Raw genomic sequence first — 144,179 nt, 5'->3', positions numbered from 1 at the left:
CCGCTGAGCAGAAAGCCTGATGCGGGGCTCGATCCCAGGACCCTGGCACCATGACCTGAGCCGAAGGCAGACGCTTAACGACTGAGCCACCCAGGCGCCCCAAAGTTGGTGTCTACTTTTATACTTGTTTAAAATTTTTCACATTAATACATTTATTTTTTAAAAAGTACTAATAATGTCTTTACTTCATTTTAAATGACAAAACCGAAATATAACATTTTCTTTACTCAACAAATACCTAGGTCCCAATTCAGAGTAAGAAAAAAATTTCTGGAAAGATCTAATTTGACAGGGAACTTGCAGCATCCTAATTCTAAGAATAAAAACCAATTAAAGGAAAAAAATGGGATCAAAATGGGAGGGGTTCTCTATCAAAAGAATAATTAATCTTACTACCAAAAGCAATACTGTTTACGTTTCAAATTTTCATTCAATCACAGCATTCACAAAAAGGTCCACCCAAACCTCAAAAAATAAAAAACATCAGGAAAGAGTCATAAGCATACAAACGGTAGGAAAAAAAAGTTGCTACAATCAATGTTCAATAACACAAGTCAGCCAGTATTATTTCAGAAAACTCACAATCTGAAGACACCTACTGCCCTCAACAGGGAATGAATTAGAAGGTTCTTAAATAATCAGAAAAATTAGCACTTCCTCTTTATTCCAAAGACTGAAAAACATTGTTAAGAAATTTCAGATATTTGGCTTAATGACAATGTATCTGTTTGTAGCTGCTAAGGAACGGCTCCACCCCTTTGATATTTCAGTCTATAGCTACTTTTCAAATTTCAATCAGTATTTTCCCTACAACATCATTCATTAACTTCTTCCAAAAGCAGGAATGCAACACCAGCTACCTTTAAATGCTGGCATTTTATTCTTCTAATTACACTGCTTATTTTGCCTTGACTTATTTTTTTTCCAGACTGGTTTTAGGAATAAAATAATATGATTATTTTGATTTTCCCTCCCCATACTGTCTCTAAACACTCAAGAGGTAAGACTTTAGTTGCCATAACTAAAAAAACATATTTGTTTTTGAAACGATATCTGACAGACATATAAACAAATAGCAAGGTTTATCCTCATAGCAACGTATCATCTCCTCATCACCCAAGGCAATTAAAGTTTAAAACAGGACAACACTCTTGTATAAACAGAGTTTAGTAAGAACGAAACCTTCCTCACAAATACAGTTCTTAGGAGAAAAATAAACTCATCCTCAAATTCCCTTGTACTTGTACTATCTTGAAAATTAACTTTTTCTAGCAAGTAAAAGTAATCATCATTTTTTTGGTAGCATCTATGTTCTCCCCTTCTCATGGAAAAAAAAAAAAAAAAAACTGCTATGGGAAAGCTAATCCAAGGGCCAAAACAGTGTTTAAATTTTCTCTTCCATAAACTAATTTCTGATTAAAAAGTAAAAGAATTATACCATGAAAAAGAAATGTGACAAAACCCACTGAATTATATTACTACGTTTAAAAAAGTTAACATTTACCACACACTCTTTTCTAATAAAGACCACATAATAAGATTAAAAGCAATTTGGAAAAAAGTTCTTTCAGAAAACCACTAAATATGTGATTAAAAAGTCCCACTTATCTTCTTTCCTTGCATCACTACATGATTGAGTAAATTATGCCATCTTTATAATTTGTATAATCTCAACTTCCAAGAAAAAAATATTTAGAACTATCTTTAGGATACCAGGGATATTGACATATTGACACATTTTATATATAAGAATGGGCATTTGCAGATTTTTCTTAGTATCTCTGAAGTACATAAAATTTTTTAAATCTCAGAATGTGTTAAGTTTTATCCAATACATGCTATTCCAGTGGGATAAAAACCATTTACAAGCTCCACTTAGATTAAGAAATCCTTTGAGAAAAGTATGTGGTACATTCTAGTTATACTATTTCTAGAACACGAAAAATCTCTATAACCTATTTCCCTACTGTTTTTCTTTGGAACCAACTGAGCTAAATGTATCTTCCTTCACAAAACGTCAAGACAGTACTACACTTAATGACAGAAAGCTAACTGAATTTTCAGCAGAAGCTGAAGTTTTAACAAATTAAAACTTTCTATTTCACTTGAATGGTCTATAAAAATAATAACATGAATTGAAATAGATTCAATTGAGTATTATTTGCAGATACAAGACACACGTGCACACACACAGTAAAATGAAGAGTGTAGCTTCATCTTAAAACCAGGAGTAGGGAAGAAAAGGGAAGCCTTGAGAAAATGTTTTCTTCATTCTCTTAAGCCATTTAAAATCATTTTTAAAATAAAATCCCCTAATGAAAGAAGTTCATCCTTAAGCAACACTCTCCTTTACAAAGCAATGAGTTGAAAGTTATTGCTAGTGAAGCTGAAGGACAGTACAAAATTTTCTTTTCCTGCATTTTGTGATTTGATTATAACTATCTCATCCTAATAAAATTAAAGACTTGTCTATGCAATTTTATGGAAACAAATTTTATATAAGTTAATTTAAAATAAGTTAATTTAAAGTAATTCATGTTCAAAAACCTTCCTATAGAAATCATCTATTCATCTAAAGAATTCAACTATTGAACCTGGCAGAAAGTATTCCAACCCATCACAAAGAAGAACAAACCAAATCCACGAAGTATGAAGTTGCAATGTTCTTCAAGTTATATCTAAAAACTTAAATGATAAAAAAATATTCTGAAATTACAGCTCCCAATTTCCTATCAAAATGTCAAAAAAATTTAAATACCTCCTTCAAATGTACTAAAGATCCCAAAGTGAATTCATTTTGACTTTCAAGTGCAGAAACTAAGAATCTAATGATTGCAAGAGGAAAGTATAGAGTGAAGAAAATTACTTGAGAATGTATTTAGTGAGCTAAAATATCTTTACAAAAGATGTATTAAAATCATTTACACTTTTCTGCCGAACAGTCCTCTCCTAGAACACACTGCTTACAAATCAGCCAAGTATGACTGCTAAGGGTTTCCTAAACCTGTGTGTTGGTATTATTTGCAGGTACAAAGTGGAAAGCTTCTCCACCAGTGTATGACAAAAGAAAATGATAGGTACTTTTACTTAGAGTTGAAGATCAATTGTATTAAACATGTTCCTACTGATAAACTAAATACAAGTAATTTTTTAAAGAAAAACCTCAAGTTATAACTCAGGACAAGGCGTGCTATATAAACTGCTTACAAGTCTCAGAGAGTAGGGATTTAGTTAGTTTCCCCAAATTGGGGCTTAAGTGGCTAAAAGAAGAAGGAAATTTTATAAACAGCTCTTCTAACCTTGGTTTATATTTGATAAAGCAGACCATTTATCACAATCAAGTAAATAGAATGCCAAATGAAGATTCCTCAAGTATTACAGGTAAAATTTATAAAAATCAAAATACAGCAATGTGAAAAAGTGATTAAAAGGGTAACTGTATGTATTTGTATTTACACTTAAGGTATTATTACTTTTGCAAGTAAGAGGTATACTGATGCATGAAATTGCTACTGTGACTTTTAACATTTTTACATATAACACAGTGTCTTATTTATGTTTAAACTTGAAATGTTGAAATGTATGTATCTGATCTATGTAATCCTGTTTGTTTTTCTGATAATTTTTTATTTCACAGTGGTGTGATTACAGGCTCCTCATACCATTAGTCAGGGCATTTCAATTTTGCTTTCATCAAAAAATGGACATCATCAGCCACCCCTTGCTCCTAGTTTTCTGCTTTTTAATGTAGATAATAATGACAGTGAGTGCCAACAAATGCATATAAGAGTATAGCTTTGTCATTTCTTTTCCCAGCCCCCTTCTTTTCTGTGGAAAAAAATGGGGATTTACTTTTGGGGAAAAAAAAAATTCATTTTTCTTTTGCATACATACCCAATGAATTTTCGAGAGAAGACAATTTATGTTAAAAGAGAGAACTTCCCAAATCCAAAAATACTAAGTCTGATATTGGCTGGAAAGGAAATTTCCACCCGAACCATAAATATGTCCTCAATTAAGCCGATCCTCAATATAACTCAGTCAATAATCAATTTTCAATATGGAAAGGATCTGTAACCCACATATAACTAGCAGATAATCAAAATCTCGTATTTTCTTGTGGAGTTCACAGATTAATTTGGTTGTATGCCAGATTTATCTTATTTTGAAATGCCTAGGCTAATATTTGTTGGTATAATCAGAGTTCACATTAAGTGTCCCGGGGAAAGGTAATTCAGTAGAATGCTTAGTAGCAGGCAGAAGCCGGTCAAAAATAGAAGGGAAGGGAAAAGAAAAAAAAAAAAACAAACCACCACACAAAAATCCCCACGTCCCAACAGAGCGAAAAATCCACAAATAGATCACTGAAAGCCAAAAGAAAACGTTCTTCTCCCGAGTAGCCTGAATAAGTGATCTTCACTCATAACGTTTAAGTGTATCCTACCTCACTCAATTCACTTCCCAACTTGACTTTTCAGGGGCCAACACGGGGCATCCCTTTTTTTCTGGAAGTGTATGTTGAAAGAATCTGGATAGAAAAGACGGAAGGAACAGACAATTCCCAAGAAAGCTGTGAAACAGGTGGGTTAGAACGAGCAGCAGCATAATCTGGATACTTAAGGGGCAGCTTTAAAATGACAGATGTGGTTAAAGGAACGACTGCAAATCGGAAGAAGCGCCAGTGTGGCAGATAGAGTAGGGGCTGATTGCAAGCACAAGAGGGGGGCAAAGGCTAACTCCAGAGTGGTAGCAGTGGAGCAAAAAAACAAACAGCAGGACGAGTGGGCAATGAGTAGTGGGACTGATGAGCAGCAGCAACTCGGGTCAGAGTGGAAGGGATGGCTTTGGTCTTGGGAGACGGGGGCTACGGGGACAAGGACGTCAGGGAGGGGAGAGAGGGCTGGGGAAACAAGGGAGTACGGAGACCCAAGATTTCTTCCCCTACAGAAACGTAGGGGAGAGAGGTGGAGACGAGAATCCGCCTCGGCTCCCCAATTGAAGAAATTTTCGAAGGAGTCGGTGCTCGCCGCCGCGCCGCCTTCTGCCCCGCTCCCTTTTCCTGGTGGTAACTGCTGTGGCGTAGAGGGGAGAGGGAGGAAGAAGAGGAGGAGGAGGAAGACCAAGAAAGAGGAGGGTGAAGATGAGGCGGGGGGTAGGGAGAAAGGGGGGTGCGGCCTGCACAGTCCCAGCGAAGCCTCCGCTCTCTCGTAGCCGGTCAGCCCCGGGTTTCCCCTAAGCCCAGCCCCGCACAGACTCACCCGCCTGCCTTGCCTCGCTTTTCCCTTAGCCGACTCCACGCGCTGCCGCGTCCTCACAAGAGACCACTGAACGAGTGTCGGGGAAAAAACTCTTCAGAACCGGGCCTGATTGCTTCAGCGAGTCCGACCTTTACGGCTGAGAGACAGACTCTCAGCTTTCGGTGGGTTCCACAGCCAGACGGGCCACCATCTTACATTAGGGTAAGACTCCTCCGGCCTCCGGTGCGCAGGCGCACGCCGATCCGGCCGGGAGGGGCGGGGGAGGGGCGGGAGGAGAGGCGGGCGGTCGCTCCCGCAGCACCCTGGGAATTATAGTCCGCGGAGGATAACCGCCCAGCTGCAAGGCGGGAGTTGAAGTTCTCGCTCGGAGGGCGGACGGGATCGCCCGCCTCACGTGGCAGCTGGATTACTGCCTTTCTTCGTGTTTTGCTTCGTTCTCTGTCCGCGTGTGAAGCTCCGCTGTCATTTGGTCGGTGGTCTTCGTTGGCTGCTCCGTTTCCTCTGTGTTTGCTCAGAAATGGGATACCAGAACTCGGGCGAGCTTAACCAATTTGGGGGGAGCCGGGAACGGCTCCTCTCTGCCCCGCCCACCATAGGTATCAAAGGGGGCGGGGTAGAGGCAGGTTGCCGGTAGGAGGAGCGCGGGATTTGATCTAGGGTGAGAATTTGTTTCTGAATTGGCGTCTGTTTGCGAAAAGTGAGCGTTAAGTCGTTTCTCCTGCTTGCGCGTTTCGGAGCCACCACCCTTGATCCCCTCCTCAGCGTTAATCTCCAGTGAAGAAGTATCCCAGATTGTCCTGTACAGATGCACAAGAGAACGATAGACCCGTGCACTTACAAAAACGGGTTTCTGATGATACAAATTTGGGATTACGTGGACTTCGATGCAAGTTAGTTTGGTGTTCTACCTGTGTACAGCTCTGTGCATGAAGTTCACAAAGCACCACACATCAGTACATTCTAAAGAATGTAAGAAGGTACTCTCAATCCGTACGAGCGCCGAGGAATCCCCAATCACAAAAATCAAGTTCCTGGTGACTCCCGCTTGTCTCTTAGGACTCTGGTGAAAGGGGCGCTCCACGCACGCAGTTTTGCTTATTGCGTGTATTCTTCGCCCATTCATACAATAAATATTCACTGAGCTCATCCTGTGTGCCTGGCACTGTTCTATACATGGGAAGACGCTGGTGAGTAAAACACAAAATTCCCTGTTTGTATTCTAAGAATGACTGTATCTATTCTAGCTGTCTTGGGGTGAAGGAAAAGGGGGAGGACGCAATCAATTTGTAAAATATCGATTAAGGGGCGCCTGGGTGGCTCAGTAGTTGAGCATCTGCCTTCGGCTCAGGTCATGACCCCAGGGTCCTGGGATCGAGCCCCACACCGGGCTCCCTGCTAGGCGGGAAGCCTGCTTCTCCCTCTCCCACTCCCCCTGCTTGTGTTCCCTCTCTCGCTGTCTCTCTCTGTCAAATAAATAAATAAAATCTTAAAAAATATAAATAAAAATAAAACATATTATTAAAATGCATAGTATATCATAACAGATGAAAAATTTAAAACAGAGACGGGGAATAAGGGAAGAGGTTGCAATTTTAAATCTGTGAACCTAATCTCATAGTGAGAAACCTTCATTTCATTTTTTTTAACACATTGGTTTGTTTTTTTTTTTTTTTTTAAAGATTTTATTTATTTATTTGACAGAGAGAGAGATAGCTAGAGCAGGAACACAAGCAGGGGGAGTGGGAGAGGGAGAAGCAGGCTTCCTGCCGAGCAGGGAGCCGGATGTGGGACTCGATCCCAGGACACTGGGATCATGACCTGAACCGAAGGCAGACGCTTAACGACTGAGCCACCCAGGCACCCAACACATTGGTTCTTTGTGTTTCAGTCTCTTTACTATCAAGCCTAGAGACAACAATTATTTGGTGAAAATTTAAAGCATGTGATAAACTCACAACCATAAATTTGAAATTTTAGAATCATGAAATTATTATCTAGCAAGGAAACCTTCGAGAAATCATTCGAACTCACCTTTAGGTAACCATCTAAAAACATTCAGTGTAGGAGACGTGTTTTTTTTAAATGTGTTTGTTTTTTATATTACCAGTTTTATAGTGGAACATGAAGTAATGAAAAGAACAAAATAAAAGGAATCCTTTCCATTATTAAAGATGAGAGTCCATTGCATTAAGAACTAAAAGGGATCTTAGTCCTCATCTATTTAAATCAATGTTTCACAACCTTGTTTTAACCCAACACACCTTTTTAAAATGACAAATACATTCATAATGTCTCCTTTATTAGCCTAAAATGAAATTCATAGATAATATAACCTGCATACATGCATGATTTGGGTTTAAATCAAATATAAAATATAAAAAGTACAAAGGAAGTAATTTATAATACAGTGATTTCTGTTTCAATATAAATGTTCAGGCATACCCATTCTAGAAAATATAATCAAGTCATAAATCAAGTGGCTACACTTATAAGTGAAATCCCCACGAATGTGAAAGCTACAACTGACACAGGTATAGTGTTTTCGGCCACCTCAGGTGGACAACACTCATCTGTCCTCAGTGTCCTCTGTAGATACATTCCTAAAATGTTTGCTGGTAGAATTATGTAAAAATAAAAAACAGCTTTGTGTTCATATGTAAAATAGGTCAAGTTTGGGGTACAGATAGTCATACACAGGTTTTTCACCTACACTGGGGCCTTTCAAAGTTGTGAGGGACACAAAATAATTTTTCATTGAGGAACAGGCCCACGTTTTGCAAGAAGTCTCGGTTCCGGGCCTCTGCTCTCTAAGGGCCAATAATACCTCCTAGAGTATGCAACACTAGGGGGCAATACCACACCTGCTGAGGGTCGTTCATTGATAGAGACTACCAGCGGAGAAGTGCCATTTCCTAGGTCGCTAACAAATTAGTGCCCTCTCACGCCAGTCCTCCTTTTACTGCTTTATATTACCAAGTTTTCACGTATATGTGTATATACATGTATATCATTTCATTTAGATTTATCCATATAACATGTAATTCTCATGTCATTTTAAAAGTTAATTTACGGGGCGCCTGGGTGGCTCAGTCGTTAAGCGTCTGCCTTCGGCTCAGATCATGATCCCAGGGCCCCACATCAGGCTCCCTGCTTAGTGGGAAGCCTGCTTCTCCCTCTCCCACTCCCCCTGCTTGTGTTCCCTCTCTCGCTCTCTCTGTCAAAAAATAAATAAAAATCTTAAAAAAATAAAATAAAATAAAATAAAAGTTAGTTTACATTGAATTCTATTACCTGACTTGCGGGGCGCCTGGGTGGCTCAGTCAGTTAAGCGTCTGTCTTTGGCTCAGATCGTGATCCCAGGGTCCTGGGATCGAGCCCCACATCGGGCTCCCTGCTCGGTGGGGAGTCTGCTTCTCCCTCTGACCCTCCCGACCCTCCCCCCTCTCATGTGCTCTCTCTCTCAGTCTCTCTCTCTCAAATAAGTAAGTAAAATCTTTAAAAAAAAATAAAAGAGAGAAAGAAAGAAAGAAATAGAAAAGAATCCAAAAATATGTGAATACACTTTCATTCAGCACAGAAAAAGAATAGGCAGATACATACACATCAAATATTTACTGTGTGGTTCGTTACCTTGGGGGATTGCAACTGGAAAGGGGTGGGGGGGAGAATATAACTTTTTCTTTATAAATTGCTCTATCGGTTTATTGTTATGTATAGGAATTCCTTTTAAGCATTTTTAAAAAATAGAAGAACCTCCACGGTGTGGAGAATGGATAGGAGAAAAGCAGGAATGAAAATAGAGCAAGTAATTTAAAGAACATTTCAGGTATCCAGATGGTGGTTCTGATTGGGGTGACAGTGAAGATAGCAAAGAGGTGATGAACTCAAGATATCCTTGGGGGGTGCCGGGGTGGTGATGTCCGACTCTTGGTTTCAGTTCAGGTCTGATCTTGGGGTTGTGTGATTGAGCCCCACTGGGCTCTGTGCTCTCACTCAGCTGGGAGTCTGCTTGGGTGTCTCTCTCCCTCTTCCTCTGCCCCTCTCCCCTGCTCTCTCTGTCTCTCACTGAAGTAAATAAATACGTCTTTGTGGGGGAAAAAAGATATCTTCGGCCTTGGTGATGAACTGGGTAAGGGAAGTGTGCTCATAAATGGCTCTTGGATTTTCTGATCTAAATGGCCTTGCAGACGGTGACTCCTTTGATAAGAGAAGAACAGTGAACATTCAAACAGCATCTGGAGAGAATGAAACAGCTTCATTGAAGGAACTACAGGATGGCAGAGAAGTAACAATTGCACATTTGAAATTGGTGAACTTGAAAATTATGGCAATTGTATTTTGTCCAACTTAGTGATTTTTTTCTAACAGTGCTTATGTACTTGGGTTCTACACAGCAGCAGTGTATAGGTGGGCCTATCTAGGCTGAAGAGAATGAAAACAGGGAAGGGTTAATGGGCAGCCAGCACTATGGGTTGTTTCCAATTTTGTCAACCTTCATAAATTATTAATATGTGGATATTTTAAATAAATAAAATTTCCAAGTTACTATTGGGGTATAGTCTCAAATGTAAACCTACTGGGTCAAAGGAAATGATCAGTTTTATGTCCCTTGTCATGGCCAGATTGCTTTAATATTAATGAATATCAATACCACTTTGTTTGGGGGGCCTTTTTTTCCCAAAAACCCATTTACTCTGAGTTTTATCTTTTCTCCTTCATTTTAATTATTTAGTGACTAGTGGAGTGCTAAGTATTGAGTGTTGGTAAGGAGGAAAGCACTAAACCCCTCAAAGATGTTGGGCTTAAAAAGGGAAGACAGAGAACAAGGAAACAAAGTAATAAGCAAATAAAACTCTACTTCTGTGTTGGCAAAGTATTAGGAAGGAAAAAGAACAGAGCAATGGAACTATCAGGAGGAGATTTACTTTAGATTGGAAAGCCTCTCTAAAGAGATAATCTAAAATTTAAAGGTTTAGAAAGGATCACCCATTTAAAGAATTGCCTGTGTCAGGCCAGGAGGCATATTCCAGAAATGGAAAGTTAGCATATTCCAGAAATGGAAAGTTAGCCAGTGAGGCTGGGGCATTCAAAAGCAGAGCAGTAGAAGATGAGGTTAGGGAAGAAGGCAAAATCCAGATTATCTGGGGTTCTACATGGGATTTGGACTTTATTCCAATTAGAGTAAGAGACAATTGAACAGTTTGGAGCAGAGGAGTAACGTAAATCAATTTGTCTTTCCAAAAGGTCAGAGTGGCTACCCTGTAAAGAATGGATCGAAGATAAGTGGCAAGTGTGTAAGTGGAGAGACCAGTTTGGATGCTATTGCAGAAGTACAGCCTGGAGATGAGAAGTGGCTTAGACTAGGGCAGGGCTGGGACTAGGGTTAGGCGATGGAGGCCTTCACCTTGGGCACAAAATTTAAGCAAGCACCAAAAGATGTAGGAATCAAGGTAAATAAGTAACATTTTTTTTTAAAAGATTTTTTATTTATTTATTTGAGAGAGAGAGAATGAGAGACAGAGAGCATGAGAGGGAGGAGGGTCAGAGGGAGAAGCAGACTCCCTGCCGAGCAGGGAGCCCGATGCGGGACTCGATCCTGGGACTCCAGGATCATGACCTGAGCCGAAGGCAGTCGCTTAACCAACTGAGCCACCCAGGCGCCCAATAAGTAACATTTTTAAAAATCAAAATTAAGGCAAAAAATTCCACGACAAGCAAAATATTACAATAAAAATTAGAAGATCCAACACTAAATTTAGAAAACCCTGCCTCAATTCCTTTCCCCTAATCCTGGCCCTGGTTCCAATGAAACTTTATTTACCAAAATAGGTAGCTGTCCCACAGGCTGTAGTTCGCTGGCTTAATATTTTTTTAAATCACTCATTTAAGAGGAAATACAAATGACCCATTGATATATTACCCTACAGCCAAACAGTTCCACTCCTGGGCAGGGGGGTGTACGTACAAATGAGTGTGTATAAATCTGACACCCGTATGCCAGGAGATTCAATGGCAGCATTAGTTGCAATAGCAAAAGCACTGGAAACAACCCAAATGTCAATCAAAGTAGAATGGATAAGGGTAGTTTAATATGATGTAATACTCTACAGAAAAAAAAAAAAAGGACTACAGCTACGCATTTCAATTTCAGAGAATTTTTTTCTCTCTTTTTTTTTAAAGATTTTATTTATTTATTTGACAGAGAATGAGAGAGAGAGCACAAGCCGGGGAGGGGGGGAGGGTGGCAGGCAGAAGGAGAGGGAGAAGCAGGTTCCCCACTGAGCAGGGAGCCGGATGCAGAGCTCTATCCCAGGACACTGGGATTATGACCTGAGCCGAAGGCAGACACCCACCAACTGTGCCACCCACGCATCCCTGATTTTCTCTTTTTAAGTGGGCTCTGTGCCCCCTGGGGGGCTTGAACTCATAACCCTGAGATTAAGACTCACATGCTTTCCTGACTTAGTCAGCCAAGTGCCCCTCAAAGAATGATTTTCAGAAACAAAATATAGGGCAAAGGAAGAAAGTCACAGATGAATATATGTAACAACAATATGATACATTTTATACAAAGTTTAAAAATAGGCAGAACTAAATAATATTGCCCAGAGATACATAGAGTTAAAATTACAAAGAAAAACAAAGAAATGTTTTATACAAAATTCAGCACTCAGTTATCTCTATGGGGAGAAAAAGGGCCATGACCTGAGAACTTGGTGCTGGTGTGTTTCTTGATGGATCCTGTAGACACACAGGTGTTCATGTTAGTATTATTTTTAAGAGACGCAAATACATTTTGTACTCCTTTGTGTGATATGTTTTGCAATAAAAATAATTATATTATTCAAGGACATACTCATCAAAGAATTGAACTAGTAGTCAGGTTTCCCCTCCTGAAAGACACTAATATTTTGCAGACACTAATATTTTGCAATCATTCAAGAAATAGATAATATCTCTCTTACTCAACTTTTCTTACTCAACTTTTCCACTTACAGAGATAAATACAGTATAATTTACCAAATCCACAGATTAAAATAGAAAGTACATATGATCATTCTAATAGATGCAGAAAAAGCTTTCAGTAAAAGTCAATGCTCAATGATTAAAATTTACATTTTTGCAAACTAGGAATAAAAGGGAACTTCCTTAATCCACTAGAAACCTACAGCAAAAATTACACTTAATGGGGGAATTTCAAAAGCATTTTCTTTAAAACATGACAAGAACGTTCACTATTACCATAGTTACTATTTAATGTCAAACTGGAGGGTGTAGCCAATGTAAAAAGACATAAAAAGGAAACAAGAGCTACAACAACTAGGAAGAAAGAGAAAAAACTCTCATTATATACAGATATTATGATTGTCAGTGGAGAAATTCCAGAGAATATATGAACAAACAATGAAAACGAAAGAGATTTCAGCAAGGTTGTTGGATTCATCATCAACCTACAAAAATCAATAGCATTCATCTATATATCAGCAATAACAATCGGAAACGATTTAAAAATGCACATGACAAAAAACAGTAAAATTGGCTAAGTTTGGGGAATGGGTTTTTTTTTTTTTTTAAAGATTTTATTTATTTATTTGAGAGAGAGAATGAAAGAGAGAGAGCACAAGAGCGGGGAGGGTCAGAGGGAGAAGCAGACTCCCCGCTGAGCAGGGAGCCCGATGCGGGACTCGATCCCGGGACTCCAGGATCATGACCTGAGCCGAAGGCAGTTGCTTAACCAACTGTGCCACCCAGGCGCCCTGTGGAATGGGTTTTTAACCCTGTGGGATTTCTGGCTTTCGGTAATAGCAAGCAAGATGATTCTGACCAGGGGCGCCTGGGTGGCTCAGTCGTTAAGCGTCTGCCTTCGGCTCAGGTCATAATCCCAGGGTCCTGGGATCGAGCCCCGCATCAGGCTCCCTGCTCAACGGGAAGCCTGCTTCTCCCTCTCCCACTCCCCCTGCTTGTGTTCCTTCTCTCGTGGTCTCTCTCTCTCTGTGTCAAATAAATAAATAAAATCTTAAAAAAAAAAACAAGAACAGATGATTCTGATCAACCTTTCCTTGCACACATATCACTAAGTGCTGGATAGTGTACATGCAAAATAAGATTTGGTGGGGAGAACATACTGGAGATGTAGCAAGGTAGCATTCCTCATTATCTTACACAGACATATGCTTAATTTACACCTGGCATGAATAGACTGGTATACCCTTGCAAAAAAGTGTGTGTGGGGGGGAGAGGTGGTCCCAGGACCACACAACTGTGATGTTTTAAGTACATAGAGAGAATGGGATTGGGGGATGGGGGGGGGGACATCTAGGCAATTATGCATAACGAGAACCTCCTGGTTGGGAATGACTGTCAGCAAAAAAAAGCTTCTGGAGCTCAGGTTCTGATAATGGCCTTTTTTTTTGTGTTGCAATAATGCCCATCTGGTGAGCCAGCTTCTTGCTAGGCTACTTGTCTGATTAGCTATTGCCACAAAAGTGCTGTGTAACAAATTACCCCCAAAACTCAGTGTCTTAAAAGAATTATCATTTGGAGGCGCCTGGGTGGCTCAGTCGTTAAGCATCTGCCTTCAGCTCAGGTCATGATTCCGGGGTCCTGGGATCGAGCCCCACATCGGGCTCCCTGCTTGGCGGCAAGCCTGCTTCTCCCTCTCCTGTGTCCCCTGCTTGTGTTCCCTTTCTCGCTGTGTCAATCTCTGTCAAATAAATAAATAAAATCTTTAAAAAAAAAATTATCATTTATTTTCTCTCTGGCAGCTGCAGGTCAGCTGAGGGTCAGCGTATCTAAACTGGGCTCATCTGAGGGGCTCTGCTTCAAACTGCAAATCCAGCTGGGATTGTCTCCTCTGTGGGTTCAGCTCAGGATTGCTTTCATTTGTATTCATTCTGGGGCCCAGGCTGAAGGGCAGCAGTTTCCTGAGCAAAGTTCTTATGGTAGTGCAGAGATGCTGGGATGCTGGATGGCAGGCCCAAATATACAGGTACATTTGAAGCCTCTCCTTGCACCACTTTGTCAACATCTCAGTAGGCAAAGCAAATCACATGACCAAGTTCAAATCAAAAGAACTGGGAGATAGACTCCTCTCATGGAGTTTGGGTGGAGTGAATATTTGCTGAACGATCATCTAATTTACCATGACACTGAAAGAGGGACCATCCAGATCTTACTCCACTTCCTGGTTCTTGGGGGCTCTTTAAATATAAATCATTTTTTTCCTTTCACTAAAGACCATTAAAAAGAATTTGGATAGGGCCGCCTGGGTGGCTCGCTTGGTTAAGCGTCTGCCTTCAGCTCATGTCATGATCCCAGGGTATCACGTCATGATCAAGCCCCACATTGAGCTCCCTGTTCAGCAGAGAACCTGCTTCCCCCTCTCCCTGCCCCCTGCTCATGATTTTTCTCACTATCTCTCTCTCTCAAATAAATAAATAAAATATTTATTTCTTTTAAGATTATTTATTTATTGGGGCGCCTGGGTGGCTCAGTCATTAAGCATCTGCCTTCGGCTCGGGTCATGATCCCAGGGTCCTGGGGTCGAGCCCTGCATTGGGCTCCCTGTTCCACGGGAAGCCTGCTTCTCCCTTTCCCGCTCCCCTGCTTGTGTTCCCTCTCTCGTTGTGTCTCTCTCTGTCAAATAAATAAATAAAATCTTAAAAAAAAAAAAAGATTATTTATTTATTTATTTATTTGTTTATTTGTCAGAGAGAGCGCGAGCACAAGCAGGGGGAGCGGCAGGCAGAGGGAGAAGCAGGCCCCCCACTGAGCAAGGAGCCCGATGGGGGCTCGATCCCAGGACCCTGTGATCATGACCTCAGCCGAAGACAGATGCTTAACCAACTGAACCACCCAGGCGTCCCTAAATAAAATCTTAAAAAAAAAACTTTTTTTTTTTGGATAAATGCCGGAAGTGTTTACTAAAAAGCATCAAAGTCATAATAATATAGTGGGCCCTGACCTGGGAAGGAATTGGAGCTTAAACAGATGAATTGAGGCCATTTCTGTCCAAGGGGCATTTGCTTATGCAAAAAAAAAAAAAAAGCATCTAAGAGACAAGCCTGCCTTTGGCCAATGGTCAAAGGTAAGTCTTTGGGGTGCCAAAGATAAAGATCCCCCCTACTTGTTAAATATGCTGAAGGACTACTGCTTGTGCCCTAGGACCATTAGTTTATTTAAGGGGAACAGCTGAAAAGTGGGGTGGCTTCATGGAACCTGCGGCTAAAGGAATACGGGTTAGAATTCAACCTTCTGCACTTGACTGGGACCTGGAATGCCCTACTTAGAATGTAAGGGCAGATACTCTCCAGCGGGTCACGTAGGTCACCCAGTCCTGCCCTTGACTGCTAGCCCAATCAAGTACTTGGTAGAAGGAAACAAAAGTTTTCTGGAGGAAACCTACATTATCCTAGCTTTTAAATTATTCTTAAAAGTAATGTTTAAAATAAAATGTCTAAGAGGGCCACCTGGCTGGCTCAGTCAGTGGAACATGTGACTCTTGATCTCAGGGTTGTGAGTTTGAGCTCCACATTGGGTGTGGAGCCTACTTAAATTAAAAATAAATAAATAAATAAATAAATAAATAAATAAATAAATAAATAAAATGTCTAAGAAATAATAAGAAATTATGGACTATATTTCAAGTCAAGACAATGCAAGATTGAACGCAGGTTCTCACCACAATGAACTGATCATTAATATGCCCTTGGAAATAAGTACCCTAAAAAAGGTTTCAAAGAACCTCCTTTTTCAGTGTTTACCTAATGTTATTTTCCCTGTAAAATACCTGTGGTCTATATGTTTGAGTATGTTCATTTCAGCATTGTTTGTAATAGCAAGAGGTAAGTTCCAACTGTCCAATGCTGGTGGACAGGCTAGAGGTATTATGGTATATTAATAATGGAAGTCTACAGAGTCACGTAAATGGATGATACAGATCTGTGTATACACTGGTGTGGAGCCCTGTCCATCATGTCCTGGTATGTGAAAAAAAGCAGGGGACAGAAGTTTATGTACGGTATATTATCATTTGTGAAAAAAAATGTATATGCAAAGAATATCTCCAGATGGATATACAAGAAACTAGTAATAGTCCTTCTGGGGAAGGAATTTGTTGGCTTGAGAGGTAAGATGAGAGGGAGAGATTCTTTGCACTGTACACTCAATGTGGTACCAAAATAAATTCCTTCTACTGGGGGAAAATCCAGAGACAGAGACAAAGACTATAATAATTCATAGTTCATCTGGAAGACCTTGAAAAACTACTCCATTTAAAGACTTTTGGTTTGGGCGCCTGGGTGGCTCAGTTGGTTAAGCGACTGCCTTCGGCTCAGGTCATGATCCTGGAGTCCCTGGATCGAGTCCCGCATCGGGCTCCCTGCTCGGCAGGGAGTCTGCTTCTCCCTCTGACCCTCCCCACTCTCATGCTCTCTCTCTCTCATTCTCTCTCTCTCAAAAAAAAAAATAAATAAATAAATAAAGACTTTTGGTTTGTGGTTTAAAGATTTTCTGATTTCTCCTCTGGGTTTGATTGCCGCAAAAACTTTGGGAAAACAGGATTTTTGGTTTCACTTTATTTCTTTGGAGAGGCTGATCTGCATTTTTGAAGAGCCATTCTGGAACATAGGGGTTGGATATCGAACTGTATCTTTCCTTCTGTTACTCTCTCTTCAACAAGTATTTACTGAGCACCATCAGGCCCATGAAGCCCAGTGCCACACACTGAAGTGGCCTGTATATTTCAGACTCTGATGAGAATAAAGTGGGAGAAAATATACACTTGACTGATCATGATTAATTCTTGCTCCATTGTTCGGGGCACAGTTCTGTGTGATTTTTCTCATTCCAAGTCCTTGAAATACCAATAAAGAGACTTAAGAATAAAAAGAAAAAACCTTATATGTTCAGGCACATTTACTTCCCAACGGTGCATTTTTTTTTCCTCCTGGTATTCTAATAGGTATCTAACAGTATTTAAGAAACGAGGATCCTATTTTCATGGCATAAGCTTTTATAGAATAAACCAAGTAAATAATAAGCTATAAAAATGTCATAGTAGAAGTTTCTGTTTAAATATTTAAATATGTATGTTTAATTGTATTTCAATGTTTTTCACAATTTGCTTGGAATCTGAGGATATCAGCAAAATGCTGCATGTTTGGAAATAAAATAATCTTTTAGCCATTTTTTCCCACTTGACACTCTACTGACATCTTGCAATGCTATGAGAATTCAGTTCTTTAATTCCTTTCCAAAGATTTAGACAGCTATTTTCACCTTGAGACATTTGTAGAGACTAAAGAAAAAGCAGAACAACTGAGACAGAAATATCTGGTACTTCACTCAGCCAAGTTGCAATTGTAATGTCCATCCTCTTTCCACTGGAGGAGGCCAAAGAAAAGTAACAAATCCAAGCCATAAAGGAAACCATGAAGAAGCCACTAAGAAAACTACTTGACCACAAAAGCCTAAGGAACAGCAACCCCAGATTCTATAGTACATACAGATAGATATTTCTTTTTTTTTTTTAAAGATTTTATTTATTTATTTGACAGAGAGAGACACAGCGAGAGAGGGAACACAAGCAGGGGGAGCTGGAGAAGGAGAAGCAGTCTTCCCACCGAGCAGGGAGCCTGATGTGGGGCTCGATCCCAGGACCCTGGAATCATGACCTGAGCCGAAGGCAGATGCTTAATGACTGAGCCACCCAGGCGCCCCAGATAGATACTTCATGCATTCATTCATTCATGTATTCACTCAGCCTAGTAGCGAAGAACATGGGCTCCGAAGTCAGACAGCCTTGGTTATAATCTTGACTTTGTTACTTATTGCTAGTTCATGACCTTGTTCAAATTACTCAACTTCTCTGTGCCTCAGTTTCCTTATCTGTAAAATCGTACATACCTCATAGGATTTTTAAGTATTTACTCTTTGCACAGTACCTGGCACATGGTCAACACTATAGAAGAGCTTGTGAGATTAATAATTATTTGAATAAGTCTGCATTGAGCAACTACAGTGGTCCAAGCATTGAGCCACGTGCTTGGGTGACAGTGGTAAATGAGCAAGTCACAGCATCTGCCTCCATACCTTTGAGACTATGGAGAAAGACAAATAAGTGATTAACAGAAAATGTGAGGAGTGTTTAGACCAGGAATGTGTAAGGTGTTACGGAAACATGGTGAGGAGGCACATCGCCAGCTTAAGTCAAAGCAAAGTCTGGCTGTTCTTAGAAGTCTTGCAGGCATTGGAAAAGGCTTACTGTTACAGTATAGTGGTTAAGTGGCCCTGGGAAGTCCAGCTCTCTGGCTTTGTATCATGGCTCCATCACATCCTGCTTGTGTGACTTTGAGCAACTTACTTAACCTCTCTGTACCTCCAATTTCTCGTCTATAAAATGGAAATCATAATTGTACCTGCCTCTTAGAGGCTGGATTAAATGAGTTTACATATCTAAAATACTTAAACAGTACCTAGAATATGGTAAGCACTGTAAGTGCTTATGTAAGTGTCTTAATAATAAGTAGTACCTGAGTCTTATGTATTATTACCTAATAATTATTATCACATCATGAAAATTGGATAATAATATGATATTCTTACAGTTCATCTTGTCTAGCTCTCTTCTTTAGTTTTACCTTCCTTTTTATGAGACACATGAAAATTTTAGAACATTATGTTTTGCCTGCATCTTTTGCCTAAATCAATGGTATAACTAAAAGCTTCTTCCCTACTTCCTCTCCTTTTAGGTCTAGCTTTTAGTACAGGTTGAAAGGGGACCTTTAAAATTCTAGAAGCTGGAGAGGTGCTTGGCTGACTCAGTTGGTAGAGCATGTTACTCTTGACCTTGGGGTCATGAGTTCAAGCCCCACATTGGATGTAGAGTTTACTTAAAATAAAATTCTAGAAGCTGGAGCCATTGCATATAAGATAATACCAGCATGCCTTATAATGTTATTTGGGCATTCCTCCTCTGGAAAGAGTACTGAACTTGTAGTCAGAAGACTTATGTTTTATGCCGAGCTGTGTCACTCTGGGGATGCTCTTGGGCAAGTCACTTAACTTGTCTGAGCTTCAGTTTTCTCATCTGTTAAAATTGGAGAATAATAATTCCTCATTTACCTAGTTGGTATAAGGACAGATGAGATAATGTATGAAGGAAGGAGGACTTCATAACCTGCAGAGGTCCATACAGTTAGATACGCAGTTGATCTACTTATATGCGGAATGTAAAACAAACACATAGAAGCAGAGAGTAGAAGTGGTTGCTGGGGTGGGGGGGGGGGGTGGTGAAGTGAAGGCCAAAGGGTACAAAGTTTCAATTATGCAAGATAAATATGTTCTGGAGATCTGCTATATAGCATAGTGCCTCTAGCTAACGATTTGCTAAGAGGGTAGTTCTTAAGTGTTCTTAACACACAGGTACACACACGAATAACAATATAATAATGATAATGGAGGAGGGAGGAAACTTCGGGAGGAGATGAATATATTTATGGCCTTGATGGTGGTGATGGTACCTACCTATCCCCCACTTCACCAAGTTGTATACATTAAATATGTAAAGCTTTTTACATGTTAATCATACCTCAATAAAGTGGTAAAAAATTGGAAATACAGCACATGCATTTGCCTCTTATAATATCTGATCTAGTTTTTTGTTAAGATTATTTATTTATTTGAGAGAGAGAGCTAGAGAGAGAGAGAGAGCATGAGCTAGTGGGGGAGAGGGAGAAGCAGGCTCCCTGCTGAGCCAGGAGCCCCATGTGGGGTTCAATCCCAGGTCCCCGGGATCATGACCTGAGCCGAAGGCAGACGCTTAACCGACTGAGCCACCCAGGTGCCCCCTGATCTAGTTTTCAACACATCTGGCCACTCTCATGGCCCATTCCTGTTGTCCAATAAATCTGTAGCCATCTGCCCCAAAGCTCCGGCTACTTACCAGATCAATTCCAGATCAATCTAGGAGCCTAACTAGGGCTTAAATTGTGAGAGGGGTAGGTTTGTAGGTTTGGGAAAGAAACTAAAATTGCTTTCTTCTTCTTCTCCTCTATTTCCTGAAAAACCCTTGATCCACCCATTCAACAAAAGGAGCAGAGGTAAGAGGAGTTTTTCTTCCTGTCCCTTCTTTGTATTTTTACAATCCTTTATATCCATCTGTATCACATGGAGAGTCATGGAGTATTGTGGTTATGTGTTGATCTCTCTGTTACTCCTACAGACCTCTTTTTTAAAAAATGATTTGTTTTTCATGGTGGGTTCTCAATAAATATTTGTTGGATCAAATTTACCTGAATAGAATGTAACACAATCGAAGCTATTCAGAGCTCAGAGAATATTTCACACACACAGATCAAGTGATTAATTCAAAAAGAGTTTCAAGGGGCTTAAAAATAGAAAGCTGGATCCAGGCAGTTTTGTTCAGAGAATGTTCGAGGGGGTAAAACAGCTCTGGCTGCAGGCTAGGGTCTTTGTTATGAGAAAAATGCAAATACGAAGAATTGCAAAACACCACTAGGGAAATGTCTGGGTATTTTTGAACCTTTGGCAGAGATGAATTTCTGTCTGGAATACACGTCCTTCCCTTCCCTCATGTCTCTTATCTTAGTCACGGCTTAACCCAGGAGCACGTAATAAATAAGCAAAATTTATAGAAATCTTTTTCTAAGCCCTGTTGCCTTGAAATTATGACCTAGCAATTTCTTCCCCCGCCAAGAACTCTGAAGTTAACATGGTATATCAAGATATAAACTGCACGCCCTGGCTTTGCCACCACGGTTTTGATTTAAAACATTGTCTCTCAGGATCAGACTTGACTTAGTTTTGGTTCATATTCACGGAGGTCCTATAATAGTTTGTCTATGTAAGAAAACTACTCTATAACATTATTTTATAGGCATTATGTTTTATTTAATTTTGTTTTTAAAATAGGGTAGAGAGAATATTTGGATTCTTAAAGAAATTTATTTGAACAAATTCCTGAACTTCACCAGCAATAGAAAAATGTAAGTTAAAAATTAGATACCATTTAAAAAGAAAATCTTCCTAATAATATATGTTTTAAAATAGTAATATTTAGTGTTGGTGAAGGTTGGAGAATCAGGTACATTCTCTGGCAGAAATGTAGTCCTTAAAACAATTTTGCAATACCTATTGAGAGTATTAAAAAATTCATGCACATTAAACTAATAATGTCACTTCTAAGAAACTTTTCTGAAGAATGTGGAAAATGATTCATACAGAAAGGTGTTCACTGAAGCATGTATAACAATGAAAAATTAGAAGAAATCTAAATATTCACTATTAATAACACAGCTACATACTTTAAGGACCATACACTGAATGCTGGCTTTTGAGTTCTTAGCACGTAACGTTCTCTGAATGAAATAACAAAGTTGAAAATGGTGATTTTGAAGAATATTTAATGATGAAGGTAATGCTCATAATATTCTTATAAAAATATAAGAAACATATATTATTAATTTATATTAATATCTATGTGTCCAACTAAAATTAAATCAAGGTGTTGCTGTAGGATTGTGGCTAATTTCAGTTTTTATTCTTTGCACCATTCTGTGTTTTCTTTTTTCTTTTTTAAAGATTTTATTTATTCATTTGAGACACAGAGATACGGAGAGAGAGAGAGCATGAGCGGGGGGGGAGGGGGAGACAGAGGGAGAAGGAGAAGCAGGCTCCCTGCTGAGCCAGGAGCACGACGTGGGGCTCTATCCCAGGACCCTGGAATCATGACCTGAGCCGAAGGCAGACGCCTAACCATCTGAGCCACCCAGGCGCCCCAATTCTGTGTTTTCTAAATGTTCTTTTATGAGCATCGGTTACTGTTATAATCAGAAAAAGATCATTAAAAATTCTGGAAGCGGGGCGCCTGGGTGGCTCAGTCGTTGGGCGTCTGCCTTCGGCTCGGGTCGTGATCCCAGAGTCCTGGGATCGAGCCCCGCATCGGGCTCCCTGCTCCACGGGAAGCCTGCTTGGCTCCCTCTCCCACTCCCCCTGCTTGTGTTCCCTCTCTTGCTGTGTCTCTCTCTGTCAAATAAATAGATAAAATCTTTAAAAAAAAAAAAATTATGGAAGCTTAGTGAACCTCAGCACAGAGATGAAATATTACACATAGCTAGATGGAGTGAGTGATGGAGTCAGAAGTTTGTCTAAGAAATTCTTGCTTGGAAAGAGCATCACAGAGGATCCAGGGATCAGAGTTCACCTTTGCCAGTTGTAATCTAGAAAAGATTTAAGTGCTGAGAACGCAGTAAGCCAAGCTCGTGGAAGAATTAGGTTTGAGCATGTTTAAAAGAATTGACAACTTCTCTGACTAGCAGGAGAGATGGTTATAGAAGAGATCACCAAGCGTTTAAGGAGGGTGTTAATAACAGCTGATGGCTCTAAGACACACAGTGAGACAGAACACTGTCTCCTAGAAAGATCGGCCAGCAACCCAGACAGGTCCTCCACCCCAGTGCAGGAAGGTGGACATTAAGCAATTAATTATTCTGACTCTCATTCATCTATTTGTTTATCCAAGATATTAAGCACCTCTTAAGTGGCAGGCACTGTGCAAGTCCCAGGGGATATCCTGGTGAATAATAGCCCGAGAACCATACTTGAGGCTGAACAAGTCGGGTTTATTAACTCGTTGCTGTGCAGGAGCTCCACACCATGGGGAGCCGTGGGGCATTTCGGTAAGAGGGTGTTAGAAAGGACTTAAAAGACTTGGGGTTAAGTTAGGTAATTTTGGGAAAGATCCCAGGAAACAGAGCTTTAGTCAGTATTGGGTGCTTGCAGGAAGTCGTGGTGATTCTATGATTGGACACATCAGTATATCTTATTTATATGGAGGCCACAGCTATAATTAGGAAAGAAGTGGCAGTCACTCATTAGCTGAAGGGAAAATATTTGGCATTCTGTAGCTTGGAGACTGTTAATGTTTTCTCTGCTCAAATATGATTATGAGTGTTGTTTTTTTTTTTAAAGATTTTATGTATTTATTTGACAGAGAGAGACACAGCGAGAGAGGGAACATAAGCACGGGGAGAGGGAGAAGCAGGCTTCCCGAGGAGCAGGGAGCCCGATGCGGGGCTCTATCCTAGGACCCTGGGATCCTGACCTGAGCTGAAGGCAGACGCTCAACCACTGAGCCACCCAGGCACCTGATTATGAGTGGTTTTGTTTTGGTCTTGATTCATCATGGTCACAAAGTGCCCTTGTCTCATGTAGATGTTGTGTGATATTATGATATTGTTTATGTTCACTGGGAATATATCAAGACCTGGCTGCGAGTGCCGGGCCAGCTCAGCAACAGCAAGGCCTAAGTGATAACATCAGGTCAGTTCCTGGATATCAGGGGACTGCTTTTCTCTTTCTCACAAATAAATAAGTAAATGTAGCACTTCAGATTATGCTTAGCACTATAAAAAATGAATAGGATGCAATGGAGGAGAATCAAGGTTAGGATGGGATCCATTTGCACAGGTTGGTTGAAGAAGGCTTCTCTTAGGAAGTTATTTATCAGTCAAGACATGAAGCATGTTATGTTTGCTTATGTATATGTGGATCCTGGATCACAGTGTAGAATGTATTTCTTTTTTTTTTTTTTTTTAAGTAGGCACCACGCCCAGCGTGGAGCCCGACATGGGGCTTGAACTCATGATCCTGGGATCAAGACCTGAGCTGAAATCAAGAGTCGGATGCTTACCCAACTGAACCACCCAGGCACCCCTAAAATGTATTTCTTGTATTTCTTATTATGGATTGCCATAAAAAAAAAATTGAAAGCCATTACATGATGAAGATAACATAGGTAAAAGAGGGGGAAGAGATGAGGTCCAGCTCATACAAGTCCTTATACACAAGAAGTTCCCGTTTTAAGTTGATCAATGTAAAATCATCGATTTTCATTTTGACCAATGATTTCACTTGGTTCGACTTAACACAATGACACACTGTTAAAGGTTTTAGGCAGGGGAGTGCCAAGACTGGATTTATGTTATAAAAGACTACCTCGGCTACTGGGTGGAGGATAGAGTTGGGAGGCAGGTGAGGAGGGCAAGGAAAAGGTCAGTAAGGATGTCATTGCTTTGAAACAATCCTGTTCTGATACTCAGTCTTCAGACTGGCTGGCTTGGAAATCTGTTTTGTTAATTACCCATAGGGGTGTGGGCAGTAGGGAATTGACTCATGCTTAAAAAAGAATTCATAAAGGGGCACCTGGGTGGCTCAGTGTCTGACTCTTGGTTTCAGCTCAGGTCATGATCTCAAGGTCGTGAGATCAAGCCCTGTGGCGGGCTCTGCAACTCTCCCTCTGCCCCTCCCCCTGCTTATGTGCTCCCCCCCCTCTCTAATAAATAAATAAATCTTTTTAAAAAAGAATTCATAAAAGATTGATAATAGTAAAATCAGAATGCCAGTTTATTAATCCACAGTGAGAAATAAAACTATCAAGCAATTAAATACTTATAATCACTGATTAATGTCATCTCCTTTATGTGAGCAACTAAATTCAAATCAATAGATTGTTTGGTAAGATTGCAAGAAATCAGAGCAAGGGGAGTTAGAGTCACTGGTAACAAACTTTGTTTACATGACCTCTAGTTGGAAATACATTTTGCCTGAAGACCTAGTTTACACTTAAACAAAATAGAGCTGAAACAAAATTTTACAAATCAGAACATACCTTTATTACTTCTATGACACTGATATTTTCTGTTATATTTTGTATTTTTTTTTTTTTTTTAGTTAAAAAAGTTGAGGAATAGGCCCAATAAATTTATTTCAGGATCTACCAATGGTTCACAAGTCGCAATTTGAAAATCACTGAGTCAGTTCATCTTTTTTTTTTTTTTTTAAGATTTTATTTATTGGGATGCCTGGGTGGCTCAATGGTTAAGAGTCTGCCTTCGGTTCAGGTCATGGATCATGGGTCCTGGGATCAAGTCCCACATCGGGCTCCTGGCTCAGCGGGGAGCCTGCTTCTCCCTCTGCCTGCCACTCCCCCTGCTTGTGCGTGCTCTCTCTCTGACAAATAAATAAAAATAAGATAATAATAATAATGATCTTATTTATTTGAGAGAGAGAGCACAAGCAGAGAGGAGGGGCAGAGGCAGAGGGAGAAGCAGACTCCCCGCAGAGCAGGGAGCCTGACTCAGGGCTCAATCCCAGGACCCTGAGATCATGACCTGAGCTGAAGGCAGACTCTTAACTCATTGAGCCAGCCTGATGCTCCTGAGTCAGTTCATCTTAATGCGAGTTGGCATCACACTGTGATCATCTAGGTTGGGATGGTTCCCGAACAGTAGTACCCCTAGACTCAGGGTGAGCCTGCAGGCTTCCCTCTTCAACAACCTCCTGGCTTTCATGTCTCACAGCCTTAGGCCATCTCCCAAGGTTCTGTTCCCTATTTTCCTCCAACCTTCCTGGGGACCTTCATTGCAGTAGATTTGTCAGCTCAAAGTCGGTTTCCAGGTCTCTGCCCAGCTCCCAGGTAATGAGCAGCACCTGCTTGAACAGCCTCCATTCTCAACCTTGTCTTGTCTTTACCCTTCTGAGTCACATGGTCCTTCCCACTCGGGCTGGGACAGAGGCAGAGAGTGAGCCACCTGCCCAGCCAACCGGCCAGTGTCCCAGAGTTTAACTGGGCTACTCAGCTCCGTATTTCAGGGTCAGCAAATCGAGGTTAGTTATAAGAATACAGTTCCACCTCCAACAGAAGTCCAGGACTGATTGGACCAGCTGAGGACTCTGCAATTAGGGTCATGATTCAAAGTACCCAGGAGTCAGTAGGCCAGCAGTGGCCCCTGCAAGCGAGGTCCACCCCCCCCACCCCCACCCCCCCCTCGGCTCCCGACAGTCTCCATTTGCTGCTGATTCAAGTTTCCTATCTGAATAGCAAATAGATGCTTCTCAGAGCTCCATTAAGTCACCCACCCATGAGCAGGTTAGGGGTGGGGGTGCTGCAGAGATGAGTCAGAGGTCAAGAAAGCCAGGATGGCCCGTTTGGGGGGGGGGAGGGGGACAGATTCTAGGGAGGCCCAGATTCAGGTGTCATTCTAACGTCTTTTGGTTAGCCCTAAATGGACATGTCCTGCATAAACGAAAGTAGTACTACCGTCCCATACCTACTTTCAAGTCCTAGACTGGTTCTGGTTGTTGAAGGGCTTCTTGTACTTAATCCCCAGCCCCACAGCTCGGAAACAAGATTATTCCTACTTAAAATACTCAAAACACTACAAAAAGGGAAGCACACATTTTGTGAAAATTGTGCCTAATGAAATAGTAACAAGGTAACAAAATGCCCTAGAATCGGGGAATGAGGTTAAAAAAGCAGTTATCCTTGGGGAGCCGGTGGGGCCCGCACCTGCTGGGAGGGGTAGAGGCCATGCAGACCAGGAGCGGGGGCCTGCCCAGCTGAACGCCCGCCGCGCCCCACATCCGCGTGGACGCGGTGCACCTGCAGGCCACCATGTGGTACCCACTTCTCCGGAAGACGTGGGTGCTCGCCCTGGTCTTCGGGCTCTTGCTTCTCTCTTTCCTCACCAGCACCGTCAAGCAGGAGGAAAGGGCACCGAGGGATCGGAATCTCCTCCAGGTTCCAGACCTCGACCAGCCCGTTGTGCATCAAGTGCAGTTTCCCCTGGGCAACGGGAGTGGGCCTGGCCACCCGTGCGGGAACCCCATTCGAGGGAAGTACCTCATCACGGACCAACTAGGCTACATTTGTGAAAGGAAGGATTTGCTGGTGAATGGCGGTTTGAAGGTCAATGTCCCTGGCACAAAGCAGTCCCGGTGCAACCTTGCGCCAAGGCGGCTTGGGAGGACTGCGCGTCCCGCTGCCTGCAGCCCAGCAAGCTACTTCTCCTGGAGCGCTCCCTGCACCTGGCGGCCGTGGCATTCTAGAACCTCTTCATGGCGTCGAAGATCACTTTGATTTGTGTTTGGCCACATGCGGGACCTCATCCCGGAGCCTGCAGAACGAGAACACCTATAGGGACTCCCATGGCCAAGTATTGCTATGGAGAGAGCCCTCCTGAGCTCGCTCTTCGCCGAATTGGGCATGGAGGACTTTCCACCGAAGAACTTGTGGCCTGAAGCCACGCGCCAGCATTCTCTAGTCCGCTTGGAAGAAGAGAGCTACCGCGTGGAAGCCTTGGCTTTGGCCAGTTCTTGTGTCGTACTCTTTGACCTCACGCTGCTCGGGGCTTTCCTGCGTGCAGCTGTTCGGTAAAGCGGCTTGGAAACGCCAGAGGGTCACGTTCAAGAACAAATAACAGGCGAGCTTGTGGAGGGAGGTGTTGGCACTCGGGGGCACCTCTATCATTGAAGATTCATCGAGCCCAGTAAGTAGTTATTCATTGGATTTCTTTGGAGTAGTGTGAAAATGATAATGTTTTATATAGGAAGATGCCTGCCTTGATAGTCGAATATATTCAAGGAGACTTATCTTGCCAAAGTAGTTTGTCCCCCTAAATAAGCTTTCTCAGAGGGTGAAGTGTCTGGCAATTGTTTTTTTAAGGTTTGATCAAAAAATCTATTTAGTTTGCATTGGACTTCTGGGATTCTATGTGCACTCGTGATGCTAAGTCAACCTTTGTAAGTGAAAGAAATGTGCATGTCTGGATGTTTTACCATCTCATTCTTTTTGATACTCAGTCTGGTGGATGAGTCTGTCTTATGCGGGTTGTCACTGGTATCAGCCTTTCTTTGGAGCTTATTTGAACTCTTGAGCAATGTAACAGATTTAATGTGAAAACAGCTTATTAAAAAAAAGTTTACCTTGCAAATTCACAGTTCTTACATTCAGCTGTCTGTTGAGCCAGGTACTTCAGCTAGTTGCTGAAAGTTAGCTGGAGAGGAAGTTGGTCTCCACTCTCATACTCCTTAATGAGTTTCATTAAGCAATTAATTTGCCAAATAATTAATCTGAGAGCAAAATTAATCATGATTATAAGCGAAAACAGTGATTACACTGTTGCATGAAATGGTCATTTGCAAGAAATCCTGTCTTAGTCCGTTCAGGCTGTCACAGCAAAATATGATAGACTGAGTGACTCACAAACAGCCAAAATTTATTTCTCAGTTCTGGAGGTTAGAAGTCCAAGATCAGAGTGCCGGCATGGTCAGGTGAGGGCCCTCTTCCAGGTTGCACACTTTTCATTGCATCTTCATCTCGTGGAAGGAGTGTGCTAGCTCTCTGGAGCCTCTTTTATAAGAGCATTAATCTCATTCACCTCCTAATACATCACATTGGGAATTAGGATTTCAGTATATGAATTTGGGGGAAAACAAACATTAAGACCGTAGGAAATCCTAAGAGACCGAGTACAAATGTGTTCTAGAAATTGGAAGACCGAGTCCAGTCCAGAGACCAGAGTGTGTCCCAATCTCATCAAGAGGTTGCCAATTGAATTAATTCTGGGGGAAAAAAATGAACAACAAAGCAAAGCAAACATTTGTTAACAGAAACAGAGTGGTCTTTTTGGGAAAAGAAGAGCAAAAGACCTAGATTTGTGACTGCCAGTGTCCTGTGGAGAGAGGACCTGGGCTAGCCTATCCAAAGATTTGTTTCATCATTACAAGCTCAATTTCATTAACAGATATAAACCTACATAGGTTTTCTATTTTAGAAACTTTTGTCTGTGAGGGAAAATTGACCACTTCGTGTTGTCAAATATACTGGCATGAAGTAATTCATAGTATTTCCTCGCTTTTTAAAATTTTTTTAACTTATTTAATTAATTTATTTTTTCAGAGAGCGTGTGTGAGTGTGCGCGTGAGCGCACAAGCAAGGCGGAAGGGGCAGAGGGAGAGAGAGAGAGAATCTTAAACAGGCTCCAAGCCAGTGCAGAGCCCAACCTGGGGCTTGATCTCAGAACCCTGAGACCATGGCCTGAGCTGAAATCAAGAGTCAGATGCTCAACCGACTCAACCACCCAGGCACCCCAACCTTGCTATCTTTTAAATGCATGTAGCATCTGACGTGACACTTCCTCCTTCTCAATATTGACAATTTGTGTTTTTCTCCCTTTTTTTCTTGATCAATCAAACTAAAGATTCATCAATTTTATTTTCTTTCTCCAAAGAACGAACGGTTGAGTTCATTGGCTTTCTCTTTCTTTTTCCATTTTCTATTTGATTGATTTCCACTTATTTATTGTTTTCTCCTTCCCCATACATTTAATTAGCTTTGCTTTTCCAAGAGACATAATTTTCATTCAATTTGAAATATTTTCTAATATTGCTTATGGCTTTTTTTCTTCGAGCTTTCTCGATATTCTTTCTCTCTCAATCTAACTCTGCCTTGTATACTGACTTTTTTCTCCTGTACAGTGAGTCATTAAACAAATATTTATTGATCATCCACCATGGGGTATTACATACTGTTCTAGGTACTTAATGACATAGAACTGTATACTTAAAAATGGTTAATTTTAGGTTAGGTATATTTTATCACAATAAAAAATAATGAGTACCCAGCATTGTTCTAGGTACTATAAAGATGTAATTTTATTTTTTATTTTTAAAAAAATTTTTTTTTATTTATAAATATTTTTATTTATTTATTTGACAGAGAGAGACATAGCAAGAGAGGGAACACAAGCAGGGGGAGTGGGAGAGGGAGAACCAGGCTTCCCACCGAGCAGGGAGCCCGATGCGGGGCTCGATCCCAGGACCCCGGGATCATGACCTGAGCCACCCAGGCGCCCCTAAAGATGTAATTTTAGAGAAACCAAGTTGCAACAATATTTCAATGCTGGATAGTACTTTTTTTTTTCTTAAATTACATTTAAAAAATGATTACCTTGCCTTGCAGTTGTCACATTTGTGGCTGGAGATTGAAATCTTAAAATCACAGTAAATTCAACTCTGATTTCCTGCAGCCACATCAATTTTCTATATAATTTTAAAAGCGTTTACTGTTATTACTACTTATGTGCTTATTAAATGTGTAATTTAATATGTATAGGGTTGTGTAACATGGTTGAGTTAATACTGCTGTGGGAGCCTCATTAATAGAATTCACTGATGCTAAACTATTATTAGTACTGCATTCATACATCTTTATCAGACACTCTTATTCCATGGCTCCTTTTTCTCTTCTCTAATCCCCACACTTTACCGTCATTACTCTTTAGTCTGATCGTCCTTATTACAGCAGAATGTCTTTTAAGTGTTTTATGTTAAATTCATATGTTATTTCACTGAATCTTCACAGCTTTCTAAGGAAAGCATTTCCTTTTTTTTTTTTTTTTAAAGATTTTATTTATTTATTTGACAGAGACACAGTGGGAGAGGGAACACAAGCAGGGGGAGTGGGAGAGGGAGAAGCAGGCCTCCAGCTGAGCAGGGAGCCTAATGTGGTGCTTGGATCCCAGGACCCTGGGACCATGACCCGAGCTGAAGGCAGACGCTTAACGACTGAGCCACCCAGGCGCCGCGCATTTCTTTTTTTTTTATTTATTTGACAGAGAGAGAGAGAGATCACAAGCAGGCAGACAGGCAGGCAGAGGGAGAGGGAGAAGCAGGCTTCCCGCTGAGCCAGGAGCCTGGTGTGGGGCTCTATCCCAAGACCCCGGGATCATGACCTGAGCCCAAGGCAGACCCTTAAGAGCCTGAGCCACCCAAGTGCTCCTAAGGAAAGCATTTCTATTTTACTAGATGAGGAATCTCAGACTGAGAGAGGTTGAATAACTTGCTCACTCTCCCATAGCAAGTCACGGGCAAAGTAGAAATCCAGATTCCAGGCAACCTGCCTTAAAAGTCTCTTCTCGGGGCCCCTGGGTGGCTCAGTCGTTAAGCGTCTGCCTTCGGCTCAGGTCATGATCCCAGGATCCTGGGATCCAGCCCCGCATCGGCGGGGAGCCAGCTTCTCCCTCTCCCACTCTCCCTGCTTGTGTTCCCTCTCTCTGTGTGTCTCTCTCTGTCAAATAAATTAAAAAAAAGATCTTTGAAAAAAAAACTTAAAAAAAATAAATAAAAGTCTCCTCCACTCTGCCAGCTCGCTGTACCTTACATTGTGTATCAGTCTCTTCCTGAATCTCAACGGTTCCTGGAAGTGCGAAGAAAGTCCCTAAGCCAAATTGAAGCAGAGAAATGACCCCTACACAGCAGCTTCATGTTAATCTGGAATTTTTCTTAAAGTCTCTTTTCTCTAATTTATCTAGTTTGCATTTGTCTGCACTAGGGAATATTTCCCATTGTCCTTTGTTTCTGGGTTTACATCACGCCCTGAACAGTGCGGTAGTTTATTTCAATTAATGGTTTCTTGTTCCTTGTGCATGGTTTCTCTTGGAGTGTTCTTCCGATGGGATGAATGCTGTGCTCTGTCATCACCCTCTGACCGAATTCTGCTTTCCTCAGTAACTCCCCACTATCCTTCACACACTCGTGCCCTGTGAATTCCCAGAGTACAATCCAGACTCCTGATCAGGTTAAAAACAAAAAACAAAAAAACAAAAAAACTTTACCACCAGCCCTTTTCCACTACTCCTCACTTTCCTGTTCTGTGTCAGGCACCTTCTGTCAGGACCAAGTTCCCACACATACCAATATGAAAACCTCTCAAGGCAATTAGCTGGAGCTGATTAGCTCCTTAGCTGGAGCCCTGGTGTTCTTCAGAAGAGGAAATGTGGAGTACCCTGTCCCCTCAGGTCTGTGCTGGTAGTCCATACATCATGGAAAGAGGGTCCTGGCTTTCTTATCCTAGAGTATTCAGGGGCTTGTGAGAGAGGTGGTGGTTTGTGAAGCTGTCTTCAAGAGGTCCACAATATAGTCTGGCAACGAGTAGAAGACAGTGGCGTGACCTTTCCTCACCCTTAGTCACTCAGCAAACGTTTGTTGGGTACCTGTTGATACCTCTACTCCTCTGTGTGGAGCTTTCAGTCCAGAGGGACAGACAGAAAGAGAGAGAGAGAGTCGGGGGAGGGGCGGAGGGAGAGGAAGAGAGACAAGCTGACTCCCTGCTGTGGGGCTTGATCCCAGGACCCTGCGATCATGACCTGAGCCAAAGGCAGATGCTTCAGTTTAAGCGACTAAGCTACCCAGGCCCTCCTACAGGAGGGCATTTAATCTAGCCTCAGGTAAGGGTGGGGTGGGGGAAGGTGATTTCCTGAGAAGACGGACCGGAAGGGGCTAAAGAAGAGAGTGCCAACAAAGATTCAGGGGGAAGGAAGATGTGATACAGTAGCTGGAGGGAATACCCCATGAAGAAAAGGGCTGCTCTGATAAAGGGTCTGGGGGAGCTGGAGGGGCTGAGAATGTGTATCTTAGTAGCTACAGCAGTCACTGAGCAAGAGCCTACAGGAGGAGATATGAGATTAAACTGAAGAGGCCTGTAGGAGCCAGATCATGAACAGCCTTGTAGGCCATTCTAAGAATTGCACTTCGCCTCAGGCCGGTGACAAGGATGTGGGGGTGGCTGGGGAGTGGATGAAGTGATCCCTCTGGTTATGGTGTGGGATGTGAGTTGGAAAGAAGAGACCAGAGGCAGGAAGACCAGTTAGGAGGCTATTAGGATGATGCAGCCTACGAAGGGGAAGCTCTTCTAACAAACCTATTTGATGCATTGCGGTTGTGCATCTCTAGGGAAAAATCTAGGGCTAATTTGTTTCCTAGTCCACCAGAGGCCACCAATACTCCAAGGCCAGTGGTTCTGCAACTGCAAACTTAACTGGCCACTGGCTGGGGTCAACGCATACACATAGCCATGAATCTGTCATGCCTTGGGGTCCTCCACTGGGCGGGATGTGGAAAATCATAGAACTGGAAACTCATCTGAATTCTTTTTTTTTTTTTTAAAGATTTTATTTATTTATTTGACAGAGGGAGAGATAGCAAGAGCAGGAACACAAGCAGGGGGAGTGGGAGAGGGAGAGGGAGAAGCAGGCCTCCCGCTGAGCAGGGAGCCCAATGCGGAGCCCGATGCGGGGCTCGATCCCAGGACACTGGGATCATGACCTGAGCCAAAGGCAGACGCTTAACGACTGAGCCACTCAGGCGCCCCTGAAAACTCATCTGAATTCTTAAGCCTTGTCCAGAGAAGGTGTTGCAGCTCTGTAAATACTAAACTTTGGACTTTGTCACTTTTTCATTGGTCTATTCCCCCATTTCCTGTCCCATACGCTTTCAGGACCCTCCAAAATCCTATCACCTGTGTGCTACCTCCATCGTGTAATTTTACCTCATTTTCATTTCCCAGACTCCAAATAAGAAATAACTGCTCTTATTTTAAGATCTCAAAGCACTTTGTGTATACATTTAAAACTCAACTAGTAGGGGCAGTGAGGCAAGTTACAAATAATGGATCAATCTGATTGAGGCAGAGTCCTACCCCTAACCCCAGAGAAACCACACATTGTTTAACTGCTGCATGCTTCCACATTTGCAAAACACTTTTTAAAAAGATTTTTTTATTTATTTGAGGGGGGGAGGGGCAGACAGAGAGGGAGAAGCAGACTTCCTGCTGAGCCAGGAACCTGAAGCAGGGCTCCATCCCAGGACCCTGGGATCATGACCTGAGCTGAAGGCAGACGCTTAAACAGACTGAGGCACCCAGGCGCCCCTGCAGTACACTTTATTTTTTTTAAGGTTTTATTTTTTAAGTAATCTCTACACCCAACGTGGGGGGTCAAACTCACAACCCTGAGATCAAGAGTCTTATGTTCTACCGACCAAGCCAGCCAGGCGGCCCTGCAGTGCACTTTTGGCTAAACTAGTTTTAAGTAATTTACTATGCCTCCATTTAGCACTTATTTTGCCTTAGAAACAATTGATTTTTATTTAACAAACATTCATATAGCACATTCTAAGCACTTTACAAAAAGCTTCTTCTTTTTTTTAAATATTTTTTAAATTTATTCATTTGAGAGAGAGACACACACACACACACAGAGCACAAGCAGAGGGAGAGGCAGAGGGAGAAGCAGATTCCCCGCTGAGCTGGGAGCCCGGACGTGGGGCTCAATCCCAGGACCCCCGGACCATGACCTGAGCCTAAGGCAGACGCTTAACCATCTGAGCCACCCAGGCGTCCCTACAAAAAGTTTCTTAAAAATTCTTCTGTGAAGGTACTAATATTATCATCCCCATTTAGAGATGTGGAAACTGATTCACCAAGGAGGGTTTCACAGCTAAAAGAATTTGAGCCCAGGAAGCCAAGCTCTAGGGTCTGAACCGTCAACCACAATCATATGTTCCATCTCTCTTTCTTTCAGTGGATCATGGAAGCACCAAGCTCTGCAAACTGTTTTTTCTGAATTGTACTTGCAAGCCAGAGATGTGGCAGGAGCAGGGAACTTAAATATAAGAAGACAGAGTTGCTGTTGGAGTGAATCAGTTTTTTTGTTTGTGTTTCTTTGTTTGTTTTTGGGGGGAGGGGCAGAGGGAGAGGGAGAGAGAGAATCTTAAGCAAGCTCCATTCCCAGTATGTGGGTCTCGATCTCACACCCCTGAGATCATGACCTGAGCCAAAATCAAGAGTCGGACGCTTCACTGACTGAGCCATCCAGATGCCCCAAAGCAGTTGTTTTTTGAGCATAACAAACCACAAAACTGTAGCTTAAAACAGTAGGTGTTCACTTGCTCACAATTTTGCAATTTGGGCTGGGCTTACATACCCAATTGCAGTCAACTGGTGGCTCTGCTAGGCCTGGAGGATCCAAGATGGCCTTATTCATATCTGACATCTCAGCTGGGATAATAGGAACAGCTGGAGGCTGGCTAGGCTTCTCTCCTCATGGTCTTTCATCTTCAAAGAGGCAAGCTCAGATCTCCTCATGTGATGTTCAGGGCGCCAAAAGAGGAAAAGCAGAAGAAGCAATGCCTCTTCAGTCCTTGGAACTTGCCCAACATCACTTCCACTGCATTTTTTTGGCCCAAGCAAGTCATAAGGCCCACCCAGATTCAGTGTGGCATATGATTACACACTAGCTTGAATTCAGGGATGTGTGATTCATTGGGGGCCTTTTAATAACAGTCTACCACAAGAAGCTAACAGTCTTAGTGGAGAGACAGTCATCACAGTATGTAGGGCTGTAATAGGGATGGCTAAGAGTACAATAGGGATGTAGGGAAAGAAACCCCTGAATTAGTTGGAGTAATCAAAGATGCCATCGGGGAGGCAGCATTAACACAGGCCCTCAGACTTGGAAGATGGGTTATATTTGGGAGGTTGATTTCGTGGGTGGTCAATAAGATAGGGAAGGGATGGAAGGGCATTCCAGGCATATAGAAAAACAGGTGCAAAGACATTCATTCATACACAGTACAAGAAAGTATGTTGTACTTGGGGAATAGAAAATAGTTCAGAAAGATCAGCAAAAAGAGATGACTGCGTGAGAAGAGTGAGGGTGAGGAGGTTGAAGAAGGAGGCTGAACCAGATCAGGAAGTGGCATGAGTTCCTTGCTAAGAAGTTTTCAAATATTACTTTTGGGTAAGAGCTCATTGATGAATTTTGACCAGGGCAAGTACAGGATCTGATTTGTGTATTTGAAAATCACTTTGGGAGGGCACCTGGGTGGCTCAGTCTGTTAAGCATCCTACTTGTGATTTCGGCTCAAGTCATGATCTCATGGGTCATGGGATGGAGCCCTGCCTGGGGAGTCTGCTTGAGATTCTCTCCCTCGGCCTCTCCCCCAACTCGTACACATGCGTGTGCGCATGTGCTCTCTCTCTCTCAGATAAATAAATAAATCCTAAAAAAAAAAAAAGAAAAATCACTTTGGGGTCCATGAGAGGAGGATGAGATGGAAATCAAGAAGACCTATGAGAGGCTACTGCAAAATACAAGTTAAAAGAAGCTTGACCTGAAGAGAACAATGACATAGGAAACAGAGCAAAGAAAAAGGGTTCCAGAAATATCTATGAGATAGAATGAGTAGGATTTGGCTGTTGAAGGAAGCATATAGAATGACTCCCAGATTTCTGACTTTGGCAATTGGGTGGATACAGGTGGCAGAATTTTAGGAGGAAAGTGCTATTATTTATTTATTTATTTATTTATTTATTTATTTGACAGAGAGAGACACAGCAAGAGAGGGAACACAAACAGGGGGAGTGGGAGAGGGAGAAGCAGGCTTCCTGCCGAGCAGGGAGCCTGATGTGGGGCTCGATCCCAGGACCCTGGGATCATGACCTGAGCCGAAGGCAGATGCTTAACCGACTGAGCGACCCAGGCGCCCCGGAAAGTGCTAATTTAAGTTTGGGGTTAATTAATTAAGTGATTCTGAGATGACTGTGTGATGATCAATAGACATGTGGAGCAGACATGCTGGATATGCAAATCTGAAGCCCAGGAGAAAGGACTGGACTAGAGATTCAAATAGAGAATTCATCAGCAAACAGGGGGTAATATGAAGTAGTAAGATTTCCTAGAGAAAGCAAGTAGAATGAATAAATAGAGACCCAAAGGAAAGACCTACATTTAATGGGTGAGAGGAGGAAGAGAAGTCATACAGGAAACTTAAGAACTAGAAAACCAACAAGGATGGTGCACCACAAGTCAAGGGGGAAAAGAATTTCTAAGAAATTCAGAAAAGTGCTGATGGGGTTGACAATTGGTCATTAGTGACCATCCTGAGAGCAGTTTTAGGGGAGTTGTGATGGCAATATCTCAATTGCTATGGATTGAGGAACCTGTGAAAGAATCCTTGTAAATGTGATGGGTGAGAGAGAGTGGCAGGAAGTTTAAGTGTTCCTTCATAGAAAGCAAAGTGATCTGCTGAGAGGGAAGTGTGTGGGCCTGCAGAGGTGGAGGGAAGGAGGGTTTGTAATAGTTGTCCTGAGAAAGAAAATCTTTAAATGCCGCTCTCTGCCAAGTTTCTGCTCAATATTTTTCTCCCTTTCATGCTAAACTTCAGGAAATGTTGCTTTGCCTTTTCATTTTCTCTTCCCCTTCACTCCTTAAAACCACTTTCATGGTAGTCTGGCATTTGTGTCTATAAAACAATGACTTTCAAAAAAAATCTCCAATGACTTCTGTGTTCCACCTAATGTACATTTTGTCACTCAATACTGTTTGTTCAAAAGAATGAATATGCCTGCTCTGATTGTGTCTAAATTATGTAATTCTGATTTCCAACAATGAAGTAGAAATATAAACTCTTATCTCCTCCCAACCTCAGTGGAATGTTGGAGTTGATAAATTGAGATTGTAAGGCCCAGGGAACATCTCTGAGACAAGTAGCTATAATTAACATCATTTTCCTAATAGGGTTGTTTTAGGGATTAAATGAGGCAACATAATAATTATTGCATTGTCCAATAATGTCAAATTTGTAATAAACATCTGGCATATGATAGTAAATGGTAATGACTCTTTATATTTTAGTTTGAAAATTAGCAAACTAAAATTTAGTAACTAAAAAAAGAAGATCCAGCTATTTGGGGGCCCTGGGTTGCTCAGTCAGTTAAGTGTCTGCCTTTGGCTGGGGTCATGATCTCCAGGTCTTGGGATCAAGCCCCATGTTGGTTCCCTGCTCAGCCTGGTGTCGCCTTCCCCTTCTCCCTCTGCTCCTCCCCCCCCCCTCATGCTTTCTCTCTCTCTCTTTCAAATAAATAAATCTAAAAAAAAAAAAAAATCCAGCTATTTGGGGGTGCTTAGGTAGAAAAATATTAGGTATTTATGAGATGATATGTCTGGAAATTTCTTCAAAATAATCTCCTCTGGAGTTTAGGGGTGGAGTACAGGAATTGGCCGTGTGATTGAAGCTGAGCATTCATTATTCTACTTTTGTATACATATGAAAGTGTCATAATAAAAAGTTATGATTTGTTTCACTTTGATTTGTTTCAATCTATGAACTATGTTGACGCAACACACTTGGTATATTGAAATGTAATGAAAACTTACTTTATAACTGACAAATGGCTTTTTAAGATTTATATACCTTACACCCCACTCCACTCCTCAAAGATAGGAATGCAAGGAAGGTTTAATTTGACATGGAGATAATGACTTCAATTTATTTATGGCTTTTATAATATCATAAATAGCCGTAATTTCAATAATTAGTCTCGTTGTCTTATCGTTCCCCTTAAACTTCACTCATCATTAAATAGAAACTACAAGGCCCAGAATGCACTGCACGACTAACGTCATATCGAGGACCTCGCATCTCCTTGCTGGTTGCCCTTGCCTAATTTGAATGAGAATATCGCGGCGAAAATTGACATCTGTGACCTACAGCAGATTTTCAAATCTTTGTCCGCCTGAGTCAGTCGAGAGTGCCATTCCGAGACAGGGTGGGACCTTTCCGTTCAGGCATGGCTTCGGGCAGCCTCATCCTTTTCTGGGGCTTCCGTGCGACAGGAGGGCTCCGTTAGTGCGCCTCCAAGATGGCGACGCTGTTGGCGGTAAATTCGGGTAAGGGCGGCCGGGGCAGAAAGGAAACAGTCGGGCAGGGCAATGGTTGGTTCTTTAGGGAGAGACCCGGACTGTGAGTTTCCTCGCAATGCAGGCCTTCACTTCTGTATCGTGCTTGCTTTTCCCTAGCTCTGGCCCTAGAGTCCCACCCCTCCCCAGTTTGAATGGCGCGCGTCGGCGCTGCAGCTCTAGCTCTGGAGTTGGGGTGGAGGCACGGAGGCTTGGTCCACTGGAACCGGGCGTGCAGTCTCTTGCAGCCAGGGTCTGAGCTTGGTCCCTTCAACTCCGCACCCCATGATGTGTCTTTGGCCCGGATTTCGTCAAGATACATAAATCTCCGGCAGTGAGGCCAGAGGACCCGAGATAATTTTTAGCTACAAGCGTAGGCTGAAAACTCGCCCCTCAGAGTAGGTAGCGCAGTCCCTTATGGATTTTGGGCGGTCTTGTAGGAAGCGAATATCTTTGATTATGAAGCCTGCAACCTGGAAGGTGCCTGGGGAGGCGGTGCCACCGGCTCAGCCGATGACTCTGAGCTCTGCGCATGTGGCGCGTCCCTGTATACTCTGCCTTTGGAGTGGTAGATCTTCCGGGCAGGGTAGAACCAAGAAGGTAGTTGAAGGACTCTAGAGGATTTGGGGTGGGTTCTCTTTTGGTGATTCTCAACTTGGGCGGTACCGTTCCCAGAGGCTTTTGAAAGAGTGGGTGCATTTTGATTGTCACAATTCCTGGCGCCTAATGGGCGGGGCAAGGATGCCAAAAGTCCTGCACAGGGCAGAATGGTCTTGAAAACGGAGTATTCCTGCTCAGAATGAGGTGCGGTTAGCTTCTTAGATTCAATTTAAAGAGCATGTCTGTGTGGTAAATGCTAGTAGAGAATCTCACTCAAGAGTAATATTTACTGGGCAATTTTTTCCCCCCTTTCTCTATGTAGTCTTTTTTTGGGGGTGGGGGTGGGAGTGCCGGTTCTGCTTTCCACAGGACTCATATTCTTGTAAAGTTGCTAAATCTGAATTTTGCAAATCAACCCATTTCAGGAACACTCACAAATTATTTTATAATGATGAAGGATTATATTTATTGAGCATCTGGTATGTCCCAGGCATTGGACTAAGTGTTGTACTTGCATTATCTCATTTAATCCCCTTTGTACACCTATGAAGTAGCTGCTATTAAGTACCCCAGTCTACAGATTGGGAAATAAAGGCTTAGGGTAGTTAAGTAACATCCCCAAGTTTATACACCTAATGATTGTAAACCAGTCTTAGGTGCTTAAACTACTTAAGCACAACCTAATTCGTTTTATTACATCAAATTTTCATATATATGAATGCTGGTCATGAAGTTATGTTCTAAATATTTCTGTCCTCGTCTCCTACCCAGATATAATCTTAAAAACAAGGCTTGCATATTATATGTGTGGTTATATACTGTTCTTTAGTACATATCCCAAGTTTTTATCATTAAACATAAATCATTGAAGGAACAAGGAAAGGGAGTTACCAACAACTGCAAAGAGTATACATTGTATAATAAGGCCTTGTGACAGGAGTGTTTAATTAATAACATAGAAAGGAAACGTTTTTCACAGCTGAGTCAGGAGAATATATGTATATTTAATTAAACATCCTAGGGTAGCAGCCCAAAGGACCATAGATGGATGAGTGGATAAACAAAATGTAGTATATACATACAGTGGGATATTATTTGGCCTTAGGAAGGATCCTGTCATATGCTACAACATAGATAAACCTTGAGGACATTGTGCTAAGTGAAGTAAGCCAGTCAGAAAAAGATAAATACTGAATGATTCCACTTATATTTGATACCTAAAGTAGTCAAACTCAGAAACAAAGAATGTTGGTTGCCTGAGGGAAGGGAGAAATGGAGAGTTGTTTAATGAATGGGTACAGAGTTTCCATTGTGCAAGACAAAAAAGTTCTGGACATCTGTTGTGCAACAATGTGAATGCACTTAAGACTACTGAACTCTACACTTAAAAATGTTTAAGATAGCAAATTCTGTGTTGTTGTTTTTACCACAATTCAAACAAACAAACATCTTATAGTTGTGGACAGGGAAAAATAGAGGTTGTAGATTCTAAGACCTTTGCTTGAGTTTCAGCTGCGTGATTTACTGGTATTGTGACCTGTATCATTCCAGCCGAGTAGACCTACAGGCTTGTTAGTAAGCAACCATTGACAGTGGTTAGCAGGCTTTCTGTGGCAGTCTTGTCACCCCTGTCCTGGTCACAGCAGTCTTGTCACCCCTGTCCTCTTCACCCCTGTCCTGAAAGACTGTTTCAGACTTTTTCCACAACTCCTCAAAACTTTAACTTGTAACTGATCCCTCAGCCTCCTAGTCATAGAGAAGAATAAGAGCCAGTAGGCATGCACTCTCTTTTTTCACCCTAAAAACTTTAAACCTACATATATCTATACCCTTTTTAAACAGTTTCCCTGTGTCTAAGTTAAATCCCACCCTTTATGCCCTCCTCCCACCCTTTATGCCCTTCTCCCTACTATCTCCTCCCTCTCCTATATTCACCTCTCTCTTTTCTTTCCACTAACCTCCCCTTTTGATCTTGATCTCATGCCTTTTCCCAGTTACTATCCTTTTGCTTCTCTTCACAGTCAAACTTTTCAAAAGATTTGTCAGTATACACTGGTACCATTTCCATACCTTTTCTTGCTCTACCCACTCTAGTCTCTTCCCATCCTCTTAAACAGCTTTCAGTAAGGTAAATGTGCTTTTCTATTTCATTAAGTACCTCAGACTTTAAAAATCTTTATCTTGTTTGATCTTTTAGGGCAAAGAGCAAAATCTTTAATATGGGTTAGGGAGGCCTGCTTGCTATGCCAGTTGCCTCCTTACCAAACCCTTATTTCCTGTACTCTAGCGCTCTTGGCTTTTTCAGTTCTTTGAGAGGGCAGTGTTCCCTCTTCCCATGGGAACCCATGTGCTGTCCTCTCTTCCTGGATGTATGTTCTCCCCTCCTCCCTTCAGTTAACTCCATTCTTGATCCTTCAGATTTCAACTAATGATCACTTCCTCCAGGAATCCTTCTCTTCCCTGACCTCCTTGACTTCGTTGTATTCCCCGATTCTGTAATCTCTTGCCCTGGGTACCTCTCCTTCATAGCACTTGTCAAGTTGGATATTACCCTTACGTCTGACTATATAATTACTGTGTTTTGTCACTGCACTGTAAGCTCACCAGTACCGAGTACATGATAAATGAGTGAATGAATGTGATTTGCTGGAGGTATTCCTAAAGATTAAAGAAAATATATTTCTCAAATGAGCAGATCACTTATGTTAAAACATATTTAGTAATTTGGAAGAATTTATAGCCTTTTTTCATTTGTAATCACAGAAAGATATTTATGAAAATTAGCCAACCAATGATGAAAACTCTTTGTTGCAATTAACTACATGTTGTGTTGATGTTAATGATAGACTAAGGATGCCAGGATACATGGGGTTTTTGGTAGATTTTTGACCAGTTACTGGATGCCTCTCAGCTTCATAAAAGGGGGGGAAATAGAATTTTTCTCTATAACTCAGTCAGCTTATAATGCTAAGTATGTTTAATACAAAGAAATTTATTGGTTCTTCAGAGGTTCTGTTGTATATTGTTACTTTTATTTATTTTTTTTAAAGATTTATTTATTTTTATTTGAGAGTGTGCATGCCTGTGGGGGGGCGGGGGGAGGGGTAGAGGGAGAGAGAGAATCCCAAGCCGACTCCCTGCTGAGTGCGGAGGTGCACTCAGGGCTCAGTCCCTCGATTCTGAGATCCTGACCTGAGCTGAAATCAAGAGTTGGACGATTAACCAACTGAGCCACCCAGGTGCCTCAATATATTGTTACTGTTAAAGAAGAGAATTTACTTTTGTCAGCTCTTTCTCAGAATTTTTAAATACCTGTGGTAAGGCAAGTTTCAAATTTGCCTACAAGTTGTTTGATACCTTTCTTTCTTTCTTTTTTCTTTTTAAGATTCTCTACACGCAGTGTATGGCTTGAGCTCATAACTCTGACCTCAAGAGTCCCATGCTGTACCGACTGAGCCAGCCAGGCTCCCCTTGATACCTTTCTTTTGTACCCTGTGCCAATCAGTTGCTAGTTCGGGCTCTTTTCTACTAACAGGCCTTTTCTTGTCATTTTACTGCCCTCATCCTCCTTTAGGTTCTATCACCTTATTAGCAGCTTACTTAACCTGTCATCCTAGGTTCCTGACACTTCTGTGGTTCTATTTAGTCCAGCAACCACACCATTGCCCTATAGTACCAATTTCATTTTGTCATCTACTACTTGAGACTTTCCTATTTACTAATAGGAAAAATTCCATCTTGGCCTGGAATCCAGGACTCAAACCTGCTCTATCCTTTGCAGTTAGAGAAGGCCAAGAAAATGATCTCTAGGGAAATTAGCTAGTTAGCATCCAACCAGTACCTCACTGGCAATCAGCAGGATCGAGGGGTTAGGTTCTCATTTTGGCGGGCTCTTAGTATATCCAGAGTTGATTGGATCCTAGCAATTGATTTTCTTTAATGAGACTCAAAAGACAGATAGGTAAACCAGTATTTCAATTTATTGATCTTTAATGGGAAGTATATCTGCACTGGTACTCATGTTGGTTTTTTTTACTCTAGAAATTTATATGACAAGCTATATTTTTTACTCAGAAAATTGGCAAGAATGAAAGCAAAGCAGGGAGTAGACTGCTGTTTATGTGAGGTCTAGACCTGCTGATTCCCATCCCCCACATCCCCACACCAAAGACCTATAGCTTCCTGCCCTGATCATCAGATTAGGTTAGGCTAGGTTCTCCCTTTTATATGTTCTCCTAGCACTCTGTACTTCTCCATTGTCTTTTATTATATTGGTAATTGTTTTCTGAATTCTATGTTTAATGTCTTTCTCTGTGTCAATCTCTAAGTTCTGTGAGGACTGGGATCCTGTTTGTCTTGCTTGGTCAATAGTCCCTAGCACATAGAAAGCCCTCAGTAAATACTTGTTGAGTGAATAAATGATCTGGTTTGACTAGTTTAGTCTGTCCTCTCCCAGCACATTCCCCCTTAAAAAATTTTTTTCCCAGTGCATTGCCTTTTTCTGACAACATTGTTCCTAGGACAATGAACATTTAACACATTTAATTAGGTTACATTATCATGCCATCTTACTGCCCTGGTAGGTTTATTTTTTATTCTTTTTTTTTTTTTCTTCTTAGAGAGAGAGATAGTGTACACATGAGAGGGGGGACAGGAGGGAGGGGCAGGGAGAGGGAGAGAGAGAGTCTCAAGTAGACTCCATGCTCAGCAGAGTGTGCCCTGCCTGCCCTGGTAGGTTTCTTTGGATTTGTGTTTTCTCAGATAGCAGTTAAGCATGTTTACACACCACCCTTAACAGTTTAGGCTGTAGATAAGTTCCAAGTTTCTGGAATGACTGATTGGTATTTTTTGTTTGTTTGTTTTTTGTTTTTTTAAAGATTTTATTTATTTATTTGACAGAGAGAGAGAGAGCACAAGTAGGCAGAGCGGCAGGCAGAGGGAGAGGGAGAAGCAGATTCCCCGCTGAGCAGGGAGCCCTTCGCGGGGCTCGATCCCAGACCCCGGAATCATGACCTGAGCCGAAGGCAGACGCTTAACTGACCAAGGCACCCAGGCACCCCGACTGATTGGTTTTGACTAGTTTCCCTTTCAGAGTCTTTATAAACACATATGGGTACTATATTTGATTGTTTGCAAACAAACTTGGGTCTTCAGGGAGTGTTATTCAAACAGTGGGTCTAAAATAAATACAGTGAATTTATATAGTGAATAAAATAGTGAACAGGATACAAAATCTTGGAGTGCATTGATACAATGAATGAATATTAGTACTTTATATACAACTTTTCAGTTTTGCATATAAGTGGGTACTAGATTGAGATACAGATTATTTCTTACCATGGGTTATAGTCAAAAAAGTTTGGAAGTCACAACTCTTTAACATCACTATGGCTCTTTGAATTCTCTTTTACACTTTCACACCTGTCTTTGAGCCTTAGCTCCCACTTTCCCTTGGCTGCTCTTTGTCACCCAGATTTTCCCCAAATTGCTGCACAGGTGTAGTCATCCCTTAGAAATTCTTGACCATCGTTTTGTCTTTTGAAATCCTTATTTATTTTTTGTGGCAACAATCATATTCCCTTTTTTGTATTGTTACTAAAATTTTTCACTTAAGTATGCTTTATCTCCAAAACTTGATGTGAGTTTTTAAAGACCAGATTGTTTCTCTTATCCTCTGTAATATTTTATTGTTAAGGGCTTAAAACATTTTTAGATAAGTGAATTTGGCTGAGTTTAGTTGAATTTGCCTAGGTATGTCTAGATGTGATCTTAATTTCTTCACTTACTAGATATGTCAGAAATACCTGTATTTATCCCAAACATGTTCGTTTTCCAAGTATTATGTATAGAGACAATATAGTTTAGCAGTTAAGGCACATTCTGATGAGAAACTGGGTTCATGACTCACCTATCCAGTGTGGCCTTGGGTGAGTTTCTTGACCTCTCTGCCTCAGTTTCCGTATCTATAAAATGGAGGAAGACATAGTGCTGACCTCATAGTGTTCTGAAATAAAATAATATGTGTGAAGAGCTTAGAACCATAGCAAAAGCTCAGTATTACTTACTGTTATTACCTTTACAAATCAAAATGTGATCCTTTTTAAATAAATTTATAGAAGTGTTCCATATTTCTATGTTGATTTTTAATAGCTAGTGTCCCAGCCAAAATAAAGTGCTTTTTTTCAGCTGCTAAGTTTTACAAAATCTAATCTTTTGCCCCTGCTCCTGCTTTTATTTGGATGGTGGGGAGGATAGGAAGCACCTACATTTACTGAGTGCCTGCAGTATGCCAGGCACTGTCTTGTGTCTCACCTGGTTTATATCATTGAATCAATCCAACCCTATGATATAGATGATTTCTCTATTACTTATGCACAGAATCTGAAGTTTAAGAGGTTATTTCCTTGCTCCATGTCACACATCTAAAAAAGTGGCAAAACCATAGCAGATATTCCAGTTTAAAGTCAGGATTTACTTTATGTTATATTAAGTAAAATAATGTTTTTATTGTCACTTGAGAAACCTGATATGTATGCTTTTATATTAATGTTTGGTTTGTAGGTAGAACCCTGTATATTTTGAAGTAGGTATGGTGAGCATGACTGAAATGTGTGGACAGTAACCTGATGTTATTTTCCACATGTATGTTTTATCTGATGTTTGTTTTATTTGTTTTTTCTTGAAGCTGCCAGCCTCTGGGGTCCTTACAAAGACATTTGGCAAACGGTGGGAAATGCTCTTTGGAGAAGACAATCTGAAGCTGTCCACCTTCTTGACATGATTTTGAAGAAACACAAACCTGACTTCATCTCATTGTTCAGAAACCCAGTAGGAAATTTTCTTTTTTGCTTCTTGGATATGTTTTTTTTTTTTTTTAAAGATTAGAGAGCAAGTACATTTTTAATGCATGTGAATGAAATATACTACTTGTCCTAGTCTTTGACTCAAGTTTTCTTTACGAGTGTAATTTTTCCTAGAAGCAGTTATTACCTTTCTGTTCTCCACAGATGCTAATACTGTAATCTCTAGCCAGGAGATATCTTAGTAATATTTGAATGTGATGTAGAAGATTTAGTATATTCCAGAAATATGAGCCTCCTTGGAATTTCTGACCAATAGTTAATATATCTAAGCTCAGTAAGATTGATTATTTTGTTTATTTCCAGGTACACTTTCAACATTTTAACTCTTCATAATGTTATGTAAGTTGTATTAGCTGCACTAATTTATTCTTGCGTGTCATTAATCACTGCATCTTGAAATCCTTTTCAACCAGGAATTGAGTACTTCAGTGGAGGGAATTTATATTTGGAAATTCCTTTCCTTGCTGTTTGATAATTTTCTCTTATAGACTAACAAGACTATCTAAGAACTGTTTGTCTTACCAGAAGTGGCCTTTTGCTTTTTAGCTTTTTTATTTTTATTTTTTTCCCTTGCTGTCTTTAGTAGAAAGAGCTGTAGCCTGAGAGCCAGTTGAGCTGAGTTCCAGTCTTGGCTCTACCACTAGAGTTGTATGTGCACAGGGACGTCACCTGACTTATCTGGGCATTAGCTTTTCCATCTGTTTGTTTTTTTTTTTTCAAAGATTTGTTTAATTTTTTTATAGAGAGAGAGAGAGCGAGTGAGTGAGCAGGAGCAGGAGGGGCAGAAGGAGGGGGAGAGAGAATCTGAAGTAGATCCACACTAAGGGTGGAGCGCAGTACAGAGCTTGATCTCATGACCCTGAGATCGCAACCTGAGCCGAAACTAAGAGTTGGACGCTTAACTGACTGCCTCATCCAGGCGCCTGCTTTTCCATCTGCTAATAGTAGAGTTGGATTAAATGACTGATGTGGCCATTTATAAAATGTAAATTTCTGAAATTTTATGATCCATCAAGTAATTCTATACTGTATGTCATTTGTTAAATATTTGAATCAAGTAAGACTTTTGCGAATAAGACTGCATTTTACATAATATATTAACAAACTATCCTTAGTCCTCCTAACTGATTCAACAATTCATATATCCATTTGTTATTTCCCACTTGCAGGCCTTATGTTTTTATTTATGAAATATATAATTAGAAACGTTCCTTACAAATTTGAAAAATAGTGTACTGTTTTGTGTGCTTTCTCAACATTTTGTATTTCAGAGTTTAGCAGAAGCAGTTATTGAGAAGATAGTAACAGCATAAGTGTTGAAGGTAATAGGAAGTGTCATGTCATAAAGGTCTAATTGTAGATTGTCTGATAAGCAGTACTTCTTCCATCATGTTACCTGTCTGCCTTATCATGAATTAACTTCTCTAGGTAATAATTTAAGACCTTGTCTCCAGTATACTATTTTCATTCCATGATTTTATTTATTTTTACCATTGTAGCCAAAAAATGTCCAACAACATGAGAAGGTTCAGAAAGCCAGTACAGAGGGAGTCGCTATCCAGGGTCAACAGGGAACCCGACTTCTTCCTGAACAGCTCATTAAAGAGGCCTTTATCCTTAGTGACCTTTTTGATATTGGAGAATTGGCAGCTGTTGAGCTTCTCCTTGCCGGTAGGTTGACATTTAAGTGAATCTGTGGTAAGATAGTACAGAATTATAAAGTCATTCCCTCAGGGTTTAAAGGGTTGTATCATTCAGATTCCAAAGTAGTTTAGTTGAAATACCATACTCAAAATATCTCCTTCTGTTTATCTTTGATTAATGGGAGGGCTTTAGTGAGTGGAATTGTTAAAGGTAATTTAACTGTTTTAAAATAGGCTTTTACATGGTAATTTACTAGCAAAGAATCATTGGCAGCATCTCACAAATTTTATAGCACAAAGAATTTATTGTCATGTAATGAGTAAGAAAGTAAGTTCACCGCTTTTTTGGAGTTCTTTTTGAGGAGGTGATTCAGATAATAGGTTAGAAATAAGATAATTTTAGTAATACTGAGTATGAGGAAGAAAATAAAACTATGTGATATAGAGAGATGGGGGCTTTTAGGGGGCAACTCTAAATAGGATACTTAAGGAAGGCTTCTCTGGGACATTTGACCTGAGACCTGCATGATGACAAGGTGCCAGAGTTGTTGGAGAAGGGTGACCCAGGCAGAGCAAACAGCAAGTGCTTGAGGTGAGGCCAAAGGCACACTAAAGAATAATGAGACCATGGGTAAAAAGATGCAGGAGCCTCACAAAGATGGGGGAGGGCAAGGGAAGTTAAGGAAGAGAGCAGGAATCTGAGTATATTTAGTCTTGCAGGCAAAGAAAACTACTTGGATTTTATTTTGCAATGGGAAGTTGCTGACAGGGGCGTTAAGCAGAATAGTTACATATAAAGAGAGAGAGAGTGTGCACGCGAGTGGGGGGAGGGGCAGAGGGAGAGAATCTCAAGCAGACTCCGCACTGAGCACGGAGCCCCACGAGAGGCTCGATCCCACGACCCATGAGATCACAACCTGAGCCGAAACCTGAGTTGGGCACTTAACTGACTGAGCCACCCAGATGCCCCAAGAAAGTCTCCTATGTTTAAAGATATCACGTGGCTTCCAAAATCCTTTTTGACCTAAGGCTGCATTAAAAGAAGTATAATACTGAGAAGTAGGAAGATAGTTTTCCCACTCTATTGCGGAAATGTTAACTGGATAGGCTTTGAGTTTTTAGTTTAACTCAGAACTTGCATTTAACAAACATTTATTTTATGTTTATCATGGGCCAGGCACTGTGGTAAGACTCCAGGGATAGAAACACGAACGAAACTTCAACTAGTGTAAAGGAGCTCATAGTCTAGTAATTGAGAAAAATATGGAGACAGGTAATTATACATTAAAGTGCATTAATGCCAGTTTATGCAAGATTTAGTGATGGTCCAGAGGCAAAGGGATTAAAGTGACCTCAGGGTGTACAGAGAAGTCTTCACAAAGCTCATGAGGCCTGAACTAGGTGTTGAAATACGAGTAGGCACATGTCACATGGAATAGGTGTGCACTCAGGAGGACAAAAGGCGTCCAGGTACGAGGAATGGCCTGTGCAGAGGTGTGAGCCGCAAGATGAATTTGGGGACAGGAGAGAGTGGAGTGATTGGACTTCGGGGAGAAGACAACTAGCCTTAGGAAATTAAACCAAAACTAAAAAAAACAAAAGTGGAACTTATTCAAAGGAGAGCAGTTGAAAGGGCGAGTGAACTAGAAACATAGGAATTGGGTTATTTACTTTTCAGAGAAAACTCTAGGGGAAGAAACTTCTAAACATTTGAAAGACTTCATGTGAAAGAGGGGGAAATGGGCATTAAATATTATTAGACTCAGTGGACCGCAGTGAGACCAGCGTGTGGAAGTCGTGGATAAAGGTGAGGTTGAGAGTTTGGGAAATGGTGAGTTCCATGTGAGTGCTGGTGTTCAGCACAAATTGGATGGCCTCTTGAGGATGTGGGAGGAGGAAAACAGCAGATGGGTGTTTGGAGTAGAGGACCGTAGGACCCCTTGAACCCTGAGATTCTGTGATTTCTTTGAACTGAACATTGGTATAGTAATTTTTTGTCTCCTCCTAAACACATATTTACTAAATTATTTCTCAACTCCCCTATCTAGGAGAGCACCAACAGCCACATTTTCCTGGTCTCACCAGAGGATTAGTAGCTGTTCTTTTATACTGGGATGGAAAACGGTGCATTGCAAACTCCCTGAAAGCCTTGGTACAGTCCAGACGAGGAAAAACATGGACCCTCGAACTCAGGTCTGTTGGCTTCCTTGGATTTCAGGGCGTTTTTGGAAATTACTTGTCGAATTGTTATTTTAATTATTAGAAATAACAAAAATTTCTCCTTTTAGTATGTATAATTTAAGTAAAATATGTAACATAACTGAGTATTCTGCAAAGAATGACAAATTAAAGCTGCTTTATTTTGTTTACAAATAAAAAATAATTATTTATGATTAGAAGTTTATTGACGCCTAATTACCTAGCAAGGATGAAAAGAGCTGAGTTACAATTCATCCTGTTTTTTTTTCCAGTAATGAAACATTATTGTCAAGAGCACTTGCTGTATCTGTATGATGAAGTGTAGACGTGACTGTTCATTGTAACTTTCTCCATTGATTTCTTTTCATTACAGTCCAGAGCTGGTTTCCATGACAACCCGCTTTACAGAGGAGCTGATGGAGCAAGGATTGACTTATAAAGTCCTTACTCTGGTGTCACAGATTGATGTGAACAATGAGTTTGAGAAACTACAGCGGGAGAGAGGTTTGGGCAGTGAAAAACACCGAAAAGAGGCAAGGGTTCAATGAGATCAGTTTATGGGTCGTCTGTGTCGTTTCTCAGGCAGAAAAGTCATGGCATTTAGAACATTCTAACACAGGCATAGGAAAATTGCTAATGTCCATTGAAATGTATAGGCATCTCTATCCAATATTGACTTTCAGCTGTTTTCACTTCTTTCTAGTCACTTATGTGCTTTTGTAGCTCTTTTTATGGAATGAACTCTTGAAGGAATTACATGAAGTTCCAAGGAATTATGTAAGTTCCAAGCTCCTTCATTACATAAAGGAGCTTGGAACTTAAAATGAGGAATTAACAGTAGGGTTTGTTTAGAATTCTAGAGGTGAGATTTTAGGGTTACTTGTGGATTCAGATAGATTTATTTAGTTAGTTAGCTTTGTAAAAGGTGGTTTACTTTTTGGAATAAGACTAGGCTTCACTGTGATTTATGTATACTGATGATCATACATTTTTATCTCTAGGTTTCTGATCTCATCAAGGAGTGCAGGCAGTCTCTGGCAGAAAGCCTTTTTGCCTGGGCTTGTCAGTCACCTTTAGGCAAAGATGACACTCTGCTTCTTATTGGACATTTGGAAAAAGTGACAGTTGAGGCTAATGGCTCGTTGGATGCCGTGAATCTGGCTCTTCTTATGGCTCTTCTGTACTGCTTTGATATCAGTTTTGTAGAACAAAGCACAGAGGAAAGAGATGGTATTGAATTTTGTACCTATTAATGTCTTTATTTAAAAAAATCAGATTAAATTTTGGAGGTTACACCTAAGAAGGGCAATATTTTAACTACTAAAATAAAAAATTGTATATTTTATTCCTGTATTTTTTCCTGTGTATGTAATTCATCAATATTTGAATATGTAGATAAAGATCACCTTTTAAAAATATGTACCCTGTTAGATATCTCTATTTCCCTTTTCGGTTTTGGAATAGGAAAGTGGTAAAAGTTATGTAATACATGTTCATGAGTTCTGCATGCACAATCAATTGCTTGTTTCTTTATATTAATTATTCACATTTCAAACCTTTCACGAAAACATTCTAAGGGAGGATAACTTATCATTTTTAGTAATATATTCTCTCTAATTTATATTTTCTCTGAAGTAGGTAATATTTTTACTTGGTAACCTCATACACTACTACTTAGAAGTGAGGATCTCAAAAATGATTCCCGAAGATCATTGGAAGATTATTGCCTTTTAACAGCATAGATATTTATACTTACTTGAACAGTTATCCTCTGTCCACTTTTTTTTTTATTATGTTATGTTAATCACCATACATTACCTCGTTACCTCTGTCCACTTTTGATCGTGTCATCGGCATGTTCTCTCAGTAGGTATGTAAAGAGGATAGACATTTTCCACTCATGTTTGGTGACCATCTTTAGGCATTAGGAAAGGCTTATGGAAAACATAAGTAGCCCTTTCCTCCAGTCAAATTGTCACACAGTGCTTTGCGTGTCACAGAATAAGTGCTACCTGTGCTCATCTAGGAATGCTGCCCGTTAACTGCGTTCGTCAGATTTCCTGTCTTGAATGAAGTAAAGCACAGAATTAAGTAGGGGCAGACTGTGTTCATGGAAGCTTGTAAGTGGGACTTCCAAAATCAAAATGAAATGCCTGGAAGGTTTCATAGGCTAAAATGGAAGGTTTTGTATTAGGTTGTAATTTTATAAATTTAGGATGCTTATATTAATTAACTCATTTTGATTGTAATTTCTTGTCGGCTGTTCTGTATATGTTTGATTAATAAATGGGAGAAGTGAATTAGTAGTACATGTATAGTAGTAGATGGAAACTTTTAAAACACAGGAAATTAAATAAAGAATGTGTTCTTGGTTAAAGGTTGGGAACCACTGACATCAAAAGGAAGTACAAGAAAATAATGAAGTAAAATAAATGAATTCTTAGGTGTTAGTGGTGTTTCCCATTTTAGTATTTATTCAGAATCCTGTGCTTGTTTGAAGTACCATAGTATAATTGAACTGTAAATTGAAAATTAGTATTATTTAGCAATTTCATTTGTTATAATCAGAGTAGATACTTGTTTGCAATTTGGATCCTTTGTTTTGGCCAGTTTTTTTTTTTTTTTTTTTTTTTTTAAAGATTTTATTTATTTATTTGAGAGAGAGAGAATGAGAGAGAGAGAGCATGAGAGTGGGGAGGGTCAGAGGGAGAAGCAGACTCCCCGCTGAGCAGGGAGTCCGATGCGGGACTCGATCCAGGGACTCCAGGATCATGACCTGAGCCGAAGGCAGTCGCTTAACCAACTGAGCCACCCAGGCGCCCGTTTTGGCCAGTTTTTGCTTGATATTTTAAATTCAGGCATTTATTTATCTAGTAAAATTCTTTTTTTTTTTTTTTTTAAGATTTTATTTTTAAGTAACCTCTACACCCAACATGGGGCTCGAACTCACAACCCCAAGATCAAGAGTCATACACTCCAGCAACTGAGCCAGCCAGGCGCCCCAAATTATATCTTTTTTGATCTTTAAATGTCATTGATTTATATATTTTTTAAATTTATTTTTTAAAAGATTTTATATTTTATTTTTTTAGAGAGAGAGAATGCACAAGCAGTGGGGTGGAGGCAGAGGGAGAGGAAGAGAGAGGGAATCTTAAGCAGGCTCCGTGGAGCCTGACACAGGCCTTGATCTCATGACTCTGAGATCATGACTGAGCCAAAATGAAGAGTCGGATGCTTAACCAACTGAGCCACCCAGGCACCCCTAAAGATTTTATTTTTAAGTAATCTCTACACCCAATGTGGAGCTTGAACTTAGAACCCCAAGATCAAGAGTTACACGCTCAACCGATTGAGCCAGCCAGGCGCCCTGATATATTTTAGAATTTATATACAGGAAAAAATGAGTGACTCTTTAACTGTTTTTTAAATTTTTTATAGTAAGCTTATTTAAAAAAATTGAAAAAAATAGCATTAAAATTCAGAATTGTTGTCGATTGCCTCTTTCAGTTTGTTTGCATATAATTTTTGTGGTGGTAATTTTGTTTTTGGTTTGTCAAACATTAATGTTAATTAGTCCACAGTTATTTGATAAGAGTACTCTGATTTTCTGATTTTTAGACATTACTCCTGTATATCAAAAGTGAGAATTTTTCTACTTTTTGGTATAGTGGTCTATATTTGTGTTTTCAGATATGATTCATCAACTTCCGCTGTTGACAGAAAGACAGTACATCGCAACAGTTCACTCCCGCCTTCAAGACTCACAGCTTTGGAAACTCCCTGGGCTGCAAGCCACTGTTAGACTTGCCTGGGCACTGGCATTGAGAGGAATATCTCAGCTACCTGATGTGACAGGTAAATTGATTGTAGGTAATTTAGTTATGAGAAAGAACATATCAACTTTAATGGTATTTTGAAAGAGGTATTATCTTTGACATATATAAGCATGAGCACAGGAAGGTACCTAGAGTTGTGTTAAATGAAGCTTTGGAATGTGGTGAAATACCGATTTTTTTTTTTCTTGTTTCCCGAAAGAATTTTTATGAAATATTATTTCTCTTTCTTAGAGCCAGGGGCAATGCTCTTTTAGCTTCTTTATTTCCTTAAGAGTGTAAAGTTTGAAATGGCAGTATCATAATTTTTTAAATTAAAATTTACGATTTTTTTTTAATGTTTTCTTCTTTGGTTTTCACAAAATAATTTTTCACAAATTAAAAACTAGTATTATTTAAAAATAAAATATGTTAAGGGTGCCTGGGTGGCTCCAGTTGGTCAAGCATCCAACTCCTGATTTCAGCTCAGGTCAGATCTCAGGGCTCCCGTGCTCAGTGGGGAGTCTGCTTGAGGATTCTCTCCCTCTGCCCCTTCCCCCACTTGTGTGCACGTGTGCACGCACACTCTCTCTCTCTCTCTCAAAAAAGGCCATTCTTGAAATAATACAGACAAGTTTTTGTTGTTTGTTTTTAAAGACTTTATTTATTTTTAATATTTTATTTATTTGACAGAAAGAGAGAACACAAGCAGGGGGAGTGGCAGGCAGAGAGAGAGGGAAAAGCAGGCCTCCCACTGATCAGGGAGCCTGACGCGGGGCTTGATCCCAGGATCCCAGGATCATGACCTGAGCCAAAGGCAGATGCCCAACTGACTGAGTCACCCAGGTGCCCCTGTTTTTAAAGATTTTATTTATTTGACAGAGAGAGAGAACACAGTTAGGGTGAGCAGGAGAGGGAGAAGCAGGCTCCCCACTGAGCAGGGAGCCTGATATGGGGCTTGATTCCAGGACTCTGGGATCATGAATTGAGCCAAAGGCAGATCCTTAACCCACTGAGCCACCCAGGTGCCCCCAGACAAGTTTTAATAAAATAGGAATTTTGAAAAATTAGTTACTACTCTCTTCATAGACTTCTGAAAAACTTACCAAACATGTTTACTACACTAATTTATAGTGTTTGAAACTTTATTAAACTCCAAAATTTCAATAAACTTTTTAGACATTAACACTCAGTTTATAAAGACGTAAATGTGAGATAGGAATCCATCAAAATCCCAAAGGAGAACACAGGCAGCAACCTCTTCGACCTCAGCCGCAGCAACTTCTTCCAAGAAACATCGCCAAAGGCAAGGGAAGCAAGGGCAAAAGTGAACATTGGGACTTCATCAAGATAAAAAGCTTTTGCACAGCAAAGGAAACAAGTCAACAAAACCAAAAGACATCCGACAGAATGTGAGAAGATATTTGCAAATGACATACCAGATAAAGGGCTAGTATCCAAAATCTATAAAGAACTTATCAAACTCAACACCCAAAGAACAAATGATCCAATCAAGAAATAGGCAGAAGACATTAACAGACATTTTTCCAAAGAAGACATCCAAATGGCCAACAGACACATGAAAAAGTACTCAACATCGCTCGGCATCAGGGAAATCCAAATCAAAACCTCAAAGAGATACCACCTCACACCAGTCAGAATGGCTAAAATTAACAAGTCAGGAAATGACAGATGTTGGCGGGGATGCGGAGAAAGGGGAACCTTCCTACACTGTTGTGGGAATGCAAGTTGGTGCAACCACCCTGGAAAACAGTATGGAGGTTCCTCAAAAAGTTGAAAATAGCTACCATATGACCCAGCAATTGCACTACTGGGTATTTACCCAAAGATACAAATGTAGGGATCCAAAGGGGTAAGTGCACCCCGATGTTTATAGCAGCAATGTCCACAATAGCCAAACTATGGAAAGAGCCAAGATGTCCATCGACAGATGAATGGATAAAGAAGATGTGGTATATATACACAATGGAATATTATGCAGCCATCAAAAGGAATGAAATCTTGCCATTTGCAAGGACGTGGATGGAACTGGAGGGTATTTTGCTGAGTGAAATAAGTCAATCAGAGAAAGACATGTATCATACGATCTCACTGATATGAGGAATTCTTAATCTCAGGAAACAAACTGAGGGTTGCTGGAGTGGGGGGTGGGAGGCATGGGGTGGCTGGGTGATAGACATCGGGGAGGGTATGTGCAATGGTGAGCACTGTGAATTGTGTAAGACTGTTGAATCACAGACCTGTACCTCTGAAACAAATAGTACATTATATGTTAAAAAAAAAAAAAAAGATAGCAGGAAGGGAAAAATGAAGGGGGGGAATCGGAGGGGGAGATGAACCATGAGAGACGATGGACTCTGAGAAACAAACTGAGGGTTCTAGAGGGAGGGGGGTGGGGGGATGGGTTAGCCTGGTGATGGGTATTAAAGAGGGCATGTACTGAATGGAGCACTGGGTGTTATACGCAAACAGTGAATCATGGAACACTACATCAAAAACTAATGGTGTAAATGTATGGTGATTAACATAACATAATAAAAAAAAGATTGATGCTGCTTTATTACCTAAATAGTCTTCAAGAAATAGTTCTTGAATTGATCATCATGTGATTTAAATTCCAGTATTTCTGAATTCAAGTGATGGTGTGTAATTAGTCGTTGTTATTAATATTTAATTAGTAATTTTAATAATAAGTATTGGTCATAAAGAATTAAACTATTTTGTTCTCAAGGAGTTTGTATGGTATGGGTAGATATGCAGGCTTTATTTCAAAATGCAAAATAAAACATAAAAACCCATCTGTTTTCCTCTGGTTGAAACTCTTGGCTTGTATCTATTCCTGACCCTTTTCAAGGCAATGAAAATGTACTTTGAGAAGCATACTCTGTATTTGGTCTGTATAACGCTCAAGTAGAATGAACTACAAACAATTCTTTTCCAAAGCCAGATTACCACAAAGTTACCTAGCAGTTTTATATGTAAATTTAAAAGAAGCAAGCAACGATGTATTTCTTGATGGAAGGACACAGCAGCACCTGTGACATACTTTTACCAAAAAAATTGAATGTAAGTCAGATCAAGTCTCTAGATCAAACTACCAATTTTTAGTATAACCAGAAGACAGAGGAGTGTCTTAACTATACAACTGGGATAGATATCAAACCACATTGGGGAAACTCTGTAGGATAAAAGTCCAGTTTCTGCAGCAGATAAAGGGCAAGTGAAAAATTAAAAAGATACAGGAGGAGTCTACAGATGTATCACTCAAACATAATCTGTAGATCTTATTTGGATCCTGATTCAAGCAAACAAATTGCACAAAAAGACAAAAAGCAAAAAACCAAACTAAAATCTTTTATAGCATTTATGGGACTGTTGTAAATTTGATTACTGTGTGGATATTTGATATTGAGGAATTGTTTTTTTTTTAAGATATAATGGTATTAAGGTATAATGTTATTTGTATGTATGGTTTATTTTTTGTTTTTAAAGTATTCTTTTGAGTTGTATACTGAAATACTTACAAATGAAATGTTAAATTGTCTGGCATTTGCTTAAATCTCATTTGGGAATGTGTGGAGATCCAGATGAAATATGATTGCATAAATGTATAACATCAAAGTTAACTGATGGGTTTTGTGGTGGTTCATTATATTGGTTTATTTTTAGATACCTATTTGAAATTTTTTGAATAAAAAGCTAAAAAAAGTTACAAGTAGACCAGTTTGTCTTTAGGTTAAGGTTTAGTTTTTCAATTTTTGCTACTTTGTTATCAAATTAGAAGAGTTACTTAGGTGGTCATGTTCAGGTCTTGGTCTCACTTACTAGCTGTGAAGACTTTTTCTGAATGATCTAGGTCATTTCACTGAGATTAAAGCCTTGGCGTCATTTTCATATGTTAATGTTTTGATAATAACTCACTGACTATATCAGTGTTACATCATATATTCTTGAAGTAATTTTTTATTGCTCATGTTGTTACTGTGATGAGCAATTTGTTTCCTAATGTACTTTTTAAATTAAATTTTATTTTTTTTAAAGATTTTATTTATTTATTTGACAGAGACACAGTGAGAGAGGGAACACAAGCAGGGGGAGTGGGAGAGGGAGAAGCAGGCTTCCCGCGGAGCAGGGAGCCCGATGCGGGGCTTGATCCCAGGACCCTGGGATCATGACCCGAGCCGAAGGCAGACGCTTAACGAATGAGCCACCCAGGCGCCCCTGTACTTTTTTTTTTTTTTTTTTAAAGATTATTTATTTATTTATTGGACAGAGAGACAGTGAGAGAGGGAACACAAGCAGGGGGAGTGGGAGAGGGAGAAACAGGCTTCCCGCTGAGCAGGGAGCCCGGTGCGGGGCTCGATCCCAGGACCCCGGGATCATGACCTGAGCCGAAGGCAGACGCTTAATGACTGAGCCACCCAGGCGCCCCTCTAATGTACTTTTTCTGTAGCTCTTTTGAATTTGTGAGTCTATTACAGTAATACAGTCTTATTTTTAGCGTAGCACATGCCTGAGGGTTCAGAAGATACCTGAATTTTGAAACATCAAGAGAGTATTCTGAAATGTTATAATCTAGTTTAATAACTTTCCCTTCATGTGCTGTTTTTCTAAATATATTTCTAGCTCTGGCTGAATTTACAGAAGCAGATGAAGCAATGGCAGAGCTCGCAATTGCTGACAATGTTTTCCTGTTCCTCACTGAATCCGTAGTGGTGTCAGAAAACTTCTATCAGGAGGAATTTTATATCCGTAGAGTCCATAATCTCATCACAGATTTCCTTGCACTTATGCCAATGAAGGTAGGTATAATAATGTAGGATAAGTAAAAAATAGTAGAAAATTTTTATGAAATAAAACTGATCAATTCACTTTATGTTTTGGAAACTAATAAAATTTTCCATTGTAGACTATAATTTGACAATAGTTGTGTTACAGCTTTTGAATTAGTAATTCGTGAAAATGAAATAAGACGTGGTAATTGAGACTAAGCTAAAAGAACAAAATATTTGACATTGAGAATAGTTTATAAGGAGAGAGTAATAGTTAAATTACTATGCGTAGAAAATTGTTAACGTCATGATACCCCAGGGATCAATGCTTAGATTGTCTTATTGATATATTTATACATGATTTGGAAGAAGGCATAGTAGAAAATCTCCAGTTTTATAGATAATTGTGTACACTCTTAATTATAGTATATAAATGGACTTCTGCATGCATACAGGTAATGTAATGGATTTAAGAAACAAATGCAAAGGCTACTTTCGAATAAAGAGTTCAAGCTGTAACTTTGATCCAAAAAGGGATTCTTAGAGCCATTTCAGAGAGTTTCTCCAGAGCATTTTTTTTCCGTGCAGTTTTGTTCCAAGGAAGCCATCAAAATGCGGGCAGGAAATAAATGAGGGCATAAAGCTCTATGAACTCACTTTTTGTGTGTATTTAAAAAAAGCACCCTAAAGGACGTATACTTGTAATACTGTAGTACAGTTCTGCTACCATACCTCCTGAAACACAGAAGGCAAATGGAAAGACTACCTCAAGTGGCAACAAACGATCAAGGAGTGAAGTGCTTATTCATTATTTAATGAATTAAGTGTTTGTTGAGTTTCTCCTGTGTGCCAGGTACTATACTAGAAGTTGTGAAGAAGACAGATAAGTAGTAGACTCATTCCTTACCAAGAAAGAATTTATAATCTAGTTGGAGAGATTAGGTAGTAACAGTGAATGAGAGGTATAGACAGTAAATTTATGGATTTATTTAGGCTAAGAATAGCTTCCTCAGGACTAGAATAGTCAAGGAATACTTTAACAGATAACCTGAACCCTCAGTAACCTCGAAGGACTTGATAGATTAATATCACAGAATTTTGGAATAGGAAGAAGCATGCTAATCCTTTCATTTTACATTTGCAGAAATGAAGTCGTAGAAAGGTTAAGTCTTAAGTGTTTCCCAATCAGTAGTCCAGATGGGACTTAAGTTATGGAAAGATAATCATAAATGACTTGAATAATATGAAGAGTGAATTCACATAATTGGAGTACTTTGATAGATAATAGGAGTATTTAGGTTATCGGTCTCTTCTTGAACGAGCTTTGGTTTGTGTGTATCAGTGAATTTGTCCTTTTTATTCAGATTGATTGGCATAAAGTTATTCCTAATATTCCTTTATTATACTGTTTGTGTCTGTAGGATCTGTAATGATGTTTCTTTTTTCATTCTTAATTTTGATAATTTGCATCTTCTGTGTGTATGGGTGTGTGTGTCTTCTTAATTAACCTGGCTAGAGGTTTATCAATTTTATTGAACTTCCTAGAACCAGCTTTTGGCCTCATTGATTTTCTTATACTTTGTTTCACTGTTACTGATTTCTGCTCTACATTATTTTCTTCCTTTTTGCTTTGGGCTTAATTCGCATTTCTAATTTCAATTTATTAAGGTAGAAGCTTAGATTATTGATTTGAAACCTTTCTTTTTTTCTAATACAAATATTTGATGTTACACATTTATCTCTAATTATTGCTTTAGCTGTGTCACATAAATTTTGATATGTTGTGTTTTCCTTTTTGTTCAATTTAATGTTTTTTAATTGTCCTTGAGACTTCTTTGATCAGTGGTTTATTTAGAAGTGTTGTTTAATTTCCAAATATTTGGGGGCTTCCAGGCATCTCTCTATAACTGATTTCTAGTTTATTTTTGTTGTGGTCAGAGAACATACTTTATAGGATTTCAATTTATGTTAAATTGGCTGAGGTTTGTTTTATGATTCAGAATATGGCCTATCTTGGAAAATGTTCTACGCACACATGAAAGGAATGTATATTCTCCTGCTGTTCTGTGGAGTATTCTGTAAATGCCCATTAGGGAAAGTTGGTTGATAGTGTTAAGTCTTCCATGTCCTTACAGATTTTGTATACTTGTTCTAATAAATATTGAGAGAGGAGTATTGAATTGTGGGTTTGTCCTGCTTTTTTTGTTTTGTTTTTAAAAGAGAGTAGTTTCTTCTATCAGTTGGCACGAATGTTATAAGGTGATGGTTCTCAGCCAGTGCAATAACGTCCTTCAGAGAGTGTTTGGGAAATTAGTGGCACCACTTTTCCTTGTTAAAATATCTTTGGTGGAGGAAGAATGAAGGGGGGGGAAATAGGAGGAGGAGACGAACCATGAGAGACGATGGACTCTGAAAAACAAACTAAGGGTTTTAGAGGGGAGGGGGGTGGGAGGATGGGTTAGCCTGGTGATGGGTATTAAAGAGGGCACGTTCTGCATGGAGCACTGGGTGTTATGCACAAACAATGAATCATGGAACACTACATCAAAAACTAATGATGTAATGTATGGTGATTAACATAACAATAAAATTAAAAAAAAAAATCTTTGGTGGAGTTATTGGTGGAAGTAGGTAGTCCAGAGATGCTAAACTGTCCTGCAGTGTTCGGGATGATCCAACCCAGTGAAGAAATGTCCTGTTCAAAATGTCAGTAATGTTCCTTTTGAGAAATACTGTAGTTAAAACTCAACTTCTCTGTACTGGAAAATGCACTGACATTTTAAGATATTTTTAAATTATGGATAGTGGTATCACAAAATTCCTAGTATATTTCTTCATGTCATTAAAGTGGAATAGATGTTTAAACAGTTTTTCTATTATGTAATCACTTTTAGACAGTTGCCTGATTTCAGTATTATTAACCTATATACTAAATTTCCATATTAAACTGTATGTAATGTATTTAATAGGTGAAACAGTTGAGGAATCGGGCAGATGAAGATGCTCGAATAATTCATATGAGTATGCAGATGGGTAATGAACCTCCCATTTCACTTAGAAGAGATCTGGAACACTTAATGCTCTTGGTAAGCCATTACACTGGATGGATGGTCATCTCTCCCTCCTTCCATTATTTATTCCCTAACTGTAGAAAATTTCACTTTTAATGTTTCAAATATACAAGTGAATTCCGTAAAAATGTAAATTTTCACTTAAAAGTAATTGTTGAGTTATAGGCATTTTCACCCAGTCTTTGCTTACACTTTGCAGATTGGTGAGCTATATAAAAAGAACCCTTTTAATTTGGAGCTTGCTCTCGAATATTGGTGTCCCTCAGAGCCTCTTCAGACTTCCACTATCATGGGTTCTTACCTTGGGGTGGCTCATCAGCGACCCCCTCAACGCCAGGTGAGCTCTTAGTTTTTCTACTTTTCTACCTTGGTATGATAATTGGGAGTCTTGAACCATGAACAAATGTTATTTCCTGATGTTATTGCCATTAACACAAATGATCTCTTGTGTAACTTAGAAATTTACACTGTTTTCTTTTCTTAAGGAAATTTGAAACTCTTAAATTTAAGTTCTTTTTTTTTTTTACAAGGAATACTTTTTTTTTTTTAAGATTTTATTTATTTATTTGACAGAGACACAGTGAGAGAGGGAACACAAGCAGGGGGAGTGGGAGAGGGAGAAGCAGGCTTCCCGCTAAGCAGGGAGTCTGATGCGGGGCTCGATCCCAGGACTCTGGGATCATGACCTGAGCCGAAGGCAGACGCTTAACGACTGAGCCACCCAGGTGCCCCTAAATTTAAGTTCTGATATGTAGTTAGCCTTTTGTAACATACTAGGTATGTGTCAAATTGTAGACAGAAAGGTGTGTAGTCTTTCTATGTGTCATTTATTTGAATTTTATTGGTATTAGTATTAGTCTGTACTCAACAGGCATGACAGTAACCAATATACATCATTCTTTTTTCTTTTTGTCTTAAGATATTATTATTATTATTTATTTTATTTTATTTTTCTAAAGATTTTATTTTTTCATTTGTCAAAGAGAGAGAGCACACAAGCAGGGGGAGCGGCAGGCAGAGGGAGAAGCAGGCTCCTGCTGAGCAAGGAGCCTGATGCGGAACTCAATCCCAGGACCCTGGGATTATGACCTGAGCCAAAGGCAGACGCTTAACTGGCTGAGCCACCCAGGCGTCCCTAAGATTTTATTTATTTTTTTTATTTTTTATTTTTTAATTTTTATTTTTTTTAAATGTTTTATTTATTTATTCATGAGAGTCAGAGAGAGAGAGAGAGGCAGAGGCAGAGGGAGAAGCAGGCTCCCCGTCTAGCGGGGAGCCCGATGCGGGGCTCGATCCCAGGACCCTGGGATCATGACCTGAGCCGAAGGCAGACGCTTAACGACTGAGCCACCCAGGCGCCCCCATAAGATTTTATTTTTAAGTAAACTCTACACCCAGCATGGGGCTCGAACTCACCACCACGAGATCAAGAGTCTCATGCTCCACAGGCTGAGCCAGCCAGGCGCCCCCAATATATACCATTCTTAAGAAGTTGGGGAAGATAGGAGAGGTATAAGTACTAGAAGGAAAGGTTTAGAAGTTAGAATTGATGACAAAATGCCTATGAGTCAGTAGATAATGTAGGAAAAAGTCCATTTTCTATCCTATGTTAAGTAGGATATGCAGTCTCAAATAAGATGGATTGCAGTATCTTATCTTTATCTTTTTGGGATTTGCTGTTCTAGAAGCTTTCATGTCAAATAATTTTCAGTTATGCTAGAGTCTGGGATCAGATGCCTTTTTACTGCATTTCTTACATTTATTTTTCTCCCCATTTAAAAAATGTTTTGGAGAAGGGTTTATTAAAATTTTTTGAAGATTAAAAAAATCTTTATATTATGAAATACTTCAAGCATTTGGAAGAGAGAATAATTATAATGAACACCCAACATCTCAATTTAATAGCTGTTAACATTTTGCCTTGTTTGCTTCATCTACTACTGCTGTTTTTACTACTTTGATTTTGCTGGAGTACATTAAAGTAAGTTATAGACAGCATGACATTTCCCCTTTTACTAGGTAAATAAATATCTCTCAAAAATAAGGCTGTTTTTCTACATAATTAGGAAATCATTTATACCTAACAGATTTAACAACGATTTCCAGAGATCTGTAACATTTTCAGTTCTGAATTACAACCAATGAGCCTCAGTGTCTGAATAGTATTTTTGTTATTAGATTTAAGGAATAAGCAAGATAAAAGGAAAAACTAAGAAGTGGATTTACAGAACAGGAATGTAGGAATGTGGTACTGGCTGAACACAAAACAGTACGTTTAGGTTAGCACCCAAAATTCTTTCAGGTTCCTAGGTGTTCATGCTAAATTTGACTGGGATTCATGAACCCTGGGTTCCAAGTATATCTGACTTTGTGGTTAATTTTAGAGGAAGAAATTTCTTCCATTGCTTTACATATTTAAAATGTGAGTAGTCTTATGTTCTGTGACATTGAGGTGTTTTAAAAAATAATTGTACTTTATGTTCACAAAAATATTCTATAATTGCATTAAATTGCTAATGACGATCTTGAAAAAATTTTTCATAAGTAGATTACCAGATTATTAAATTAGAGCATTTAGTTTTAGTTCATATGTAGTCTTTATTAGTTAGTCCGTGCTACCTAAAAGTTAAGATAAGCTTTATGTAAACTATTGGTTTTTCCCTATTTCAGGTTGTCTTGTCAAAGTTTGTTAGGCAAATGGGTGACCTATTGCCTCCAACGATTTACATTCCTTATTTGAAAATGCTCCAGGGATTGGCCAATGGGCCCCAGTGTGCTCACTACTGTTTCAGCCTGCTTAAGGTCAATGGTAGTAGTCATGGTAAGAAGAATCTGGATGTTGTCTAAGTTTGTTGTGACATTCTTGAGTTTACTATCCCCTTGCCTATTAAAGAATATTAGTTATTTGTACTAGGTTCTACCAGGTGTATACATTATTTTTATAATAATGGGAAAGAAGCACATTAGTAGCTTTATGCGTTAGTGATGGTCTCACAGATTGGGCAGTTTTACTGTTTGCTTTATAAAATATAATTCAGTTTAAGAAATCAGAATTGATACATAAAAACTTTGAAGAACCCATCTGGTACTCAAAACAGAATATATACCCTGGCCACATGAGTTTGATTTTTTAAATTCATGTTCATAAGTACTTGTTTTCTAAATTTCTGTACTTACAGTTTCTCTGTCAACCCTCCCAATTTCCTCATTTAATTTTCAGACTTGAGTCTGGTTAAATTTGCAACACTGCAAAAGAGAAGAGAAAGAAATAGTTATTAAGCATCTGTTTTGTTAGGTAGATATTATTACTTTCATTTTTACATGTGAGGAAACAGGTTTAGAGAAGTAATTTACCCACGGTCATGAGGAGGAGCAGGATTGGACCTGAGATCTGCCAGCACTAAGGCCAGCGTTCTGGCTACTCTGTCAAGGCCTGCTTGTAGCGTAATTTAAAATCTAGACTGCACTTACCTCTCTCTCTGGGAATTTAAGCTCACATTTAGGAATTATCTGATGGGGAAAGTAGTCCTACATAATTACAGCACAACACAGAGAACTCTTACGGATATAAAGCAGATAACTGACATCCAAAGTAATTTGCCTTTGCACTTACATGGGCACCACCCATTCTTAGCCCTGAGGAAAAATTAACCCAGAGTTTTAGTTTACAGAGGAATTCTAACCCTTTTTCAACACACTCCTTAATTTAGACAACACACTCTACTTATCTAGGACAAAGGCAAAGTTTATTGCTTTAAATTTATTTTCCTCCCTCGATTTCCAAGCACATCCTTAGACATTCTTGAAACAAAATTCTGTGCTGTCTTTACAGTTGAAAATATTCAGGGAACAGGTGGCAGTCCTGTTTCCTGGGAACATTTCTTTCACTCCTTAATGCTTTACCATGAGCACCTCCGGAAGGATCTTCCGAGCGCAGATAGTGTCCAGTACCGTCACCTTCCTTCACGTGGCATCACCCAGAAGGAGCAGGATGGATTGATTGCTTTTTTACAGCTCACCTCCACCATCATTACTTGGGTAATTATCATCCACAGCATGTGAGAGCATAATTTTATTTGTTTTCTAGCACAGGGGCATTTTAAGGAACTCCCAAATTTTCATGAAATGCTTGAAGTTTATGAGTGATGAATTTTGCATATATAGAATTCTGTTTTTAAGTTCTGTGTTTCTTTACCTTCAGAGGGTGTAGTAATGGTAGCCCAGCTTATTGCTGTCAGCTAGTGGGAAAATAATAGCATATGCCTGAAAGAAAATAGAAGGGCAAATACGAATCAGTTGTGACTGCACATCCTTCTAGAAGGTTTCCTAACATAGGTGTGGATATGTGTGTTGGTGTTATGTATACATAAAGAATATATTTTTTATTTATTATTTTTTAAATTTATTTTTTAATGAATTTATTTTTTTATTAGAGTACATGTGCGAGTGGGGGACAGAGAGGGGCAGAGGGAGAGAATCTCAGGCAGGCTCCACGCTAAGCACAGATCCCAAAGCAGGGCTCAGTCTCATGACCCTGAGGTCATGACCTGAGCCAAAATTAAGAGTTGGATGCTTAACCGACTGAGCCACCCAGGAACCCCAAGAATATTTTTACTTAAAAAGAAAAGTTTTTTACTAAAAAAAAAAAAAGAAAGAAAAAAACCAAGAAAAGTTACTTACTGGATTACTTTTATTCTCTCCTTACACCAAACCATCTTACCCCTCACTATCAAATTAGTCTTTATAGGAAACATGAGTTTCATTACATAATTTCTCTACTTAGAAACCTCTTCTAGTTGTTCTATTATTTCCTAGAGCAAAATTGCTTACTGAGACATTCTGTCTTAAGGACAGGAATAGTGTCTTCTAACTTTTTGGCTTTTCTAGGAGTGCTTAACATTATTATTATTATTTTTTTAAGATTTTATTTATTTATTTGACAGAGAGAGACACAGTGAGAGAGGGAACACAAGCAGGGGGAATGGCAGAGGGAGAAGCAGGCTTCCCGCGGAGCAGGGAGCCCGACGTGGGGCTCGATCCCAGGACCCTGGGATCATGACCTGAGCCGAAGGCAGACGCTTAACGACTAAGCCACCCAGGTGCCCCTTAACATTATTATTAAACATTGAAACATAAAGTTAGGGGGCGCCTGGGTGGCTCAGTTGTTACACATCTGCCTTCGTTCAGCTCAGGCATGATCCTGGGGTCCTGAGATTGAGCCCCACGTCGGGCTCCCTGCCCAGCGGGGAGCCTGTTTCTCCCTCTGCCTGCCGCTACCCCCTGCTTATGCGCTCTCTCTCTGACAAATAAATAAATAAAATCTTAAAAAAAACAACAAAAAAACCCCATAAAGTTAGTAGTTATTTCTTGTTGAATTAAAATGGAATGGTATTGGCACGCCTGGGTGGCTCAATCAGCTAGTCAGCTAGCTCTTGATCTCTGCTTAGGTCTTGGTCTCAGGGTCATGAGTTCAGGCCCTGTGTTGGACTCTACGCTGGGTGTGGAGCCTACTTAAAAAGAAAGTGGCATTTGATGCCACATATATCTTCATTTTTTTTCCTCAAAAAACTAAAAGGTATTCATTCATATATTATAGTAAAAAATATACTACATTGTTTCAGAAAGGATTGCAAGTGCTTAGGTAAGATTTATGTGACCTTGGCAGACCATTTATCTCATATGGATTATTTTCCATACTTAGAGCTATAAAAGTAATTCTAAAAGGCTATTTCTACCCTATTCCTTACATTGCCTGAGCTGTAATTTGATTGGATCCACTGGTACACCTCAGGAATAGCCATAGGCTTATCTTTGTCTTAGTAAGTATCAAGCCTCTGAATGCTCAGTATGAGTGCTAGCAATTTAGATGATTGCTGGTCATTTTTCTTAGCTTTTAAAGATGGGAAAGTCTCTCTTGTTCTTTTTGTGTTTGATTCCCAGAGTGAAAATGCTCGTCTGGCACTCTGTGAACATCCTCAGTGGACCCCGGTTGTGGTGATTCTGGGACTCCTGCAATGCAGTATCCCCCCTGTTCTCAAAGCAGAGTTGCTGAAGACCCTTGCAGCTTTTGGAAAATCCCCTGAAATTGCTGCTTCTCTTTGGCAGTCGTTGGAATACACTCAGGTAGCATTACAAGCTCTCTTATTTATTATGGTTTGGAAAGTGAGGCTTGATAATATGGTAGAAGCAAGGGCATCCAATTTGCAACTTACAGTATGCCCTGAACTTCCCAGTTAATGATTTAGTACCGAGCCAGTGGTTTAGAACCGAGCCATAGCATCAGAAACTAACAGGCTTAGGTTTTTCTCTTAGATCAATTGACAGCTTCACTAGGTTACCAGAGATAGGTTCTTCTCTTAAGACTTTGTTTTTCAGTGTCTGTGAGATATTTATAAATGGACAGAATTCCTCAACTCTGTCTTTAAGACCAGGCTGATGAAAGCCTTCAGACATTATTTGTACTCATTAAATGTGGGGAATACCAGTTTTTCTTTTCTGTTGCTTCCTTTTATGTCCTCCTGTCCCATCCGAAAAGAACAAAGTCTCTCTATTAACTTTTATTTTTTTAGATGTAAGGCCTATTGGAATTTTTCTGTGAAGGTATAGTTATTCAGTATATACACTAAGATTAAAAAGGAGAATAAGGTTGTGCTTTACAGAAATATCTCTAGGAAAATGGTTAGGTGGAATATGTGTTTGTCTAAAAATAATAAAACATATAGGAACCTGTGATTCTAACACCATTTTGAAGCAGTAAAATATTCTTGTTATTTTCTAACGTGTGTCCTGAAGATGTAATGATACTTTATAAGAGCAAAATGCAGGGAGCTGGTGTGTGCAGGGAGCTGGTGTGTGCCCTTAGGTTTAGTATTAATACTTCATTTTTTTCACTTATGAGTGTATCACCACTTAATGTTCTAAGTGTTCAGTGTGCTCCTCTATACTGAAAATGAAATATGATTGGGTTTAGACATTTTTATTCTTAGAGCAAGACTTGTTTTTAAAGGATCCTACCTGATAGTATATTTTCAGCTTATAAGAGTGGTAAATAACATAACATTAAGTGTAATTGATTATACCGTATACTGCTTATGTCCCTAGCAAGGTCAGATCAGAACATCTTAACTCAGAACTTTTGCCCACACAAGAAACCTATTCAGACCTGTTCTTAACAAATTTAATTATTGGTTTTCTGGTGCTGATTGTAGGGCTTGTCTTGAACACTGGTGAGATTTTGTCCCATAAATCCTCTTTAAGATTTATTCCTAGAATATCTCAGAGGAAATTTGCTGCATATACTTCTTGTGTGCACTTAGAAACTACTAGTTTTTTGAAGCCCAGATAATCGAAGGTTCTGCCTGAATCCCACACAACTGCCAATGAAAGTCCCATCAGAGACTTCTCAGTTGTGCTTTCTGATCAGCATCAGAAGATACATGCATGTGTTGCGTGAGGAATATGACTATTATATTGCAGAGCCACTACTTTTCATTGAGGAGTGGGGGATGTTCCTAACATCTGTTTTCTTACTATTTTAAGATACTGCAGACCGTAAGGGTTCCAAGCCAGAGGCAAGCTATTGGTATCGAGGTAAAGTTTTCCTTTTTCTTTAAATGCTCTCTATTCATACAGTCACATGGTGAAAATTAACAAAAATTGTTCTTAACCCTGTTAGGTTCCTATAATTTTCAAATTTAATATAATTTCATTTGAAGTGTTGTCTGGTCAGTGTTGAAATGGAGATGGAATTTTTCGTGAGAGGAACCAAAATACTCTAGGTTTCAAAGTTGGGAAAGGATGTTACATGGCAGCCATCCAAGCTGAAAGTTTGCTTTAAATTCAATTTAATTAGGTTACTTGGGTCAACCTGAAGTGAGAATTTACTTGTTTTAGTTTCTTTTCTTCTCTCTCTACGCTCCCCCTCTCTTTTTCATAAAGAAACATGTAAGATTTCTATTTTTAATTCACAGTTGGGAACAATATGTGGGAATTTGAAATTCTTCCATCTGATTGATCTAGATTTATATACTACTTTTGTGTCTTTTCCTCTAAATGAAAAATGGTGATGTATATTAGGTTTCTTTTGGTGTGGTGATGATACGTTCAGTATTAATGAGTCAATGTCTGCAAGATGTTTTGTACTTTATAGCTGATTGTTTTATATTACTAAATGTCTTTATTTTTCTTTGGTAGGTTGAACTAAATGAAATAGAATCCCGGTGTGAAGAATACCCACTGACTCGGGCTTTTTGCCAGCTTATTAGTACTTTGGTGGAGAGCTCATTTCCTTCTAATTTGGGTGCTGGCCTGCGGCCCCCTGGCTTTGACCCTTATTTGCAGTTCCTTAGAGATTCTGTGTTTCTCCGATTCCGCACAAGAGCTTACCGGAGAGCAGCTGAAAAGGTAATGTTCAGAGAAAACCGTTTTTGTCCTTATTCATTTATTGCTGCTTTTTCCTTTATGAAAGATATAAGATGCTATAAATTCATTTTAGCTTTTGCCAATCAGTAAAATTCATAGTCTTAATACTGAGGTGTCCATGATCTGATTAAGTTTATATGCATTAAAAAAAAAAATCTCGGCATTAAAACCAAAGCACGGACTTTTTAATGATCAGTAGTTTAATTGATATGAATTCATAGTCATTCAGATCGTTAATTGAACAAATTTGGACCAAAATTGAACCAAAAATGTCATACCTTTGTCAGTTGGAAACACATTGTCCTTTTTGGGGATGATTTTGTTTAGGGATTGAAATAAGTTTTAAACTTGCACACCAATTTCTATTGATTTAGTAGCTCTTTTGGGTTGTGGAGTCTCGGCTTAGTGGGAAGGTGTATTATGATCCGTCAGGTATGTTTGCCACGAATGGAGCCTGAGGGAGCGCTGACATTTACATACATATTTGCTCTGGTTGCAACACACTCAGAACTGAACTTACCATATATATCATCTTATGTAATTCCAATATTACCGTGAGGCAGGTACTATTAATATTCCCATTTTACAGATGGAGGCTTAGCAAGGTTAAGGAACTTGCCTAAGGTCCAGGACCAGGATTTGAACCTAGGACTCTGATTCCAGATTCAAGCTCATAACCTCTAAGCTATGTAAGAGACCCTTCCAGGTTCTGACGTAATTCACTTAGTCTATAATACTGTTTATTGTCTCACAGAATATGCTTGGATGTGTCCTGTAGGGACATTTCTGCTTTATTTTTATAATTTGCTGTTTTTGAACCTGTTGGGTTTATTTGTTGTTGTATTAGTGATTATAAAAATAATTTTTGTGCTAATTTGGGACAATTAGGAAAATATAGAAAAATATAAGAAGTAGTGATATTATCCATAATCCTGTTGCCAAAGGAAGGATAACTTAGTCTTTTTCCTATACATACATACTTTAATTGAGATAATTAGTTTAGTTTGCATCTCTTTTTGGCCACTAAATATGGTATCATGAGCACTTCTTCATGCCATCAAAGATTCTTTGAAAACAGTCTCTTTAATGACTGCATGATCCTTACTTGTTTTTAGCGTGGTTCATGTATTCATTCCCCTTTCATTGGACAGTTTGTTTCTCATATTTAGTCCCAAGTAACTGAAATTCATTTTTTGTCAGTTGTTTTATGATTTTTGCTTCTCACATAGTAAAAATAAACACTGTGGGGGTGTACATTTAAGTCCTAAAATTACGTCGGTGACCAAATAATGGACACTAAGAATGGCAATCTCTTTAACAAGATGTTCTGATAACGTTTTTGTACTTGTCTTAGGTAGCTTATTTGCCTTTTCCTAAAAAGGTCATTATGACCTAAGTGTTTAGAGCTTCAGTCAGCCATGTTCTTTCCACGTTATTGTTTTTCATTCATGCATATGGACACTTCCAGTGCTGCTGTTTTCCCTAGCTACTACCCCAGCATACTTACCCTCAGGCTTTTTTCCCTCAACTTCATGAATTTTTTGCACTTGAAAGTCTTCTTCAGGTTTAACTTCTGTTACTATATTTTAGAGCACTAGCTTCTCACAAAAACAGTGCTTTAGATTGAGATAACATAGACTATTAGAGCCAGTGTATATATTTACCAATCCTAAAATCCATTATTATGTGGTGATAAGCCTTTTTTATTTAAATAAATGATCTTGAAATTTTTGGAAAATACAGATAAGTGGATAATTTTAAAATAATAATTTAGGGGCACCTGGGTGGCTCAGTCGTTAAGCGTCTGCCTTCGGCTCAGGTCGTGATCCCAGGGTCCTGGGATCGAGCCCCGCATCAGGCTCCATGCTTGGCGGGAAGCCTGCTTCTCCCTCTCCCACTCCTCCCCCTGCTTGTGTTCCCTCTCTCGCTGTGTCTCTCTCTGTCAAATAAATAAATAAAATCTTTAAAAAAAAAGTAGTAATTAAAAAAAAATCACTGTATAGTCCCAGTTCCCAAACTCAGTCTTGATAAAATTATGTGCAGTGGAAATGATTTTAAAATAATAATTAAAAAAAACCACCCTAACTACAGTTACCAACCTCAGCCTTCATAAATTCTATATAATGGATTTTTTTAAAAATAAAGTTTTAATTTTACTGTCTATACTGTTGTATATATTTTTCCCTTGGCATAAATATTTTTCCTTGTACATAGTTTTTAAAAACGTTTTTTAACAGAAGGGTGTTAATGGGGTCATTAGATGCAAGCCCAGCAGTGATCTTCACTTCTTTGGCTAGAGCCATAAGGTAGAATACTGGTCTGGGAATAGAAGTCCAGGGCTTGATTTCCAGTACCTTTGCTACCAAGCTTTATGGTTTTGGGGAAGTTACTCATGCTCTCAGCTTCACTTGCTTTCTCTGTGAAATAAGGGTGATTAGATGATTTCTCAGACCCTTTACAGCCAGGATTTTTAGAGAAAATATGAAATATTTGACACTTTGGCGAAGTGTCTTCATGTTCTGGAGAAAAGTGGGAGGAATGAAAAGTCTAGCAAGGCTGTCACCTTGGACTGTTTTATTGTTACTGTAACATTTGTTTCTTTCTGTAGTGGGAAGTTGCTGAGGTTGTTTTGGAGGTGTTTTATAAATTGCTCAGAGATTATGAGCCTCAACTTGAAGATTTTGTAGACCAGTTTGTGGAATTACAAGGTAATTTAATTCTGTCACTTTCAAATAAGCTGTCAGCTATTTATAAAGCTATTTATAATTTATAAACTCTAAGATACAAATTATTTCTAAATTTATGAATTAAGTTAGAGTGTAATCTTTTTTGTTACATTATTTTAGTTATTTTAATTGTTCTGAGCAAGAGAAAATAAAGTAAACTTTCGCCAAATGAAAGACAACACTGCCTTACAGATTCTTTGAGTTAACATGTTATAGGTAACTGACTGCTATGAGCAAAACAGCCCTTTTGGGAATTACAGCTGTCTACCCTTTGTGTCCTTGTCTTTGAATTGAAACTTGCCCATTTAGATGCCATTTAATTTACAAGTCTCATACATTACATATAAATCAAGGGTGTGACAAAAATACTGACTGTCTTTTGGATTGTGTTGTGTTCTATTTAGGAGAAGAAATCATAGCCTACAAGCCACCAGGATTTAGTCTGATGTATCATCTTCTGAATGAGTCACCAATGTTGGAGCTTGCCCTTAGTTTACTGGAAGAAGGCGTTAAGCAGCTGGATACCTATGCCCCTTTCCCTGGTATGTGCCTGAATGTCTTAATGTCATGAAAACAGTTCTCATATTTTCATTTTTTTGTAAATGGAGGGTTAAAATAGATGATTTCTGAAGTTCTTTTTCACTGTGAGATTCTCCATATGTACAGTGGTGTTTTCAGTGAGTCATGCAGTAAAAGCATATTTAAAGTCAAAGAGTAAAGTACAGAGACTCTCACTATAACTGTGTCTCATTGCATGTTTTTTTATAGGTAATTATGATTATCTTTCTTTCACTTTAATGTCTTAAACATGTCTAAATTTAAATCTAATGTACTTTTTGTTTTCTTGTCCATATAGTTTTTGTAAAGGAACTTAATTAGTGCCTGGTACATAGAGTTCAATAGGTTTTATTTAATATCATGACTACTGCTAATTATCATGATTTATTGAGTGCTTAGTATGCATTTGATGCTTTTAAAAGCACATTTAACACATTTATTTATTTTTATTTTTTTTAAAGATTTTATTTATTTATTTGACAGAGAGAGAGACAGCGAGAGAGGGAACACAAGCAGGGGGAGTGGGAGAGGGAGAAGCAGGCTTCCCGCGGAGCAGGGAGCCCGATGCGGGGCTTGATCCCAGGACCCTGGGATCATGACCTGAGCTGAAGGCAGACGCTTAACGACTGAGCCACCCAGGCGCCCCAACACATTTAATCTGTACAAAATCCCTGTTATTAGATATTATTATTTCCAGTTTGCAAATAAGGAAATTGATGCAACAAAGCGGTTTCATGTATTTCCACAGTAAGTTGTAGCTCTGTGATTTGAAGCTAGGCAGTTTGGCTCCAGAGTCCATGTATTTTAAATTTGAATGGTGGGATTATAGATGATCCTTGTTCAAATTCTCAGTTTCTTTATTTGCAGATTTTTCTGCAATGAGTATGTATTACTCTAAATCAGTTTCTCAGTCTTGGTGCCATTGACATCTTGGGCCGTATAATTCTTTGTTGTGTGGACCGTCCTGTGCGTTGTAGGCCTCTACCCACTAGATGCCTGTAGTGCTTTTCCAGTTGTGACAACCAAAAGTATCTCTAGGCCTTGGCAAGTGTCCTCTGGGGCCTAAATCACCCCCCCCCCCCAAATCTGGGAACCATTTCTCTAAATAATCAATGAAGAGATAAGGGAAAGTGACTGAGAAGCCATTGCATACAGGTAATCTTAAGGTACGATAATTACTGTGAATTGGCATGGGTGAGTAGTTTTATGCAGTTGCTGCTGCAAGTGAACACTTGAGGGCCTTTTGAGTCTAGAACTTGTCCTTTAGCTTGTTTTTCTAAGAACTATGCATTTCTAAGATTCATGTAGAACTTTCTAACTTCAGTTTATGTCTTTTGTAGGGAAGAGACACTTGGAGAAAGCAGTGCAGCATTGCCTTGCACTTCTCAATCTGACTCTGCAGAAGGAAAATCTCTTTATGGATCTTCTAAGAGAGAGTCAGCTGGCTCTAATAGTCTCTCCTTTAGAACAGCTGTTACAGGGAATCAATCCCAGAACTAAGAAGGCTGATAATGTGGTGAATATTGCCAGGTAAGTAGGTAGAAAAATGACGAAAACACGTGGGCATTCTACCTTTGATTTCCAAATCTGGTCAGATCCCTTATTCATTACTTGGGGGGTAGGGGGCTCATTTTGTTCTTGTCTTCTTTAGCCCTTTTGATTTTAATTACTCTGATGTTTACAATTTCTTTTTTTCCTTCTGATGGATTCCATATCCTAAACATTTCTAAGTATAAAATGATATTATCTTAATATTGTTTGTCTTCTGGAGTGGAACCCTCTTACACTGTTGGTGGGAATATAAACTGGTGCAGCCACTCTGGAAAACAGTATGGAGGTTCCTCAAAAAGTTAAAAAATAGAGCTACCCTATGACCCAGTAATTGAACTAGTAGGTATTTATCCAAAGGATACAAACACAGTGATTCGAAGGGGCACATATACCCCAATGTTTATAGGAGCAGTGTCCACAATAGCCAAACAAAGGAAGGAGCCCAGAAGTCCATTGACAGATGAATTTATAAAGAAGATGTGTGTGTATGTATATACACACACACGCACGCACACGTGCCATGGAATATTACTCAGCCATCAAAAAGAATGAAATCTTGCCATTTGCAACGCTGTGGATGGAACTAGAGGGTATTATTCTAAGCGAAATAAGTCAGTCAGAGAAAGACAAATATCTTATGATTTCACTCATGTGGAATTTAAGAAACAAAACACATAACCTTAGGGGAAGGGAAGGAAAAATAAAATAAGATGAAAATTAAGAGGGAGGCAAACCACAAGAGATGCTGAACTCTAGGAAACAAACTGAGGGTTACTAGAGAGGGGTGGTGGGTGGGGAGAAGGGGTGACCGGGCGATGGGCAGTAAGGAGGGCACGTGATGGAATGCGCACTGGGTGTTCTATGCAACTGATGAATCACTAAATTCTACCTCTGAAACTAATAAAAAAAATATATATAGTTTGTCTCCTTCAGGGAAGCTGGAAGTTTGGCGGTTAGGGGCTAGGAAGGAAGCTTACCAGTGTGTATACCCTAGCTTCCGGTGGCTTGCTTGGCAGTGTTTGGTGTTCTGTGACTTGTAGAGGTGTCGCCTGCATTGCCGCCTTCAGCTTCACATGGTGTTCTCCCTGTGTGTGTGCGTCTGTTCCAAATCCCCCCTTTCAATAAGGACAGCAGTCATCGGACCAGGCTGTCTATAATGACCTCACCTTAACTTGACTGACTGTGTCTGCAAAGACCCTATTTCCACATAAGGTCACTGTGTGTCCTGATTGAGCACTGCGTGTTCAGATACCAACGACTGAATTTTGGAGGAATGCAATTCAACCCATAACAGACTGTATCTAGTTAGAACAGAAGCCTTTGTCTCATTCACCCAAGAGCGCTGTATGGCCTGGTTCTAAATGTTCCTTGTAGAGAGGAGTGAAAAGCCAAAAGTTTTGTCACATTGTTCGTCAAATGTTTTTTTGTTTTAAAGATACCTCTATCATGGCAATACTAATCCGGAATTGGCTTTTGAAAGTGCCAAGATCCTCTGCTGTATCTCTTGCAATTCCAATATTCAGATAAAATTGGTTGGAGATTTCACACATGACCAGGTAACTGATTTTGGTGTTGTTATTTCTTCTGGTACTTTCTGAGTACGTATGGAAGTCACACTGTCTGTGGAGGAATCTTACTCATGTTTATGAAAAAATTCTGTGAGAGTAAGTATATTTATATATGGTGGTGAAGACCCGTCCATGTCCTGGGCTGTGATCTGTTTTGAAGAGAACACCATCCACAGTGATGCTCCAGACGCTGTGGTGTGTGCCTGGCAGGCGGAGGGAAACTCTTGCCCCTCTGAGTACATTAGGGTGATGAGGTTTGTAAGTGTGGCTTCTGCTTGTGTTCTGCATCCTTTGTCTCACTCTGTCGGTCACTCTGACCGTAGTCTGAGTGAGCCTGTGCAATTCTGAATGTGTCTCACTGTTGAGTTGTCTACTGCTGTGGCTTTCTGGTGACTTCCATTTGTGTCACTTCATTTGATACTGCACTGTAGACAGTTTTCAGATGTTCTTCTATTAATCTAATTTATAATCTCTTTCTATTCTGAATAGCTCGGTTCTATGCTGAATAGCTACTATTGGGGAATCTGCTACTTTTTTCCCCTGCTCTTTATAGGCATTTTCCCCTTGTATCTTCATATTAGAAATCACTGCTTTAGCTAGTTGAATTTTGTTGTGTACAGTGTTTTAAAAGAGGGACTCTTGGGGTGACAGGGTGGCTCAGTTAGTTGGGTGTCTGACTCTTGATTTTGGCTCAGGTCATGATCTCAGAGTCCAGAGATCAAGCCCCATGTCAGGCTCCGCACTCAGTGGGGAGTCTGCTTGAAATTCTCTTTCTCCTTCTCCCTCTGTCCCTCCCCTCCGCTCATGCTCTCTCTCTCTCTCAAATAAATAAAATCTTTAAAAAATAAAACAGAGACTCTTCTGGCATTTTAGATGGGACAGATCTTCATTCTGTGTCACTCTTCCTCATATTGCAAGACTCTTAGCATCCTGGTGCCCTGCCAGTGTCCGTCAGTAGTAAACTCTAGTTGTGACTACTCAGAATGCCCCCACATGTTTCCAAGTGCCGTCTGGAGCGGCAGTGCCACCCAGGTTGAGAACCGCGGTCTGATCTGGCTTTTGGATAAAACTACATGATAGAGAGGATTGTATTTTCATCACGAATCCTCCTTTGTTGGGCTGGCAATCAGTGTATCACCCACATATTGAAGTTCCATTAATTAATTGTAACAAAAAAACCCCACAAAAGCTACATGATAGGGGATGTGGAAAGTGAGGGTTCTCAGCTCACTCATATACATTTGAGTATGAATTATTATTACCAATTTTAATATCCTGCTAGGTTCCCCGAGGAGATGGGGCAGTGTCTAATCTCTCAGCCCAGCCCAGATACGTAAAACTGGTGATAAGCAATACATTTCTAAAGAGAGAAGATGAGAATTTTATTTTATATTTTAGTTAAGATCTCATAGCATTGGGTATACAATGAAGAGATCATGAGATGGCAATTTAATGTTATTTTTTTTTAAAACCGGTTTGATCCTTTGGGAAAGAAAATTAGGGAAGCAAGTTTTGAAACCAGTAACTTAAAAAATTTTTGTTACTTTTATTATTTCTACAGAGAGCTAACTTATGGCAATTTAAGGAACTGAGTTTCCTATTAATTAAAAGCAAAACTGAAACCTAAGTACTTTAGAGATTTGCCTTTTTTCTTTGTAGACAAATGTTTATAATACATAGCATATTTATCATAGTTTCTTTAATATTTAAGAAGCTTATAATTTGTCTTTTAAAAAATCTTTATATGACCCCAGAGTGTAAGTCAGAAGCTGATGGCTGGATTTGTGGAGTGTTTGGATAGTGAAGATACAGAAGAATTTGTACGTCTAGAAGAGGGTATGTCTTCTACTAACGTGGACATTTTTTACTCTTTATAAATAATATAAAGAAAACTGTTAACTGTCTCTTGGTGATACAAGAGAAGTTTGAGAATTTGCTGGCACAAACACATAAGGCTTTCTGGAAACCTCTTAAATCTGCACTCTAATGGCTGATGAAGTGAACTTTAAGAGAATGTGGAGGTTTGCAATACAAGCTTTATGTATTTAAACTTGACTTATCTTGATTTGTTTATTGTTTTGTAATTTTGTTTGTGGATTTCCACATTAAGGATCAGATCTTGAAAAGAAGCTAGCTGGAATCCGTCATGAAACAAGAATCCACATCTTGAATCTTCTCATCACCTCTCTGGAACGCAACCCACCCAACCTTGCTCTCTATCTCTTGGGCTTTGAACTGAAGAAACCTGTCAGTACCACAAACCTGCAAGATCCAGGTATAACCAGAAGACACATAGACATTGATTTCTTTTCGGTTTTATGTAGCTAAATGGTCATTCGTTGAATTCTGGGCTCATGGGATAATTCACTGGAAGTGAGAGGTTATATGGTAAGTAAGTCTTTAGAACTTAGATCAAGTCGACAAATTAAGCTTTGGAAAATTAGCATTTATTAATTTTCTGTGTCAGTATTTGAAAGTGTGTTTACAGTGGAGCATATATTTATGTAATTTGATATTTCTAAAGGGATTTTAAAGTTTTTAATGCAGAAATTTGAAAAGCTGAACTTCTTTTTGGTCTCCCGTAGGAGTGTTAGGTTGCCCTCGGACGTGCCTTCATGCCATTTTAAACATCTTGGAGAAGGGAACTGAAGGGAGAACAGGCCCGGTGGCAGTGAGAGAATCTCCTCAACTCGCTGAACTATGTTACCAGGTACACAGAAGGCTGTATTTGATAGCACTTAGTAGAAGAAATTTAACTAGGTGCTTGAATATATCACAGGTACGGAAGTATAACAGTAAGACTTGAGTTAAAATGAGTTCATTTGGTAGTTTGGCTGGTCTTTCATTTATAGATAAAAATCCACGGAGCACAAACCCCAAGTTCCTATAGATCTACAGATCCTGTATGTTGCTCCTTTGAAAAATGAGGGAAATTAGATTTTTGAGATGGATTTTGAGCTGGTAGTGTAGAACGTGTCCAGTGGTGCTATTTCAAGTTGTCTCTTTTTGGTGAAGATAGTAGTGGATTTAGGTCAGAAGACCTCTGATTCTCATCTCTGCCCCTTAACTAGCTAAATCAGCTTGGGTGGGGCATGAAACTTCTCTGAGTTTAATGTGTGCAGCGGGCTGTTGTGAGACTTAGCTGAGAATGTAGGACTGTGGGTGAGAGCGTGATTTAAGAACCATGTGACCAGCGCTAGAGCTAAATGTAAGGTGGTGGAAAGTCAAATTAGTGCAAAGTTGAAACTGTACTGAGAGCTTCTGTTTTGCCTGTGTTCGCTTGTGATTATTCCCCGTCTTACTCATTTTGTGTGTGAAAAACTAGGCTTTATAAGATGCGACTTGTTTCTGAATTTCAGCAGCACCCTTGATTCACATTTTCAGAATAAGAAAGGCATCGTTGGCTTCTAGTGACCTGGAGCTTTTTCTTTATTTTTCTTTTTGTAATCTGTTACAGTTTTCTCCTGTCCTCTGGCTGTCCAAACAGCCCTTCACTGTAAGTCCTGTAAGGAAAGCCTGTAAGCTAGGTCTTCCTCAGAATCAAAATGAATTCTTCCTTAATGGGAGAACAAACTTGACATGCATTTTATTTATTTATTTACAAAATTATTTATTTGAGAGAGAGAATGAGAAAGAGAGTGAGAGTGGGGAGGGTCAAAGGGAGAAGCAGACTCCCCGCTGAGCAGGGATCCTGATGTGGGACTCGATCCTGGGACTCCAGGATCGTGATCTGAGCCCAAGGCAGTTGCTTAACCAGCTGAGCCACCCAGGTGCCCTTGACGGGCATTTTAGCAGTACTCTAGAGTTTGACGTATTTAGGTAGAAGTAGTTGATAAGCTTAATCATGGAGGATCATGGAAAGGAGTTAGGCAGATGAAGTAAGTGAAAGGAGCCAGATTTAAGACAGGAAGCTGGGGAGAGGGCGACGGCGGAGAGTCTGACCGGAAAGCAGATGCGCTGCTACTCAGTACAATTTTTAGAAGTTACTTCGAGTAATTTGCTATTAATAATAGTTAAAATACTAGACTGTATGTATTAATATACTTAAGCTGACTTAAAGATTAGTTCTATAGTGATGTCATCAGCACTCTCAATTATATTCCAATATGTTTTCTTGAGTTGGGGTACCAACAACTGCTTGTAACTGAGCATCTGTTTTATATGTGTGTTTATCCATTTTGCTTGAGTTATTGATGGGTCTTAGTTTCCATTTAGTAAACCTTGGGTCACCTTTTATCTTAAAATTTTTAACACAGAGAAAATGATTTGGGGATTTTCTTATCTCATTTGAACTCTTTAGGTGATCTATCAGTTGTGTGCATGCTCTGACACATCCGGTCCTACTATGAGGTACTTGAGAACCAGCCAGGATTTCTTATTTTCTCAGTTGCAACATTTACCTTTTTCTAACAAAGGTAGGACATTATTTTCCCGCACTATTGTAACTAATTTGTAAAGTCCATGTTGAGTGATTTTATTTATACAACATTGGGGGGTAGCAGTTACAGTACTTGTGGAATTCTGCTTTCATTTTGTTACTTTGCTTCTTACTTTGGGTTGCTTTTGTAATTTATTCTTGAGAAGCCTCACTGTTCTAGCTGTTGGCATAAAATTATTTAAAAATAGCTTGTCAAGGATAGAATTTGATCCTTATACTACCAAATAAAGATTTTAAATTCTGTTGAAGAGATAAGAAAATATTTATATGATTCTGGAAATTTAGATTTTTTGAGTGAAGGTGTTTAATAATTAAAATCTCTTATTTTACTTTTGTTTCTTATGTATATGTTGAAACCAATTCAGGTCTTGACATGAGAAATGGAAAACTAAGTACAGTGGAAACTATAGCTGAGTTTATTGACCTGACCACCACAGTCCCAGGCTATGTTTTATAGGATTCTACTTTATATAATTTTCTTTTTGATCATTTTGTAACAATTTTCTGAATTCATATTATATCCAGACAGTTGTAGTCTGTGGAGTTTTTTTGAAGATTATTTTGTATCATCTTTATGTTTTGGGAAATGTAAGCCCACAGATTTCATAATAAATTTGGATTACTAGTAATTATCAGCTACTAATCTACTTTTTAGAGTGAGGGTGTGAGAAGCCCTTGGGAATTATCTAATGGCAAAAAATTTTTCACTTCATTTTCATAATAAGCATGTCTTATTTTTAGTCCTAAGATTTTGTTTATATAACAAGCTTTTTAAGAAACCCTCCTTTCTACCTAATCAGGAGGGAAAGTTAATGTCTTATCTATTACTGTATCTGTCTTTTAAAAATCCATCTGGTTTTGCTTATTGGGAGTAGAGCTGGTGGCAGTAGGAGTAGGAGTATTTGGTGTATTTTATGTTTATACTGTTAAAATTTAGGACTTCAGATCAGGCCCATTAAGGATATTGGATTCAAAAGCTTCTGTAAGTGGTTCCCAATCCTAATTATAGGTTTCATTTTTGTTTTTGTTTCTGGAAAGGTTTTAGTTTGCACAGAGTGGGGAGGGGCTCGGTCCTTCTCAACGGCCGCTTTCCTCGTGGCTGCCAGGACATCGTGAAGTTCCTCTCATCTTCTTGGTGTTGGTGCGTTTCCGCACCGTTTTCTTGATGAACTTGAGAGCCCCTTGCCCTTGGAGGCGTTAAGCAGCTCCACAGTGCACTGCTCTTGTGGGGTGAAGCCCCACACCTCTCAGATCATGTCCCGCATGAACTTGGTGTGCTTGGTGAGGCGCCCGTGGTGGCTGTGCCTCAGCTTTTTCGTGTTCTTGGTCACCTTGTGGCCCGCGGTGAGGCCCACAGCCGTAGGGTAGCGCAGGCCATGGCTGTAGCTCTGGAGTGGCTGCTGTGGTGTAAAAACCAACCCTAGTTGTATGTTAAATCGGGTGTCCTTGATTATCTTCAGAGATATCGTAAAATCATGCATTGTGTATTTGTTTTAGGAAATAAAAGTCAAACTGTATGTTAGGGTTTTTATTTTTTACAAGTTATATATTTGAGAATTTTTTTTTAAGTATGAAGTTCCATATAATGTCAAAATAGGACAGACTTAGATCTGTGTAAAATTATTCTGGTAATGGAAACTTGATTCTCTTTTGTTCTTCATTTGCTTTGGCTTATTTTTTATAGACATATACTTGTTTATTTTTTCTCTCTTAGCATCTGTTTTTGCTTTTTTAATTTTCTTAGAGTGATAAATTATTATGATGCCAGGTTTTATAAGTTATTGACAGTGTGACATGGGAAAATATCTGATGAGTTATGGAATTTAGGTCTGTTATGATTCTGTGTTATTACTCTATGAAACTAAATTTCTGTATGTAACTTGCAGAGTATGAAATGTCTATGCTGAACCAGATGTCATGGCTAATGAAGACTGCCTCAATAGAACTAAGGGTAACTTCTCTGAATCGTCAACGGTCCCATACCCAGAGGCTCCTACACCTCTTACTGGATGACATGCCTGTGAAACCGTACTCAGGTCAGTGTGTGCGTGTTGGCATTTGTTTTATTGTGCTGCTGACTGGTCTGTGTGAATGCAAGCACAACAGTCTTGTGCTTAGCATGTGATTGTAGGCCAAACAAGTTCTTTCTGTCTTTAGAAGTTTTTTCCTTAAAACACAAAATTTTTAAATCATCCCATAATTGTCATTTTATTATTGTTTGAAGCATCCACATTCTGCTATATTCATATCCACAAATATTCAGTGGAGTTTGTCACACTGAACCAGCATGACCCATGATATTTTAATGTGTATTATACATGCAAATTAAACATAAGCTTTTCTAATCATCTCATTGGCATGATTGGGTCCTGCCTCTTTGGGAGTTCTGATTATCCTCTTTACAATTGTGAAGTGGATCTCCTAGGGACGGAAAGAATTAGATGAATGTTGTTGGTAAGTCCTCATCATCTTTGCATTTCAATTATCCATTTGTGGAGGGCTCTTTGACCTAGCAACAATGACCTAGAAAAAGAAATACCTTATGTTTGTTATTTCCAAATAAATGTTACAAGTATGTTCTTTTCCTGATCTGTTATTATTGATGCTCTAACAGATGGTGAGGGAGGAATGGAAGATGAGAATAGGTCTGTCTCTGGGTTCCTTCACTTTGACACTGCTACAAAAGGTAAAGACCTTTGAATCTGTAATGACTTTATAGGTATATATTAAATTGCTTAAAATTTCAAGAGGTAATTATTACTCCTGTGTCTGCAAATTCTGAACTGGTATAGAAAAGCTATAGAAAGGATTATTTGCCATTCAGAAATAATTTTTTTGTAATTAGGATGAATGAATGGAAAAAATATTTTTGTAAATGGATATATTAGGAATAAAGTCAAATTTAGATTTCGACACAGTCTCCTGTTGCTGGACTTGCTTGACCATCGCACCGCCTTTGGGCGTGAGCTGAGTACAATGGTTTGCTTTTCTCCTCACTATCCCAAGTACAACTGAACTACTTTTTATTTATTTCTAGTACGTCGAAAAATTCTAAGTATTCTTGACTCGATTGACTTCAGTCAGGAGATCCCTGAGCCTTTGCAGTTAGATTTCTTTGATCGGGCCCAGATCGAACAAGTTATTGCTAACTGTGAACACAAGAACTTACGGGGACAGACAGTCTGCAATGTCAAGGTGAGGATTGTTTTGAAGTGCGTGCCGTATCAAGGGCTTCTGACTTTGAGTCATCGGACAAAAACAGAACCATACACTTGTTGTTTTCTGATAAGGATATTGGTTTATTGGGCTGTGTTTTCATTTTTCAAACAGCTGGGAAATGAAACTGAATAGGCCACACTAACTTTACCTCTTTAAAAGTTTCCCCATCACCTTCCTGAGAGCAGTCATGCTGCCCAGCTATGGAACGGTTTTAGCTATTTAACTCTCTACCAGGTAAATGGTAATGGCCTCACTAGTAGGAAGAAGATACCCAAGGGCATTTGCACCAACTGACCTGCTACCGAGGCTCTTTGGTACCACTTAGTAATGTGAGGGATACCTAAAGTTTGTGTCTAGAAGCAGGACAGTGCCACTTGAAGATTATATGTAAAGGTATCCAAAACTTTTCCCTCTAGGGCAGTTTATAGTAATTGCTAGAGGTATTGTTCTGTCAGTGTCTGCAGTGGTCTGATTTTTCTCTCTTTTCTCAATTATATAGCTTCTTCATAGGGTTCTTGTAGCTGAAGTAAATGCCCTTCAGGGTATGGCAGCCATAGGCCAGCGACCATTACTAATGGAGGTAAGCCCCATTGAGTGTATATTAGTTTTAACCTTTTTAAACTACTTAACTGCCAGTTAGAAAACAAAACAGTAAATTGATTTGTAGCTGATTAATTAGTAAACTGCTTAAAATTAAACGTTAATGGAATCTTTCATTTTGACTTTAAAATTTTTATAAACTAAACTGAAGTTAATGTCGGGATGCCAGAAGAAATAAAATCTTTTTCTGCTATGCTAGTTAAGGATTTGCAACCTGTCCATATTGTGTATTAGACTTCCCTTGCTCTCTGTCAGTGAGGGAAGAGAGAGTCATTTGTCATCACAGGTGGGGAGTAATGGTAAGAGGTCAGGCAGGAAGAACCACATACATGGAGACACAGCTGGCTAGGCCAAAGCCAGAGGCAAAGAAATAAAAGATGTGTCAGGGAAACGTGCCCTTGACCTTGAGTTTTAGGCAACTAGTGTTTGAGAGTAAGCGTAAGTAGACAATACAAAGAGAAAATGGGGTTAAAAAGCTCATTTCTACCCCTATCACCTCTGCTTATTGGCATGCATGTGGAAGGTTTCCAAAGTGTACTAAAAATGTATTCAGGGGCGCCTGGGTGGCTCAGTTGTTAAGCGTCTGCCTTCGGCTCAGGTCACAATCCCAGTGTCCTGGGATCGAGCCCCGCATCGGGCTGCCTGCTCAGCGGGAAGCCTGCTTCTCCCTCTCCCACTCCCCCTGCTTGTGTTCCCTCTCTCACTGTGTCTCTCTCTGTCAAATAAATAAATAAAATCTTCAAAAAAAAATAAAAAATAAATAAAAATGTATTCAGATGAACAGACAGAGTTAAAAATAGGACTCTGTTGGGGCTCCAGGCTGGCTCAGCTGGAGGAGCGTGCGACTCTTGATCTCAGGGTGGTGAGTTCGAGCCCCACATTGGGTGTAGAGATTACTAAAAAAGATAAATAAACTTTTATTTATTTTTAAAAGATTTTATTTATTTATTTGAGAGAGAGAGAGTGCCCTCGTGCACGAGTAGGGGGAGGGGCAGAGGGAGAGGGAGAAGGGAAAGCAGACTCCCCTCTGAGCGGGGAGCTGGATTTGGGGCCTGATCACAGGACCCCAAGATCATGAACTGAGCTGAAGTCAGACGTTGTTAACCAACGGAGCCACCCAGACACCCCAATAAATAAACTTTAAAAGAAAATGGGACTGTATTAATAAAAGATATTATTTGCCCATGTGTTTACCTTGTGATTCAATTTCTGTGGCTTTAGGAAATCAGCACTATACTTCAGTATGTGGTAGGAAGAAACAAATTGCTGCAGTGTCTTCATGCAAAACGGCATGTGTTAGAGTCATGGAGACAGCTGGTAGAAATTATACTGACAGCTTGTCCCCAGGACCTCATTCAGGCAGAGGATCGACAACTGATTATTCGTGATATTTTACAAGATGTGCATGATAAGGTGACGTACTTCCTAAATGGCTTCCTGAACTTCCTTACTTCCTAATAACTTCCTATATTGCTGAACAGATTTTGTATACCATTTAAACACAGTTTGCCACCATCCTTCCCCCCCCACCCCTTTTATAGTAGGAATAAATAGAGCTGGGCACTGGCGGTGTTGAAGACTTTCCTTGAGAAAGGCTTCTGTACAGTAGTGGCTCTCAACCAGAGTATGCATCGGAATTATCTAGGGAGCTTTTTAAAAATACACAGGGATAGATCCCACCCTGGACATACTGGATGGGACACTGGTGGTGAGACCATTTATGTGAATTTACATTAAAATCCTCCCTAAGGAATTTTGATAGGAATCCCTTTTGGTTAAGAACACGTGTTACCAGCATCATGTTTCAATTTCTTTCTGTATATTAGCTTTTATTTGCTTTGAACGGTGCCATTCCATTCTTACATTCTTATGGTAGTTGGAAAGCTAAATGCATATAAAACCCATAATGACTGTAGCTGAAAGCGCAGTCTTCACTCCGATTTGTCTTTCTGCTTTAAGATCCTGGATGATGAAGCAGCGCAGGAGTTAATGCCGGTGGTGGCAGGTGCCGTGTTCACCCTGACTGCTCACCTAAGCCAGGCCGTTCGCACGGAACAGAAGCAACCACTAGTCTTGGGACCCGGAGAGACCCATTACGCTTTTATGCTTGAGAGTTCTTTCACGCCCACTCCTCCAGCAGACAACCCTGTGGTGGGTTTTGCTTCTATTGGAGATTCTTCGCTTCACATTATATTGAAGAAGCTCTTGGACTTCATTTTGAAGACAGGTCTTTTCATCTCAATTTCTTATAAATTACACCTTTTGTATTTGTTTTAACTTTAATTTGAAAAGAGACTTCTACTCTATGTCTCCCTAGGTGGCGGGTTCCAGCGAGTGAGGACGCACCTGTATGGCTCTCTGTTGTATTACTTACAAATTGCCCAAAGACCAGACGAACCAGACACATTAGAAGCAGGTAGAACTAGACACATTCCTAATCTTTCCTGTTTTAGTGATTGGTTACTTTAAATTTAAAAAAGGCCCTTTTCCATCTTTTGGCTAAGCAAAGCTGTAACAAATTGTTGAGTCTTTATGGAATCATTAAAGCGCCTACTCTAAAGTCGCGGAAGAATGTTTAATTTTCTAAAATTAAGAAGATAGTACATGAGTACTATAAAAACAAACCGTCAGATACCACTTTAGCTTATATATATTTTTGACTCCCTCTATTGTCTCTGGTCGCACTGAACAATATGCGATACTTAGCGTGTCCATGTCTTTCTTTCCTTTGCAGTATGTCACAGTGCATATCTAGTTGAATCTTTTCTTTCTTTTTTTCTTTTTAAGATTATTTATTTATTTATTTGATAGAGAGAGTGAGAGAAAGCATAAGCGGGGGGGTGGAGTAGGAGAGGGAGAAGGAAGGCTCCCCGCTGAGCAGGGAGCCCGATGTGGGGCTCTATCCCAGGACCCCAGGATCATAACCTGAGCTGAAGGCAGCCGCTTAACCGACTGAACCACCCAGGCGCCCCTAGTTGAATCTTTTCAAATGACTGTTGTTCCATAATATGGAAACGTTTATTTCCCCACTTGCATTATTCATAGGCACTTCCATTATTTCTAATTTTTTACTGTCAGAAAAGTGCTGCAGCAAGTATTCTTTTATATGCCTGTGTATTTTTCAAGAAGAATCCTTCACGGTGAAATTTCCATGTGAAAGAGTATGCACGTTTTTATTTTAGTAGATTCTACCGAATGGCATCCTACCAGTTTGAAGTCTCATCAATAGTGTACATGTGTCTTTTTGTACTAATGTGAGGTTTTTCTTGGATAAATCCCAAGAAGTAGAATTTCTTGGTCAAAGGTAATACCTATTTAAAAATATTGATAAATCCACTTTCTAAAATATAATTAGCATTTTTAGTTAGGAGTAATAACCTGGACTCTTTGGTCTCTGGATATGAAAAATATTTTTTTTTTTTAAAGATTTTATTTATTTGACAGAGAGATAGCGAGAGAGGGAACACAAGCAGGGGGAGTGGGAGAGGGAGAAGCAGGCTTCCCGCCGAGCAGGGAGCCCGATGCGGGGCTCGATCCCGGAACCCTGGGATCATGACCTGAGCTGAAGGCAGACGCTTAACGACTGAGCCACCCAGGCGCCCCTGAAAAATATTTTTAACCATCCAGCAGATGAGTATATAATATGCTACACCAGAGTTATTCTGCTATTTAAGAACTTGTCGTAAGTACCTTTTGGTAATGGACTCCTGGTACCCTTCTGAGAACCTTTATAAGTATTTGCTATTTTGTACACAGATTTTTAAAAACCACTCTGTATGTAAGACCCAGATCATATTATTCTTTACTGGCTATATATTTTTACATATCTTTCTTAGAAGGTAATAATAGCCAAATGATATATTTATAGAAATGCCCTACCCACTTAAAAAATGCACAAAAATATTTTTAAAGTCATTAAATAATAGTTCAGAGAAGCTTTTTAAACAGATAAGAGCTTTTATAAAGAGAGATAGTAATGGGGATTCCACTCCCTGCTCCTCTCACCTCCCCCATTTTTCTCTTGTCTAAAATTTTTGTAACATTCTATTTAGTGGAACTATGGCAAAATCACCACATAACCACTAGGTGGCGCGCCACAACATGCTTTTTATAAGGCATCATTATCAAGATGTGATAAAGTAGTAGGACCACGTGGGGCGCCTGGGTGGCTCAGTCGGTTAAGCGTCTGCCTTCGGCTCAGGTCATGATCCCCGGGTTCTGGGTTCAAGCCCCACATCGGGCTCCCTGCTCAGCGGGGAGCCTGCTTTTCTCTCTCTCCCACTCCCCGCTGTCTCTCTCTCTGTCAAATGAAAAAAAAAAAAAAGTAGTAGGACCACGAAAGAAAATTCTCCTTTGTTTTTATTTTCAAATGATCTGTTTTCAGAGTAATTTCATCCCTTAATTAGTTTTTTTACCACTTAATTGCTGCTTATTTTGACTTATTTTAAATAGCAAAGTAATTTATTCCCTAGATACTAGTGTTTTTAAGTTTCAAATTAGACATTAAATTCAGAGTGGTTCAGTCGGTTGAGCATCCGACTCTTGATCTTAGCTCAGGTCTTGGTCTCAGGGTCTTCATTTCAAGTCCCACATTGGGCTCCACACTGAGCATGGAGCCTACTTAAAAAAAAAAAAATTAAATTCAATAAATATTTATTGAGGGCCTTTTTGTATGTGTATATTTTGACTCTGTACTTACTTTCTATTTTGTTTTAAAACAGAAACTGAATTTTTAAAGTCTATATACTTATTTTTCCATACTTTTACTTTATTTATTTATTTACTGTTTAAAGAGTTTATTTTAGAGAGAGCACATGCAAGCAGGAGGAGGGGCAGAGGGAGAGAGAGAATCTCAAGCAGGCTCTGCACTGAGCATGGAACCCAACATGGGACTTGATCTCAAGACCCTGAGATCATGACCTGAGCTGAAACCCAAGAGTTGGACGCTTAACCGACTGAGCCACTCAAACGCCCCTACTTTATTTTTAACATAATTATACATACTGAATACTAGGCAGCTATTTTCCCTGTTTTGTTTAAAAGGAATCTGACTTACAGAGAGTAAATGACTTGCTTGTCTGTGACAGATCTGAGATTAGAATTCAGTTTTCTCAATTTGTAATAGAATGTTGCTTTTCCTGACCAGATCGTCATCTTTTTTGTTGTTGTCGTCTTTTTGCAATTTGTAATTTTTTCCTTTTAATTTGATAGATAATATGTACCAGCAATGTATTTGTAGCTCATGTTATAAAGGATTAATTTCTAGTATGTGAAGAGCACCTACAAATCAATAACCCAGTAGAAAAATGGGCAAAGGTTATGAGCTTACAGTTTAGGGAAAAGGAAATCAAATGGCTCTTAAGCATATAGGTAGCTTTCTTTTTTTTTTTTTTAATTTTTTTATTGTTATGTTAATCCCCATACATTACATCATTAGTTTTAGATATAGTGTTCCATGATTCATTGTTTGTGCATAACACCCAGTGCTCCATGCAGAACGTGCCCTCCTCAATACCCATCACCAGGCTAACCCATCCTCCCACCCCTCTCCCCTCTAGAACCCTCAGTTTGTTTTTCAGAGTCCATCGTCTCTCATGGTTCTTCTCCCGCTCCGATTTCCCCCCCTTCATTCTTCCCCTCCTGCTACATTCTTCTTCTTCTTTTTTTCTTTCTTAACATATATTGCATTATTTGTTTCAGAGGTACAGATCTGAGATTCACCAGTCTTGCACAATTCACAGCGCTTACCAGAGCACATACCCTCCCCAGTGTCCATCACCCAGTTACCCCATCCCTCCCACCCCACCCCCCACTCCAGCAACCCTCAGTTTGTTTCCTGAGATTAAGAATTCCTCATATCAGTGAGGTCATATGATACATGTCTTTCTCTGTTTGACTTATTTCGCTCAGCATAATATAGGTAGCTTTCTGAAAATCCCTATTGGTAGATTCCATCGCCTCGAGCTCGCAATGCAGATCTGGGAAGGAACAAAAGCATATATTCTTTGAGTAAATTCTGTGGAAGATTTTTATATGTCTTTCTAGTTAAGAACAGTGTAGTTAAAATCTGACATTGCTTTTGCATATGTAATCCCTAGGGGTTAGTTGACAAGAGTTGATATCACGAATATCTCTCTTTGTCTGTATTCTTTTCACCTTTTATTTTCTTTTCTACCAGTGACCACTAGGAGAAAATATGGATAATTTGACCAGAGCCTAAATGTTTAATGTGAAGCACCATTGCTTCTTAATTTCTTTTTTTGGTTTATTTCTTAAGCTCTAGTATTATAAAAACGCTTCACGTTTAAAGACAGATTGATAATTTCAAAGATACACATTTTTTAGCAGGTTAATATTTTCAATAGAAGTTTATTTATAAAGCCATTTTATGAAGTTAGGCTAACACTTCGGAGCAGAGTGTAGTACATCTTTCTTAGTTTTATCTCCATGAGATTAGCTCTATTTGAATGTTCTATTGTAATCTCAGTAAAATGGATTATATTGCTTTTAAAACAGATTCATTAATGACTTTTCATTTTCTAGGAGCTTATCATCCAACTTTAATTTATAGCTGATTGATATAGCTGTATGGAAGATATTGGTTCAATTACTTAATTTTAAAATTGTTTAAATTGTTGCAGTCTTAAACACTTTTATTATAAGCTTTTCTCACATGTTCTGTTTATTAAATTATTATTATTTTTTAAGTTTTTTTTTTTTTTTTTGACAGAAAGAGACACAACGAGCAAGGGAACACAAGCAGGGGGAGTGGGAGAGGGAGAAGTAGGCTTCCCACTGAGCAGGGAGCCTGATGAGGGGCTATTTAATTATTTTTTAAGATTTATTTATTAGAGAGAGAGCTCATGTGTGTGCGCATGAGTTGGGGGGGGTGGCAGAGGGAGAGAATCCTCAAGCAGATTCCCCACTGAGTGCAGAGCCCAACACGAGGCTCAGTCTCACAACCCATGAGTTCATGACGTGAGCCGAAACCAAGAGTTGGATGCTCAACCATCTGAGCCACCCAGGCGTCCCATGTTCTGTTTTAAATTGGCTTTTCTTTTCCCTTAATTTTGACAAGTTAATGATATTCAGTTTTACACTTTATTTATAAGTAAGCATTAGAAATTGTCGTAATTCTTTTGCGCTCTTGTGACTTTTGAGCAAGAATATATATATATATTTTTTAAATATTTTATTTATTTGAGAGAGAGAGAACAAGTGAAGGGGAGCGGCAGAGGGAGAGGGAGAAGCAGACTTCCCACTGAGTAGGGAGCCCCATGTGGGGTTCAATCCTGGGATTCCAGGATCATGACCTGAGCTGAAGGCAGACGCTTAACCGACTGAACCACCCAGGCACCCCTGAGCAAGAATATTCTTGTTCTTTGTGAAACCATAATATCAATTCATCTTTTTTAAAAAGGCGGTTAGAAAAGACAATCTATTGGGCACCTGGGTGGCTCAGTCGTTAAGCGTCTGCCTTCGGCGCAGATCATGATCCCAGGCCCCACATCGGGCTCCCAGCTCGGCGGGAAGCCTGCTTCTCCCTCTCCCACTCTTCCTGATTGTGTTCCTTCTCTCGCTCTGTTTCTCTCTGTCAAATAAAATCTTTAAAAAAAAAAAAAGAAAAGACAATCTATTACCATTATTAAATTTTTGAGAAATCTTTTGTGAGATTCTCAGTTTTTATGGTCTAGGCTTAGTGTAATCTGGCATTATAGTATAAATACACCCATAAGTCATAAAGTAGTGGGACTAAAAGGATTTCATAGAACATCTTGCCTGCTGTTGACTCTGTTCTTTTGGGTCTGATTCCAGTAAGTGACTTAAAAACACTAGCTATAGCTGTATGTGTGTGTATGTAGTTGAGTGTAGGCTCTTTGCTTGATGTGAATTTAGATGCACATTCCTCATCACTTGTTTTAGAACCTGAGAACCTGGAGCGCTTGTGTGGCTCAGTTGGTTAAGCGACCAACTCTTGATTTTGGCTCAGGTCATGATCTCAGGGTCGTGAGATGGAGCCCTGTGTTGTGCTCCAAGCCAGGCGGGGAGCCTGCTTAAGATCCTCTCCCTCTCCCTCTGCCCCCCCCAACTCGCATACACATGCACTCACTCTCTCTCTCCCAAATTAAAAAAAAAAACAAAAACAAACACCTCAGAATCTAAGAGTTAACAATCAGGCATTTAAAAAATATTTCTAGCTTTTATTTTTTATTTCAAAATACATACTGAATGTAGGAAATTTAGAACATACTAGTAAAGGGAAGAAGAAGTCACACATTTTACCCTGCTAAAAACTACCACAACATTTTGGTTATAGCCAGCCATCATTTTATTTTATTTATTTATTTTTTAAATTTTACTATGTTATGTTAGTCACCATACAATACATCATTGGTTTTTGTTGTGGTGGTCCACGATCCATTGTTTTCGTATAACACCCAGTGCTCCATGCAGTACGTGCCCTCCTTAATACCCATCACCGGGCTAACCAATCCCCCCTCCCCCCTCCCCTCTAAAACCCTGTTTGTTTCTCAGAGTCCATAGTCTCTCATGGTTCGTCTCCCCCTCCAATTCCCCCCCCATCTTTCCCTTCCTTCTCCTAATGTCCTCCATGCTATTCCTTACGTTCCACAAATAAGTGAAACCATATGATAATTGACTTTCTCTGCTTAACTTATTTCACTTAGCATAATCTCCTCCAGTCCCATCTATGTTGATGTAAAAGTTGGGTATTCATCCTTTCTGGTGGCTGAGTAATATTCCATTGTATATATGGACCACATCTTCTTTATCCATTCATCTGTTGAAGGAAGGGCATCTCGGCTCTTTCCACAGTTTCAGCCATCATTTTATATTGATTTATAATCTCCCTTTTCTCTCCACTCAGTATTTTATGAACTTTTTTCCTTCATTAAGTAATATTTTTAATAGTTCTGTACATTTTGTCACTTATGGAATACCATAATTTATTTAGCCTACCCATTTTTGGACATTTAGATTATTTCTAGTTTTTCACAATACAAATAAAAATCAGTAATCATTTGGTGGTTGGTTATTTTCACTTATTCTAAGAAGCAGAAAATATTAATTGGGTTCTTATTTTCATAAGGATTACATTTTAGTAGAAATGACAATATATGTATTTATAAAACAGAAAGTGTTAAATTGGATGATATAGACCAGATGCCAGCAAACTTTTTCTGTAAAGGGCCAGGTAGTATTTTAGGCTTTGCAAGCCATATGCTCTCTGTTGCAAGTACTCAACCCTGCCATTATAGTGTGAAAGCAGCCGGAGACTGCAAATGAATGGCCGTGGGTATGTTGCATTAAAGCTTTATAAAAACAGGTCAGATTTTGCCCTCAGCCTTTAGTTTTCAAACCCCAAGTATAAATTATAAGAGGTAAGAGAAAAAAGATCAAGACTTTCACTGGACTTTGCACGTAAAGATGTTTTTACACAGGAATAAACGGAGGAGAGCTTTTCAGGCAACGCCCAAACTAGGAGGGAGTAAAGACTAAGGGGGATGTCCTGGGTATAAGCAAGGGAGAAGGTTGATGGCAAAGTCAAGTAGAGAGGGTAGGACCATATTATTGATGACCTTGAAAATGAAATTGCAGTGTTAGAGGTGGTTGGATTAAGCAGTCGGTAGCCATTTTTAATTATTGAGAGATGTGATATGAAGTTGGTATTTAGAAAAGCTCGCATGGCAGTGATTTATAAGGTATGTTGGAAGAAGGGACGGTTTGCTGTATAAGAGACTAACTTGGTGGTTTCTAATGAGCCAATTTACCCTCCAAAGATGGAAGATTTAAAAGAAAGTTCTAATTAAATTGCAGACTTAGAATTTTCTTATTCCTAGGTGGTGCTGTTAGTAAATAGTATGTGGAACTTGGAGATCTTATTCACAGTTTGAAAATGAAAATCAGGTTATTTCTATGATACCTATCCTGGTTTTCTGCAAATCACTGCTTTCAGTTTTCACTGTGAAGCCCTAGGGGTATCTCGGGTATCTTAGGGGTTTTGTGGAAGAGTCTGTGGAGTAATGTTCCAGCAGCCCTCTACCCTCATTTCAGCCATGTTTGAAATAGGCAATTTGTGGCTAAAACAAACTATAATGTGGTGGCTTTCAGACTTTTACTCAAAACCTTTATTCAAACAGAATTTTGTGGCAATCCTATGTGTAAAATAGGAAAAATGCCATAGCTCCTCAGACTGGGTTTTTGAATTACCCATCCTGAGGACATCTGGTGGCATCCCTGGGACAAGGTTCTGAACTTTCTCTGAGCTGTTAATCTGTCAGTAATATTGGTGCTACTGTGCTAACGACTGGGCTAAATAATGGGAGACTAGTGGTGGACAAAACAGAATCCCACTGTCACACCACCTGAGGTCCTGGTAAATCAGTACCATGCAAAAATACGACAGTACCGTGTTGTGTATGTGTGTACGTGTAGGGAGTGCTGGAGGTGGTTGAGAAGTGGTATTAGAGGCTGCAGTGATGAAGAGGAGGCAGCCATGCTAAGACTCAAGGAAAACCATGGGAGATCAAAGTGCAAAGATCCTGAGACCAAAGTGGTAAATTTCAGGGACAGAAAGGCTCGTGTGGTGACAGCTGGTGGGAGAGGTGAAGAGTGGAAGATGAGGCTGAGAAGTAGATGGGACCATGTGACCTAAGGAAGTGACATAATGAGAGATGTAAAAACCGTACCCTCCTTTGACACTATTTGAGATTAAAAATAAGTATGACAAATAAAATTCATAGTAGTGGTAAAAATACTTAGAGAGAAAATAACTATTAATACTGGAAGTTTGCCTGCTGCAAACTTTATAATGGAGTGTAGGCCACAATGCGGATTAACTTTTATTTTTCATGATGAAGCCTGCTTCATTTTTACTCTCCATTCTGATCAATTCATCTTGAGAACTTTTCCCTAATTTTATTTTATTTTATTTTTTTTAAAGATTTTATCTATTTGACAGAGAGAGATACAGCGAGAGAGGGAACACAAGCGGGGGGGGGGGGGAGTGGGAGAGGGAGAAGCAGGCTTCCTGCCGAGCAGGATTTTGCTGAGGGCAAAATCTGACCTGTTTTTATAAAGCTTTAATGCAACATACCCAGGACCCTGGGATCATGACCTGAGCCGAAGGCAGACGCTTAACGACTGAGCCGCCCAGGCGCCCCAAGAACTTTTCCCTAATTTTAAAAGATAGCTGCTAGGTAGTAAAAAAGTCATAGGATTGGCTTCAAATACAGGTCATGGCTTTATGTAATATATTTTTGAAACTTTTCTAGAAGGTTTACATGAATCTCATGTTAAAATGTATGATCATATCTTTAATTATCTAAATTGCCATCATACAGGGTATACTTTTTCTTTTAATAAGTATGTCAATTAAAAAACATAAAAGAATAAAATTATCTGATTTTTTGGGAAGCAGGTACTTGTCTACATTGTACCTGATTTTTTTAGCCACATTTCTCATAGATCTCAGTGAAGGATGAAAACAGATTGGTTAGCAGAATAAACACAGGATACTGGTTCTCTTGTAGTCTCATAATTCATCTTGATTTCTTTAAGAATAGTTAGTTTATCCTTTTCCTAATACCATTGCTAATCTTAGTGTACATACATGGAACGTGTGCACTGGGTCCCTGAAGTTCACCTACCTGGACCCACTGGTCGGTGGGCCTTTGGGTACATGCAGTAATGGAGGGATTTTTTTCTTGTGTGTATGAGGTGTAATTACTCAGTTACCAAATTGTTTTTTATTGGAGTGTTTGAAATATTTTCTTTTATAACCCTTTTAGCCAAGAAAACCATGTGGGAAAGGCTGACAGCCCCTGAAGATGTATTTAGTAAATTACAGCGAGAAAACATAGCCATCATTGAGAGCTACGGTGCAGCCCTCATGGAAGTGGTCTGTCGAGATGCCTGTGACGGCCATGAGATTGGAAGGGTACGGTAACTCCTGTTTAGTAGAATAATTGCATAAATATTTTGGCTTATTAAGGTATAAACTGCATCAACTTTCAAATGCATGTTGCATATTGAGAATTGTTTTCTGTAATGTATTTTAGTGAATTTTCTTACTTGCTGTGATTTGGCATTTCTATCGTTTATTCATATGTTTTGTTTAATTCTGTTCAGAATCTCAGTTTGTTCAGAATCTTCCCTCAGAATAATCTTTGTGCTGACTGTGAGGTTGGTCCTACACTGGTAGAAATGCTGCTTAAGGAAGATCTTGGTTAAGAGAATGCTGGGTGCACAGCTTTTATACTGAATATGTCTTTCTCTGCTTTGTGGAGGGGCATTTGCATTTCTATTTCTTTAAAATACTGTGTCAGACTGGTGGTAGCGCAGTGAGAAGGTAACTTCTTGCTGGTGGAGAATTTCATAGCGTTTGAATCATACACAAGTGATCCTGGAACAACATGGGTTTGAACTGCGTGGATTTGTTTGACTAGTAGAGTACAGCACTGTAAATGTATTTTCTCTTATGATATTCTTAATAATATTTTCTTTTGTCTAGCTTACTTTATTGGGAGAGTACAGTATATAGTACATGGGACATAGAAAATATATGTTAATCTACTGTGTATGTTACCAGCAAGGCTTCCGGTCAACAGTAGGCTGTTAGTAATTAAAGTTGTGGGGAGTCTAAAGTTACACGTGGTTTTTCCACTGTGCTCCTAAAGCCCGTGTTGTTCAAGGGTCAGTTGTATTTGAAGACCGTGGGAAACGAGATTTTAAGAAATAGGATGAAATATAAACTGTGTAGTAAGTTCTCAGTTACATTGAAAAAAGTTTAAGTGTTTTTATGCATTGAAAAAAGACTGGGAGGAGAGAGACCAAAATGGATTAATGGAGTGTTTATCAGACCACATATTTTCTATATGCTTTTCTACGTTTTCTAGGTTTCCTGTAATGAGCACGTAAAACTTCACAATTAGGAAAAAAAGCTATTTTAAAAAGTCCCTGTCCTCCTTTTATTGATAAATCGAGATTCTGTGTACATAGCTTTCAGTTTCTCAAAAACAAAACAAAACAAAACCAAAATAAGAAAATGTTATTTTAAGCTACCATCCCCCTTGTAAGAAGAGTTCTGAGTATTTTCACATAAAGGCAGTTTCTGTCGATGATTTTGGTGGCCGTCTCCGTGTTTCGGACTGTGATTTGTTCTTCCCTCAGATGCTGGCCCTGGCTCTACTTGATCGGATTGTCTCCGTAGATAAGCAGCAGCAGTGGCTTTTGTATCTTTCTAACAGTGGCTATTTGAAGGTGCTTGTGGACAGCTTGGTAGAAGATGACCATACTTTGCAGAGCTTACTAACTCCACAACCTCCCCTTTTAAAAGCCCTTTATACTTACGAATCCAAAATGGTAAGGCTTTATATTCATTTGAAGTTAGATCAACAGCTCACTTCCTCTTAGAGCTATAGCTATATTAAAGAACATTAATGTGGCCGCAATTTTGAATATTTCCATCTTTTAAGGAGTTTGAAATTTGGAACATATGTTAGAAATGCATCTTCTAAGCATGCCAGAGTTGAGTTGAAGTGATCCTGAGAGGGTTGGTGGGTAATGGAACTGCTACTCACTCAGGCTGCTGCTGATGGCGAATGATAGGACACTCAGTCCTCTGAGGAGAGCAATGAGCAAAATTGTCTCTTCACAATAAAATTCAGACTCTGTTAGTTGCCTGGTGAACATTCTAGTGTAGATGTGCTGGTTCTAGTTTAACACAGGATTTTCAGTACAGTATATAATCCATTATTTCCTTTCCTCCAAATTTGTTTTCTGTTTCCTCCTGGTTGAAAATACTACAGTGTCACAATAACAGGAGCACTGAAGTCTTAGATTCCTTACTAAGTTCTTTCCCTCCTTTGTTTATTCAGTAAGTATTTATTAAATACCTACTACATGCCAGGTGTGGCACTAGGTACTAGAGCTACAGTTGTGTGCAAAACAATCTTCCCTGCCCTCATATGCCCACATGATGATCAGAGAAACTACAGTTGAGTTGAACACGTCCTTCATGCCAAGGCACTGGATGCGACATTTGAGAGATACGGTGCCATTCAGTCATAGAATCCTCTGAGAACCGTAGTGTGTGCCCCTGCCCAGCTAGCTCAGAATTTCTCTTCGGTGTGATTAAAGATCACAGATGTGCTGTGAGAGAGTCTCATTTGTATCTCAGGCCCTTGAATATGATTTCTGTACTGATGCTTTTCCCTTCGTAACTTCGTAGGCATTTCTTACAAGAGTGGCTAAGATACAGCAGGGTGCGTTAGAGCTGCTGAGGTCTGGGGTGATAGTGAGACTGGCACAATGCCAGGTCTATGACATGCGCCCAGAGATGGACCCACAGGGGTAAGTGTCCATATACATTGGTGTTGCTTCCTTACTAATTCTTCACTGTAAACGGTCAGTGAGGGAAAAAGATATTCCAAACATAATTTTGCCATTGGTTTATCATTCTGTTTGAGCAGTATTCTTTCATCCTGATGACTCTTTTTGGGTCCTACGTCCCTGCCATTTACTAATAAGTGGAAGTTGCTAGTAAGAGTAAAAGTAGGAGGGACCTAATGCTTTCCATTTTAGAGCAGTAATGTAAGAGGGAAATAGAGCCATTTTGTTAGTAAATGTTTTTCTTCCCAACTTTAGTGTTCTATTCAATAGAACATATATTTTTAGTGGCACCTGGGTGGCCCAGTCGATTGAGTGTCTGATTCTTGATTTTGGCTTGGGTCATGATCTCAGGGTCGTGAGATCTAGCTCCATGTCGGGCTCCGAGCTCAGCGCGGAGTCTGCTTGAGATTCTCTCTCTCCCTCTCCCCCTACCCCTCTCCTGCTCACGCTCTCTCTCTTTCTCTAAATAAACAAAATCTTAAAAAAAAAAAGAATATTTATTTTTAGTTATAGTGATCCTTTAAAGTATTGTAGTGAAATTATAATTTGTTGTGGATTTCCTATTCCTGATGACTTGAATAGTATTTTATATTTTTGTCATTGTAGCATTTTATCAACTGCTTGCATATTTGAAATCTTTTAATCAAACAATTTTTTAAGTTTCGAGCTTTTTTTTTTTTTTTTTTTTTTTTTAAAGATTTTATTTGTTTATTTGACAGAGAGACACATAGCGAGAGAGGGAACACAAGCAGGGGGAAGGTCAGAGGGAGAAGCAGGCTTCCCGCTGAGCAGGGAGCCCGATGCGGGGCTCGATCCCAGGACCCTGGGACCACATGACCTGAGCCGAAGGCAGACGCTTAACGACTGAGCCACCCAGGCGCCCCTGAGCTTTTTTTTTTTTTAAGATTTTATTTATTTGACAGAGAGAGACACAGGAGAGAGGGAACACAAGCAAGGGGAGTGGGAGAGGGAGAAGCAGGCCCCCAGCGGAGCAGGGAGCCCGATGTGGGGCTCGATCCCAGGACCCTGAGATCATGACCTGAGCCGAAGGCAGACGCCCAACGGCTGAGCCACCCAGGCGCCCCTGAGTTTCAAGCTTTTTAACAGATTTCTCAGTTCAGTTTGTATATGGGTTTTTTTCCCCCTCATTTTTGTCTACCTGGCTGCAACATTATTAGCATACCCTCTTAGCAGTAAATAACACTTAGGTCAGTTTTATTAATTTTCTTCAAAAGATCCATTGCCAAATTGAATATTTGAGTGTTTCAGGATTAACTGTAGAACTATTTTACCTCCAGAAAAGAAATGTTTTTTTTATATTGCTTCCTAAAATTTTAAACATGAGCGTTATTATTTTCCCCTTAAGTAAAGACAATTGAGTTATTTACATTCCTCAGCTCTTGGCATTTAATCACTTGTCTGTGCAAAGCCTTTCTCTTATTCCATATTTTGCTTCCATTCCCTTCTCTTCAACAGGCAACCATTTTCTTTTTCTAAAAATTTAAATACAAACATTTACAATATATGATGGTTTATTAATACCTAATCTTAAAAGTGAAATGATTTTACAGCCTCATTTTAACTTTTTAAAATCTTGATTTTTTAATATAATGGGCAGTGTAGACTCATTTCTGGCTTTGCGTACAGGAGAGGGAAATTTGGAGAAAATAACTTCCGTTTTTATCTGTTTCTTGTTTATAGTTTCTGTGGCCCACGGGAGCATTTAGAGTAGAATAAATATGTTGAGGAACTTCCAAGCATTGTCTTCAAATTATGCAGATTTTCTTTACCGAGATTTTTCAGAACTGAAATAACTGTTTTTACTGTTGGTATGGGATGCAGAATTCTCCTTAGTAGCTTCACATCTTAATCAGGCACCTGTGATTGTTTGACATGGAGGTGGTCAGGAACTGTTAGCATCCCTTAACTCTTGGACTGTCGCTCTCTCCTTGTTGGGTGGAAATGAATGAAGCATGTTCGGCATGAGAGACCCACCAGTGTTCATCCCTGCCCCGGTGGACCGCTATCGGCAGATTCTGCTCCCAGCTCTCCGCTTGTGCCAGGTCATCCTCACGTCCAGCACAGCCCAGCACTTACAGGCAGCGGGGCAGGTGAGAAGAGCCCTTGGTGTAGAAGGCGTCACGCAGAGTCCTCCTTTTATCATTGCACAAACCCGAGGCATCGACAGCGCCCGGGCCTTTACCTTAGTCACACTCTCTGTGGCAGCCCTGGGCATCGAAGGCCAGCCCCTTGTGCTTTGCTGTGAACTTCATTGGCCCGCTCTTGACTCTTATTTGAATGAAACCCCACAGCGAAGAACAGAATAGTGAGATGGAAAGCAAGATCTCTAAGTTTGTTCTTCTGTAAAATGAAGCGGTTATTGTGATAGGAATAAACTGGCTTCTAAAATGTAATTTAGCCAGGGATTTATTGAGAGCCCGTACAGTATTTTAGACCTTACAGAAAATATGAAAGATAGATGATAATGGCCCATTGGGTTGTGATATTTAGAGGATGAAGTAATTGAGATAAGTGCATTTTCTAACATAAAAATTTTTTTCATTGGGCACCAGAAATTAGTTTTATTTTCATCCCTTTTCAATGAAACCTTCAAAAAAAATCTTTGTTTCTTTAAATTAATAATACAGTGTATAATTTAACCATTCACTGATTAGACTCATCAATATGACTCTGCAGTTTTTGATTGTATTGCTCTATTATTATGACACCCTCAGGAACTGTGTCCTAATACCTTATAGTAATTTTAGGTGCTTTCCCTGCCATCAGCCTTCAGGCTTATGTCACTGAGGTAGAATGCTGCTCTTTCTAACACAGAACCTTGTTTTATGCTGCATTAGTACATCCTGCCACTTCCATATGTGGCCTTTGAATCAGTTCTTTAAAACTCAAAGACTTTCCTTGTCTTCTCCTTTATTGAGATTAAGATTTTTTTTTTTTATTAGAAGTGGGACTTTGTGATGATGTAAGATTCTCTAATGCCACTCTTGTACTGGCTGTGGCAGAATCCCCCAAGGAGCTTGTTTTAAAAATATAGATTACTGAGGGGCGCCCAGGTGGCTCAGTCAGTTAAGCGTCCAACTCTTGATCTCAGCTCAGATCTTGATCTCAGTGTCGTGAGTTCGAGCCCCACGTTGGGGCCCAGCATGGAGCCTACTTAAAAAAAAGATTACAGAGTTCTATGTCCAGTAATTACGGGTTAAGGCCAGGAATCTGAATAAAAAATAAAAGGGGGCATAGTTCTTGAGTGATTCAGATGTTTGGCCTGTTTGGCGTAGTTTCAGCCTTCAAGGCATTTATGATCTAGTTGAGGAGACATCATATGTGAAAGTAATTGGATTCCTCCTTGAAAGTACAGTAGAAAATGCCACGGTGGAAGGGCAGAGTTTGGAGGTCAGGATTTTTATCTCATTCATATTATATCAAAAGGAGAATTTAACAAGAGCTTTAATGTGATTGTCCCCATGTCAGGCTAGTCAGATTTTCATAGAGCAACTTAAATTCAGTGAATCATTTTTATACCTACTCCTGTTCTAGGTCCATTTGGACAAAAAGAAATTAAATAAGGGTTAAGTAATAGTTTTCATTTAGTAGTTGTAAGTTATACTTTTCTACTCTGGCCTTTAAATACAGTAATTTCTAAAAGTTGAAATCATCTTTATCTTTGGCTTTCTTATGAATTTTAGGTAAATATTTGCTTCTTGAAGAAATAAACTATAAATGTAAAAGACAGTTGCTTATATACATTCACTATGATTCATTACATTGAACTTGGTGCTTCAGCGTTATTAAAAAGATGAATTACAGAGATAGAAAAAATTTGCTAATCTTGACCTCCCTTTTTTCCGTTTCCCCTCCTTTTCCTTGGCTCAGGTGTTGCAGTTTCTCATTTCACATTCTGATACCATACAAGCAATCCTGCGCTGTCAGGATGTGAGTGCTGGGTCTTTGCAGGAACTGGCTCTGCTGACAGGAATTATCAGTAAAGCAGCACTTCCTGGTGAGTTGATTATGTTGGATGGACTTTGAATAATTCTTTACAGACTGACGTACACTTAATAGAATGAGGCTTTTATGGCTTTGCAGTACATAGGACTTATTTGAAATTGGTACTAAGAGTTAACTGCTTTTTTAAAATTAGTAAGTTTATATGTATAAGAATGATATATGATCATACAAAAAAATTCAAAGAGTTCAAGAAAATAATTAATACTCAAAACCTCACTACCTAGAAATTACCAAGTGCTTTTTTTAGTCAGTCACTACATGTTAACATTTGGTGAGTAGCTTCTCAAACGTTGTTTTCTGTATATGCATATACAGGAGAGATGGAGACGGAGACATACTGAGGTGATTTAAGAGAACAAGATTACCTTTTACGTGCAGTTTTAGAAAATTATTTAATTTTACATGAACTTTTTTTTTTTAAAGATTTTTTATTTATTTATTTGACAGAGAGAGACACAGCGAGAGAGGGAACACAAGCAGGGGGAGAGGGAGAGGGAGAAGCAGGCCTCCCGCGGAGCAGGGAGCCCGATGCGGGGCTCGATCCCAGGACCCTGGGATCATGACCTGAGACGAAGGCAGACGCTTAACGACTGAGCCACCCAGGCGCCCCTAATTTTACAGGAACTTAACAGATTAAAGAATTAATTGAAGAGAAATTGAAGACATTGCTGAATTCCAGACAAATGTTTCTTTACTATGAGAGCATAAGAGCTATTATTCTTTTTTTTTTTTTTTAAGATTTTATTTATTTATTAGAGAGAGAGCAAGAAAAGAGCGCTTGTGAGCAGGGGGAGGGCAAAGGGAGAGGAAAAGGGACAAGCAGACTCTGCACTGAGCACGGAGCCGGTGCCGGTGCCGGGCTAGATGTCAAGACTCGGAGTTGGACACTTAACCAACTACCCAGGCACCCCTATCTCTTGGTATTTTTAATTTGTATTGAGGTCCCCTCCCCCAAGAAAAGTATATTATATGATGTAATGTATGGTGTTTAATATAACATAATAAAAAAGGAAGTATATTATAGTCCCTGAATTCTCTAATGTTTATCAACGTCTAAAGGTTGCCTCTGTTCTTGAATGATGGCATAGCTGATTATGATTTTATTTCCCTCAGACCTTGTAGCTCATGATAATAGCTCATATTTATTAAGCATAATGTGCCAAGTACTTATTTTAAACACTTAGTATATTTATTTATTCCTCACAACAATCTTATGAGGTAGAACTATTATTTTCCACATTTTACAAATGAGGAAACTGAGGCACAGAGAGGTTGCCTTGTCCAGAGTCACATATATAATACCGGTGGTGTGGTTTCCCAGCCAGTATGGCTTCTGAGCCTGTGCAGTTAACTCGTAGACTCTACTACCTCCATTTTTATGTTGCTACCAAGTCTGAGGCCAGCCCATGATTCCACCCCCCCAACCCTGATATGTTTTCCTCTGTAGGGGATATCAGTGCTTGAGCCCTTTGTATTGGGAGAAGAGTGTTTGGTAGGGTGGAGGGCAGTGCCTGTGCAAGCACTGGGAGCCCGTGCTTATTCTGAGGAGAGCGCAGCTTCCACTCCACCCAGTTGTGGCGTATCTCAGTCCTAGAGGCTTGTTATGCTCATTTCCCCAGCTCATCCCAGTGTTTTTAGATGATACCAGTCAGGCCATCCTTCTTGCCTCTACTAAGGTCCCACGGTGCTTTGTAGTGGTTCTCCTAACGCTTTTCCCTTGATTTCTCTAGGCCTTACCTAATTACTCTAAAAGGCTTCTCTGCAAATTGAAGAGTCTCCATGAGAATTTGCAAGAGTTTTTGGTCTATCTTCTTTCCTTCACACTGCATCTGAGGAGTGGAATAAGGGTCATGAGCTGAATCATGCTGCTTGCTTCACCAGAATTTTCTCTGTTTTTTTTGTCCTTTGCCATCACCATTTTTCAGTATTTGTGGCATAAGTTTCCCCACCCCCACACCCTTTTGGTGAATTTCATTCATTCTGTAGGTTGATGACAGGAGGGACACTTTATTTATTTATTTATTTATTTATTTATTTATTTAAGAGAGAGAGAGAGAGCAAGAGAGCAGGGGGGAGGGGTAGAGAGAGAGGGAGAAGCAGGCTCCCCACTGAGCAGGGGGCCCGATGCGGTACTTGATCCCAGGACCCTGGGATCATGACCTGAGCCGAAGGCAGAGGCTTAACCGACTGAACCACCCAGGCGCTCCAACAGGAGGGACATTCTATGATGCTACTTCATTCTGCCATCTTCACCTAGAAGTGCTGAGTTAGGTATAAAGAGAATTTACCTTTTATCAAATCCTCTGATAAGGTGGTTTTATTCATGAAGTCTCCTGTCATTAATTTTTTTTAAATGCCTAAAATTTTTGTATTTTGCTAATGGCATCATTTGACCCTGTCAATGTATTAAGATTGTATTCGGAAAAGCAGTTTTTTTAACATGCTCATGATAGATTCAAACAAAATAGAAGAACAGAGTAAAAAGTACCATGACTAGCAGTTCCTGTTATCTGAAAGGAATTAGTTATCAGTTTACTTTTCTGGAAATTTCTATGCATATGGTGTAAAATTGTCCCCTCCCTACACAAATGAAATCATACTATACACACTGCTCTGTAATTCTTTTTTCCAGATCTTTTCTCATCATCATATAGAGCTCCTACCTCATTCTTTTAAATTGGCTGCATAATTTTCCAGTTGTGAGAGTTAACCAGATCTTTGTTGTTTAACCAGACCCCTGTAACATGTTGACTGTTTCCAGTCTTTTTTTAAATTTCCAACAGTGTGGCATTTAATAACTCTGTGTGTGTGTGTGTGTGTGTGTGTGTGTGTGTGTGTGTGTGTACACATAAGTGTTTTTGTAGATTTCAGCTGGTAGGCTTGATAAATTCCTGACAGTGCTTGGTCTGAAAATATATATACTTAAATTTTTTGGGGGGAGATAATGCCGAATACCCTCCCCAATTTTTTTAAACAAACTCTTAACAGTTTTAATTCCTATCAACCCTACTCTGCACAGTTTAGCCCTTGATGACATACTGTTTTGTATTCTTCCATAATTTTACTGTATATATTTTTTTATCTTAAATGCTCCCGTTAAGTTATAAGCCCATTTATAACTGTGTCCCCTTTATTGCCTAGCCTTATACTGGGTATGTCCTACCTCCTCAAATACCGACCAGCAGGTTAATTTTTTTCTATGACTCAAAAATATTCTGGAGAGTGTTTTGGAGTTGAGAGCGATACAAATGGTACACAGAGGACTCAATTGACACTTAGCAGAAGGGTCTTACAGAAACTGAGAATTGGTAGCCTTTTTTTTTTTTTTTTAAAGATTTTATTTTTAAGTAATCTCTATACCTAGTATGGGGCTCGAACTAAGCCCCGAGATCAAGAGTTCCACGCTTCACTGACTGAGCCAGCCAGGCGCCCCAAGTAGTCTTTTTCAACAGAGGCAGCAGGTGGAAGAAAAGAAGTGGGGCGTAGCAATACATGTTGCAGAGATCAGGAGGTTTGAGGACAAAGAGGAAAAGGCCTGAATTCCATGATAGTATTAGATACACGATCCAGCTTTCGAGGGGTAGGGTGGGAAAGAAGGGCTTAAAATTGCAAGCAGTGAATGTGGAAAAAATATTTCGAGAATTTGATATTAACCAGATTTTTGCTTGTTTTTGTTTTGTTTTGGAATACAAGGGAGACCTGAACATATTTTCAAAAAGTGTGGAAAAATCCTCTGTGGCAGGGTAGATTTTGGTAAGCTGGAAAAGAAGGTGATTCTGGGAGCAGACTCCCGGAAGAGGCAGAGTGGGAAGGGGTAGAGTAATGAGGCACAGGTGAGGCAGAGCAAGCCAGCAGGTACCAAAGGATAGGGGTATTTTCTGTGGGTTTGGGTGAGGTCCTGGGCTGAGAGATCTAGAAAGAGGAGGTCTTGTCATTATGAGGAGCAAAGGATAAGGTTCTGGGTTACATGCTCTGGAGCGCATGCTTGGAAGTGAGGACTGAATTAAGAGGATTGCGCACACAAAGTCAGGGTGACTAGGACAGGTGCAGGTGGGTCCTCAGCATGACGACAGCCGTGGAACAAAGAGGAAACCAGTGGGTTTGCTTGGAGGACTTGATAGAAATAAAGGGTTTTTTTTCCTGATACTCTGAGAGGTTGATCACTTTGATTTAAGAATTTTGTACTAAGTCTAAACAGAAGTTGCATGGGAACTTTTTTGTGTATATGCAAACTGTACTTTGCTTAAGGGAAAAGAAAAAAAAGCAAATGATACAGTACCTAGGAGAGTTAAATGAAAAAAGAAATGTATTTCATTATAAGTGTTTTATATCCTAAACTCTTTCATGAGAAAGTAATTTACTGCTGAGTTTAAAAAATTTTAACTTTTATGGTTATAAATAAAAAGTAGGTTTATGTCAAAACCTTTAAAAAGTACCTTTTAAAATTATGAATTCAGTCTAGATTTAGGTTGCATATAAATGAACAAGTGGTGAACTTACAATCTTTGTGAAGTTGTATTTCCCAAAGCTCCTTCATGGCAAGTCTGTGTCTGTTCTTATACATAAGGAATATAAAATGCTAGAACCACTCTTCCTGGTTTTTTAATGTTTTTATTTTGTTGATTATAAAACTATATTTAAAAGCATTCCAAATTTTATAGGTATATTAAATGAACTTGATGTTGATGTAAATGAAGGATCTCTAATGGAGCTACAGGGACATATCGGAAGATTCCAGGTAACTGATTCTTATTTCTTTAAAGAGTAGCTCCTATAAGACTTACAGCAAAAAAAAAAAAAAAGACTTACAGCAAAATATAACAGTCCTCTTATCCATTCTCCCTGTTCTGCTTCCTGGATTTGGGCAAACCCTCTTTTTTTTTTTTTTTAAGAATTTTTTTATTTATTCATTTGAGACAGAGAGAGCAGGAACAGTGGGGAGAGGCAGAGGAAGAGGGAGAAGCAGACTCCCTGCTAAGTAGGGAGCCCAACGTGGGGCTCGACCCTAGGACCTGGAGATCATGACCTGAGCCGAAGGCAGACGCTTAACCATTTGAGCCACCCAGGCGCCCCTGGGCAAACCCTCTTGATGGTTTTTAATTGATTTTTTGGTATATCTAAATAATATGCTTATTTTCAAATTTTAGGAATCACCTGTTGATTTTCCATTGAGGAGGATGAGACCTTAGATCTCTTTTCTCCTTTTCTTCCACCGTACAATATGGACATTTCTCACAACACTGCCTCCCTCCCCACTGAAACGCAACATAATTATATCATAATTTTGGTTAGATCACGTGTCATTTATGATTAAGAATGGGTGATAGGTTACTTCTAGGTGCAACGTTATGTTTTCCCTAAAGTGAGTGGTGGTTTTTTTTTTTTACTTGCTTGGCTTTTAAAAAAAAAAAAATTTTTTTTTTTAAGATTTTATTTTATTTTATTTGACACAGAGGGAGAGAGAGAGAGCAAGCAAGCACAAGCAGGGGGAACAGCAGAAGCAGGCTCCCCACCGACCAGGGAGCCCGACGTGGGGCTTGATCCCAGGACCCTGGGATTATGACCTGAGCCGAAGGCAGACGCTTAACCTGCTGAGCCGCTCAGGCGCCCCTATTTGCTTGCTTTTTATGTACTTACTTCTAAATTATTCCCAAGCTCTCTTCCAGTTGTGTAATCTCCTTTTAATATATTCAAACGTATTAGATAGCTTGTCAACTAAATATTTATTAGTCTTTCTGGGAGCCTCCTGGCCTGCTTTGATCTGAACAGCTTCACTTTTGATTGGCTTCAGAATAATTGTATTTATATATTAAAATTTATATTTCATTGTTTTTGATACAGTAATTTTCTTAACCAGTCCTCTTTTTGTGAACTGTTTTTTCAGGTTTCCAAAAGAAAACTGCTGCTATCAGTGTTTTTGTGTACAAATTTTTGAGCTATAGATTAGATAAACCTAACTGGTCTCACTGGATCCGAGGGTGCACACACAGAACACGTGGAGCCTTATCCAACTCCGGAAGGGCTTGCCCTCTCACCAGTAAAACCCAAATGCTCTGCCTTTATTTCCCTCTCTCTTTTTTTGTCTTCTAATTTTTTTCGTTGGTAGGGAGAAAAAGATATTTTTGAAGGATCTTTCGTAGGTGACTTCTAGAAATGTGGTAGTGCATCTGTTTTGTCTGTAAGGGTAGCACACAGGTAATATTTTAAAAAATAGATATAACTATTTTGGCAAACTAAGTTTATATTGTCTTTTTACTATGTTTTGCCTTATCCAATCTTACTATGTAAACTAACATCAGTTTACATAAGTTATTACATATTATACCTGTGTATGTCTGTATGTGTACGTAGGTGTGTGTGTGAGATACCAGTTTTTAAAGTACATGTTTATTGTCCACTTATTATGTGCAGAGCACTGTATACAAATGTAAATGATTCATTCATTGTCTCAAATAACCCTGACCACAATCCTGTAGAATAGGAATCGCTGTTTGCACCCTAGGAATGTGAGCATTGAGGCTTGTGGAGGTTAAGTAACTTGTTGTAGGTTACAAAGCAAGAGGTCAGGTACCTCCTAGTGGAACCCACATCTCTAATTTCAACCACTAGATATATTGCCAGTTGTGAAAAGCTCGTCCTTTCCTTCCAAGAACCTTAGGAAAAATTGTAATGTCAGCTGAAAAGTACCAACATTTCAAGCAGATGACATTTTCATTTTGTGTGTTCCCACCCCCTTTTATGGAGTCCCCAGAAGTGGCCCTAGGAGAAACAGCCTTTAAGTTTGAGCCATTAGACAAAATTATCATGGATGTGCTTGTGACAAAGTGTTGTCTATTTGCCATTCCATTTTGCTTCTCATTGTTTATCAACTTGTGTTTATTTAATGGGTATCTACCAAGGAATTACTTGGTGTGATACAGAATATTCTTTGGCTAATGCTTACAATGTAATGGGGATTAATTGATAAAAACAAATATGGTGTTCTTTTAGTGAGTTGACTGCCAAGCAAATGACATTTGCAAAAAGGTGAATTTTAATAAGGCTAACTTCATTTGTTTCAGTTGGAAGTAAGAAATGAGACTCTTTAAAGAGTGATTCCACTCCCCAATGAGTTTTTCTTTTTTATATCCCTCAAAGAGAGGTCACTAATTTTAGACATACTCAATTAGATATGAACAAAGTATCTTTCTCTTTCTCAGCGTCAGTGTTTAGGACTACTAAGCCGCTTTGGGGGCTCTGACAGACTGCGTCAGTTTAAATTTCAAGATGATAATGTGGAGGGAGATAGAGTGAGCAAAAAAGATGAACTCGAACTGGCCATGCAGCAGGTAAGAGGAGTGGGCATTGTGTATCTGTTCTTGAACATTTGTGTGTTTTTGGAAGGATGTGATTAAAATAACAGATGGGAGTGATTTTGCAATTTGATTTATAACTTTGTTGTAATTTTACAAATTGATCAGTAACTTTGTTCTTCAAATCTGGAATTCTGTGACATTTGGGCATTTGGGGAACTGATATTTTTGTTACTGTTATTCTTCCACTGTAGATCTGTGCCAATGTCATGGAATATTGCCAGTCACTCATGTTACAGAGCTCCCCCACATTTCAGCATGCTGTGTGTCTCTTCACCCCTAGCCTGTCAGAAACCATTAATAGAGATGGACCCCGGCAAGGTGAGGCTGCTCCTTTCTTTCTGTATTTGAGGATTAAGCTGCTGTGATTAAGACAAGCTCTGGTTGGCTCCAGAGAGACGCAGTTTTTTTCTTTATGTCTAATTAGTGGGAAAATTTGTAAATGACTTTAGGAAGGATCGGTAAGGAGGTACTGTCGTTAGTCCCGTGCATAGGCTAGAGAGCTTGAGAGGACAGAGAACTTCAGGATATTCTGAGGATACATTTAGAAGAGCTTTGCTGGGAGAGTATGGTTTTGAATAGTATTGGAGACCCCAAAGAAAGGCTCTAAGATTGGTGAGTAAGCTAGCTGGGTGAAAAATGTACAAATGTAACAGATGGTTAATGTGTGAAATCATGTTAAGCTGAATGTAGTGTCTAAATTGAGTCTTGTAGTATAGCTCCAACTTTCTATACCACAGCAAAGTAAAATGTAGATGCTAAGTAGGCTGACATAGTCTGTGACTTCCTAAGGACATAGTAGGCGAGGTCTGGAATATGAGGGCTATGGGTTGATTAAAGCTATTATCCTGTGGGACACTCAGAAGACAAAGCCCATTGTGATCTTAGTGGTGCTTGGTAATGGAATGCACTGCTGCTGATTTCCAGAAGCTTTTTGTGTGAGGTTTCTGAAAATCATTTTGTCACATTTTCATCTTCTTCAAGATCTTATTTTCCCTGAAAATTACTTAATTACATAAAATATTTAATAGAATGATATTATGAAAAATACATTAGCTTAACAGCATATAACCACTGTCTCATGTAAATGGTGCTGAGAACTATTTGTTTCTGTTTGTGTAACTTCATTATAAAGTGTCCAAGGGGGCCCCTTTCTTCTACCTTGAATCTAACATTTTAAAACAAATTTAACCTGTTCATAACATTTTCAAATGAAATTGTGGTTTTGTCATTTATTCTTCAAAAACATTAATCATATGCTACTAATGTATCACTAGTAATTATTAAAATTTCATTTGGTTTCTTCTCACTTTGAGCCAGTCTTTCACATACCAGGTCATTCTTAGATCTTTAATACTTGATGATGAACTTTATGAAGCCTTATATATTGGTCTTTATTTTTCCTCAGACTTTTTAAAGATTTAATCAGCATACTTATCTTTGCCAGTTGTAGACACAGGAGTGGGTAGGTGTGTGGTAGGTTCAGGAACATGCAGTTGTAGGGGGACAGTTTAACCTAGCAGTGAAGAACACAGACTGATCATGAACTGCCTAGATTCGAGTCCCAGTTCTGTAAGCGACTATTGATATGACTTCAGAAAAACTACTTAGCCTCTTTGTGCCTCAGCCTCCTCAGCTGTAAAATGGGAGTAACAACAAGCTCTTTTCCAGTGAATTATTGTAAGGATTAAACGTGTTACTCAATGTGAAGTGCTTTAGAACGGTGTCTGGCACTTAGCACTGGTTAAGTGTGGCCTGTAACTATTTTCATTCTTGCCGGCCTTCACTGTTCCTGTTGAGTATATGTGCTATTGCTTGTGGTTCAGGGCCCTCTCCGGTAGCACTCCTGCTGCCGCGACCTCACACTCTCCTGCAGACTCTGGTTCTGTAGTCAGGTTTGTCAGGAGCCATCCTCGTCTGACATCTAAGTCTGGTAGCTTCTGCACACCTTAATATTTTCTAGATATGAGCACATCAGCATATGAGAACTCCTGATAGGCTTTGGAGTACTCCTCTCAGCACTAGACCATTCTCTTTCTGGATGTGTTCCTACCAGAGTAGGTATCATCTAAATGTTGCCTGGGCACCAGGGTCCCTAATTTCACTAGGAGAAGGCTCCGTATCATAGAGACTGTCCCATCTTCACTGAAGACTGGGAGGGGAAACCTGGCAACTCAGATGAGTCTAGGATGTCCTGGTTGGTGGCAACATCCACTGACAAGGAACTGTTCTCTCTCTTCCTCTCCTCATGAAGACCTATGAAATTTGACTTTGAAGCAAAGTTAAGGGAGATAGTGGGGAAGGAAGCAAATGCACATCTCTCCTGCAGTATTCTTGGCAGTTAGAGCCATTAAACAAAGATTATCTCCAAATTGAACTTGAAATTACTAAGGTATTTCTCAAGGAATTCCTCAGTTGTAAGAGGAAATTGCTCTATTTGCACCAGTCCTTCCAGTTCTTCCCTTCACGAACGACTTTCCCAACTTCTCATGGTTCCTTTGCACCTTCATCAGAAGCTAGGTGAGTAAAAGGTAGATCATTTTGTTTTCCTACCCAAATGGACTAATGGTGGTAAGAGAGTTGTTGAAGTTTAAATTTAATTATATTTTTTGACTGTCTCAGTGTTCTCCTTCTCTTGGGAGAATGACTTTGAGCTGGGAATTCAGCAACCAGAAAGGTGCAGACCAGAAATGAATCCATATAACTAGAGCTGTAGGGTGAGGCAGGAATTCTTCACCTGGGCTCAGGAACCTCCAGACTTGTGTGTATGGCGTGTGTGTGTGTGTGTGTGCGTGCACACACGCACACGCACACCTGTGGGGGGGTGGGGGGGAGCTGGATGCAAAGGTTTATGATAGATTTCTCAAAGAGGTCTTCCCCAGTAAAGGGGGAGTTCTGCCAGTGTCCACCAGCCAAATTTCCTTATTCTTTAGGGCTCTAGCTCTATGCACATAACTGATCACAGTAGCTCCTCTCTGCTCCTCTGAACTGTCAGAAGTATTCAGAAGTAGTTTTGGGTTGGTTTTAATAATAGTTTACATGCCCTTCAAATCCTGGGCATCCCTCGTTTAAAACAGGTCTTATAAGTGGAACATTGTTTTTTATTATCAACTCTGTTAGATACTCAAGCTCCAGTGATTCCATATTGGCGCCTGCCTGGTTTGGGCATCATTGTCTACCTGTTGAAACAGAGTGCTAATGATTTCTTCAGCTATTACGACAGCCATCGACGGAGTGTCAACAAGCTACAGAATGTAGAGCAACTTCCACCAGATGAGATCAAAGAGGTATGAATTTTATAATGAGCTGTGGAGATATTTGAGAAGCCATTGCTTTTCCTAATAAGGGTCACAGTACTGGTGTCCGACTTGTGAGTAAAGTTGATGTATGCAGTGAGATGAAAGGGCTTGAAATGATTGCTCTGTGTGGCTTTAAGAAGAGTCCCCCGCTGGAGCAGCACGCCTGGTAAGCAGGGGAACTCTTGCATGGAAGACAGGGAAGTCGCACCTGTTCGGGAACACCGCCTGCCCTTCAGTAGAATGGCAGCTGGCTTTCAAAGAAGGGTTTTGGTAATTTATACTCTAAAATCTGTGCTGAGAAACTTGGGTTTCAATTGCAGAGGCTAATTCAATAGAAGTGATCCCTTAAGTTAAGATGTCTCTGTGCCTTCAGCATCTTCAGTATCTGTTGGGTGAATTTTTCAGACAAATGGGATGGCTCTCAGTGACCCAGAATCACTCGCTGCTGTTTATTGTAGCTAACGATGCTGAGTTGCTAGGCTTGCTTCCTCAGTAGCTGCCTTTCCCATTTGGCACAGCTGAACGGCACGAGGGCTCCCTTGGCCCACGCTGAAGCTTCCCTGAAGCCATGGGGCGGCCCGGATGTAGAACCATGTTGCCATTCCTCGTTTGCACCAACTGTCCTGAAAAACTCCATGTCACTCTTCAGAGTAGTCAAAGCTCCCTCTTGCCACTCTTCCAGTAATCACAGGGAACGTGTAGTGGGTGGTGACAATGTGCCAGGCCTGAGCTACAAGTTCTGTCTCAGTACATGAGGCAGATGTTGCTATGCCTGTTTTCTCAGATGAGAAATCGAGGCCCTGGAAGTTTGGATAACTTACCCAAAGCCACACAGCTAGCAAGTCCCGAGACAGGAGTAACTGATGGGGTTCAGGTAATCCCTGAGATTGGGCGGTTTACCTCTGGCAGCCCTTCCCCCTCATGTGTAGCTTATGGGCGACACCAGTACTTGCAAGAGGGACGCAGCCTTCCCGTCAAGGACGTGGTGCTCTCCCAGCCCCACTTCAGGGTGCCTTCTGCCAAAGCCAGCAGCTGAATTTTGAGTTGGCCCACTGTGCTTATGCCGAGCAGAGGTGTGATGAAGGGAGTTCTGGGTTGATGAGCCTATTTTAGTTTCTGCTGTAGAAATCTGCTTTACATTTTCTTCAGAAGATACGTGATGGCTGTTACAGAAATTCTCCATGGCACTGTTAAACCTACGGCTTGAAAAACCTACTGTTGTGTTTTGTTTTAGTTTGACAGGAAATTGAGGGTTGGTTGGCCCCTCAGCAGATTGGAAACGTCTGTTTCAGAGATAAGACCTTTTCCAGAAAGCAGCAGATGAATCTTCATTTGTGAATTCGACTACTTTGGCTCTCAGTTTTTTAGTTACTGGCTTCCTAACTAGATAATAACTCTTGTCTGCAAGGATGTTTAAACTTCTTTGAATGTTTTTCGCAGTGCCTATCATAGTGACCCTCCCTGTAGATTTTCGTGAAGTTTCTGTTAGAGTTTATGTCATCGCTAATACTGTGTTTGTTTCTGGTCCTCAGTTGTGCCAGTCTGTGATGCCTGTTGGTGTTGAGAAAATCTCCACTGCCCAGAAATATGTTCTAGCAAGACGGCGTTTGGTGAAGTTGATCAACAATCGAGCCAAACTCCTTTCCCTTTGTTCTTGTATCCTTAATGGAAATCACAGTGGGAACTTGAATGGTGACCTTTAAGAGAATCTTTAAATGTAGGAACTGTTTATTGATTGTCACATTATTTGGGCATCAAAACTGTATGAAAAGGGACATAATTTTTTTTCCAGTAAATGCCTGATCTGTTTCCAAACTGAAATTTTTTTTCTTCTCTTTTAGATTTAGCTAGTAATCCTGATAATGTATACAGTCACTGTCTGGACAGGAGACAGGGACACAGCACCCCCCGGTCCCCACCTCCTTCCTCTCAACACACCTTGCTCTGCTCTCTGGGGGGACACCTTCAGTGGAACCTTTCCCCTCGCGATTAGACCGAGGCGTGGGTACATCACGAAGTAGTGCGGTCTCTCCTTTGTTTTCCTCCTCAGAAACTGGTTTGATGAGATTGTTTTCCTTTAGTCCGAGCTCTCTGTAGTTATCATAGAGACCTGCCTGTTTATTCTTTGGCGCCATCTGGAGTACTACTTGCTACACTGCACGCCCACGGATTCTCAGGATTCCTTGTTTGCCTCCAGAACCTTATTTAAAAGCAGAAGACTACAAGGTAAACTTTATTCTGAAAATTAGCGAACATACATACCTACAGATTGCAGTGCCTTGAAAAACTAGTTACACTTTTATTTATTTTTTGTGTTTCCGGGTTACTAAGAGTGGATTGGGCAATCTAGAGCTACTTAGTTATTAGACATAGCTGTTTCTTGTAGTTTACTTCTATTCATGGGAGACTGCGTGGAGCATAAGAACATCTTAGACCCCGCTCTTTAGCTTCTTGCAGTTAAGGGCTGGCCAGCTCCAGAGTCCCCTGGTCTTCAGGTTCTTCCACCGTATGATAGATACATACTTGTAAAGCTGGTTTGTTTGTGTCTTTTGTTGCCAGATTCCTTCACTCCAGAAACCAACCTGGATTTTAGAAGTGGGCTGACTGGAGTGAGCCAACATGACATAGACCAGGTGAGGGTCTCTTCTCATACTCTTTTTCTTTTTTGAAAGGAAAAAGGAAACGCCTAGTATGTTAGTATGATGATGATTTTCAGGATTGTGTGCAAAGACCTGATTCTGATTCTGACCTGGCCGCCTAACAGCTCTGGGACTTCAAACAACTTACTCTCGATCCTCCGTTTCCTCACCGAAGAAGTGGGAATGATAGTTCAGGCTCAAGGAGTTTTGTCAGAGTGAAATGAGGTCTCGTATGTGAGGCTTCTAGGGCAGTAGTGCCTGGAAGGGACATAGTGAGAGTTCAGTCATCAGTAGGCGTCGTGATCCGGAAACTCCCAATTTCTTTAGATTAACTTTGTGGACTTCTTAGGCACAAAGTGTCACTTAGCACTTAATTTTTTAGAAAATAATTTAATGGAGAGATTGTGAGCAGCCATTAAAAATTCCATTGCAGGAGACTATGATATGATACAGTATTACGTATTAAGAACCTCTTGACCAGTAATACTGGAATGGAAGAAGAGCATTCCAAAAACAACTAACGTAAAAACCTCACATGAACCTAATAGGAGTCTTGGGAACAAAGCAGTTAGCAGGGTACGTGATGTTAGATAAATGGAATTACAACTAGATCTGCTGCTAGGCATCTGAGTGTCCCTAGCCCTGGTCTGATAGAGCCCCGCTCTTCCCTAATCCTCTTGGTCACTGCCTTTCTTGATGCCGAAGGTTGGGCTTTATCCAGGAAGGAGCATCCTCCAGACCATACTTAACCAGACGTCATACATAGCATGCTCTCATCCCAGCCCTGACTGCATCTGCCCTTTAAGTGACTTCATAATAGTAATTCATGTTTTGGCTAGGCTTGTTTAGGGAAGCCAGTATTTAGTGAGGCCATGGGCAGCATTAGCCAAAGAATAGTTCTTCCAGAAGATGTTTGATAAATATGTGTTGAATTAATGACTATTTCTGTTTCATTAGACTGCTCTGTTATAGTTAGAAGAAATGCAGGATTAATAAATAATCTTCTCACTCTGTGCTTTGATTTTACTGCAAAACTGAAGGCAGGTAGAGTCATCTAATTTTATACTTAATTTTAGTGTTTCAGTATAATACCAATAGAATCCATCCAAAACTACATATGAATTCTAAATTACATGAATTCTAAAATGTGTACCAGGTTCCTTTCCTCTGCTTATATATTTTGAAAATAAATGCATGCAAATGTTTTTTTTTTTTTAATTGAAAAATCAAATAAAAGTAAAAGCTTCTTTCCAATTTACCCTTTGTTTCTTTTCCCCAGTGGCACCCACTCCTAACAGCTTCTTGTATTGCCCTTCGGGAAATGTTTTTGTGTATATGCCCATTTATCAACAGCAGCATCGTAGTTGTTGCTATTTAAGATTTTACACTTTTATACGGACAGGAAAGAGGGAAAAACAATTCTGTACCGATAAATTCTAGCATGGAAATGTGAATGTTTAGTTACTTTGCTACATGAGAAAGGACCACATTACAAAAATTCAAAGGTATTTTAAATTGGAAGACATAGAATAAAAAAAACATTTGAGACTGTAATTTTAATAATGACATGTCATCTGTGTTACCTCTAGCTTCAGGCTGACGCCATCAGCGCTTTTGGAGAATCACTACAGAAGAAACTTCTGGACATTGAAGGATTATACTCAAAAGTCCGATCTCGCTATAGTTTCATACAAGCTCTTGTCAGACGTATCCGAGGACTGCTGAGAATATCCAGGAACTGAGAGCCTGTGCTTACGCTCTTCTAGGGAAGAGATGAATTGGGGAGAACTGTCCCCTTTTTATAGATTAGTTTGTTTCTAAATTATGACCAAAAAATATTTTGCTATTTCTTTCTTTATATATGGACATTTTTTCTGTAAATTTCTTTGCCTGGTTCCAACCTCACTAGTAAAAAAAATAAATACTTTTTAAAAAAAGAAACAAAACAAACGTATGGTTAGTCTTTTGAAATTTTACCTAGAAAATGATCAACATTAATGGGAATCCAACAAATAAAATTCCCACAGTGGTGGTTTTCCCCTAGGGATATAATTCTGAATGTTACATTAAAGGCATAGTCTGAAAATTCTAATGTTTTATCCCTTTGTTGTCTACATTACTCTTCTGTGATATTCAGGGTTACTCCATGGGGTAGAGCGGACAACAAACTATAGCTATGCTCTTTAGCAGAATAGTGTGCTCAGTACTGTGAATGTATTACAGAAAAGTCCCAAGAAATGAAGCCATCTCTTCCCTAAAATTGTTTTTTTCTTTTCTGCATATAAATGATAATATAATAATTTGCATTTGTTCCTTAGAAATGATTGTGAAATTTCCCAAACTAATCACCTGTAATTAATATGATGGCTACGACTAGGGCAAAAGAACGTATACAATCACCACCCTACTTCTTGCCCAGTTGTACTTACGTTCAAGTGACTACATCATCTCAAAGTCCATTTTTCCCTTTCCAGCCACCAGTTATTTCAGCCTAATATATAGGAGAGACTGCAGAAAGAGAGTCTTGACTCATGCAGTAGCAGAAAAGTTATACTTAGTTATACAGTGTTGCTCTTTAAAAAATTTTTATATCATTTCCATGGCTTTTTAGCATCTTTTTAAAAAGTGCTTTGTCATTGTTATATTTTGAAGTTAATTTACTGCCCACCACTTAGAAACATGAGTCTTTAGCTGAAAAGCATCCTGCTAATAAATAGAAGTCTCAGGGGAGTGTGAATGTGTGAATAAGTGGGTACACCATGGAGTAGCGACTGCAGCTCTCCCCCACCCCCACCCACTACAGTCAGGCCTCTGGTGACATCAGAACACAGGCAGGAGCCCAGGAAGAATCAGAAAGGAGCCTGGGGCACAGAATCAAAGCATTTTGTAGACCTTGGGAGTGTGAAGCTAAATTGAAAATGAAGATTTTTAGATTTACTAAACTTTGTTTTCCTGTTTTCCCATCATTTCTTCCAAAACTCCAGCAGACTGGATCGGAAGTTGGACACTGGAGAACGTGTGGGGAGGGAAGGCAGGAAGGATTACAGCTGCAGGTGTGCTGCTTAGAAGGCTGACCAGGAATGCGATTTGTATAATAAAGTCGGAGGGAGACGCTAACAGGCTTGGGGGCTGCAGAGGACGCACTGCCTGACTCAGCATGGTTACCTGGGGTGTGGAGAGGGCTGTTGTGCTCTGCAGCAAAGCAAAGGGGATCAAACACTCTAGAACTTTCATTTTAAAAAGGTTTAGCGTTTAAAGGGAAGGTTCGTCTAGTCCTAAAAACTGCTAAATAAGCGTAGGATCTTAAAGCATTGTTTTTACCGAGTTAATCTGTTTGGTGGGATTAGAAGAAAAGAGGTGAGTACCTTCTTTATTACTGTAGTCTTCATAAAGTAGTGTTGCATGAGTATATAAGTCTGAACTTTATCTGAGCTATAAAAGCTGTTCATACACAATTGAATCTTTTCTAAATATTTGTCTGTTTTCCCAAGTTAATTTGAAAAATGTTAACTCTTCACAAGAGTTGAAAGTACAGTGAACCTATATACTTTAACCTAGCTTCACCAACTGTTAACATTTTGCACATTTGCTTCATCTTTTTTTCCCTTAACTGTCTGAAAGTAGGTTGTAGACATCGTGACACTTTATCCATAATATTTCAGCAAGTATTTCCCTCCAAATCATAATACCATTATTGCACTTAAGACATTTGCTAATAAAATGCAATAAATAATTTTCTAATATTCAGTCTGTATTCAAATTTCAATTGCCCCCCAAAATGTACTTCTAGAACTTTTATGTTTTTACCCAGAATTAAACCAAGAATCCACATTACATTTAGTTCTGTCATGTTCCCTTCATTCAGAAGCGGTTCCCCTCCCTTTTCAGGGGAGGTGTTTAACCTGACACTTTTAAGCTATTTTGTAAAAGGTCCCACAGTTTTTGTTTTTTAATTCAGGTTAAACATTTTTGGCAAGAATACTACAATTCTATGGGTGATATGCCTTCAGCATATCGTATCAGGAGGTACATATCAGTTTGTCCCATTATTTTAAGCTTGCTCAATTAAGGTAGTGCTTGACACACCTCTCCATTGCAATGAATAATCTATAGGTTGATATGTCAAGACTGTGAATTTATGTTTCCAAAAACCTTTTCAGCCATTGCTTTTTATCATGTATTCAAATTTGAACAATTTGTGTATGGCTTCAATCATACAAATAATATAATCAATATAATAAACGTGCAGATACCCACTCTATCCTCATGTCATATACTTAATTTGATCAAATCTTTAAATTAACCATCTTTGCTCCAGAATTATTTTTTTAAGGAAATCTATGGTAGATACATTTGGGGCTCCTGTGAACTCCCTGATCCCATTCCCCTACTTCCCTCCCAGATACAAGCTTTGTCATTCATTGTTGAATTTGCCATTCATGTTTTGTGCTTCCACTACATATGTGTGTGTACATAAGCATTAAAAAGGATTGTTTTACAGGGTTTTTTTTTTTTTTTAAGTTTTTAATTCCAGTTAACAGAGCATGTTACATCACTTGGTGCTCATCACAAGTGCACTCCTTAATCCCCATCACCCATTTAACCTATCCCTAGTTTTACAGGTTGTTAGTCTTTATATGTGTGTTGTCATACTATGGAACAATTTGCAGTTTGCTTTTTTTTGGTTCAACATTGTGTTTTTAATAATTCCTCATACTCATTTATTATAAATATTGAATGGTAGTTACTGCATTTTACAAATACCCTAATTTATGCATTCTATTGTTGGTGGACCGGCATACATTTAAATTCCCAGTATTTTGCTATTACAAACAGTGCTGCAATGATTATCACACATGTCTCGTTGGATGAGACATAGGACGTGTAAGAAGGCCTCTCTGGATTATGTAACTAGAAGTGGAAATCCTGAAATGGAGATTAAGAATTTTAAATTTCACTAGACATTGCAGTATTTTTCTCAGTGGTTCCTCCAATTTACTCCCACCCATGGGGTGAGAGTTCCTGTTTGTTCATACCATTAATAACAGTTCCAATTGTCATACTTTTTTCCCCAATGACTTAATTTTTTTAGAGCAGTTCTAAGTTTACAGCAAAATTGAGAGGAAGATTCAGAGATTTCCCATATACCTGCTGCTCCCACACATGCATAGTCTCCCCTCCCCCATTATCAATGCCACTCACCAGAATGGTATGTTTTTACCAGAGATGATCCTACATTAACACATCATAATCGCCCAAAGCCCTAGGGTTCACTCTTGGTGTGTATTCTTTGGGTTTGGACAAATGTATGACATATATCCATCCCTATAATATACAGAGTATTTTCACTGCCCTAAAAATCTTACCTTCTGCACTCTGCCTGTTCATTTATCCATTCCCACTTACCCCCCCCCTCGTAACCAATTATCTTTTTATTGTCCCCATAGGTTTGCCTTTTCCAGAATGTCATGGACTTGGAATCATACAGTACGTAGGCTTTACAGATTAGCTTCTTTCACTTAGTAATATGCATTTAAGCTTCCTCCAGTTCTTTTCATGGCTTGATAACTTTTTTTTTTTTTAAAGCACTGATTTCTAGTCCATTGTCTGGATGTACCACAGTTTTTTAATCCGCTTACCTACTGAAGGGCATCTTGGTTGTTTCCAGAGATTGAAGTTCAGATTTCTTGGGGTTTAGACCAGCTAGAAAGGGAGTGAAGCCAGAGGGGAGCTCACAGCTTGTAAGAATATGGAACAGCTGAGACTGGAGATCTGGCTAAGATCGAAGAATTGGTAAAATAGGAAATAAGATTTGTGACTATAATAATTCAAAGGTGGAGCAGGTCCAGTAGATAATAAAGTATGGGTTATGAACATGGCGGTAGATTGCTGAAGTGGTGTGAGGATGAAGGTCACTGGAGGTGAGTCTGGAAAATACAAGTATATGTGGCCTTGGAAGTCACCCATGATCATGATAGCTTGGCAAGGCGGAAAGGAAGGCTGTTAGATGCTAAAGCCTTTGGTGAATGAGGGGACCACCTGGGAAGTCAGTAGATGAAGGGATCATGAAGGGATAAAGGGAAGGCATGAATCTTGAAGTGTTTCCATCAGAGGACATTTAAGTAATAATCTCAAAGTAGCAAAAAGAATTCTGCCCTTTTTCCCCCTCTCCTTGTGGTTATTTGGGGGTATAAGAGAAAGAACCTTTGAAAAGACCTTAGAGGAAAAGGCTTCCTTTCAGGATTTATCTGTGAGAAGGGGATAAGGTTTTATGCAAGGATCTTCAATAAATCCTGTGTTCAGAGCCTGTGCCAAGCACTTGATGGGCACTGAGGATGGAGTCATGGACGGAATGAAATCCTCATCTTCATGGAGCTCACAGTATGGTGTCTTGCAGCTCAAAAGGTTTCAGAGGCCACTGGTAGCATCACTTGGGAGCTAGGTAGAAATGCACAATGTCTGGCCCAACTCAGATGTACTGAATCAGAATCTGCAGTTTAACAAGATTTCCAGGTGATTTGAATGCACATTAGAATTTATGGAGCACTGGTCAAGATTTGCCTGAGTCTTGTTTTAATCTAGATATGTTGGAAAGTGAAGTGTGTTATAGCCATCTACCAGCATCTCTCTCTTGGCGGTCACTTTAGTTCAAAGAGATCCCACTCCTCTGGTTATAATTGATGAGAGAGCACCCAACACTAACTTGACCAACAGCATTCCTTTCCCAGGTATTTGAAAATGGTAGGGAAAGAGTGATCCAGTTTTTCTATCGTTGGATCATTTAATGAGTAAACTCCAGTAACAATGGTCATATTCTGGAAGGCAGAAAAAAACAAAAGTCAAAATGAGCGGACAATGAAGCAGATGTATGGAGAAAAGCAGAAATGGAGAGAAAATGCTGCTTAATTCTGGACACCTTTCCCATTCCCCATCGTTGTCCACCTTATCTCCATAACACACTCCCATACGGTTTAAGCTATTATGATTTGGTTTTTATGGTTTGGAACTAGAGTTCTACTTAATATAACAGATAATGGGTGAATTCAGAAGGCTGAGAGCAAAGTGGTCTTGCTTTGGAAGCGTGTGTTAATGGAGGTTGTTCAAGGTTTTGAAGACCAGGAGCAGGAGGTGGCCCATAGTATGATTGGGTAGCTCTGTGTGGAGACAGGATGAGGAGAGGTCTTCTAGAGCTCACTGTCCACCCCAGACACATGACAAACATTTATTGATCCCTCACGTTGTCTCATTTGATTCACATAACAGTTCAACGGGGAGCTGGAATTAGCCCCATTTACAGAGAAGGAAAGCGAACTTGAGAGAGGTTAAGTAGCCAGGAAGTGAAGGCAGTCATGAATTGGACGCGGCTGTGCCAGACTCCAAAGGCCTCTAGCTTAACCAGTTAAGTACCTAGCCTCTATCAAAAGTGCTCATTGCAGGTTACATAGCACACCTGTGGCACTTTTGAAACGTACAGCATCTCCCTCCCCTCCCCTCCCACAGATTCTGCGTGGGGTCTGGGTAGATTATGTTGCAAAAGCGCCACGGATGATTCTGCTTTGCACCTAGGTACGGGATCCGCTGCCTCCTGCAGACCTTCTAGGTGAGGGAGTCCTAAGTCTGGCTCTGCATCAGAATCGTTGGGGCGCTGGTAGTAATCTAGATCCCCGGCCCGACCCGGGTTTACAGAAGCGGGATTTGGAGACTGGCGTCCTGGATTCTGAATGATCAAATCTGTCCAGCCAGACCTGCCTGGGACTTGAGGCTGCCCTGGGCGCGGGCCTTCTCCCCAGTCCAGGCGGTAATTCCGGGGCGCTCCGCCAGTGGGCGGCAGAGCGCCGCGAGCGGCTCGGGGCGAGGCGAGGCGAGGCGGGAGGCGCGGGCGGGGCCGGGCGTGACCCGGAAGCCCACGGCGGGTTCCGCCCCTCGCTCGGGGAGAGGCAGGCTCGGACCGGCCCACCGAGCTGCCGCCGCCCTCCGCGCCCTCCTCGCCGACGCCATGCTCCAGTTCCTGGTGAGAGGAGCTGCCCAGGAGGGGCCAGGGGTGGGTCCGAGGCCTGTCCAGCCGGCCTAGGGCCGGGTTTCGGGGGGTCTGGGCGTGTGTGCGGGTCCCCGCGGCGCCCGCTCGCCGCCTGTCGGGGTGGGCTGCGGGGTTTGGTGTCTGCCGGGCCCAAGCCCCGTGGCCAGTACTTGTGCAGTCGTCCGAGTCCCTCAGACCTGGAGGTGTCAGCGGGCATTTTCACAGCCACTTCTGTGCCGTCCCGGCGGGCACTGGGTGATCCTCGTGCTAAGGCTGTTGGGGCCCCTAATGGCTTGTAGGCTCCCCTCTTCTGCCCCCACGCCCCACCCCGGCCCTGCTGGTGGGTTTTCTGGGAACGTGGGAGGGCCGGGAGGGCCAGCAGCGAGCTCTAAGTTAGTGAGCCACCTCGCGAGGCGCGGACGCACAGGGCAGAGTTGGAGGCTTCGGGGAGCCCTCGTCAGGCCTTTTATAGCTTCCAGCCTTGAGGATGGCTGGTTGCTGGCATGAGTCAGACCCCGGTGTGCACGGAACTCCTCCAGCGGGCTCATTCTGGGGGGAAGTGAGTGTTACTGTGAGTAAATAAATTCTATCCCATGGCTCTTTATTTCGGTTAAAAACTGGCTTTCTGGCACAGCCGAGTGTATTTCAAAGGTTGCCTGGTGAAGGTTCCCGGAGGCCTCGCCAGACATTTCCAAGTCCGAGTCTGTCTTTCTTCCAAGTGTTTGTGCCTTCCGAACTTCATTCTGATTAAGAGGCAGGTGAACGTTCCAGTTATCTTCCAGGTGGCCAAATGGAGTGCTCTGGGGAGGAGATGCCCTCCGGAAGGTTACCTGCTTTATCCAAGAGAATTTTTTAAAGTGCCCCCTTTGTCTTTTTTGAGGTGGTAAATTGATTTTTTAAATCCTTAGGAGGAAAGAGGTGTCCTTGACATAAATTGCCCAACAAAGACAGGGCTGTTCCTTTGCCTCTGGAAGTTTCTCCAGTGTCCTAACTAGGAGTCAATAGAAATAATTACTGCCTTTTAGTTGTAGGAAACACTCAGGTTAAAAACAGTATCAGCCCGTGGGCGCCTGGGTGGCTCAGTCTTTAAGCGTCTGCCTTCAGTTCAGGTCATGATCCCATCGGGCTCCCTGCTCAGAGGGAAGCCTGCTTCTCCCTCTCCTACTCCGCCTGCTTGTGTTCCCTCTCTCGCTGTGTCAAATAAATAAATAAAACAAAAACAACAAAACATCAGCTCCAAAGTGTAAGATGATAGCATTGAGCCTAATGCAGCTGTAGCTCATGGACAGACTGAGAGGACGTTGATTAATTTTTTCTTTTTTTTTTAAGATCTAAGTTGCTTTTTTTTTTTTTTTTTAAGATTTAAGGTTGCTTATCTATTGCTTTCATTGTTCATTCCTCTGTGGATTAAAATATTTGCCCATCATCCCGGTCTCAGAAACTTGTTCCTGTGGTCCTGCTGCCCTTTGCTTTTACTGCAGAGGCTTCCTTAAGGTTTCGCTACAGTTGTTTTAAGGAAACTTTGGAAGCTTTTGAGGGGAAGCCTGACAGGATGGGAGCTCTGTGCACACTGCCTGTCAGACCGTTACTGGCACCAGCTATTGCTCTTGGTACCCTTAAGCACGACCTCCTTAATCCCTCCTCCCTTGGCTTTTGGATCGTTTGTGTCTGTATTTTCTGACATTCTTTAACATAACACACATGGATTTATCTTTACCGAGAACCTGTGAGGGTGACTGGCTCGGGTGCTGGCCCCTCCAAGGGCTGAGGGGATCAGTATCTTGGTGCAGCAGCTGGGAAGGGGCCCTATCTAATCGCGCCTGTTAGTGCTGGCTGCTTTTCCCTTCTTTTGGTTACTAGGTTTTTCTCAGGGCATAGTCCTTGACACTCTGTTCTTTTCTTCAAACCCACCCTCAGGGACCGTGTTCCTTGCCATGCTGTCACCTTTCTCCTCTGCTGCTGCTTCCAGGACTACCTTGCGTCCCTTTTTCTGAGTTCCAGTTGGCTGTCCTCTCTTGTCCACTGAACATCTCTCGTCATCCCCTCTATCTCAGATCCAACACGTCTGGACCCATTACCTCTTCTGTTCCCCACCCTGCAACGCACGCCTCACACCTAACTTCTCTGTTCTCCAGTCCTGGCTGTCCCAAATTTGAAATACTGACATAATCCTTGATTTATTTCTCTCCTTCATTCTCCATATCATTTAGCTGCTATGCCTAGCACATATATTTCCCTGCGTGCTCTTGGGCAAGTTACTTATCTGCTCTGTGCCTCAGTTTCCCCAACATAAACTGGGCAATAATAGTACCTGCTTAAAAGGCTGCTTATAAGGCTATGAAATTAATTCATAAAGAAGAGAACGCTACCTTGCACACAGCACTCTAAATGTTAGCTCTTGTTTTAAGCCATGGGGTCTTCATTACTCACCTTATGAAAGTTCCATCTTTATGTTCCTACTGCCAGGTTTGTAGAGTAGGTGTCTTTTACTCCACCGTTGCACTAGCTACACCAGCTTAGCTGGTACAGGAATGTGGGTTTTGAATTGGAAGAGTTGTTTTAGGTTCTGGAGTTCAGCTAACATGCTGACACGTCAGTTTCCACTACTAAGGGGGCCTCCGGTTTATGTTTCATCACCTCCCTTTAAAATAGGCTCTCTACTTTCTCAGATGATCTATATCATTTTTGGTCAGTGTCTCCCTAACTAGTTCTTGGTGTTAAAGAGCAGTTCTTTTTTTTTTTTTTTTAAGATTTTATTTATTTATTTGACAGAGAGACACACAGTGAGAGAGGGAACACAAGCAGGAGGAGTGGGAGAGGGAGAAGCAGGCTTCCCACTGAGCAGGGAGCCCGATACGGGGGCTCGATCCCAGGACCCCGGGATCATGACCTGAGCTGAAGGCAGACGCTTAACGACTGAGCCACCCAGGCCACCCCTAAAGAGCAGTTCTAATCCACGTGACAATCCTTTACATATTTGAAGAGCATTATCTTGGTACCTCTCTCTATCTCCCTGACCCCCTCTAGTCTTTTCTTTAGACGAAACATCTCTGATTCTTCCGTCCATTCCGTCCATTCTTTATGGTTTCAGGTTCATGCTGGTTAGCCTATTCCCTGAATATTCTAGTTTTTCAGTCTTTTTTTTTGAAACATGGCACTCCTGCTCCAGTCTGATCAGCCATAGAAAAGTAAGGCTGTCTTCTCTAGTTCTAGGTTTCCCTTGACGCCCTTGGTGTTCTGTCCACTCTTGCAGCTGCCAGAGTAACCATCCAGTATTTTTTTTTTTTTTTTAAAGATGTTTTATTTATTTATTTGAGAGAGAATGAGAGAGAGCACATGAGAGGGGGGAGGGTCAGAGGGAGAAGCAGACTCCCTGCCGAGCAGGGAGCCCGACGCGGGACTCGATCCAGGGACTCCAGGATCATGACCTGAGCCGAAGGCAGTCGCTTAATCAACTGAGCCACCCAGGCGCCCAGTAACCATCCAGTATTAATTGTCTTATTCACATAATCAGAAACTGTCAATGGTCTTTATGTCCCTGCACATCAGATAGTAACCACTTGCACATCAGATTTTCAAGATTTGTTCATCTGACTCCATTTTCCCTTACTACTGCCTTTCAACATACCTCCTCTGTTTTAGATTGACTAGGCTATTTTACCGATCTGGACCACCTATGGACCTGGACCACCTATGGACCTTCCTGCCTTCAGACCTTCCCATCTGGTTTTCCCTTTGTCCTCTTTTTTTTTTTTTGCCTCCCCAACTATTCTCAACTCCCATCTTTTCCCATAAACTTTTCTTTTCATAAAGAAAGCTCATGGATCACTTATCTTTCTCCCTGTTAATTTACATCTTAAATGTCTTTCATCAGTGTTTTACTATCTTCTCAGTAATAGTCTTTCACTTTGTTTTTTGTATTTATATTTCCAGGTGCTTTTTAGTTGTTGTGAGTGGCATCCTTTTTAAAATTACATTTTCAGATTCATTGCTGATGTATAGAAATGCTAAGTTTGGTGTATTGATTTTTGTATCTAGCGATCTTAGCTATCTTTTAGCTCCCATAATTTGCAGATTCTCTTGGAAGTGAATCACTGACAGGGTGCCTGGCTGGCTCAGTGGGTAGAACATGTGACTCTTGATCTCTGGGTTGTGAGTTTGAGCCCCACATTGGGTATAGAGTTTACTTAAAAAGATTTTTTTTTAATTAAAAAAAAAAATTGGGGCACCTGGCTGGCTCAGTCAGAGGAGTGTGTGGCTCTTGATCTTGGGGTCATGAGTTTGAGTTTCACATGGGGTATAGAGATTAAATAAATAAACTTTAAAAAAAATTTAAAAAAGGAAGTAAATCAATGAATGCAATACTGTGAAGGCAGTCATATCTCCAGTGAAGGCAAAAATGACAGTTTCGTGCTCTTTTCCAATTTTTGTCTCTCTCTGTCTTGTCTCGAGTTAGGACTTCCAATAGGAGAGCAGATATCCTAGTTTTTTCTTCTGCTTTTAGTGGAAATGCTTCTCAGGTTTTAATACGATGTTTGTGTTTCTGATATTTCCTAACATTAAGGAAATTCTCTTCTATTTCTAGTTTAAGAGTTTTTGTTGTGATTGGCTGTTGAATTTTATCATGCTGTTTCCCCATCTGATGATCAAGTGATTTTTCTCCTGTAATATGTTTATAGAGATTACGTTAGATTTCTAACATGACGCACTTGAACTATGTGGCCCATTCAGACCATCATTTGGTGATGCATTGTTCACTGCACCTTCACTTCTAGAAAGTCTTGTCTTTCTAGAATAGATCATAAATCCCAGGGGAAGAAGCAACATAGCTTATGCTTAGATTTCCTAAGCACATGGCACTTAGTCAATACTGTGTGATTTATTTATTTAATTAGATATTCCTCCTTTGCCTGATTACTACTCAGATATTCATAAGATACTTGAATATTTGAATCAGCTCCTTTGAGAATAGCCAGACCGGTTCTACCTGATGGACCTCTTTCCCAGGTGTTACAGCGATCTTTTTCATGAATGTCCCTATTTAATTTACTGGCTCAATTGAAGAATTAACAGCCCCCCCCTTCATTATCTAAGGAAAATTACTGCATATAAAACCTAGCTTACATTTTAAAAATGCACATCTCTGTGGTGGTAGTAGAAGAGATATAGGTTATATCCTCAGCAGATTTTTGGTTTAATGTATAGAATATGAGTTTTATTATTACTTGAAGCAGATGCTAAACACAGTTGATAATTTCTCCACAACAAGTCTTAAATGTTTAAAGACTAAAGGTGAATTTTTTTCTTGCCTCCTTGGGATGAGCAGTCTTGAGAGAGCTTCTGTAGGTCTCTAGACTTATGTGGAGAAATAAAATTATCAATTTGTCTTTTTATTAATGTTAGATAATGTATACTTCTGGTTTTCTTGTCAGTGTGTAGCTTTTCTCACCTGAGACCATAAAACGTTTTTAGGTATCCTTTTGAATGCTAGCTGTAGCTATATTTGCTAAATAAAATGAGATTATTTTTGTTATTTATTTTTAGTGAGATTATTTTTAGATTTCTTAAGCCCTTGTCAGTAAATAGGAGGTGGTTCAGATTCTGTGTCATAATTTGGGTTTGGTTGTGTACTCTTTGAAAATGTAATTTGAGGAGTCCTGTTTCAGAATTGTTAGGTATTCAGTTGGGGTTATTGCCAGGAGCCATCCCCGGGTAAAAATTGTAGCTTTATTTGCTAATTGACAGATGTAACTTTTTGATTGGGGAAGAGGTTGAGCAGCAAATGATAAGAGATTGCTATGGAGTTGGCTTTCTTATTTTTAAGACTTAGTGGTTGTGATTAAACAGCTCGTGTGTCCTTACATAAAAAAGAGTTGATTTTCTGTGGTGTTCATACACAGAGCCAACGGTTTATCTCCGTGGTCCTCATTTTTTTTCACTCTAACATTTCCATTCTTTTCAAACATTTGTCCAATCTAGAAACCTTGAAGTTGTCTTTGATTTCCAGTTTTATCACATATAGCTGATATTTTACCAAATCTTAATGATATTTAAAAATGATTTTATTTATTTATTCATGAGAGAGAGACAGAGAGGCAGAGGCAGAGGGAGAAGCAGGCTCCCCGAGGAGCAGGGAGCCGGATGCGGGACTCGATCCCAGGACCCTGGAATCACGACCCGAGCCGAAGGCAGACGCTTAACTGACTGAGCCACCCAGGCGCCCTAAAATATTTTTAAGATATAATTTACATCCTACAACTCATCCATTTACAGTGTAGAATTCTGTGGTTTTTTTATATATGTTCACAGAGTTGGGCAACCATTACCACTATAATTTTATATCCAATATTTCATTGTCCCCAAAAGAAACCCCATATCCATTAGCATTCATTTCTCATTCCCCTCTTCCCCAGACCTGGACAACCACTAATTTATTTTGTGTCTTTATCATTTACCTATGCTGGACATTTCCTTTAAGTGGAGTCGTATAATACGTTGTCTCTTCCGACTGCTTTTCACTCAGAACGGTTATCAAGGTTCATCCATGTTATAGCATGAATTAGTACGTAATTAGTAGTAATGAATAACATTACATTGTATGGATATACTACATTTTGTTAATCCATTCACCAGTCTATAGGCATTTGGATTGTTTGCACCTTTTGGCTATTATGGATTATCTTGCTGTGAACATTTGTGTACAAGTTTTTGTGTGGATGTATGTTTCAGTTCGCTTGAGTATATACCCTAAAGTAAAATTGCTGCATCATATGGTAACTCTGCGCTCAACTTTGAGGAATTGCCAGACCATTTTCCAGAGTGGCTGTACGATTTTACATTCCCATCAGAAATGGATGAAGGTTCCACTTTCTCCACTTCCGTTTCAACACTTGTTTATCTTTTTGATTAAAGTCATCCCAGGTGGGTGTGATGTGGCACCTCATTCTGGTTTTGATTTGCATTTCCTTAATGATTAGTGATATTGAGCATCTTTTCATGTGCTATGGGCCATGTATATCTTATTTGGAGAAATGTCTATCAGATCCTTTGCTCAGGAGCACCTGGGTGGCTCAGTGGGTTGAGTGTCTGCCTTTGGCCTGGGTCATGATCTCAGGGTCCTGGGATCGAGCCCCGCATCGGGCTCTCTGCTCAGTGGCGAGTCTGCTTCTCCCTCTCCCTCCCCCTCTCTGGCTCTCTCTCTCTCTCTTAAATAAAGAAATAAAATCTTGGGGCACCTGGGTGGCTCAGTCGGTTAAGCATCTGCTTTTGGCTCAGGTCATGATCCCAATGGGATCGAGCCCCGCAAGGGGCTCCCTGCTCGGCAGGGAGTCTGCTTCTCCTTCTCCCTCTGCCTGCCGCTCCCCCCGCTTGTGTTCTCTCTCTCTCTCTCTCTGTCAAATAAATAAAATCTTAAAAAAAAAAAAAAAATCTTTTTTTTTTTAAATTTTATTATGTTAGTCACCAAAAAAAAATCTTGAAAAGAAAAATCCTTTACTCCTTTTTAAATTGGGTTGTCTTTTTATTGTTAAGTCATAAGGATTCTTATATTCTGGATACAAGTCCTTTATCAATACATGATTTGCAGATATTTTATTCCATTCCATTGGGTTTTTTTTTTTCATTTTCTTGATGGTATTCTTTTTTTTTTTTTTTTTTAAGATTTTATTTATTTATTTGACAGATAGAGCAGGAACACAAGCAGGGGGTAGTGGGAGAGGGAGAAGCAGGCTTCCCGCCAAGCAGGGAGCCCGATGCGGGGCTCGATCCCAGGACCCTGGGATCACGACCTGAGCCGAAGGCAGATGCCTAACAACTGAGCCACCCAGGCGCCCCTTAATGGTATTCTTTGAAAGACAAACATTTTTAATTTTGATGTCCTGTTTAAGAAACTGTGCTTTTTGTGCTATTGATGTCCTGTTTAAGAAACTGTTGCCTAATACAAAGTCATAAGATTTACTACTTTGTGTTCTTACAAGAGTTTTATAGTTCTAGCTTTTACATTTAGGTCTTGATCCATTTTGAGTTAGTTTTTGTTTATGATGTGAGATAAGGGTCCGTATTCTCTTTGGCACGTAGATATCCAGTTGTCCTAGCATCATTTCTTGAAAAGACTATTCTTTCCATTGAATGTATTAGCACCTTTGTTAAAAATCACTTGACCAGGGGCACCTGGGTGGCTCAGTCGGTCTATTGATCCACTCTTGGTTTAGGCTCAGGTCATGATCTCCAGGTGATGCGATCGAGCCCCATGTCCAGCTCTGAGCTTGGTGGAGAGTCTGCTTGGGATTCTCTCTCCTTTTGCCCTTCCCCCTTCTTCCCCTGCTCGCTCTCTCTAAAATAAATAAATCGTTAAAAAATCACTTGACCATAAATGTAAAGGTTGATTCCTGGACTCTACATTCTATTTCATTGGTCATCATTGATTTTTATTTTGTTATTTTTTTAATTTTAATTTTAATTCCAGTATAGTTAACCTACAGTGTTATATTAGTTTCAGCTGTACAATATAGTGATTCAACAATTCTGTGTATTACTCAGTGCTCACCCATTCCCCCACCTACCTCCTCTCTGGTAACCATCAGTTCTCTATAGTTAAGAGCCTGTTTTGCGATCATCATCATTGACTTTTAAGAAGAAAAACAATTCAGTCATGTTTGCTTGCTGTCCCTTCTGCTGCCACACTAATCTGGGCCTTCTCTGATCTGTACTTATTCATTGTTCAGCCTTTTTTGAGTAGAGCTGCTAGGTGAATACTTCCAAAGCAGTGCTTTTATCGTATTGTTGCTGGTAAAGAGTAGCCATTGGCTCCCTACCGAGGTTACATGGGAACTAAACTTTGCCTGCTTTTTGAGGTCCCTGAGCCAGCCCTACCCAGGGCTCCATACTTATTTCTCTCCTTTTCTAAATTCACATCCTCTTCTGGTCAGTCCTATTTCTTTTAGTCAAGTCATCACCTCCTCATTCATACCTTATGCCTTGATTCTCCACATTCAGTTCCCTTCCCAGTTTATATTTTAACACTTTCTCAGCATAATTAGAGGCTTTAATAAGTTGAGGTACAATGATCTCTTTCACATATGGTTTCTTAGAAGAATCACTTCTGTGTCATTCATGTGGCCACTTAATGCATGACCCATTTCTGGTTTTTCCTGCATCTGTTACATTCAGGGTCCTGTACTGGCTGCTGCCTTCAGTTATATACCTATTTTATTTAAATGTAGCTTTTCTTCCTACACATCCTGTATGAACTCTTAAAATGTGTAGGGACCGTTTTAGAATCCCTTCACAGGGCTGAATATGAATTTATTTTTAGTATATAAGGGTCTTGAATCTTTTAATCAAAACCTTTGGGGGCCAGATGTATTTGACTTTTTTTTAAAAAGAGTCTAGAAAGGTTTAAGGTATATATACCTTGTTATTTAACCCAGTAGCACTCTGGGATAGCACTCTTTAATGACCTATATTAAAATATTTACTGTTACACATATTCTCCAGTGGGATGTGGAGCAGGATCCTATGTTTAAAGATTGCTTTTTCTGTAGCAAAAAGTGAGTATTCACACTGAAATGTGATAGACTATAAATAGTATCATATCAGTTCAGGTCAGGTGTGATTTTGCTGCCAGTTGAGTTACAGTGAAACAGTTTGATTAGAGTTTTGGGTTTCAGAATTGTAATAGATTGAGGAGCTTCACTGATTCTAAGTGTATGGTGTAATTGTAGAGCTGGAAAATTCTGTCTCTTATGTACGCTGCCCTGGGCGGGTCTAGACTTGCCTTCTGTGGCTCTTAGCTGTAGCCTCTTCCTCCCACCCATTTGTTCTCTAACCACTTTGCTCATGTCACTCCTCTGTCCCCACATTTCTGGTGTTTTTACCATTTATTATCCCCCATGTGCGTGTGAGAAGCAGCTATATATGATTGCAGAAGGGATGTGATAGTAATTTATTTAGTGTTGAGCTTGGGAAGCAGTCATTTTTCTTTTTTCTGCACTGCCTTCTCTGCACGGAGTACTGTGGGGGAATCAGTGATGTGGAGGGGGCCCCATGGAGGTGGCATACAGCCATCTGGATGGACTCCTGAGGAGGCGTCCAGGTCTTGGCCTGGAAGAAGTTAAGCAATCTTGGCCTGCAGAGAGGTTGCAGACTCATGGAAGGCCTTCTATAATCTGGCTCCAATCTAACTTGTCAGACTAATGAGTCACCATTCCTCAGATTTATATTTTATATTTTTTATTAGATTAAAATGTTCTCTCTGTGTAAACTTGCCTAGTGAGCATCCCATGAATAACATATAAATGCTTTTCTGGCTTCATGCATTTTCCTCAACATTTCACTTAATATGTAACATTTCTTTTATGTTGTGTATTTAATTTTACAATATCCCAGTGGTAGACCTGGCGGTGTTCTGAAACTGGAATTGGATAGCACTTGTCTAGAGGCCCATAGTTTTTGTTTTGTTTTGTGTTTTAAAACAACTACCAATTTTTCATGTGCTGGTGAAATTGCCAAAGTGAAGCCAACATTAGATATGCCATATTTATGTTGAGACACACGTGGTAAGAACCAGGAATCCTAGAATGTTGGAGCTGGAAGGAACATTGTTAGTATAATGTTTTATAGATCAGGAAACTCCAATCAGCTACAGCTACACAGCTTGATAGTGAGTAGTAGAACCAGAATTCTATTTTTCTTGAAAATTTTCACCCTGTTATCTGGTGTTAGAGCTAAAATTCTCATTTGACCCCCCCCCCCACAAGTAAATATAATACTCTTTCTGGATTTGGAAAACTTTTGTCTACCTGGTTTCAACCCACAGGAGTGAAAAAAATCATTTTGCTTCTTGGTGCCAACTTGGTAAAAGTATTATTTCACAGAATGTGCCTAATTAATCAAATGATTAGAAAATGGACTCTGATTAGAGAATGGATAGCTGCTTTTATGCTCCTTAATTAACTAACAACCAATTTAAATTGTGCTTTTGGTGTTTAAAGCTCAGGAAGGCAGTATTCTTTTTCCCTATATGTATCTCTGACTTGAAGAGAAGGTTCGACCACACCATGTAGAACTGACGGTGTTAAATGCCATACTTTTTCTGTTAAACTCTGCTGTGTATTGAATAGGAGCAATGCCGATTAGAGAAAATGATAAACAAAAAAACAAATGCCAGTTTGAATTTATGAAATTAGAAATTAGGCGTCCTGTTGGAGATTCTTAATTATTGGAGGAAAAAAACCCCAGGGAATTATGGATCATCATTAAACTCAAAGTTTAATGAGCTTCGGTTCTTTTGTGGTGAATGGAGTGCTTTAAATTTTCATGAAACAGGTTTTGTTCAGGAAAATAGTCACCCAATGGCATAAGCATTTATAGTTCTCTAAAAATCATGCCTGTCTCTCCTCACTGAGTAAGATCTGGTTAGGGAATCTTTGTCCCCCACAGGTCTTAAGTGTTCTGCCCATTAGGTTCCACCCATGGCAGAGTGTTAAGCCATATGCTGTCTCAGTTGTATGTCAGAGTTTCCCATGCTCTTCTGTCATGATACATTTTCGGTTTTGAGTATGAATCTAATTTAGGTTCTGTGTTCCTTTGTTGTGAATGACCCTGAAAAAATCACTTCGTTACCCTGGGCCTCAGGTATGAAGAGATTGAATTGTGAAAATCTCTTCATTGTCCAAGATAATAAGTTTAGCTGAGTACTTTTTTTAATGGGATATTTTTAATTTGATGTAGCAAGAAGTAACAATACTTATAACCAAAAAAGAAAGAAAGACAAAAAACAAATTACTTTTAACAACAAAATCATCTCTTTGGCTTAGGTTTCTGGAACTGACAGTTAAGTATTTATGGAGGTTGTGAGGGGACAGGGAGAATCTAGGGTAGATTTGTTTAGTGCTGCCATTTATTTTTACTTTTGTATGCTCTTTAACCTTTTGGGAGAGTATTTCTATGTTTATTTTATAGAAGAAAACTGAATCTCATACTGCCTAGCCCTAGACTGGAAACTGGGGTCTTGAACTGTCCTGAGCTCCTTAGACTATTGTCTATATAGTTTGGTTTGGTATCAGATGGCACAGAACTTGGTATCCAGTGTAACTCTTCCTGTTCTATTCTTTCAGCTTGGATTTACTTTTGGCAACGTGGTTGGAATGTATCTGGCTCAGAACTATGACGTAAGTGGCCATATCCATATCCACCCTGATTCCATGTCACAAATTTGTAGTGATCTGTCTTTGTTAAAGTCAGGTACGCCTTCCAGCATAAATGAAATCCATAGACCTGAGGAAAATGTCCTGAATTTTGTAGAAAGATTGTCCATTGTTTGAAAAATACATCTCACAGAAGCATCTGTCCTCCATTATCACCACAAGAGGGCAAAATCCCATCAATTTAAGATGGTCTTGTGATCTTGAACTATGTTTGTTAGCCCAGAGTAATTAATTACTAAGTTGGAGTCTTCTTACAGTTCTATGGAAAATTATGTGATAAGTGGGAATTTAAAGACTAATTGGTAGCATACTACCCGGTACGTGGTAGTAATGACTGAGAATTTTAGTGATGGATCTTTATAATGCAGCTCAGTTAAGGAGGTCAGAGTTTTGTGAAGTGAGGAGTTATATTAGCCTCATTTTATAGATGGGAAGTTGAAAACCAGGTGACAAAACTGTAAAGAGAGGGAAAGGAAGGAAGGGGTGGGAAAAGGGAAGGAAGGGAAACATGATATTAACTTTTGATCTGTTTGTGGTGAAGCTTTTAATGTGACAAAAGAAATTCTTTATCAACCTTCACTTGACTTACATGGTTTTCTAGGGAGGAGCTTTATTAATTTATATCACCTTTATTGTTTATATGTACAGCTTCTACTTGGCACTGGATTGAGGTGCTAAGTGAGTATATAAAAGGAGAAGTCAGAATCTGGCTTTCAGGGAGGGAGCATACATTACTTTCCAACTTCTGAGATCCTTCTTATGCAGTTAGGAGGCTAAGAAATTCTATTTAGCAGGTCACTTTCAGAGAAAAATAAAGACTTGTACAACAACCCTTTATTGTTGGAGGAAGAGAAGTAAAAGATTATTGATTAGGTTGATGCAAAATTACAATAATCTTTTTTCTCTTTAAAGATACCAAACCTGGCTAAAAAACTAGAAGAAATTAAAAAGGACTTGGATGCCAAGAAGAAACCCCCTAGTCCATGAGGCGGACTGCAGCACTGCCTTCTGGATGTGTGGATTCTGCTGTTCTTGAGGGCCTCCTTACCATCTGAACCAAAAGCTTTTGTTTTAAATTCCAGCCTCAGCAATTTTCCTGTTAGATCCTGCGTTACCTGAGAGCACAGATGGGGCCACAAGTTAAGAACCACCCTTTTCCAGCTTCCTCACCTCGTCCCTTCCTCCTTCCAGCCACTTGAGACGGCCTAAGACTGGAATTATGGTGCTAGATTAGTAAATGTGACCTTTAATTTGTAGTCTCTCCTTTATTCTTGGAATTTCTACTCTTTTCTAAAGAAAAATTGATGAGTTTTGTATAGCCGATCAGACATAAATAATGCTGATTACACAGCTTAGCGATTATAATGGGTGTTTAAACATTTGGTACTAAATTATGTTGTTTTAAAGTCATTAAAATGAAAGCCCAGAAGCCAGTTACTCCGGAATTATCCACTTACTATATACTGTTGTCAGACAGCTCCATAAGTGCTAATTTAATCAGTAAATCAATTTACTACTCATTAACTGAGAAACTATATTCTGAGAACCCTGTCAGGAACTAGGGAGTTAGTTTAAAAATGTAAAATAATGGCCCTTATCCTCCATAGAATTCATAGTCTAGTATTCATGTTTTTCCTTAATCATGTCTTTGATTTGGCTCCTTTCCCTCAAAAGAATCCTACTTATCTTAGGGGATTACAGGTGCATTTGACGTTATATGATGGATAAATGACAAGTTGTAAAGGAAATTTTATGCCTCTTGACATTAAAAATGTATTTACATTATACCTTTATAGCGATTCTCATGAGAAACTTGAGGATTTTTTTTTTTTTTCCTGCAATCAGAAATCACCATTGTATGTTGACCCATAGGTAGGGACATCTCTAAGTCCCTCATTTAGCAGGAAGAAGCTATGATGAAACCTCCACCCAACCGCCAAAGATTTGTCATTGTTTATCTGTCGGGGTGGAACAGAGAGGCCACTTTTAGGCCACAGGCTTGAGCAATAGAAACCTGAGCAAGGCAAAAGGGCCCACAGTGACCATCGAGCTGACGCAAACAGGCTCATTAAGCCATAGGCCCTAACCGACCAATGGGCTACTTAAAACCAGTCACGGTCCCTGAGATTGCCAAAAAGGGAGAATTCCGTAGTCCCTTACTTCTCCCTATAACTGTGGCCCCTCATCACCACCTCTTGGCAGTCTCTCCTTTGCTGTCCTGCCCGTTGCCCCCTTGCAGTGTATTCAGTAAACTTCTGTTACTTTAAGAAAGAAGGAGAGAAAGAGAAAGATCACATTGTAATTTGTCAAATATATAATTAGTCCATTTTTAAAAAATTAAATGTTTATATACATCACTTGTACCCTGGGTGAGGATACAAAAGTGACTCAGAGCAAAGGGCCTCTCGTACTCCTGTCCTTCAGCTCCTAGTTCCTCTTCCTGGAGGCAGGCACTATCAACAGTCTCCTGTATACTCGGAGAAGGATTCTCTGCCTAAACAAATACATGTGTGTGTGGGGGAGATTTTACACAAATCATACACTGTATTGAGTTCACCCTTCGCCCCCCTCCCCCCTCTTTTATTCCCCCTTAATGGAGATCATTCCATATCAGTATGTAAGGAACAAGAAACCTCTTTCCCTTTTTTGGCTACATGAGATTCTATTGAATGGATATACCATAACACATTTAATCTGTTACTGATGAACGTTAGGTTTGCTGTCTTTTGCTGTTACAGTGATAACTTTGAACGTAAAGTTACTGTACATATCTGTGCAGGGTATAGCTATAAACTAAACCCTAACAGTGTAATTTGCACTAACTCTAGATAAAGTCCCATTTGATTGTGTGTTTTGTTTTAGGGACTTGTCGGGCAGCTCACTGATAATGCCATTTCTGAAGACATTTTACCAGAATCCATAAACTGAAAGGAGGAATTTAGAGACACCTTTTTTCCAGACAGTGATGACATTGGTACTGTGTGATTCTAAAACAAAGGGGTTCTGCTTCTCTTTGGAAACAGGGATCTCTCATTCATGGGTATAGGTTTTATCTCTGGCAGCTTGTCCTGGTGTGTGATACAGATTAGCAGCATATTACGCTTTGGCTTTACCCTAGAAGTGAGATCATGGGCAAGGGGCTTATTTTTTGACACTGTTGTATTCTCTAAGATGTGGATGCAATATCTACCTCACACGGCTCACATGAGAAACAGTTGAGATAATGTGTGTGATGTGTTGCACAGTGCTTTGCAAATTGCCCAATAAATAATAGATATTGGTCCAAACATGCTGCTTTTGGTCAGAATACTTTATTTTTCTGCAGTCATTTTTTTGGAACCAGTTTATGAGCCATGCAAAATTTGTCATTCTGTGGTCACTCTCTTGGTTGCTGATGAAAATCTAGAGTATCTACCTTGATCATACCTCCTGGTTCACAAGATTTGATCTTGAATGACTGAATTGTTAGCAGAATGAACCACAGCCTTAAAGGATAAAGTTTTACCACCTTTGAGGGTATTCAAAATGCTACAAGTTTAGAAAGGGGCTTCCAGAGTGTGAGTCCTTGTCACAGATATGGTAGCATGATTGCTCGTGTGTCGTTTCCAGAGTGGCTTTTTAGGGATAAAGGTAATTTAGGTAGTAGGAGATTAAGTATCTCTATATTATGTCTAATCTCATTTGGATATAGGGCTTCCTCAGGAATGACTGACTCTTCCCTTTGCTAATAGGCTCATTTCTACCAGTGGGAACCATCCAGCAACTCCGTTCACCTTCATGTGAACTGCAACACAGTGAGAACAGGCTGCCTCAGTGGTCACTCTTCAGGTACCCTCTTCTAGTTTTAGGTTCTTGCAGCAGCGAAACGGGGCTCAGAGTTCTCAGGTGAGATTATCCTCCCTGAGATAGAGGAGGAGCTGAGAACCATCACAGATTTTAGGGTGTGGTTGAAACTTTGTAATGTGGGTGAGGGTTGCAGTGAGTGTGATCGTGGCACTAAGAGTTGCGTTCCCCGGGTGTTTTGTAGGGACTTTTGCCTCACAAACCATCAGAGGGATGGGAAGAATCACAAGACATACTCTTCTCCTTTTAAAATTGTTTGAAAACTCCTGTTGATGTGATTTAAGAAAACTTTTGGCCATACCTGATCATAAAAGGAAGGTTACCAACTGTACAAAATAAGACTTTAGGATTGATGTTGGGAACTTCATAAACACAATGAACTTGAAAAGTTTATCCTTAAACCATCATCCTCCCAAACAAAGGGAGAGAAAAACCCAAACAACTGTATTTAAAATCATCAAAAGGGGCTATATTTTAGGACTTGAAGTTACCAATTGATGCCTTTAGACATTTCTTTTGATTTGGTGTTTTATGCAATTAAGCAGTGACCTCCTGATTTAAAGGAACAGTTTCACTTTTTCTAACCCATTTATTCAATTTTCATTTGTAGGACTGCAGAGAAAGTTACAATGTGGTTTTTCTAGTTGTCTGTGCATACAGGTTCGTAGAGCATATGTACACACGCATAATGTTTTCATTTCCACTACGCAGTTCACTCCCTAGATACTCTGCCGGTGTTTGTTTTTCTGCTGAGGTCTCTTGCCTTTTTAGTACTTCTTCTGGTATTCTCCCGGAGGGAACACCACACACTGTACTGGAGTCCCATCTTGGACTCTGCACATAGCATTTCCATTCCTTACTCATGAATGAGTTCTTTTTTCCCTAGTGACTGTTAGGGCCTTGTGGAAGGCAACAGGGTGGTGAAGGGAACATATTTTGAGATCTTGCCCGGTCTTAATAGGGGAGTTTGTGACACTTAGATTTTCATGTTTAGTCTATACCTTTTCTAAATCTCCATGCATCATAATTTAGTCAAGTACATTTTTTTTGCAAGGCACTGGGAAATGACAGAACAGTGGGGTTTTATGGAAAGTGAACAGGGTGGGGCATTGCAAAGCCTGAGTCGTGGTCTGCTTGGATCATTGCCCAAGTGGCAAAGCCTTATGAAAGGGGCAGTGTGGTTGCATCATTCCTGCATGTACAGCATTGGGACAAGAAAGAGTCACCATGTAAATGGCCGGGCAGTCGTGCTTGGGATTTGTTTAGTGAGGGCAGCCGCAGGATGGCTTACTGTGTACTAGGGTTTTCTCTGGCCTTTGTGTGCCAGTGGTTTGAACATTTTGCTATACTGAGAGTTATTCTAATGTTTAGATGTACTTTTTCTTTTCTTCTCTTTTTTTTAAAGATTTTATTTGAGACAGAGAGCATGAGCGGGAGGTAGGGCCAGAGGGAGAGGAAGGGCAGACTCCTTACTGAGCAGGGAGCCTGACGCGGGGCTTGATCCCAGGACCCTGGGGTCATGACCTGAGCCGAAGGCAGACGCTTAACCGACCGAGCCACCCAGGTGCCCCCAGGTGTATTTTTCAAACATGGTCCCTAAGTGTGAAGCCAACTGCATTATTTGGTATTCAACTGAAGAAACAGATTTATTCTGACATTTCTGAGGGAAAACTAGCTATCTTTTATTTACTAAAAGATAGTTCATGAGTCTTTGCCATGTAAATCCTAATATAAAAGATTGTACCATGTACTTCATGGGTGACTTAAAGGAATGTCAAAGGCAATTTTCATAGGCAATTAAGCAAGTTTGATATGTAATTGACTTGAAAATAAGGTGCAACTATACTTAATGTCTTCGTTTCTCAGTCATCTATAAAATGAGCTGGTATAAGATGATCATTACTACTTTCCATCCATATAGTGTTGTGATATTAGAAGATAAAAATCAAATTAGAATATATTTGCAAGAAACCTAAGACTACTAATACGAAGGTGAGCCCTTACTTACTGTCCACCAGTGGAGTGATTTTAGATGACAGGAGTTGTTAGTCATCGCTGACATTTCCTGTCACTGGAAGGAGCAGGCTTGGTTAGCCTGCCCTCTGGCTTTGGGAAGGAAGAGTGCTGCTCTTGGGAAGAGTCGGTGGAGCTGTCGGAAGTAAATGCTCTTTCTAAGCTGAGTGCACTAGCCCTTCGGAGCATCTGGCTGCAGCCGCGGAGGGGAGTTGCACTGCTTCCCTTTAGGACTGAGGAGGTTCTCGAATGCTGAGCAGTGGCCAGGAATTCTGAGTCCGCTTAATTCTAAGTCACCTCTTCTTTCTCTTTTTACTTATCTATACTCCCAGAATCTTATTATTTGCACCTTTGTCTTAATGTGACTAGAGGCTTGGTGGCTAAGTTCTGTAATGGGTCAGACAGTTGACAGTTTGGCAGCCGTGACAATACGAGAACACCCTGACTTTTCTGAACATTTTATAGCAAAATAACTGTCAAGATGCTGACTCGATCAAACCAGCTCTAGTGTACATAACACTAGTATTTTATTTGGGCTCAGTAGGTCTTTATTTTTTTATAAGGAGTCAGATAACGTGGCCTAAGCCAGTTGATAGGGCAGAAGCAGTAATGTCCGTGGTTAAATCTGGTCAGTTGTGCTGTGGTCAGAGCATGCAAGTGTTGGCCGGCACAAAAGAAATTTTAGAACTCACAAATACTTGATAAACTAAGGGAGTGACTTTATTGATAAGTTATTGTGTGGGAAAACTGCCCATGCTATCAATAGTAACTTAAAATCAATTAAAAGAATGGAGTAACTGTGGGGTATTCCTTATCCAATAAGACCGATTTAGCAAGGAACTGGTGGTGGAAGTCAGAACTATGTATTGCCTACAAGCTGGCGGGGGGCTTGGGACCTATATCCAGTCATATAGCAAGGACATCTGTCGTGGGGAAAATGGCGTGGTTTTCAGGAGGAAGCAGGAGGCCTTGATTTCCGAAGTGATTTTTCTCACGGGCAACATTTATTGAGTAGTTAGTTTACTATATTGTATAAGTTGCTGGAGACTTTCAGGAACATAAGACATCTTCTCTCCCCTCAAGGGGCTCACTGACTTGTAGAAAGTGACTGATGCCTTTGGAACTTTCTGTACTTGTCTTCTCAGGAACGAACTCCTCATTACATCCAGAAGAAAGCTAGTCAGATATCATTAATAGTACTGTGGTCTTTTTTTTTTTTTTTTTTTTTAAGATTTTATTTATTTATTTGAGAGAGAGAGAATGAGAGAGACAGCACATGAGAGGGGGGAGGGTCAGAGGGAGAAGCAGACTCCCCGCCGAGCAGGGAGCCCGATGCGGGACTCGATCCCGGGACTCCAGGATCACGACCTGAGCCGAAGGCAGTCGCTTAACCAACTGAGCCACCCAGGCGCCCAATAGTACTGTGGTCTTAATGATAGTTTTGGCCTCATTAATAAGACAGGTATGAGAATTTTTTCTCCCTCCCAACTGAACCAGTGCAGTGGTATTGAGGATTAGTGGTAAGTGATGAGAGAGATAGGTGTCCCTCGCTATCCAAAAGTAGAGCATTCCTATGAAATCTTTTGTAAGCTGAAATGGCATCGAGCAAAGAAGCAGTTACCATTCATTTATCTGGAAAAATATTTGAGCATTCGCAGACTCAAAAAGGAAC

The 144,179-nt window shown here is 39.9% G+C and overlaps 4 protein-coding genes and 2 pseudogenes across 12 annotated transcripts in view; 3 read left to right on the top strand and 3 right to left on the bottom strand.

Annotated features, from left to right (window-relative positions):
* CNOT4 (CCR4-NOT transcription complex subunit 4) overlaps positions 1-5,495 on the bottom strand; it is a 145,360-nt gene extending 139,865 nt beyond the window's left edge. For all 6 annotated transcript variants that reach the window (XM_032401511.1, XM_032401512.1, XM_032401513.1 and 3 more), the window contains exon 1: positions 5,259-5,495. The gene's annotated coding sequence lies outside the window, so the exon portion shown is untranslated. The remainder of the gene's footprint in view (positions 1-5,258) is intronic.
* A 21,187-nt stretch (positions 5,496-26,682) lies between these two features.
* LOC116630606 lies at positions 26,683-27,359 on the top strand (annotated as a pseudogene).
* An 11,213-nt stretch (positions 27,360-38,572) lies between these two features.
* Positions 38,573-118,363, top strand: NUP205 (nucleoporin 205). 3 transcript variants are annotated; one of them, XM_032401509.1, is made up of 43 exons: positions 38,573-38,629; positions 45,924-46,066; positions 47,601-47,772; positions 49,793-49,937; positions 50,317-50,476; positions 50,945-51,173; positions 53,634-53,798; positions 58,403-58,578; positions 61,518-61,634; positions 61,819-61,956; positions 64,290-64,440; positions 65,452-65,657; positions 67,560-67,742; positions 69,159-69,209; positions 69,813-70,022; positions 72,649-72,748; positions 73,171-73,308; positions 74,665-74,854; positions 76,311-76,431; positions 78,198-78,279; positions 78,554-78,718; positions 79,029-79,153; positions 80,744-80,858; positions 82,768-82,917; positions 83,496-83,567; positions 83,919-84,076; positions 84,600-84,680; positions 85,922-86,113; positions 86,660-86,927; positions 87,018-87,116; positions 96,511-96,659; positions 97,892-98,083; positions 98,952-99,073; positions 101,085-101,223; positions 103,004-103,130; positions 107,800-107,876; positions 110,338-110,466; positions 110,685-110,811; positions 113,611-113,777; positions 115,322-115,445; positions 115,887-116,015; positions 116,349-116,422; positions 118,018-118,363. In XM_032401509.1, exons 1-43 carry the CDS (start codon positions 38,602-38,604, stop codon positions 118,168-118,170), a joined length of 6,039 nt encoding a protein of 2,012 aa, XP_032257400.1. In that variant the 5' UTR covers positions 38,573-38,601; the 3' UTR covers positions 118,171-118,363. The 3 variants fall into 3 exon arrangements, 2 of the variants coding, with proteins under 2 accessions (XP_032257400.1, XP_032257401.1); XM_032401510.1 differs by lacking the exons at positions 115,887-116,015; positions 116,349-116,422; positions 118,018-118,363 and adding an exon at positions 115,631-115,879 and having other exon boundaries at positions 115,322-115,506; XR_004298995.1 differs by lacking the exons at positions 101,085-101,223; positions 110,338-110,466; positions 110,685-110,811; ... (3 more) ...; positions 116,349-116,422; positions 118,018-118,363.
* On the bottom strand, positions 81,678-82,362 carry LOC116630476 (annotated as a pseudogene).
* A 5,984-nt stretch (positions 118,364-124,347) lies between the features above and the next one.
* STMP1 (short transmembrane mitochondrial protein 1) lies at positions 124,348-139,943 on the top strand. 2 transcript variants are annotated; one of them, XM_032401507.1, is made up of 3 exons: positions 124,348-124,439; positions 136,562-136,615; positions 137,564-139,943. In XM_032401507.1, the coding sequence occupies exons 1-3, from the start codon at positions 124,425-124,427 to the stop codon at positions 137,636-137,638; spliced, it is 144 nt and encodes a 47-aa protein (XP_032257398.1). In that variant the 5' UTR covers positions 124,348-124,424; the 3' UTR covers positions 137,639-139,943. The 2 variants fall into 2 exon arrangements, with proteins under 2 accessions (XP_032257398.1, XP_032257397.1); XM_032401506.1 differs by having other exon boundaries at positions 124,367-124,469.
* Positions 139,944-143,857: 3,914 nt separating this feature from the next.
* SLC13A4 (solute carrier family 13 member 4) overlaps positions 143,858-144,179 on the bottom strand; it is a 42,333-nt gene continuing 42,011 nt past the window's right edge. Inside the window, exon 16 of the mRNA XM_032401505.1 lies at positions 143,858-144,179. This exon is cut by the window's right edge and continues 1,152 nt beyond it. The gene's annotated coding sequence lies outside the window, so the exon portion shown is untranslated.

The sequence above is a fragment of the Phoca vitulina genome, unplaced genomic scaffold (assembly GCF_004348235.1).
Source record: "Phoca vitulina isolate PV1807 unplaced genomic scaffold, GSC_HSeal_1.0 scaffold4, whole genome shotgun sequence".
Classification (NCBI taxonomy): domain Eukaryota; kingdom Metazoa; phylum Chordata; class Mammalia; order Carnivora; family Phocidae; genus Phoca; species Phoca vitulina.
Note: the sequence above shows the minus strand (reverse complement) of the source record. Positions and strands in the feature narration are given on the sequence as shown.

Bases quoted from the DNA above. Each gene is read 5' to 3' on its own strand.
- NUP205 (XM_032401509.1), top strand. From the start codon at position 38,602: ATGGCGACGCTGTTGGCGGTAAATTCGG. The intron at 69,210-69,812 runs GTAAAGTTTTCC...TTTCTTTGGTAG, and splicing joins GGCAAGCTATTGGTATCGAG to GTTGAACTAAATGAAATAGA. The intron at 110,812-113,610 runs GTGAGGCTGCTC...CAACTCTGTTAG, and splicing joins TAGAGATGGACCCCGGCAAG to ATACTCAAGCTCCAGTGATT.
- STMP1 (XM_032401506.1), top strand. From the start codon at position 124,425: ATGCTCCAGTTCCTGGTGAGAGGAGCTGCCCAGGAGGGGCCAGGG. The intron at 124,470-136,561 runs GTGGGTCCGAGG...CTATTCTTTCAG, and splicing joins CTGCCCAGGAGGGGCCAGGG to CTTGGATTTACTTTTGGCAA. The intron at 136,616-137,563 runs GTAAGTGGCCAT...TTCTCTTTAAAG, and splicing joins ATCTGGCTCAGAACTATGAC to ATACCAAACCTGGCTAAAAA.